The sequence below is a fragment of the Coregonus clupeaformis genome, chromosome 12 (genome assembly GCF_020615455.1).
Source record: "Coregonus clupeaformis isolate EN_2021a chromosome 12, ASM2061545v1, whole genome shotgun sequence".
Classification (NCBI taxonomy): domain Eukaryota; kingdom Metazoa; phylum Chordata; class Actinopteri; order Salmoniformes; family Salmonidae; genus Coregonus; species Coregonus clupeaformis.
In genome coordinates this window covers 38,703,781-38,834,424 of record NC_059203.1, presented here as the reverse complement: position 1 = coordinate 38,834,424, position 130,644 = coordinate 38,703,781, and the positions used below count along the sequence as shown (strand labels likewise).

The following is a 130,644-nucleotide window of genomic DNA, read 5'->3' as shown; positions in this document are numbered from 1 at the left end:
CCCCCTAAAGCTAAATCTAACTCAGCTGATAACTAAACCAACCCGTCCCAACTTTAAGAATCCAGTAAAATCTACTCTACTAGACATTATTCTAACAAATACCCCCCATAAAGTGAGGGAAAAAAGTATTTGATCCCCTACTGATTTTGTACGTTTGCCCACTGACAAAGACATGATCAGTCTATCATTTTAATGGTAGGTTTATTTGAACAGTGAGAGACAGAATAATAACAAAAAAATCCAGAAAAACGCATGTCAGAAATGTTATAAATTAATTTGCATTTTAATGAGGGAAATAAGTATTTGACCCCTCTGCAAAACATGACTTAGTACTTGGTGGCAAAACCCTTGTTGGCAATCACAGAGGTCAGACGTTTCTTGTAGTTGGCCACCAGGTTTGCACACATCTCAGGAGGGATTTGTCCCACTCCTCTTTGCAGATCTTCTCCAAGTCATTAAGGTTTCGAGGCTAACGTTTGGCAACTCAAACCTTCAGCTCCCTCCACAGATTTTCTATGGGATTAAGGTCTGGAGACTGGCTAGGCCACTCCAGGATCTTAATATGCTTCTTCTTGAGCCACTCCTTTGCTGCCTTGGCCGTGTGTTTTGGGTCATTGTCATGCTGGAATACCCATCCACGACCCATTTTCAATGCCCTGGCTGAGGGAAGGAGGTTCTCACCCAAGATTTGATGGTACATGGCCCCGTCCATCGTCCCTTTAATGCGGTGAAGTTGTCCTGTCCCCTTAGCAGAAAAACACCCCCAAAGCATAATGTTTCCACCTCCATGTTTGACGGTGGGGATGGTGTTCTTGGGGTCATAGGCAGCATTCCTCCTCCTCCAAACACGGCGAGTTGAGTTGATGTCAAAGAGCTCCATTTTGGTCTCATCTGACCACAACACTTTCACCCAGTTCTCCTCTGAATCATTCAGATGTTCATTGGCAAACTTCAGACGGCCCTGTATATGTGCTTTCTTGAGCAGGGGGACCTTGTGGGCGCTGCAGGATTTCAGTCCTTCACGGCGTAGTATGTTACCAATTGTTTTCTTGGTGACTATGGTCCCAGCTGCCTTGAGATTATTGACAAGATCCTCCCGTGTAGTTCTGGGCTGATTCCTCACCGTTCTCATGATCATTGCAACTCCACGAGGTGAGATCTTGCATGGAGCCCCAGGCCGAGGGAGATTGACAGTTATTTTGTGTTTCTTCCATTTGCGAATAATCGCACCAACTGTTGTCACCTTCTCACCAAGCTGCTTGGTGATGGTCTTGTAGCCCATTCCAGCCTTGTGTAGGTCTACAATCTTGTCCCTGGCATCCTTGGAGAGCTCTTTGGTCTTGGCCATGGTGGAGAGTTTGGAATCTGATTGATTGATTGATTGCTTCTGTGGACAGGTGTCTTTTATACAGGTAACAAACTGAGATTAGGAGCACTCCCTTTAAGAGTGTGCTCCTAATCTCAGCTCGTTACCTGTATAAAGGACACCTGGGAGCCAGAAATCTTTCTGATTGAGAGGGGGTCAAATACTTATTTCCCTCATTAAAATGCAAATCAATTTATAACATTTTTGACATGCATTTCTCTGGATTATTTTGTTGTTATTCTGTCTCTCACTGTTCAAATAAACCTACCATTACAATTATAGACTGATCATGTCTTTGTCAGTGGGCAAACGTACAAAATCAGCAGGGGATCAAATACTTTTTTCCCTCACTGTAAATACACAGCCAGTGGTTTTTTTTCAAATGATATCAGTGACCACTGCTCTATTGCTTGTATTAGAGATACCAGGCTGAAACACTCTGATCCCTGTATAATCTCTAAGAGAAATTATAAACATTTCTCACAGCAAGCTTTTATCCACTTGCTGCTTTCTGGACCCGGTTTTAGCCCTTGCTTTTTTCTCATCTATTGTTACCTCTATGTCTGATAAACATGCTCCGCTTAAGAAGCACAGAGTAAGAAACCGAACCAGTCTGTAAATCGCTCTGGATAAGAGCGTCTGCTAAATGACGTAAATGTAAATGTTCTCTCCTGAATTGTCAGGTCTTTTTCTGCAAAATAATCGGGCCTGGGCCTTGGCGAGGAAAACAGGTACTCCAGCTGATTGGCTGTTTTTTAGGCAATTGAGAAATAAATGTACTGCAGCTGTCAAAAAGGCAAAATCAAATTACTTCCTTAATGCTATGACAGATTATGCAGGAGATCCTGCAAAATTCTGGAAAACCGTTAATTCACTGAAACGGGGAAATTCTGCTGTTTCTCTTCCTAAGCAAATTATCTCAGACTCCTGTATTCTAAGTGAAAAAAATGATATTTGTGATGCTTTTAATAAGCATTTAATCTCTGCTGGTTTTTTATTTGAAAAGAAAAGTGGCCATTGTGGTACTGGCCAGTTAGTTGATTTTTCATCTTGCTTTTCAACTGTTACTCTGAAAAATGGTAACCCTGTTTTTAGTTTCCAGAAAATAACTGAAGCAGAGGTTCTAGCTGCCCTGTGTGCCATTGATACTAAGAAATCCTTAGGCGCTGACAATTTAGACCCGTACTTACTTAAGTGTGCTGCACCTATCATTGCTGGTTCAGTGACACACATTTTTAATCTAACATTAAGCACAGGAAATATCCCTAAGGTGTGGAAAGCAGCTTTTATTCTGCCATTACATAAGGGAGGTGACGGTAGTGATTTGGATAACTATCGACCCATCTCTAGGCTCCCTTGTCTGGCAAATATCCTAGAATCTATAGTCAACAAACAGTTACAATCTTTTCTTTCTGTTAACAGTATTTTTAGCCCCAATCAATCTGGTTTTAGATCTAAACACAGTACCACATCGGCCACTATGCTTGTTGTAAATGATATTGCAAATGCCTTAGATGATAGAAAGCACTGTGCTGCGTTGTTTGTAGATTTGTCAAAAGCTTTTGACACTGTAGACCATGCTATCCTTTTGAGTAAGCTGTCATCTATAGGACTGGGCACTGATGCCTGTCGATGGTTTTATGACTATTTTAAAGATAGAACTCAGGCCGTCATGGTCGACGGGGTCAAGTCTGACCCCCTTACAGTTACTTAGAGGGGTCCCTCAGGGTTCAATAATTGGCCCACTATTGTTCTCACTTTATATAAACAACATTGGTGATGATGTCAGATATTGTAAATTCCATTTATATGCAGATGACACAGTGATGTACTCTATTGCTCCAACAGCGGACCAAGCTTTAATGCAGTTGGAGTCTGATTTTAGGATACTACAGGGGTCTCTTTTACAGCTTAAACTTGTTTTAAACGCTAAGAAAACAAATGTCATGTTTTTTTCTAGGTCTAAACTCTCAATTAGAAACACTTTTGTAATCACTAGCTTGGATGGTACTCAAATCAAACAGGTCTCTGCATATAAATACTTAGGGGTATGGTTAGATGATAGGCTTTCTTTTAAAAAACATGTTACTGAATTGGGAAAAAAGCTCAAATTCAAGATAGGGTTCCTTTACAGAAACAGGGCTTGTCTGTCCTCCGTAAATAGAAAACAAATTGTGCAGGCTACTTTTATGTCCGTTTTAGATTATGGTGATATTATCTATATGCATGCATCGGCAAACACATTAAAACCACTGGATGCTATTTACCATTGTGCACTCAGGTTTATCACGGGTGATAGTTACAAAACTCATCACTGTATCCTATATCAACATGTGGGTTGGGCCTCTCTATCTGTGAGGCGAGAGCAACATGCTCTCTTGTTTATGTAACCCTCTCACCAGGCTCGAATTTGACTCTCACAATATTACCTTATTTAGAATATCTGAACAGCATGGGATATTAGGTGAGAAGGACATCTCCAATAAGAATCCCTATTGTAAACTTGCTAGGGTGAATGACAAATAGGGTATTAACTTCAGATAGAATTATTATAGACTTGGTTATTATTATAAGGATATGCTTTCCCATGCATTAAATGAAACTGAAACAGTAAATGACTCCACCAATACAACAGACATAAGGTTCAAGATCTATATTAATCAAATTTTCAATGTATCACATCAAAATAAATAAAAATAATAAACCCCAATGATTTTTCCACAACCCATGTCCAAATTATTTGCAAGCTTGCTTAAATCCTGGGCGCGCGTTGGAGCTCATAAAAAAATTACGACATACATAAAATCCCACCACACATTTGTAGTTACTCACTACTTGTAGATAATGCCTCAGCAAAATATAGTAGTTCCGTGCAGGTGTCCTCACAAGATCCACAGCGAACACAGCTATCAATGCAGCCAGTACTCGGTAGCAGCAACAGACATCCGTTGGAAACCCGAACTCGTTGATCGTCACAAGCAATTCTCTCCAAGTCTTGCACGATGCTAGGCTAACCTCTAGGATGTCGAATGTCTCCACAATGCGACGGCAGCTTCCGTCTCTACTAGGTCTTTCTTAACGAAATAATAAACACTCTCTTATAGAAATAAAATCAGGATTTCCCTTTAAAAAACTGTAGGTATGGTTTTGTTCTCTCTTTATCGTTTCCTTTGGTCGTTTTTCCTTCACCAACCCCACTAACGTCTCTCCTCTCCCTTCTTTCAACCTTTCCCTCTCTTTTCTTTCCCAGCAACCAGTCCACTCTCCCATTGGCCACAACTTAACAAGTTACCTCATTGGTCAAAACTTTAACGAGATACGTGGGAAACGATTAGTTACCGGAGTGTAACTCCAGTTCTATGAGTGGAGCGGAGCCCCATAGGGGAGCTCTGCTCCTAGTGGTTTACCCTCTGCCCTAAGGCAGAACAGCCTGAAGCAAATTTATGCACACACCTGCAGCCAATGGGAGCACAGGTGTCCCTATAAGAGGGGACACATCCCCTCAATCAGCCTCCCGAGACATTATCTTCAGCGAGACTAGAGAGGGTCGGCAGGGCCTTAAGTCTATGGGGCTCCGCTCCACTCATAGAACTGGAGTTACACTCCGGTAACTAATCGTTCTATATCGTGGAGCTCCGCCCCATAGGGGAGCTCTGCTCCTAGTGGTTTAAGGCGGAGCGTAGCGCTCCAAAATGTACTCCCTGCCGAGCCTAACACTTCCCATTAAAAAATGAAAAGGTCAAGGCTAGCAATGGCCGCAACCAATTCCCGCAGTACTGCAACTAAAAACCCCTCCGGGCGTCACAATATACCGCGTCATCGGTTAAAGACCCGCCCCACCTAGTTCAATGGCAATGCCAATGACTAGTGGGCAGATCACCAGAATAGAAGCTACACTAATCTGTACTAGCAGATAGCTGTGCCTCAATATCCTGTGAAAACACTACCGCCCACTAATGGAATGACACCAAGTGTCACTCTACATTATGTGCACAGTAGACCACCTCACTCACTCAATGGAATCCCAGAGATTAGTAGGCAGGAACAAAATATAAGTCATACTAAACTGAATAATCAGATAGATGACCTCACATTCTGTCAATTCAATACATGTCTCTACTATACTGACCCTGTCAGTCAAGAGACATGCCACCAGATATGCTTTCCATCCAAAGCGGACCTGATAGAGACCTGTGTCCATCGTCCTGCTTTTCTCTCCTCTAGCTCAAGATTCCCCTTCAGCTATGCCGAGTACAATCGAACCAGAGAGATAGAAAGCCTGTCTATCAAAAAACATGTTTTCTTAACCAAAGCGGACCTGATGGGAACCTGCCCATAGTCCTGCTTTATCCTCTCTTCCTGGCTCAAAATCTCCTTTCAGCTTCGCTGAGTACAGACCGAGCCAAAGAGTTAGAAAACATATCTGTCCAGAATATGTCTTCCTAACCAAAGCGGACCTGATGAACACCCATGTCCATAGTCCTGCTTTTTCTCCTCTCTTTCTTGCTCAAAATCCCCTTTCAGCCACGCTGAGTACAGATCGAGCCAAAGAGTTAGAAGGCATATCTAATAGATAGAAACAGAATATGTCTTCCTAACCAAAGCGGACCTGATAGACACCCATGTCCACAGTCCTGCTTTTTCCCTCTCCTTCTTGCTCAAGATCTTCCTTCAGCCACGCTGAGTACAGATCGAGCCAAAGAGTTAGAAGACATATCTAATAGATAGAAACGGATCAATGGAGACGGTGTCGACCATGACGCTGCTCTACAAATATCCTCTACCCCTGTTCCTCTGAAGAGGGCAGTAGAAGCTGCTACTCCACGAGTGGAGTGAGCTCTGATACCCTGAGGCAGTTGTCGCCCCGCTGCCTCGTAAGCTGTCTCAATACCTTCACAAAGCCAATGAGACAATCGCTGTTTTGAAAGTGGTCTACCTAATGCAGCCGCACCGTGACACACAAACAGCTGAGGCGATGACCTAATCGCTGCTGTGCGCTCAACGTAACACGCCAAAGCGCGCACTGGGCACAGACAATGAAGCTTTTCCTCACTCCTCTCCCCATGAGGAGGGGGAGAAAAAGCCCACAACTCCACGGTCTGTGATCTATACGCACTGCTAATAACCTTCGGCACAAACGCCGGGTTAGGACGTAACACCGCTCTGCTCAGATCGCCATTAATGGCAAGGCAGTCGGGTCTCGTCGACAGGGCACACAAATCACTGACACGCTTAGCGGTAGTCAAGGCGAGCAACAGTGCCGTCTTGATAGACAGCATCTTGAGGGGTATTTGATTCAATGGCTCGAACGGCGACTTACATAGCGCTTCGAGAACCAAGGCCAAATCCCACTGGGGCAGCGTGTCTCTAGGCATTGGCCTAAGCCGCCGCGTTCCCAATAAGAAACGTTTCACTAAAAGGTGGCTGAACACGTTCGTTCCGCCAAACCCCTCATGACCAGCTGAAATTGCCGCTGCAAACACCCTGATGGTGGAGGGCGATTTCTGCTTATCAAACATAAACTGCAGAAAAGAGAGCACACTCTCAACCTGACAGTTCATGGGGTCCACACCCTGTGTGTCACACCATCGTGAAAAAACGTTCCATTTGCTGGTATACATCCTAGAAGTGGAACCGGCTCGTGCACCTTGTATGGTTCTGATCACTGCATCAGATAACCCACGGCGCCTCAACCTGTCCCATTCAGGAACCAAGCCTTCAGTGGTTGGCCGATTATGGGCCACTGCCCTATCGAGCCTCCCGCCTGGGTCAACGCGTCCCGTCGATGTGGAATTGGCCAAGGTGGCGCAATCAACATCTGACTCATCTCCGCAAACCACGGAGCCCCCGGGCGATCGGGCGCTATCAGTATCACTGACAGCCCCTCTGACCTCACCCTGGCTAGCAGTGGGAGAATGCAAGACAGCGGAGGGAATGCATACAGGAGAACATTCGGCCATGGGTAGTGCGCGAATGCGTCTCTTCCCAGTGGTGGCTCGTCCTGTTCCCTCAGAGAAAACCATAGGGGACATTGCGCGTTCATGCGTGACGCGAACAGATCCACCTCGGCTCTCCCGAACTGTTCCCAAATTTGGAGAACAATGTCCGGATGCAGACCCCACTCGTCATCTCAAGGACCCCCTCTTGACATGAGGTCTGCTCCTACGTTTAAGTAGCCCGGAATGTGTGCTGCTCTCAACGAGCGAAGGTGCTTGTGAGCCCACAGCCACAATTCCTCTGCTGCCCTGTGGAGGGCAGGTGACCTGACCCCCCCCTGGCGATTTATGTGAGCTACTGTGGTCCGGTTGTCTGACCAGACCAGCACGTCGCGACCCCGAAGGGTAGGCGCGAAGTGGGTCAGAACCAGTCGAACCGTTTCCAACTCCAAGAGGTTTATGTGACGACCTGATTGAGGCCATGCACCTCCTATCGCTTGAGTCTGACATGTCCCTCCCCATCCAGTCAGAGAAGCATCTGTAAATACTGGAATGTAGGATGACACCTTGACCATCGGGACTCCGTGCGTGAGAACGCTCGGATTCCTCCAATAGTCCAGGTCTGCTCTTAGCGAGAGAGGAACCACCACCAACCGATGACGTTGACGCACTGGGTCTAGTCTTAGTTGGGCGAACCATCGCTGTATTCTGCGCATGTGCAGAAGTCCCAGCGGGACCACAGAGTGGGCTGACGACATGAGACCCAAAAGTGACATGATCGACAGCGCTGTCACTGTGTGATTCGGACGACACTTCCTCAGGGCTAGCAACAATGCTACCCTTTGAGGGTCCGAAATTCGAGCCCTCATCATTACAGTGTCTAGCTGTAGCCCCAGGTAGACAATCTGATGACTGGGCCAGGGTGCGCTCTTTTTCCAATTCACAGCGAACCCCAGACGCGTGAGATGAATCACTGTCTGTGTTGTGTGAGTGAACGCCAGCTCTGCTGACGGGGCGAGAACCAGCAGGTCGTCTAGGTAGGCTAATAGCCTTATCCCTTGACGACGCAGCGGCTCCAATGCCGCCTCCACACATTTGGAAAACGTTCGAGGTGCCAGGGCGTACCGAATGGCATCCTCGTGAACTCGTACGCCACCCCTTGAAAGGCGAACCGCAGAAACTTCCTGTGACGCGATTGTATCGGCACATGGAAGTACGCGTCCTTTAGGTCTATGCTTGTACAAAAGTCTCCTTTCTGGACACATTCCAGTAGACGTTTTGTCGTCAGCATTCGGAAGGGTCGTTTGGTTATGCTCTCGTTGAGAGTGCGTGAATCCAAAATCGGCCTCACTCCCCCCGTCTTTTTGGGCACTAGGAAATAAGGCGAATATAGCCCTTTGTTCCTTTGCTCCCGGGGAACTACTGTGACCGCCTCCTTCGCCAAAAGTTCCGTAATCTCTGACATCAGAGCGGCCACTTTGTCCGGCGTTTTCATCACCGTCTCCACCACTCCCTGAACGGGGGTGGGGTTCGATGGAATTGGAGGGCATAACCCTTCTGCAACGTCTGTTCTAGCCAGCGTGAGAGGGTACAGCTTCGTTGCCACTGCCAGCAATGCAGAGAAAGCGGGCGCGCACGAAGCTGTGGTGCATCCAGTAGGAAGGACCTGTATTCCTCTATGGCCCTCGCCGCCGCTATTCCCCAGCACTGGGTTGGTGGAATAGCCCAAGGCGGGCCCCCCTCGAAAGGGAGAGGAAACATCAGCTCGTTCTGAGAGAAACGGAGGCCTTGATACGTCAGTTACGTCTGTAGCTCTAGTATTCCGGCCCTCCGTGAACGCAGCACGGTTTTGAGCTGCACTGACTGAGGTATTAACCTGAGACAGAGCGCCCTCCCCGGATAGCAATTGCGTCATCATGTCATTGTCTGACTGAGACTGCTGCTTGTCATGAGATCCGTCCACTGCAGTACTCAACAGAGTCTGGAAAGTGTGGTCTCTAACTGGTACCACAAGGTGGCGCCACAATACCTCTTTTTCACTGGTCTCATGAGGCTGCTCAACAACACACTCTAGGTGTGGTGAGCTGCACTCAGAGTAGTGGGCATTGTTACGTTCTGAATTAACCGGGGGCGCCCATACATTGGTTACACCTGTAACTCTAGTATTCCGGCCCTCCGTGAACGTCGCACGGGTCTGAACTGCGCTGGCTGAGGCGTTAGCCTGAAGCAAGGCATCATTCCCAGTTAGCGGCTGCGTCTTCATGTCATATTTAGACTGAGACAGCTGCCTGCTATGTGAGACCTTTACTACAGAGCTCCTAGGAGTCTGTAGTAAAATATCTTTATTAGGTGAGCTAAGGCTACGCCTTGCTACCTTTCTCTCCTTCCTCTCCTGAGTGTATTCAACTACGCACCCTTGGTGGGTTGAGCTACACTCAGGATGCTGAGAGAAATTCATAGGACGTGAAGTACTCTGCAATGTGTCATGGAAGACAGGCCCTTTTGTGACAATGTCAGTGAGAGCCAGCTCTTTATTCACACAACCACAATAAACATTTCCCTCCATGCCCTGAACAGTAGGGTGGTGGGGGAACAGTGGGCTCTGTCGCGTCTTGCGCCGAGCCGTCATCCGTCCTCTCCCCCTCGTCCCATCATTGACGCCGTCGTTTCTGGCTGACCTTCTGGTGTTGCCAGGACGGTTTTGTGACGACCTCTCTCGCCGGCGGAATCGTCGCCACCACCGTCGTCGCTGGAGGGGCCGCGCCCGCTCGCCTGCTGTCGGTGGTAGGCGCCTGTCGCCTGGCCCGTCGCCTCCCTGTAGTTCTACTGGGGGCGTTGGAGGTTGACGGGTTAGTTGAGGCCCTGCTAAACTTGCCTGCCAATGGCAGGTGTTTAGCCAGGTGCTTTCTCTCCTCGTCCAGCTTACCAAAGCGTTCCGTCGCCTCCTTTACGGTGACCCCAAAGAGGCCCTCGCTAGAGACGGGAGCGTTTAGTAGCGAGGCTCTGTCTGTCTCCTTCATGGCTGTCATTGACAGCCAGAGGTGACGTTCCATAACCACCGAGGTGGCCATGGACCGGCCTGCGCATATCGCTGACGCTTGTGTCAAATGAAGAATAGCGCCAGAAATCCTGGACGCCTCTTCAATTTCCTCGCTGGTCAACTCAGACCTACCCGTTGTTAGACGGGATAGGGAGGCCGCGAGGAGGGCAATGTTGTTAGCCGCTGACACAGCCTGGGCTCCCAGCGTAAAATACTTCTCAGCCAGCTGTGCTGTGAGTCTGTCTTTTTGTGTTGGCAAGGTGGCTTTCTTGGAGGCCGCCCAGGGACTTGAACCCGGCACTAGATACGCCGCCATGGCGCTCTCGAGCCTAGGGATTCCCTTAGCAGCCCACTCACGTCCAGCCACTCTCGTGAATGGGATGTACACCTTGGCCGGCGAACGCGCCGCCAGGGGTGTATCCCACGACCCCTCGACGTATTTCCCGAGGGAAGGCATAGCAGGGGCCATCGGCTCAGCTGCCTTCCTCGGTCTGGAGTAGGGGCCGCCCTCCATCATGTCGACCTCCACAGGGGGGGGAGCAGGGGGCAGCGCTATCTCGAGTCGGTTGGCGGCTCTCTCAATGAGTTCGGGAAAGTCCGCACGCAGAGAGGCCGCTGCGAAGGACAGGGCTTCTGACGTAACAGAGCCCATGTCGTCATCGCACAAGGAGCCTTCAGATCTCGCGCTCCCCATAGGGAAGGGTGTCTTGAAGGTTGGCGCCAGAGGGTCGGATTGTTCCATTGGAACATCCATCTCTGCGTCTCTCTCCTTATCATCCCCTGAGCCAGCACTGTCCGACGACGCCTCTGAAGCAGAGGCGAGAAGAGACAGTACATCCTCTAGGGGGATATCCTCCCTAAAAAACGCCCAACGCTGCTTCCTCACCTTCATAGGAAGGAGAGCGCAGGAGGCGCAATTAGGGGGATCGCCTGTCCCTTCCCTGGCATGCTGCGGCCCCAAACACACGAAACATAGGTCGTGGGGGTCCGCAGATGCCATGGAGGTACATCGGCACTGAGCCCTGAAAAGGGCTTTTGGGGGTGGAAATTCTCCTGGTGTGCTCATTTAGAAGACGTCGATGGCTGGATCATCGACGGCGATTTCTTCCTGAGTCTTCTTCTCTTCTTGGCTTCTTCAGTCTAGTCGTCCAGTCGCTGAAGATAAAGGGAGGCTGATTGAGGGGATGTGTCCCCTCTTATAGGGACACCTGTGCTCCCATTGGCTGCAGGTGTGTGCATAAATTTGCTTCAGGCTGTTCTGCCTTAGGGCAGAGGGTAAACCACTAGGAGCAGAGCTCCCCTATGGGGCGGAGCTCCACGATATAGAACTTAAACTTAAAAGTAAACCAACCTATTCACTTGTACATTTTTTATAAACATTGCTTCAAAATAAATGCATTAATGACATTACAAATCAGGAGCTATTCGATCACCTTTTAAATCTAATACCAATGAATTATAACAAATAAACTCTATACTTGGTTTTAGCAAGGTATTACATTTATTTATAAAGCACTTCTTTTAAAACTACCTCCATATATATCATCATTAATTTCCACTAGATATACTAATTTTAAAACAAGATCACAGATGTGGATTACATTAGAGACTTCTGTGGTCTCCACAGAGTTGGGTAGGACTGCCTTCAGTTCCTTTGCACCTTATTTATGGAACAAACTGCAGATCCAACTTAAGTTAGACACTCTGGTGTCCCTTGCCCATTTTAAAAATGTTATGGAGGATCAATATGTAGTTGTCTGTGATTGTTTCTGTTGAATTGTGTTTTTTGTTTTGTATGTTTGAAATGTTCTTGTCTGTATGTCTAAAACTGTACATGTCAACATGTTTACACAGGGCACAGCCATAAAAGAGATCCAGGTCTCAGTCTGTTTTTCCCTGTTAAAATAAAGATTGAAAAAATAAAATAAAAAAAATCCGGCCCGCGAGATGATTTTGTAAAGTATAAAAATGGGCTGCAATTTTTCAATAAAAGAAACTGCTGTTCCAATTGTGTCCACTGGATGGCGCAATAGCAATTGTGTTAAGCAAGCAAACTGTTTATACCGGGGCAGAGCAAGTAGATCAAGCAAGTGCAGCCAGTCCGGATGAGCTACTTTGTTTTGCCCGCGATATTTATTACGGCTTCTACTTTTAACATTATGTGCTTTGGCACCCTCATTGCCCCAATATGTCTCTGTCAAAAAAGAGAAAAGTGGATGCAGAGTGTTCCAAGAAAAATGGTCACCTCCTATTTATTCACGGAATTGAATGGGAAAGCTGTATGTTTGGTGTGTTCACAGCATGTTGCAGTGCTGAAAGAATATAACCTTCGTCGCCACTATGTGAGTCTTCATGCCGACAAATATGACAACTTTCAAGGACAGCGGAGAAGAGAGAAGGTGAATGAACTGTTGGCGGGTCTGAAGAAACAGCAGTCTGTGTTTACTCACAGCCGAGACATCAGTGACGCTGCAGTGAAAGCTAGCTACCTCATTGCTAATGAAATCGCAGTGGCTTCAAAACCATTTAGTGAGGGTGAATTTGTAAAAACATGCATGATGAAGGCAGCGGAGATTGTGTGCCCTGAAAAGCGCCAGGCTTTTGCAAATATCAGCCTGACAAGAAACACAGTTGCAGACAGGATTTCCGATCTTTCAGTGGATTTGGACAGCCAATTGAAGCAAAAAGTAAAGTCATTTATTGCGTTTTCGGTTGCAATTGATGAAAGCACGGACATTACAGATGTTGCACAACTGGCCATTTTCATCCGCGGAGTTGATGACACATTGACCGTCACCGAGGAGTTCGTGGAGTTGGTGCCGATGACAGATACAACGACAGTTGATATTTTCACCGCACTCGTCGCCGGGCTGGACAGGGTCGGAGTGGACTGGTCCCGCGCTGTCAGCCTGGCTACAGATGGTGCACCCTCAATGATCGGGGAAAAAGCAGGCGTTGTGACAAAGTTCAGAGAGAAAGTGCAATCTGCAAATGGAGGACGTGATTTTTGGACTTTTCACTGTATTTTGCACCAGGAGGCTTTGTGTTGCAAGTCATTAAAGATGGATAACGTCATGAAGGTGGTCATCCAAACTGTTAATTTCATCCGATCCAGAAGCCTGAATCACCGTCAGTTTGACAGCCTTCTTAGAGAGAAAGACCACATCTATGGCCTGCCATACCACACTGAGGTAAGATGGTTATGCTGAGGCGTTTCTTTGATTTACGAGAAGAAATTGAACAGTTCATGGAAGAAAAGGGCAAACCAGTGTTAGAATTTCATTCCGCAGAATGGATGCAGGACCTTGCATTTAGAGCACCTGAATAACTTGAACAAACAGCTGCAAGGGCGCAACAAAGTTGTCACGCAGTATTATGACAGCATATGTTCTTTCAAGTTGAAGCTGTCATTGTAGGAGACACAACTCGCTGGTGGTGATGCAGCTCACTTCCCCTGTCTGAAAAATGTGTGCGCGACCCAACATGTGGCAGACATGAAGCGGTTCAAAGATAAAATAACGGGACTGTTACGGGAGTTTGAGCAACGCTTTCAGATTTTTGGTGAACTGGAGAAAGACTTCAAAGTTTTTTGCTCGCCATTCACCGTGAATCCCTCTGATCTGCCCGTCAGCATCCAACTTGAAATAATAGACTTGCTGTGTGACACGGATTTGAAGGGCAAATTTGCCGCAGCTGGCTTGGACACATTTTATCAGAATCTCTTGCCAGGTTACCCCAACTTGACAGCCCTTGCTGCAAAACTGTTGTGCATGTTTGGAACCACATATCTTTGTGAGCAAGTTTTCTCTGTAATGAGCATAAATAAAACAAAGCTGCGCTCAAGGCTCACGCACAAGCACTTGAATCACATCCTGAAGTTGGCTGCCACTCAGGATGTGACGCCTGATATTGATGCGCTGGTGAAAGCTAAAAGATGCCAGGTATCAGAGTCAAATAAACTATGCAACCCCACTTAAAGTGCTGCATGAGACACCCTGATATAGTTCTGTGATCTGTGATATACTTCTGTGAATCACTGAGGCATTGTGTGTTTGTGTGTTCTTTGTCCTCAGAATTTTCAAATAACTTGAGGTGTTTTATGATTAATAGTGATGTTGTGCTTTTGGACACACTGTCCTCAGGCTCCAGCTTTATGTTTATATGTTTTTATGTTGATGTGCTATTGTTTTTAATTGATTTTATTTTATTTGTATATTTAACCTATTCTTGACTCTGTGGTTCTTGCACTTGTTTGGGGAACAGGATTTCATTCTTTTTATCTACATTTCTGCCTGAGAAATGACACCCTGATATAGTTCTGTGATCTGTGAAACAGTTCTGTGAATCACTGAGGCATTGTGTGTTTGTGTGTTCTTTTTCTTTAGAATTTTCAAATAAACTTGAGGTGTTTTATGATTAATAGTGATGTTGTGCTTGTACTATTTTGGACACACTGTCCTCAGGCTCCAGCTTTATGTTTTATGTTGATCGTATTAAAACAAAGAAAACAATCTGAAGTTGTTGTTTTTAAGTTATATATACCATGATTTTACCGGTCCGGCCCACTTGGGAATAGATTTTTCTCCATGTGGCCCCTGAGCTAAAATGAGTTTGACACCCCTGCTCTAGATGCCTCCTATAGCCTCTAATGAGTGTCTGGATTCTGGATGAAGGTATTTTGGACCATTCCTCCTTACAAAACGTCTCCAGTTCAGTTAGGTTTGATGGTTGCCGAGCATGGACAGCCCGCTTCAAATCATCCCACAGATTCTCAATGATATTCAGGTCTGGGGACTGGGATGGCCATTCCAGAACATTGTACTTGTTCCTCTGCATAAATGCCCGGGTAGATTTTGAGCAGTGTTTTGGGTCGTTGTCTTGTTGAAATATCCAGCCCCGGCGTAACTTCAACTTTGTGACTGATTCTTCAACATTATTCCCAAGAATCTGCTGATATTGAGTGGAATCCATGCGACCCTCAACTTTAACAAGATTCCCAGTACCGGCACTGGCCACACAGCCCCACAGCATGATGGAACCCCCACCAAATTTTACCGTGGGTAGCAAGTGTTGTTCTTGGAACGCTGTGTTCTTTTGCCGCCATGCATAATGCCCCTTGTTATGACCAAATAACTCAATCTTTGTTTCATCAGTCCACAGCACCTTATTCCAAAATGAAGCTAGCTTGTCCAAATGTGCGTTTGCATACCTCAAGCGACTCTGTTTATGGCGTGTGTGCAGAAAAGGCTTCTTCCGCATCACTCTCCCGTACAGCTTCTCCTTGTGCAAAGTGCGCTGAATTGTTGAACGATGCACAGTGACACCATCTGCAGCAAGAGGTGGTCTGTGGGCTGTTTTTGACCGTTCTCACTATCCTTCGCCTTTGCCTCTCCGATATTTTACTTGGCCTGCCACTTCTGGCCTTAACAAGAACTGTGCCTGTGGTCTTCCATTTCCTCACTATGTTCCTCACAGTGGACACTGACAGCTTACATCTCTGCGATAGCTTTTTGTAGTCTTACCCTTATCCATAATGTTGAACAATCTTTGTTTTCAGGTCATTTGAGAGTTGTTTTGAGGCCCCCATGTTGCCACTCTTCAGAGGAAAGTCAAAGAGAACAACAACTTGCAATTGGCCACCTTAAATACCTTTTCTCATGATTGGATGCACTTGTCTATTAAGTTCAAGGCTTAATGAGCTCACCAAACCAATTGTGTGTTCCAATTAATCAGTGCTAAGTAGTTATAGGTATTCAAATCAACAGAATGACAAGGGTGCCCAAATTTTTGCATAGCCTATTTTTCACATCTGATTTAATTTCATACAACTTAATATTGCTACACTCAAAATCTTTGTCTGGACAATACCCCAGTACTCAGCTTTTATTAGAAAATGAATGGCATGCCACTGTGATCATTTTCTGTGACGACAGAGTAAATTATTATGCAGCCTCAGAGGGGTGCCCAAACTTTTTCATACGACTGTATATATATATATATATATATATATATATGTGTGTGTGTGTGTGTGTGTGTGTGTGTGTGTGTGTGTGGTGACTTTATTGTGTACATATTGTAAATAAACCATTGTGAAAGATGCTGTTTATGATGTCATTTGATTCTGTGCTGTTTACCGTGGTCCTAAAATGGAGTGCTGAGGCTATTTTAAGACTTTGGAGTCAGGACTGAGTTGTGTAAGTCAAGTCTGCAAGGGGATTACCATTTTAAAGATAGACTCAGCGAAATGACGTTGAGATGAGAGAGATGCAAGACTTCGCTCTCACACAGTCACATACAGTATCTGCGCATGTGCACAGGTTCGCTTCACGCTGTTCACAGCGTGGTAGTCAGGGGACCAAAACAGCGGAGAAGTTGAGCCTCACACTTCAACGCTCTTAGTTGTTGCGGAAATTGACCCCCTATGCTGCTTACTTTCTCCATCTCCATCATATCGCTGAGTCTACCTTTAAGATGGTAATCCTCTCACAGACTTGATTTACACAACTCTGAGATGGGGCATGAAGTCAAAGGTATAATGGGAAGTTAGTTATGGCCATGCCATCATTGGGTAGGTATAAAAAATAAAAATAAACATTTTAATGACGTATGAGCGAGATATAACCATGCAGGTGCAAAGTTGGCACCTGCTATTTTCAGAAGTTAAAAGAACTTGACTGACTTCACTTGGGCTAAACTTTCCCTCAAGTCTGCCACCAGAGGGCGACCTTGTTTCTCTTTTTACATTCCTCACTTTACTAGAGACTGTTGACACAGTCATACTGGAAATATTACAATCAAGGTAAAAGGGTCAAAGTACAATAGGTGAATACACCTACAAGACGGCATCGATTTCCACAATGCTACTTTTAAGATCATAGTGTAATACAGAATACTAATGAGCTCTAGCTAAGCTAATCAAAATGGAAATGTGTTTGACATGACTTATTGGTCACACTTACAAAAATTATTCAACAAAAAAAAGTAATTGGCTCTTTGGATTGTACTTCACCTTAATCCACATTTTGAACCCCAAAAAATCATGCATTTGTGTCTTACACTCCTATCCATCAGATAATGTGTCTTACAGTTTGTCAGTATATGGTTGAAGGCAGTGTTCGCTCGCTTCACTCTCTACTACATCTCTGTGTAAGCTATGTGTAGGCCTGTCTGGGGTATGGTTGTAAATATCTGTATGTGTGGGAGTCAGTGAACTTCAGAGAGATAATACCCCTTCAAAGCCTCCGCCTGTCTGGTCAGTCTGGCAACCTAGGGCATGGTGGGGATTGACGGGGGGCCAGGGGCAGTGTATTTTTAAGATTTAGGGGGATTAGGCGTTGCCATAATGTACAGACCAATCCCCCTATAAAGGTAGAGAATACTATATTATGGTCTGGAGCTAATTCAAACGAGTTCAACCTATAAGCAAATACTTACAAATGGAATTTGGCTATAGTATGTATAATATTCATGACTTTAATTGAATTAACCAAAGATATTGCAAAGTTTACATGGAGAGTTACAGAGGAAAAGAGAGCTTCTATTTTTTTTGCGAGAGAGAGAGATCATGAGTCCTTCACTGCATTCGGCATCTAGATGGTAAACATCATGAGTAATTAAACCAACTCAAGTTGTATACACACATCTCATATTATGGGTTCCAGGAGGAATGTTGGAAGGATACATGACAGAGTTGCATTGCTTTGAACACTACACTCCCACTGGGCACACACTGGTTGAATCACTGTTGAACCAACATGGAATAGACGTTGAATTGACATTTGTGCCCAGTGGGCTGTTCCTTATGACTGCACTAAATAATACTGGATACTTACATTTACATTTTAGTCATTTAGCAGACGCTCTTACTATGATGTGCAAAACTATTCTTGATTGTGTTCAGCACAATATGTGCAATTGTGTGTGTGTCTGTGTGTGTGTGTGTGTGTCAGAGAGAGAGAGAGAGAGAGAGAGAGAGAGAGAGAGAGAGAGAGAGAGAGAGAGAGAGAGAGAGAGAGAGAGAGAGAGAGAGAGAGAGAGAGAGAGAGAGAGAGAGAGAGAGAGAGAGAGAGAATAAACTGGATCAAACTAGCTCCCTCCATAGGTGACATACATGAGCAGGACCACACCCTCTTCTACTGTGAAAACAGAAATCAATCCAAGGTGGGGCTGAGTGGAAGGACAGTATGAGGTAACTCTGATGCCTCTACAATGTAACACAACACAATGACAACGGAGAGATTACTGTACTGCGTCCAGCCTAAAGGCACATTTTGGTGTCTAGGAGGGAGGGACACGGCTCTCTCAAAAAGATGGAGTTGATTTCTGTGTCCTCCTTTTTAGATGTATGGTGTCAATTTCAATGCATACACGCTGTTTATTTTTCAGAAGTTCAGTAGTATAGTCTGCTAAAGTGGGGAGGTGGTATGGGTATTATAGAGATCATGTTCTATGTGGGTGGCACTGGTAGTGGTACATACGATGTTAAAGGCCTATTCAATATTTAAACCACGTGGGTATAAAATCACATTATCACATTACATTATTTGAAAGTTTACATTTTAAGCCTTGACCAGATATTACAAACGTTACATTGTGCTTTCTAATCTTATCTGGTTTATTTTATCGCCCTACTTCAAAATAACAGCTAGTTAGCCATTCCTCCCCTTTAAATCCTTCACACCCCTTTAAGGCGTCTGTCTGCTGGCTGGCTGGAGCTGTGTGTCCAATGATGTATATATAAATCGTTGGTTGTGTCTCGCACTGCTGTCAATACCATACCACCCAAAATATTAATGCAATGCAATGGGAATATAACGATCATGGCTAAGAGACAAATGTTGTTAACGCTTCTCGTCCTGGGCTTATTCGGAATTTATGATGGTGAGTGTAATGTTTTTATTCAGCCTGTGTGTATTTATTTACTTGGTTTGTGCGGCTGGGGCTGACATTGCTTGGCACAACAACATGGCGTACGGATTTGGTATCAAGCAAGCCGAGTTAGCAAATTGGACAATTTTTTTTTTTTTTTACTGGTATTTCATTGGTTAAATAGAGCAGAAAATAAGAGAAGCAACTACCTACCATTCTTGACGTCGTTATGTTTAAAGATGCTTTGTAAATAGCTATCTACTTGAGAATAGCACTACGCCAGCTAGGTCTCTGGCCAGCTAGTAGCTAATTGTCTGATACGATCACTTTAGTAAGTAAACATCTCAGAGAGCACATTTTTAGGATTTGGGAAGAACAGTCAAGGTTAGCTATCTACCAAGGACCTTCCACCATTCCTTGACACCCATAACAATAATCCAACAGCAGCAGTTTGAGTCATCTGATCAAAGTTGAATGAATTAATTTGCTGTATTCTCAAAAGCTAATATGGAAATATTGGTTTATTTATTTATAATAAACGACCACATAATCATAAATATGATATTCTCAGATTCATGCTCAGATTCATACAGGTATGATTTCCTTATTCCCAAATGTTTGTTTTTGTCTTAATTTTCAGTGAAAAATATTTGCTTATCTGCTTTTTTAACAGTTTCTCTTGGTGTATAAACTCTATGCTCTGCACACAAGATAACTAGTGGTTTTAAAGTGAAGCTCTCAATAAGCTTTTGCTGAGACTATAACACAATGAGGGACTGAGGCTGACCTATTTAGCCTTCAAGCGCTGCTGTACATTGCAAAATGAGCCATTGTATGGTGTTCTACCCATCAGCCTGAATTAGCTTACACTGTAGCTATCATTATTGGATAAAATATTAATTTATAAAAATAATAAAAGGAGGAAATCTGATGTTAAACAGAGGTTGAGGGACCTACCTTACAGTAGCCAGGTGTGTGTGTGTGTGTGTGTGTCAGAGGTAGAGAGCGATGTTATGTGAATCTAACAGTCAATCCTTAGAGGTTGTCAGGGCCAGCGGCAGAAAGTGAGAGAGTGGTTTCATGCACCTCCTTCAGTTGAAGTCTGGGTCCCTTTTGTGTCAGAAATTAGGGCAGGGATGGAGTTAGGCAGGAAGAGGTGACCTCCATCTTGTAGGCTACCCAGGGGCAGGTCCACTGCTGCTACACCCTCTGCATGAACATGCAGCCCCAGTGAACATTAACCTCATCTGATGGAGCAGATCAATGGAAGACTGGACTGATACAACTGTAATGCAGCAAGAAGCTGCTTTTTTCACTCACTCAACCATTCAACAATGAGCAAACAGAACAACCCCCCTCAGCCTCAGTTCCTCCTCTCCCTGGCCTTTAGTGCTTTTCAAGGTCTATAAACACTCTGTCCTAGTCCCTCCCGATAAAGGCCCTGATTGTGCACTCATAATGTTTGAATGATATGGTTTGGCCCTACTGTGGTTGGGTGCTTGTCTTCAACGTTGTCTTATCAAAACAGTGTAAACAAAGATTGCATGTATACAGGCCTTTTTCACTTAATCTGGGCCCAGCAGGGGGCTCTGTTGTATCCATGTTTTGAGATAAAAAAAAAAAAAAAAGCCCAAACAGTTGGATAATGGCGATTTTCCAACTTGTTATCTAATCTAACAGACTGAGGGATGTTAAAAGCCTGAATTAAAAAATCACAGCTTTTCTTTGCAACTGTGACTCATTGTGAAAGTTTTAGCCTGTTTCAACCTTTAAGTCCTGTTTCTGTGGGCCTATTTGATTGCTATTCTCCACTTTTGTCACTTTGGGCAACTTTGAAGGGGGTGGGGGCCACAAAAAATCTGAACTCATCATGAGGGGCCGCAGTTGTTCGCGGGTCTGCGTACCGACATCCATCCTTTTATCTGTTGAGTCTACAAAGTTAAGGAAGATTTGCGTGGAGGAAAAATATGTTGAATTTGAACTTCACTCATTATGACATCATACTGTAAACTTGAACAATAAATAGTTTGTAACTATGACATGGAAATCTGGTAATTAACATGATTATGACATCACAGTGAATGCAACTTATTGAGTCATAAAGTTACCTAAATGGAAGCACATGAATGGAATGGAACACCACACCATTACATTTGGTAGTTTTAATTATGACACACAATTGAAATACCACAACATCATAACCCAATGACATCATAAACATCACAGCATGCCTGTTAGGCTACATCACATAACAATGTACAAAGCAATACAATGTGCACAGTTTGCCTCTTTTCTCCTTCTCTCTACCCTTCCTCTTTCCCCCTCTCTCTCCCCCACTCCCTTCACACAGCCCTGTCACCAAACAATACCTGTACTGTGCTTGACTTCAGTAACACACCAAACACCCGCTTTAAACACAACTATAGCCCGAGGGTCGTTCCACCTCAAAGCACAAAAAATAGGATCTCAGATTGTTCTGAAATCTTCTCTGTAGTTAGAAACCATAAGATTTGCATTCCTGCAACATTATTTTGTTGAAATATCATTTCAACAAATCTCTGAGAAATTAAGCTAATTGATTGCACCCAAATTGATATAATATTCAATAAATATAGCACATAACATCTGATTTGGACCCCCCAAAAAATAAACAAATATATTGGCGACAGATTATCATGCAAATATATAAAAAAATCTGCATAAAACAATATGCACATTTTCCCACCAAAGATGTGTTTCCATCAACTTCACTTATTGTGGATAAAAGGCTGTGCCTGACGACGTAGTGCACATAAAAATTACTTTTGTGTTTAACTTCCCATGTACCAAAAAAATAAAAAAAAGTTTAATGGGTTTCAATCGCATTTTCAACTCTACTGATGTTTTTGTCACAAACCTGGTTACTGAGTAAGACATGAGGATATCAGTTCTCTATGTTTAACAAGTAGTATGGAGTGGCGGCTCAGAGTATTGTTTTTCTTCATCCTATGTAATGCATTCTCAGTGAATTTGGTGATGGTTTTTTCCCCCCCGTTCAGAGAAATTAGTAATTGAAGTTGTTAGGTTTATGTCCTATTCTACATCTTGATATTACCAGGTTCTGACCACTAGATGGTGCTGTTCCTGCTATTAGGTTATATATATATATATATATATATATATATATATTATATATTTTTTTATATACACTACCAGTCAAAAGTTTGGACACACCTACTCATTCAAGGGTTTTTCTTTATTTTCACATTTTTTTTACATTGTACAATAATAGTGAAGACATCAAAACTATTAAATAACACACATGGAATCATGTAGTAACCAAAAAACCAAAAAATATATTTTATATTTGAGATTCTTCAAATAGCCACCCTTTGCCTTGATGACAGCTTTGCACAATCTTGGCATTCTCTCAACCAGCTTCATAAGGTAGTCACCTGGAATGCATTTCAATGAACAGGTGTGCCTTAAAGGTTAATTTGTGGAATTCCTTTCCTTCTTAATGCGTTTGAGCAAATCAGTTGTGTTGTGACAAGGTGGGGGGGCAATGGACATTAGACTGGTGGAAACTTTTCCTTTCGTCTGGAGTCCAAATTTGAGATTTTTGGTTCCAACCGCCATGTCTTTGTGAGACGCGGTGTGGGTGATCATCATATTTCCCACCGTAAAGCATGGAGGATGAGGTGTTATGGTGTGGGGGTGCTTTGACACGGTCTGTGATTTATTTAGAATTCACTTAACCAGCATTGCTACCACAGCATTCTGCAGCGATATGCCATCCCATCTGGTTTGGGCTTAGTGGGACTATCATTTGTTTTTCTACAGGACAATGACCCAACACCCCTCCAGGCTGTGTAAGGGCAATTTTACCAAGGAGAGTGATGGAATGCTGCATCAGATGACCTGGCCTCCACAATCCCCCGACCTCAACCCAATTGAGATGGTTTGAGATGAGTCGGACGGCAGAGTGAAGGAAAAGCGGCCAACAAGTGCTCAGCATATGTGGGAACTCCTTCAAGACTGTTGGAAAAGCATTCCAGGTGACGCTGGTTGAGAGAATGCCAAGAGTGTGCAAAGCTGTCATCAAGGCAAAGGGTGGCTATTTGAAGAATCTCAAATATAAAATATATTTTTATTTGTTTAACACTATTTTTTAGTTACTACATGATTCCATATGTGTTATTTCATAGTTTTGATGTCTTCACTATTCTACAATGTAGAAAATAGTAAAAATAAAGAAAAATCCTTGAATGAGTAGGTGTGTCCAAACCTTTGACTGGTGGCGTGTATATATATTTTTCTATCTCCCCCCCAATGTTAAAGGGATAGTTCACCCAAATTACAGAATGACACATTGGTTTTACATTGGTCATCCTGCAGTATCAAAACATTTGTAACTCAATTATGTTACTCAAGATGATTTGTATAGTTCTTTCCCCCACCTCTGACATAGATGAGAATAGTCCCTGTACTCTCACAGCCTAGTAACTGTAACTGACAGACCCCCTCAGACCCAAACAGGCGTATTTGTGTGTTAATATCTACACCACACCAAATAAAAGCCCCAAAATTACTTTGCTTAACCATTCAAGCCCAGGGGAAACTCTAAACCACAGCTGTCCCTTGTGCCAAGGTTGGGAGGTGAGAGGGTTCCTTCACTTCAGGGCTCTTTTGAAAATATGAAAAATCCCTGGCCTCGGCATGTACATCCTTGTTGATAAAGAGCATTAGAGTAAACAAGCTTAAAGACAAACAGAATTGTGTGTGTTTGTGAAACGGTATGATTGAGATGTTTGAAGAAGAGGTTACATTGAGTGACCAACTCGCATTCCCTGGGTTTGTGATACGTGAAAATAGGAGAAGGATTTTAGACTGAAGATGAGATGGGAGGAACTGGACAACAAGGGAGCTGGACTGTGTAGTAAGATAAGAAAGCACAGTTCATGGGATCTACGAAACGGCCATGTAATTACATTGAGAGAGAGAGGCTAATGCTGAAAGCATTTTACAAATGCATATCTTTTACCAAATGAGTCATTCAGTAATTTAAAGAGGTCTGTTTTTCCCTCTTATCTAATTTCTATCAACTGCATTATCTACTCTTCTTCTGTAGTCGCTCATTGATTTTCAGTGTTTTTTGTCCCTCTCAAATTGACACGCTGCATCCTGTCTCCAAGGACTCCTGTGTCAGGACTCTGAGTGTCTGAGCCAGTCTCCCATGGGAACTATAACCAGGGGGGGCAAATCAAATCAGTTACTCACAAGTTTGGGCCACCTACCTATTATGTATCTGGTTTTACTGTCTGTTTAAAAAATGGGAACTTTTGAACAGACCTTGCTATGGCCTTGATTGATCAAAATATGTTGACATGGAAACATATATTTTGTTCCAGCAAAGCCTACATGTTCTTCTCACCGATCAAATTAGCATGTCTTCTGATGCTAGAGTTTCTCAGGCTTGCCGTTTTGCCTCGTGCTTCCCAATCATTCTCAACCAAACACTGACCCAACATGACAAATGGCCATTCCAACACGTGAATGTAAACATGCCTCCAAACATTCTCACGGACTAAGTACCATGCGAGAAACACACTGCCTGCCTATCTGAGATCACTGAACCTATGTCTAGAAAGCCAACTAGAATCAGAAGACTGAGAGCACAGATACAATAACAGAAGCATGTGCACAAGCGTGCGTGCACGCACACACACACTTCCTCTGTATCGATCAGAGTGGGATAGTCGGAGGGGGGATGGGGGAGTAGAGTGGTGTTTTCTGCCTGGTGGCGTCTGGGTGTCTTAATCAGTTGTTCCCGGTCTGGATGCTACCTGCCTCGCGTGGTGCTCTTTCCGTTCTCCTCGTCTAGAGTATCAGCACTTAACTACACTACCTACAGAAAGTAATAATCCCCTTTCATTTCTCACTACTTTAGCTATCAATGTTTTTGAAGCCTTATATTTTCAGAGTTCTGGTTACACTTTCAATTAGGCTTCTATCATCATTAAGCTTATTCAGCTTTTCAGGGTCTCAACTTACTGTTGCGAGTTAGAATAGTAGAATATACAAGGTGCAATTTTGAAAATGTGGTTGAGCATCAGCAGTTTTTCTCAATTAAGCCATGTCAAAAATGTTGGGAGTTAGTTTAGCGGCCAGCTATCTAAACTTGTTATCATGGTCGAATAACAGCCGGGGGGCAAACATTTCTCTATGGCAAAATGAGTAGAATTGCATGAAGTTAGTTATAAAATTGCAAAATCTTCTCTCCGCCCCATGGCAAAATGTGTAGAATTGCAGTAAACTTGCAGTTTTAAAGCAGCCATTGCAAAATGTGTAGAATTACATGAAATTAACTCTAAAACGTAGGGGGGGCACTAAAATGTTTTGCTCTGTGTGTGTGTGTGTGGATGTGGGTACGCAGACCTGTGAGCAACTGCGGCCCCTCATGATGAGTTCAAATTTTTTGTGGCCCATCCCCCATCAGTTGCCCATCCCTGGTCTAGTGTTTACATTGAGGGGCAATTCCATTACAACTATATGCAAAAGGACTACCTTTAACTATTAACACAGAATATTTGACAAAAACACATTTACTGGGAGAACTGTGCAGAAGCAAAAATTTGGTAACCGAATTTCTGTAAAATCTCCCTCTGTTTTTTTGGTGTCCACGTTTTCCAAAACTCTTCAATATCTGCTCAGAATTTAAGATTCAACAATGTCTGCAGAAAGAATGGGGTGTCAGCTATGACTTAAAAAAATATATATTTTGGTTATTGGACATCAAAGTAAAGCTAGGTTGAGAACAGTAAAGTATAGTACAATACAGGATAGTGTACTCAACTCTAGTGTGCTCTACTGTGTACTGAACTCTACTGTACTGAACTATACTCTACTTTTCTTTTGCTGTACTGTGCTGTCCAAACTTGTGAACCCAACTGTGGTTTGTGACTACTAAGATTTCCCATTGAAGCCAATTAAATTGCAGAAATTCCGTTACCGATCTTTCCGTTACCGGAATTTCGAATGATTCAAAAACAAAATTGATATCAGTAAGAACACTAACTAATTGATAGGTCTACCTTGTTACTTCTATGAACTTTCAATATCTTAAAGATATGTGGGCTTTTAATGGAATATCAAGGCACAAGGCAATGTGTCTTAAACTTTCAGAAGGCAGAACAATTTCTCAAACAAATATGAGTATTGTACAGAACAAAAATATAAACGCAACAATTTCAAAGATTTTACTGAGTTACAGTTCATATAAGGAAATCAGTCAATTGAAATAAATAAATTAAGCCCTGATCTATGGATTTCGGAAGATCCTTCGCCAGACGCCTCAATCTTCCTCACAAAGTCAGCCCGACGCCCAATGGACGTTGACAATGGTCACATGAACTGGCCCGAGCCAAGGCCTCCTGAGCGTGTTTCCACCCCAGGCAAACAGGACAGCACTCGTGAGTATCTTTTAATTTTCATTGTGAGAAAACATGCCCTAGGGCACGGTCAGAGGTTCAAACTCATCTGGTTAGCCTTTTTGAACTTAGTCTTACCACTGGCCATCTTACTCAAGCAAGGGAGCACTGGCTACACAAGCATAGCAGAAAGTAGTGGGTTTTAAGCTAACAAAACTGATACTAAGACCTAAAACTCACAACATCTAGGGGGACGAGTACTCTCTCCCCACTAACAGACAGCTAAGTCGTAGCCAAATCCTGTAGCCTTCGAGTGCTTGAAAAGTTGTAAATTGCGTCACACATACTTCCTTCAGGCGAGCTGAAGAGCGAAGAATTGAGAAAATGTATTCGGAGCCCTGGTATTACAGCCAGGAATGTGGGGCTTCCGAGGGCAGGCTCGGCATCCATTGGACCGTTCATTTCAGTTTGCTTCAGGTGAATAGGATTGGTCGTTGACTCCCCATAGTATGTTATACCGAGTGACCAACTGAAAGGGAACTTTAGTAACGCTCAGAGAACGCTCTAAGAATGTTATTTAAAAACATACACTGAACAAAAATATAAACGCAACATGCAACAATTTCAAAGATTTTACTGAGTTACAGTTCATATAAGGAAATCAGTAAATTGAAATAAATTAATTAGGCCCTATTCTATGGATTTCACATGACTGGGAATACAAATATGCATCTGTTGGTCACAGATACCTTTTATTAAAAGGTAGGGGCGTGGATCAGAAAACCAGTCAGTATCTGGTGTGACTACCATTTTCCTCGTGCAGCGCGACACATCTCCTTCGCATAGAGTTGATCAGGCTATTGATTGTGGCCTGTGGAATGTTTTCCCACTACTCTTCAATGGCTGTGTGAAGTTGCTGGATATTGGTGGGAACTGGAACACGCTGTCATACACGTCGATCCAGAGCATTCCAAACATGCTCAATGGGTGACGTCCGGTGAGTATGCAGGCCATGGAAGAACTGGGACATTTTCAGCTTCCAGGAATTGTGTACAGACCCTTGCGACATGGGGCTGTGCATTATCATGCTGAAACATGAGGTGATGGCTGCGGATGAATGTCACGACAATGGGCCTCAGGATCTCATCACGGTATCTCTGTGTATTCAAATTGCCATCGATAAAATGCAATTGTGTTCATTGTCCATAGCTTAGGCCTGCCCATACCATAACCCCACCGCTACCATGGAGCACTCTGTTCACAACGTTGACATCAGCAAACCGCTCGCCCACACGACGCCATACATGTGGTCTGCAGTTGTGAAGCCGGTTGGATGTACTGCCAAATTCTCTACACCGACGGCTTATGGTGTAGAAATTAACATTCAATTCTCTGGCAACAGCTCCAGTCAGCATGCCAATTGCGCGCTCCCTCAACTTGAGACGTGTGGCATTGTGTTGTGTGACAAAACTGCACATTATAGAGTGACCTTTTATTGTCCCCAGCACAAGGTGCACCTGTGTAATAATCATGCTGTGTAATCAGCTTCTTGATATGCCACACCTGTCAGGTGTATGGATTATCTTGGCAAAGGAGAAATGCTCACTAACAGGGATGTAAACAACATTTTAGAGAAATAAGCTTTTTTTGAGTATGGAACATTTCTGAGATCTTTTATTTCAGTTCATAAAACATGGAACCAACACTTTTATATTTTTGTTCAGTGTAGTGGGCAGGGGTCTTTACTTCAACATTATAATGTTTTGATGTATTTCTAATACCTTTTTAATACTTTTTCTGGTAGATATTTTCGAAAAAACCCTTTTCCATCTGTTTGACCAGAAATCAAAGCCTTTGCTTATTCCTATATATGCCTTTAATTTCGAACAAAGTATAGGATCTTAGCTTTCATTTGACATCCAATTTGACATGCTCCTATGAACTTCACATGTTCGTGCTCATGGGTCCTTTTACATGGAATTTGACCTGAGGTCATTTACAGACTACGATGGAAGAAAAATAACTTAAGGGAATTATTGGAATTTCACACAGTGTCAGCCTCGGGGCCCCAATAAAATTCAATTATCCAAAATTTCACTGTGGCAGTCACCGTCTAGACTGGGTTTAATGACAGCCACAGCTGCTCACAAGTCAACCCCATCCTCTGTACAAACCACTACTACAACCCCCCCCCCCTTCTTCCCAAAAACCCACCAAAGCCTACCCCCAAAAAACAGTCATTGCTGCTGGGGATTAACAAACCTTGAACGCTACTGTGCCACCCCTCACCCCCCCTTCTCTGCCCTTAATTCCACGTACCATCCCCTCTAGTTTTCAGGACTAGTTTGGGGCTAATCCCAAACCTCCAGCACTGACAACCGACAACAATCTCCCCAAAATAGTACCCACTTTAGTAACCCCCCCCCCCCTCCACCACTACACCCCCAATGATCTCAGCTCAGTCTGGGTTGGTCAAATTCCCTGTAATCGCCACACAAAGACCAGTGTGATGTCACAAGATGAAGGATTATGAAATTGTATGGGCAAAGTCCACTTTTGACTACGGTAACACTCAGTAGAGCACCACTATTTAAAAGCAAGCTGTCAGCACTAAACAGATAGACCTTTTGTCTTTGAACTTCACTTCCCCCATGGGTCTACCATTTATAGAGCCTGTAGGTTCAGAGTATCAAATGACCAAGGTGTCTTTGAGCTTTCTCTTGATGTCTGTATGTGCAAGAACTTGTAAAATTGCTTGTCATTCAAAATAGAGGCCGACCATAACTAACGAAATTACATTTAACGAAAATGTATGCTTAATCCAGTATAAACTAATGTGTGTATATAATTTATTACACGAGACTAATTCTACAGCACAACAGAGTCATGTCTTAAGTGTAAAAATAACAATGACTCAATAATCCATGCCTTCTGGGAATGCTATAAAGTCCAAAAGTCATGGGTGGCGTTAGAAAGTTGTCTGGTGCTTTATTATCAAAAAGTTTCTTTATTTAAATGTTGAACGTGCATGGGCAATGGAGAGAAACAAAATGGTGCAGTTTGAGGCCATGTGGCTGAGAGTGATGCGGGACTGGAGATGGGGGTGTGAGCAGGTGGGTCTGGGCACGGGTGATGTTGTGGATGTTTGTGTGCATCTGTCGTTTTTTTATGTGGATGTTTTGTATTGTTAATAAAGCCCGCCGATTTATAGGTTGACCGATTTATTATCCTTTTAGGATATATTTTTATCTGCGTTTTGGTTAATCCACCGAAAAGGACAGATATAAGATGCGGAGAAAACGCTAAGAAAAAAGTTGTCTTTATAGAACTTGACTTTTATTTTTGAATTTCATTATTATGTCTGGCTGGCATTCTTTACATGGCTATACGCCTATCTTGCCTTGGCGCGCTACAGCAAGACTGGACACTGTCACCCAATGTAACTACACCAGTCGGAGAGGAGAGTGAACTACTGCTTCTATGGTGAGTGCTAAGTAGATATAAGCTTGCCAGCTCAATAAAGTGCCAAAAATGCGCACTGGCCATATACTGTTACATGAAGTGTCATCGTAGGGTGTAAAGCAAGTGCCGTGCTAAGAAACCTCAACTCTGTGGTATCGTTACAGCCCTTTAGTGAAGCCCGCAAAATATGGTGTGTTATACAGTACCAGTCAAAAGTTTGGACACACCTACTCATTTAAGGGTTTTTCTTTATTTTAAAAATGTTTTACATTGTAGAGTAATAGTGAAGACATCAAAATTATGAAATAACACATGGAATCATGTAGTAAGCAAAAAAGTGTTAAACAAACCAAAATATTTTTTATTTGAGATTCTTCAAATAGGCACCCTTTGCCTTGATGACAGCTTTGCACACTCTTGGCATTCTCTTAACCAGCTTCACCTGGAATGCATTTCAATTAACAGATGTGCCTTCTAAAAAGTTAATTTGTGGAATTTCTTTCCTTCTTAATGCGTTTGAGCCAATCCGTTGTGTTGTGACAAGGTAGGGGGTATACAGAAGATAGCCCTACTTGGTAAAAGACCAAGTCCATATTTTGGCAAGAACAGCTCCAATAAGCAAAGAGAAACGACAGTCCATCATTACTTTAGGACATGAAGGTGAGTCAATATGGAACATTTCAAGAACTTTAAAAGTTTCTTCAAGTGCAGTTGCAAAAACCATCAAGGATATGATGAAACTGGCTCTCATGAGGACCACCACAGGAATGGAAGACCCAGAGTTACCTCTGCTGCAGAAGATAAGTTCATTAGAGTTACCAGCCTCAGAAATTGCAGCCCAATTTCTCAGAGTTCAAGTAACAGACACATCTCAACATCAACTGTTCAGAGGGGACTGTGTGAATCAGGCCTTCATGGTCGAATTGCTGCAAAGAAACCACTACTAAAGGACACCAATAAGAAGAAGAGACTTGCTTCGGCCAAGGAACACAAGCAATGGACATTAGACCGGTGGAAATTTGTCCTTTGGTCTGGAGTCCAAATTTGAGATTTTTGGTTCCAACCGCTGTGTCTTTGTGAGACGCGGTGTGGGTGAACGGATGATCTCCGCATGTGTATTTTCCACTGTAAAGAATGGAGGAGATGGTGTGGGGGTGCTTTTCTGGTGACACTGTCTGTGATTTATTTAGAATTCAAGGCACACTTAACCAGCATGGCTACCACAGCATTCTGCAGTGATATGCCATCCCATCTGGTTTGGGCTTAGTGGGACTATCATTTTGTTTTTCAACAGGACAATGACCCAACACACTTCCAGGCTGTATAATGGCTATTTTACCAAGAAGGAGAGTGATGGAGTGCTGCATCAGATGACCTGGCCTCCACAATCCCCAAACCTCCACTTGATTTGAGATGGTTTGGGATGAGTCGGACCACAGAGTGAAGGAAAAGCAGCCTACAAGTGTTCAGCATATGTGACAACTCCTTCAAGACTGTTGGAAAAGGGGGCAATGCAAATGGGCCGGGTAGCCATGATTAGCTGTTCAGAAGTCTTATGGCTTGGGGGTAGAAGCTGTTAAGAAGCCTTTTGGACCTAGACTTGGCGCTCCGGTACTGCTTGCCGTGCGATAGTAGAGAGAACAGTCTATGACTAGGGTGGCTGGAGTCTTTGACAATTTTTAGGGCCTTCCTCTGACACCGCCTGGTATAGAGGTCCTGGATGGCAGGAAGCTTGGCCCCAGTGATGTACTGGGCCGTACGCACTACCCTCTGTAGGGCCTTGCGGTTGGAGGCCGAGCAGTTGCCATACCAGGTGGTCATGCAACCTGTCAGGATGCTCTCGATGGTGCAGCTGTAAAACTTTTTGAGGATCTGAAGACCAATGCCAAATCTTTTTAGTCTCTTGAGGGGGAATAGGCTTTGTCATGGTGTGTTTGGACCATGATAGTTTGGCGATGTGGCCACCAAGGAACTTGAAGCTCTCAACCTGTTCCACTACAGCCTGTTCCACTACGGTGCTCAGTCCTCTTTTTTCCCCCTGTAGTCCACAATCATCTCCTTTGTCTTGATCACGTTGAGGGAGAGGTTGTTATCCTGGCACCACACAGCCAGGTCTCTGACCTCCTCCCTATAGGCTGTCTCATCGTCGTCGGTGATCAGGCCTACCACTGTTGTGTCGTCGGCAAACTTTATGATGGTATTGGAGTCGTGCCTGGCCATGCAGTCATGGGTGAACAGGGAGTACAGGAGGGGACTGAGCTCTACGGACAATTCCTTTTGACCTCATGGCTTGGTTTTTGCTCTGACATGCACTGTCAACTGTGGGACCTTTACATAGAGAGGTGCTTGCCTTTCCAAATCATGTCCAATCAATTGAATTTACCACAGGTGGACTCCAGTCAAGTTGTATAAACATCTCAAGGATAATCAATGGAAACAGGATGCACCTGAGCTCAATTTCGAATCTCATAGCAAAGGGTCTGAATACTTAGGTAAATAAGGTATTTCTGTTTTTTATTTTTAATAAATTAGCAACATTTTCTAAAACCCTGTTTTTCGCTTTGTCATTATAGGGTATTGTGTGTAGATTAATTGAGTATTTTTATTTATTTAATCCATTTTAGAATAAGGCTGTAACGTAACAATGTGGAAAAGGGGAAAGAGTCTGAATAATTTCAGAATGAATTGTATATACGCAACATACAACAATTTCAACGATTTTACAAAGTTACAGTTCATATAAGGAAATTAGTCAATTGAAATGAATGAATTAGTCCCTAATCTATGGATTTCACATGACTGGGCAGGGGCACAGCCATGGGTGGGCCTGGGAGGGCATAGGCCCACCCACTGGGGAGCCAGGCCCAGCCAATCAGAATTAGTTTTCCCCCACAAAAGGGCTTTATTACAGACAGAATTGCTCCTCAGTTTCATCAGCTGTCCGGGTGGCTGGTCTCAGACCATCCCGCAGGTGAAGAAGCCGGATGTTGAGGTCCTGGGCTGGCGTGGTTACACATAGTCTGCGGTTGTGAGGCCGGTTGTATGTACTGCCAAATTCTGGCAGTATGTACAACTGTTGGAGGCAGCTTATGGTAGAGAAATGAACATCCAATTCTCTGGCAACAGCTCTGGAGGACATTCCTGCAGTCAGCATGCCAATGGCACACACCCTCAAAACTTGAGACATCTGTGGCATTGTGGTGTGTGACAAAACTGCATGTTTTAGTTGCCTTTTATTGGCCCCAGTAGAAGGTGCGCCTGTATAATGATCATGCTGTTTAATCAGCTTCTTGATATGCCACATGTCAGATGGATGGATGATCTTGGCAAAAGAGAAATGCTCACTAACAGGGATGTAAACAAATGTGTGCACAACATTTTGGAGAAATAAGCTTCTTATGCATATGGAACATTTCTGGGATCTTTTATTTCCGTTCATGAAACATGGGACCAACACTTTACACGTTGCGTTTATATTTTTGTTCAGTATGTATGCATGCATGCATACACGCATACATACAGTGCCTTCAGAAAGTATTTACACCTCTTGACTTATTCCACATTTTGTTGTTACACCCTGAATTTAAAATGGATTGAGATTTTGTGACAGATCTACACACTATCCCAAAATGTCAAAGGGGAATTTTGTTTTTAGAATTTTTTACAAAGCTGAAACGTCTTGAATCAACAAGTATTTAACCCCTTTGTAATGGTAAGCCTAAATAAGTACAGGAGTAAAAATGTGCTTAACATGTCAAGTCTGTGGGCAATAATGGTGGTTCAACCACAAAGACCAGGGAGGTTTCCCAATGCTTCGCAAAGAAGGGCACCTATTCGTAGATGGGTGAAAATAAAAAAAGCAGACACTGAATATCCCTTTGAGCATGGTGAAATTATCAATTACGCTTTGGATTGTGTATCAATACACCCAATCAGCATGGCTACCACAGTATTCTGCAGCGATACGCCATCCCATCTGGTTTGGGATTAGTGGGACTATCATTCAAAAAAAAAATTTAAAACTCTTACGCGGCCTGCCCAAACGGGCTCGGGAGAGGCGAAGGTCGAGTCATGCGTCCTCTGAAACATGACCCGCTAAAACCGCGCTCCTTAACACCCGCCCACTTAACCCAGAAGCCAGCTGCACCAATGTGTCGGAGGAAACACCGTTCAACTGACGACTGAAGTCAGCCTGCAGGTGCCCGGCCCGCCACAAGGAGTTGCTAGAGCGCGATGAGCCAAGTAAAGCCCCCCCACCCGGCCAAACCCTCCCCTAACCAGGACGACGCTGGGCCAATTGTGCGCCACCCTATGGGACTCCCGGTCTCGGCCAGTTGTGACACAGCCTGGGATCGATCCCAGATCTGTAGTGACGCCTCAAGCCCTGTGATGCAGTGCCTTAGACCACTGCGCCACTCGGGAGGCCCCTCCGCCCAAGAATTTAAATGGCAGAAAAATCCCTGCTTAGAAGAGATTTAAAATGGCTACAATTGTTTCGTGGCCCGCCACCGAACATGTCCTTTGGATTTGGCATGCAGTTTGATTACAGTTGATACTGTTTCCAGGATGAACCACCTCTGTAGGGTAGGGTTGTTGTTGCGCTGTCTTGGTGTTTTTCATTTGGAGGAAAAATGTAATAAACACCGTAAATCTGTTTTTTCTATAGTCCTATGCTTTAGCTTACAGTGGTAAGATCATAGGGTATGTTGGTGCCAGTGAAATGTAATTGTCAAAGGGCCCCAGCAGCACTGCTGCTGTCTTTTAGAGCCCTCTGCTGGATATTAACTTGCATCTCTTACAGTGGAGGAGTGAAAAATGTCTTGAAAGGTTTTTTATATGTCAATGCCGGACACAACTTCTTAAGCAATTACAAAATATTGAAATCATCTGTCTCTCTCTGTCTGTCTGCAGCTTTGTGGTGTAACTGCACCACAGCCCAGTGTCAGAAGACTGGCTCCCAGTGTGAGACAGACGGGGCCTGCATGGCCTCCACATCCTTCATCGACGGCCAAGAGCAGCACATTCGTATCTGCATCACCCGGGACAAGCTGGTACCCCCGGGCCAACCCTTCTACTGCCTGAGCGCTGAGGGCCTCCTCAACACACACTGCTGCTACACTAACTACTGCAACAGCCTCAACCTCAAAGTGCCATCTGGTGAGCTCCACACACATTCAACAGGGATAGGCTATCTGCTGCCATAGAAGACATTGGTCTCAAACATAGTTCACAGTTGTGTGTGGGTTGTTATGTTTACTCATTAAATATATACTGAATTAAAATATAAATGCAACATGTAAAGTGTTTCATGAGCTGAAATAAAATATCCCAGAAATGTTCCATATGCACAAACAGCTTATTAATGTTGTGCACAAATGTGTTTACATTTTTACATCCCTGTTAGTGAGCATTTCTCCTTTGCCAATATAATCCATCCACCTGACAGGTGTGGCATATCAAGAAGCTGACTAAACAGCATGATCATTACATAGGTGCAACTTGTAATGGGGACAATAAAATGTCCCCAGCACAATGTGCAGTTTTGTCACACAACACAATGCCACAGATGTCTCAAGTTTTGAGGGAGCATGCAATTGGCATGCTGACTGCAGGAATATCCACCAGAGCTGTTGCCAGATAATTGAATGTTCATTTCTCTACCATAAGCCGCCTCCAACGTTGTTTTAGAGAATTTGGCAGTATGTCCAATCGGCTTCACAACCACAGACCACATGTAACCACGCCTGCCCAGGACCTCCACATTCGGCTTCTTCACCTGCGGGACGGTCTGAGACCAGCCACCCAGACAGCTGATGAAACTGTGAGTTTGAACAACAGAATAATTATCAGAAACCATCTCAGGGAAGCTCATCTGCGTGCTCGTCGTCCTCAACATGGTCTTGTATGGCATCATGTGGGCGAGCACTTTGCTGATGTCAACGTTGTGAAAAGAGTGCCCCATGGTGGCGGTGGGGTTATGGTATGGGCAGGCACAAGCTGTGAACAACTAACACAATTGCATTTTATCGATTGCAATTTGAATGCACAGAGATACCGTGACGAGATCCTGAGCCCCATTGTCCTGCCATTCATCCTCCACCATCACCTCATGTTTCAGCATGATAATGCACGGCCATCACCCATGTTGCAAGGATCTGTACACAATTCCTGGACGTTCCCGCCAATATCATGCAACTTCGCACTGCCATTGAAGAGGAGTGGGACAACATTCCACGGGCCACAATCAACAGCCTGATCAACTCTATGCAAAGGAGATGTGTCACGCTGCATGAGGCAAATGGTGGTCACACCAGATACTGGCTGGTTTTCTGATCTATACCCCTACCTTTTTTTTAAGTATCTGTGACCAACGGATGCATATCTGTGTCCCCAGTCATGTGAAATCCGTAGATTAGGGCCTAATTTATTTATTGAAATTGACCGATTTCCTTATGAACTGTAACTCAGTAAAATCTTTGAAATTGTAAAGTGTTGCGTTTTATATTTTTGTTCAGTGTAAATTAAATGTGAAATATGTATTTATTCTCATTGTCTCTCTTCACTCTTTCTCAGTGACGCTGCGGCCGGGCCTGGGGGGCGGCTTTGGCCCTGATGGTACATGGGGTCCGGTGGAGCTGGTGGCAGTGATCGCAGGGCCCGTCTGCCTGCTGTGTGTGCTGCTAATCATGGGTGTGTTCCTGTTCCAGTACCACCAGAGGGCCTACAGCCACAGGCAGAGGCTGGAGGTGGACCCCTCCTGTGACCACCTCTACATGGCCAAGGACAAGACCCTGCAGGACCTCATCTACGACATGTCCACCTCTGGATCAGGCTCTGGTCAGTACAGCATAGCTGGGGCTCTCTCTGGGTGTCTGATCTATTGAATCAGTCATAAAACAGGAACAAATAAATTAGTGACTGTGGCTTTAATGATGTCTTCCATAGAAAAATTAAATCCATAGGGGGAAATGTGGTTGATATTCTGTGGTTGATATTAGGCAATGTGATTCATTGTCTGACCGTATATTCCTCTCTCTTTTTGCCTTGTCTCTGTGTCCCGAATGTCTCGGTCCTCTCCCTCCTCTGTCTCTGTGCAGGCCTCCCTCTGTTTGTCCAGCGGACGGTGGCCAGGACCATTGTGCTGCAGGAGATCATAGGGAAGGGGCGTTTCGGAGAGGTATGGCGTGGCCGCTGGAGAGGAGGAGACGTGGCGGTGAAGATCTTCTCATCCAGAGAGGAGCGCTCCTGGTTCCGGGAGGCTGAGATCTACCAGACCGTCATGCTGCGCCACGAGAACATCCTGGGATTCATCGCCGCAGACAACAAAGGTAAACACTGGCCGTCGTCGTGTGACATCACAACAGATTTTCCCCTTCAAAGAGCACTGCTTGTAGCTTTCTGGTGTTTAGGTCAGTTTTCCGTATTAGGTGGTGTAGTGTCTAAAAATTGGTCTCTAAACTTAGTCTCTCTTTCTCTCATAGATAATGGCACATGGACCCAGCTGTGGCTGGTGTCAGACTACCACGAGTACGGCTCTCTGTTTGACTACCTGAACCGTTACTCCGTCACCATCGAGGACATGATCAAACTGGCACTGTCGGCTGCCAGCGGCCTGGCACACCTGCACATGGAGATCCTGGGAACACAGGGTGTGTGTGTGTGTGTGTGGTACTTGTGCCCATGTGCAAACTGGATTGCATGTTGCTGTATGTGTGTATTCTTCTGGACTCTTTGATTTGTTCCCTACTCCCCCTTTTCCTGGCCTCTAGCTCTGCAAACAGTGAATGTAGGCCATGCTTCTAGCTGGTAGGAAACTCCAGTTCGGGGTTATTGATCTGCCTAGTATGAGTTGCATAGCAGCCCCTCTAAACTAAAGCATCTCTTGATAGGTCAATTATTAACGTCATTCAACATTTGAAGTTTTGTTGACTGTCATTGGAAGCCAGTGGTATACTGCAGATAACCATGATTGTTTGATTTAAATGAATTGGACAACATAAAACACATTTCACACAAACATGTTAATGATCAGTTACATGAGTTCAATTGATTGCCAGGAATGCAGTAATTGTCAGGTAGGCTAACTCTCTCGGCCTTCGTCTAGGTAAGCCTGGTATTGCCCACCGGGACCTCAAGTCTAAGAACATCCTGGTGAAGAAGAACAGTACCTGTGCCATCGCTGACCTTGGGCTGGCAGTGCGCCACGAGTCTACCACTGACACCATAGACATCGCTCCCAACCAGAGAGTGGGCACCAAGAGGTACAAACACACACATACCCTCAACCTTAAGAAGTACTTGATTTCTCAACTTCACCCACTGACCCCCCCCAATACATCCCACCACCTATCAGGGATATAGACCAGCTTACAAACACATATTTGCTCTCTTTCAGGTACATGGCCCCTGAGGTCTTGGATGAGAGCATCAACATGAGGCACTTTGATTCGTTTAAGTGTGCAGACATCTACGCTCTGGGGCTGGTCTACTGGGAGATCGCACGCCGCTGCAACGCTGGAGGTCAGACAGGCTCCCCCCTCAGCACACTCTGGCTGAGTCCCAACTGGCACCCTATTCCCTATATCAGGGATCATCAACTAGATTCAGCCTCGGGACGATTGTTTCTTGAGCGGATGGTCAGAGGGCCGGAACATAATTACAAATAATTTGTAGGCTGCAAATTGACCCAAGAAGCCCAAAGAGATATAATATTTGACTAAAACTTAATCATTTCAAACCTTGCTTACATTTGTATTCGATCACATACACTGAATGTACAAAACATTTCATAGACTGACCAGGTGAAAGCTATGAACCCTTATTGATTTCACTTAAATCCACTTCAATCAGTGTAGATGAAGGGGAGGAGACAGGTTAAAGAAGGATTTTGTATGTGTGCCATTCAGAGGGTGAATGGGCAAGACAAAAGATTTAAGTGCCTTTGAACGGGATATGGTAGTAGGTGACAGGCGCACCGGTTTGTGTCAAGAACTGCAACGCTGCTGGGTTTTTCACGTTCAACAGTTTCCTGTGTGTATCAAGAATGGTCCACCACCCAAAGGACATCCAGTCAACTTGACACAACTGTGGGAAGCATTGGAGACAACATGGGGGGAAGGTGTTCTGTTTTGTTTTGTACACAGTGTATATCTCTCTATTATGCGTGGGAATACTTTGGAACAGATTTCCTAAATTAAAATCACTTGAAGCTGATTTGCTGGTGTTTTTACAGTCTTTTTTATGTCCAACAAAAAAAAATTAAAAAAATAACTTGGGTGCCAAATAAAATCTCCCGCACGCCGAATTCGGCACGCCAGTTGGGGAACCCTGCCCTATATAGTGCACTACTGTTGAACAGGGCCCATAGGGCTCCCTATAGTAGTGCACGATATAGGGAAAAGGGTGTCATTTGGGTTGCATACAGTATCTCTGTCACTGTAGTTAAAAGTTTAATTCACCATCAATTAGAAACTGGACCTTTCCTGACCTTTGACCTCTGCCCCTAGGTATCCATGAGGAGTACCAGCTTCCCTACTATGATCTGGTGCCCTCTGACCCCTCCATAGAGGAGATGAGGAAGGTGGTGTGTGACCAGAAACTACGGCCCAACGTGCCCAACTGGTGGCAGAGCTACGAGGTAGGGATGGACACATATAGCTATGCATGCTCTTTTAAGGTCAATCAAACGATCCTATTATGATAGCACAGCAGTCGCTCACTGATATGAAAGTGTCACTGGTTTCTTATAAGTATTACATTGTATGCTTGTGTATTTAAATGAAGTATGTTCATTTGCCGGGCTTGTTCTCTGTGGGTGCATTGGTGGTTTTGATAAGCTTGTTTAGCCCTGTGCATATCTGCACCATATTTGCATGTATGACTTTCTCTAATCTCACTTTCTTCATGTTCGCTCTACCCTTGGTCCAATTTTCCTGCCCAGAGCTTTAGATAACACTCTACTTTATCTCTCCTTATTTTTTCCCCTCCCCCCAGGCCCTGCGTGTAATGGGAAAGATCATGAGGGAGTGTTGGTATGCCAACGGAGCCGCCCGCCTCACCGCCCTGCGCATCAAGAAGACCCTGTCCCAGCTCAGTGTCCAGGAGGACATCAAAGTCTGAGAGGGTCCCGTCCCAAAGACCTGAGGAGAGCGCTTGGGACCCTGTCCCGCACTAAAGGATACGGAGAGCGAAAGAGAGGGGTCAGGGTCTTTTCAAAGAATGCAATGACAAAAGCAAAATGTAAAAGAATACTTCATAAAAACTCTCCTGCCAGTCTTTTTAAAGCCACCACTGTTTGAGTTGTGACAAGCCCTACCTCGCCTATTCAGCCAAAACTACTGACAAACCCTGTCCCCAACCTACCCCATCCTTCTGTCCCTGCAGCCCCCCTTCTCTGTTCTGTTCCTACTAAAATGTCTGCCAACGCAATTACTGCTACTACTAGTATTGCCCCTGACAATGCCCATGTTAATCTCAATGGCAGGATATATACTGTATACAACTGTGTATTTAGTAACAGAATGTGTAATTTAATTGTAAACTTTTTTTAAGTAACTTTCCCGAAAGACTTATCAAAGGACACTAATGGTTTTACCCTATAGATTAATTTATTTTTGTTCTGTTTGTCTTTATACTGTATTCATGCCATGTTGAATTGCTTTTGGGAGAGGTCTAACTGTTTTGAGTGTTTCTTTTGTCAGGGAGTATATAGGGGGAATTTCTATGAATGCTGTGTAGGGGTCATTCCACCAATTCGGTGCCTTTTGGGGAAAAAAACGTTCGATTTCACAAAATGTTTACATTCTGTCATAAAGAGCACATGTTCAACTTAATAAAAAACGTTTTCCCATCTCAAGAGGTAAAAAAAAAAAGACTATAGTACGTGCCTATCAAGTAAAGTAATAAATATATAGGTTGACCGTAACAGGGTTGACGATTTCCTCTTAAATCAGCAGCAGGGAGGGGCAATTGAATGCAAGCTTCACAAAAAAAACATCAAAAAACATTCTAGCCTGTCTAACTATGGGTAACATGGTTGATGTGTTATGCTCGACCCACTCAATTTTCCACCACAAAACACCAGAAAATTGCCAAAAAGAGTAGAATCAGCTCACCTGCTTTTACACTATGATTTCACTATTCGATGTTCAGAGTTTCACCATATTAAAACGAGAGTTCAGTTCACGTAACAGGGTTGACCTTTAAAATTAGGGACAGGTATTTTTTTCTCCTTAAAATGAATCACTAATCACATGAAATATATAATAATCTTCAGAAATGACTTTGTCAAAGCAACAAAATAAATAGTGCTTCACAATTATGGTGAAAACTTAGAGAAATGTTGAGGTTAAGTGGGTTAAAATCTTCCTGGAAGTCAGAGGGTGCATGGAGGGACATGTCAAAATGCTGAATTCTGGCACTTTAACAAGTCTTCATATAGAACATCTGATTTATTGAATTCTCCCTGTGGTCTATATTAAAGGGCACTTCATTGAATATAACAGGCTTTTAAAATTAAATATTGGTGCACAATTTCTACTTAAAATATCAAAGGGGAGCAAAAGGCACTAATTTGTGGAAACGATCCTGTTGTAGACGGATCTCTGTTGTACATACAAACTAAGAAATTGCTTTTAAAATCCATGAGGACCAAGTCTTCCTCATTTATCGGGTCATGTTATCTATCATTTATGGTAGCAGTGGTCTATGAGTCACTGAGATATCAGCTTACATAGATTTAAAGTAACTATGTTTCCCATTACTACATCCATTGTTGTGTTTTGTAACTCCTATTTCCCACTTAGAGGCAGGAATGGTCCATACAAACACCTGGCTTTATCGTATTTCATGGCGATGGACTGTATTGTAGCCATTTTGTAAACACACACATCAATTGTGGGTTGCTGTTTGTAATTATTTTTTTATTATTTTCTCACAATACCTCATGTATGTTTCCCCTCAGGTGATATTCTCCCTGACCAAGTATTATCACTGTACATACAATAACTTTTTAAGGTGTGACTATATATGACCCTTTTTGATTTGAGTTTCCATTGATATTTGAATAATGTTTTGGAACGTTTGCCAACAGTTGAACACTGGTTACTGGTCTTGGATGGGAGACAATTGGAGAGGCTTATATGTGCTGTCAATCATCCACTGATAAACCAATGGAATATATCCAAAGCAACACTACTGTACACTCTGAGTCATTGAAAGTGCATACTGAGTCCCTCCTATTTGATGTCTCCCATTACTATAGAACGGTATTTGATTTTGAGTCAATATTCCACTCCATATTCATAAATTCTACCCCACCTACATTACCTCTTTGATATGCAAATTGTAAATCGTTTGTATAATGGATGATGATTTATCTCTGATGTCAAAAATCTTATTTCCACCATGTATTTTGTTTTCAGGAAAATAATATGTACTGTTAAATTTGTCGCTTTATTTAATTTTTTTGTTGAGCACAAACTCCAAAGGTACGTGAAGCCTCCTTCCTTGTGTTCTTAATCCTGCCAGTTTACTGTGAGTTCCTATAAAAGGCTCTGCAGGGCCAATGTGTTCACTCCACAGCACCTCAGCCAAACCGTTCTCAACACCCCTCACTGTTTTACTGCAGATCACACCAGTGAAAGCAGAGGGTGTTTATAATATATTAATGAAGCATTTTAATCACAGTTCTTCAGATTTGGTGATTGGTAAATACCTCTCGCAGATTTCTTCACATTTTCAGAAAGCTAAGTAACAGTGAGGAGTCACCAGACCCTCTGTAAAGGGTGCTTATTCAGTGTGGCTGTAGCACAAAAAGATTGTCGTTTAACTTTTTTGTGAAAAAATTAATACTACTGATACTTATCAATGCTGTTCCACTGGAAATATGTATGGCCTGTATGTATTTATTTGATTTAATTTGTGACGATGTCATGCTCGCCTGTACTGTATAGTTTGTTTATAGTTCTTGGGAGATGTCCAAGAGGACATGGTGTGTGTACATGTGCATATTTTTCCTGAAAATGTGGTTACTTATGTTTTTGGCTGTGAGTGGGGTACAGAGCCTGGGTGTTTTCTGCGTACTGTTAGGAGGTGAGTCAAGATTTTCCGTCCTTGATCGGGGAGTGACCCTATGCAAACGTCATAGGCCATGGTTGGGATGTGTCTCTATGGCCTTGTTTTGAGCACATACTGTTATTAAGGGGAATTATGACAAGATGAAATGTTGTATGCTGTTGTATTGAACTATGGAGTGTTTAATGAAGCGATGAATCATGAGAACACCCAGGTCTCTGTCCAGACATCTGGACAAAGAAATCAAAATAAGCTTTTAAAACCGAGTGAAAACCTTTTCAGGACAAGTATCCAATCTTGTATATAGGTAATATTATATAGCCTATAGTAATAAATACAACTGTTTTACATTATTTTTGTCTGTTTATTTGCTCACACCAGTATGTACATCTAATGCAAAAACTGTTTCTAATCATTCATTTTGGTGTATGCATCTTTCAATATTTTTCGGATGCAACCTTAATTATGTCTTCCTACCCCTCATTCAAATCAAAAGGAAAGTTTAATGTCCCTCTCTATTCCCTGTAATAATGCTTCGTCCACAGTTGCTGATTCATGTTCACAAACGTGTGGTCAGCAGTCTCATTACCCTGACTTCAGGCTGTATTCTATCAGATCCGTGCTAGCCGACACCCGCATAGCAGTTGTTTTGGCGGTGGAAGATGCAACTGCGTTAGAGCTGTCAAATCCACAAGCGGCTCCCGGCATTATACCTAAAGCGGACATTGCCATTGGCTGCACAGTTTGTATTTGTATTTGAGGATCCCATTTAGCTGCTGCCAAGACCGCAGCTACTATTCCTGGGGTCCAGCAACATAAAGGCAGTTGCATTAAGATAAATCCCATGCAGCCGTTTTTACAAGTTCAGACACTGGAATATGTGATGTAATCTACATTGATTAGGTTGATAAAAATCATTTTGTTTAATGATTTTCAATTTGAGCGTCATTTCTATATAGCCTACACGTTCTCGTTCGGAAATTCTAATGCGAGTGAGACGGGTGTGGCTTCTTGACAATGATCACGATTTGAAAGCTCCAACGCAGTTACACCGCCGACACATCAGCTATGCGGGGTGTCGGCTATCGCCGGTTAATGCTTGATCTGATTAAATCTAGGCCATAGTGTTACATCACATCCTGCTCATCCCACAACCTCTCGCTGACCTACACCCACTCAGTTACACATCAACCCTACTGCTTCACCAAGACAAAACATTCAAAAGTGCATGTCAAAACGAATGGCAGAAAACTGCAGAAAAACACAACCCCATGTAAGATAAATAATATGTATTGCTCATGCATTAAATTAGAACTTCAATTCACATGAGTAGTAGAAAAAAATCGTATTCATACTAAAAGTCAATTTTGAAAAATAAAATTTTAAAATGTACTGAGTCAATGGCCCAAGGAAGTCCTTTTCATTCATCGAGATTGGTTTGCCCTCGGAATGTGAAAAAGGAAAGTGCTGGAAGTAATGAAAGGCTCAAACTGGATCCTATAACAAGGATGAAAGAAAATGGAATATAGCCAGGGCAATAAGGTCATGTCTAATGCTTCACTGATCTACCTCAGGAGCGCTTACAACAGCCAATCAGGAGACTAGAAAAGGTTCACAAGCAAAAGTGACCGACTCCATCATGATCAATCCACACACTCACGCTACATGTTGTTGAAAACTTTCTAAAATAAATCTTGTTGGGATTGGGAAATGAGTCAAACTTAAAAGGCAAAATAATTTATCACGTAGCTTTAGAAGGATTTTGAAGAACAAGGCTAAGCAAGCCCTAAAAACAACCCCATGTTACTGCCACACCATGAACCATTTCTCCAGTCTTCTGGGTCAAAATAAATGTGTGTCAAGACAAACAAGCACAAAATTTTTTTAAACATTTTGTTACATTTACATAAATATTCTACAGCAGTTCCATCTCCGACATTCCAGACTTCACATACTGTAACCAAGGCAGCAGAGTTTCCATTGTAGATTTTTATATCTTCAAGTTCCACTGTGACATTCATTAACCTGTGATCCATGATTGGCTGGCTAGTCGTGCTTTAGAGATTCCAGACCTATGGATGATGGGTAAAGGAATGCTGCTCAGTTTAGGGCCAGGGTGGGAAGTGACTGACTCCTCTCTCCAGTGTATCTTCAGACCAAATGGGAGAGAATAGGTGGGGAATGGATTTGTCTGAGAAGTGGCAAATTGATCCCCTTCATATAACTACACATCATTCCTGTACTGTATAGGTCCACCACCTGCACATACAGAGGTTGTGTTTGGCTTCCCAGAATGGACATACAGCGCCACTCCATTGGCCACTTCTGGACCTGTTTCTTGTTTGGGTCTTTTTGGTTGCTTGGGTTTTGGCTTGGTTTACAGTGTTCCTGTATGTCCCTTGTTACTGTATGTGTCTATATTGCTTGATTGAGAAAGTCAATGGGACTTCACATTTTTATGGAGAGAGAGAGATAGAAAGAGGTCCTCCTGTGTTCTAGACGTACATTTGTACATGACGGGATATGTTGAAGATTCTTATCTTTCCCCTCTCTCACGTCACTCCTCTTCCTCCCTCTCTTCCAGGATCCTCATCTTCTCTATCCTTCCTGATCTGTTTGGGGGAATCTTTCCTTTATCACTTCCTCAAGCAGTTCCTGAAATACAAAACACCAGATGATTCTCTTTAGTTCACCTTGACAATGATTTAAATCCTTTATAAATCACAAAACAATTAACAGGTGAGACGTCGCCTCTCAGGGACTGAGTTGAAGCTAAATTACATTGACATTGTTTTCATTTGATTTATCAAGGTCAGTGCATAGAGCAGGTTTGTGTTTACCTTAGTCTGCTTCTTCATTAGTGAGAACCAGTGCCTGGAGGATGTCTGAGAGAGAGACGATGCCCTTCACCACCTCCTGCTCATCAACCACCACCAGCCTGTGCACCTGAGAGAGAAGAGAGAAAAGAGATGGAGAGAGAGAGACAGAAAAACAAACCATATGTTACACAAACTAAAGGCCAAGGCTAGAGTTCAGCGCCTGTGTGTATTTTACATTATGGTTGTATGTACTACTTGTATTGACCTTGACAAACGCCCAGGAAACTGTTTAAATTGTCGACCCAAACAGTAATAGTGTATTCACAGGTGTGTCTCCATCTCTCTCACCTCTGCCTCCACCAGTCTGTTGATGATGGACTCCAGTGTGTCGTGTGTACTGCAGGTGAGCACTCCCTCAAAATTCTGAGAGCGGTGCTGCAGGGCTTTGGTCACAGTCACATCCAGGTTGTTGTACGTCTTCTCTGCTGCTAGGTTCTGTGTGGGGGACATTATTACTTCTCAATGCTGCTCGTGTTTGCTACTGTATTTGGATAGCAGAGATGAAAACACACAGACAAACACATACTTTCATCTAGGGGTTAATTGATTCCAGTGCAGAGTGAGCCCACCTGCTCCTGTTTCCCCAGGCTAAAGGCTAATAAACCTCAGCCAGTCCGCTGGTTGATAACAGCCAACAGGCTCTGTATACTGCCTGCCCACTGGGTAAGAGACCCATTGATCTAGAACAGGAGAGACTTACTTTGGTCTGCACTGAATTCTTTGCCTTTATAAAATACTCTTACAGCACAAGGATACAGACAATTCTGGTTACGGTCTTTCTGTTTCGTCTCTTTGTCGGTCTCTCACAAACACCCACAATGAGCTAAAATGACAATATTTTCTGCTGACCAGTGACTATTCTGTTTAAAATACGGCCCATTGGTAGCACAGCTGTCCAGTACTTACAATGACATCGAATTTTGAGTAAATGTCCACCACTCGTCCTGTGTGTAAGAGAGAAATAGACACATGGGTACATGAGTACTACCTACCATTTACAACAGGAGTGTCTGGGTCAGACATGTTTAACAAACTGTCCCCTCGTCTCCCTCACTAACCATTGTCATCGACGACAGGCAGGGCAGACACTCTCTGGTCCACAAAGATGCCCAGTGCTGTGTAGAGGGGTGTGTCAAAACGCACCACTGCAATCTTATGGAACGTTCCGATGCCCAGCTCCTCTAGAGTCTGGCCTAAGAAGGCAGGTTTTGCCATCTCCGATATCTGGGGAAAATAACACACAAGGTTCCACTAATGTAAGTGGCTTGAAAAACACATAGAAATGAAACACGGTATATTACCTCACAACAGAATCAATAAACACTGGGTGTGGACTTCATTAACAAGGCCTACAGTCATAGCACTGCTCTTGTCTTACCTTATCTACTGCTGAGAATGAGACATTGAGATAGCAGGTGATAAAATGTGGTAAAAGAGATGAACGGGGAGAGTGTAAGAAAGAGAGGATCACAAAAAAGACTCACAAAGAGCTTGAGGAATTTGAGGATCCTCTTGTGAGTGAGGATGTAGAGGGTGTTCCCTGTCAGAGGGTCGATCACAGGAAGTCTGTGGATCTTATTCTTCAGCAGAGAAGACACTGCATCATACAGACTGAAACGGGGAGGGAGAAAGCAGAAATTGAAACACATTTGTGTCAGTATCAAACATTAGTGCCAGTAAGCACCTGAATTGAGCTCAAGCTGCTTTGACCAACTGTGCAGTGACAACCCTCAACATTTCACCATGGCAGTAGACCTACCTTGCGTTAGGGGATATGCTGACGAGGGGCTTGAAGGAGTCTTGAAGGTAGACTTCTATGGTGAAGGAGAACAGAATAGGCAATAGTTAATCCACTGGCACTCCAGAAGGCTATCAGTCACTTATTGCTACACAGTTAATGAATGCCCTTACCTCTCCACGTCTCTATCTTGTGCTCCTCCAGCTCATATATCTGCACCTGAAACATTAGAACAGGAGAAAGTGCTGACTAACATAACAATGGGGGTGAGAGGCATGAAGGTCAACTGTTCATTAGACAGAAGGATGAGTGCTGCAAATCACGTGTCGCGCCTTTCCACGCTCCACCACCACTATGATTCAAAATGTGAAATTGAGATAGGGTATGCTGTAAACAAGCAAACTTAGAAACTGTGGAAGATAAGGACAGGCTGAAAGCTAGGACTTACCAAAGGCGACTTGTAGTAGCGATGGAGGATGATGATGAAGTCTGTGATTGTCAGCATACCTGCAGTGAGAGATCAGCAGGAGAACAGGGTCACCAGAGTCCAACAGAACTCTCCTCATTGTGCATTTCGAAATCTGCCAAAAGCCCAGCCAATAGAAGGTGATGGACTCTCTTCTTACCTACAAAACACTGCTTCTTACTGTCCCAGAGTGGCGCTGCTCTCACCCCATTGGACACCAGAGCGAAAAACGCCTTCTTTACCTATGGAGAGATTAACACAGTTATACACACAAACACAAAGCAGCATCTTTGGTCTAGATTTATTTGACAGGAAGAAGTTAAAAGCAGGACGTGGTCTTGCCTGCAGTGAAGTATCGAACACAACCAACTTGGAGCTGGTAGGGACCAAGTCATAGCACCGATGAGACTTCATAAACCGGGTGTAGACATTATACTCTGGGTCTGAGGAGAATGAGGAGAGGGAAAGGGTTCAACTTACTGTCCATTCCTTATATGCATTTACAATTGTAATATTTTTGTATTTAAAAGAGCTGCCTCAATAGATTCCAGAATGTATTACAATGTCACACTTTCAGGATTCCTTCCTACACATGCAACAGAATGCTTTTAAAACACTAAATGTAAAAAATTAAATAAAAAAGCACATGAACTATTTCTCATGATGCATAGGATTAAGATTGCCCCATCATGCTTTCATTGCTGTCTATTACACTATGCATTAACAGTAAAAGGTGGCTCTTTACCTTCTAGAAGTGGCTCCTTTTTACAATCCACATCAACAGCAAGTGGAATCTGAAAGAGAGTATAAATTCATTGACTCATTTCCCCTAGGTGAGGCAAAATTCCAAGGAAATTAAATCACTTATGTTCTCTACCAAGGCTTTTTATATTCATTACCACCAATGTGTTAGTCATGGCTAATCATCGCATAATTATATCAGGAATATAAAGTAGCCAACATACTGCTGTTTGAAAGCAGTTCAATAACGTTTGTTTGCTCCTCCTAAGCAGCAACAAACACTGCCGGGCACAGGTGCACTGCACCAACACAAATGGCATTATTTAGCCACTACTAAGGCATGGGAGTCATTGTCTGACGGTCCTTGTCGCATTTACATATAAGAACTTTTGGACAGAAAGGTAGACTACAAGCTTAGCTGGATCATAGCTAGGATACTAGACAGTTCCTGCTGTCAATGTAACGCTTTACATGACAGCAGTCAAGTTTTCCAGATTTTGGACATTTACGAAGCTATGTGTCACTTGCCACATCATCATATGATGCATTTTCGATCATCATGATGTGGCAAGTATCACCTAGTTCGCCATCTAGAAGACCTCTCTGAAATGATAACTAGGGCTTGACAATGTCAACAGCTAACCATGGCCTCCAATTTGGTTTTTTAAGAGGCCATGATGTAAACTAATACTGTAACAAGCTAACAGTAACGTTACTGGCTGGTATGTGAAAACAACAGATGCAACTAACGTTAGCTAGCTAGTACGCTGGCTAGTTACGACACACAACCAAGTTGATCTTGCAAGTTAGCTAGCTGGCTTAGCCTGGCTAGCTAATAATGTGTCAACTTGAATGTAGTTGTAGCTAGTTAAACATCGAGTACTTTGCTTGGCTAGATAGCTATATTAGACTAACGTTACTAGCTAGCTAGTTTAGCCTTGCTCGCGGTGTAGCTAAGCTACTTACACACTCCATATTCCATTCACTGTCTCGCCCTTGCTTGATCCTGTAAGGTAGCGACGTAACCACCAAACTGTTTCTCACGACGGACTTCTTTCCGAGATATCTGTTTGTTAAACTGGAGCTAGACGAGAGAGAAGCATTAACACTACCCGGAAGCGCGAGAGATTGCCCCTCTACTTGACTTCCGATTACGCATGACCACGAAGGAAGGGTGCGTTTCCACTATAGAGTTCACAGTCACAAAGTCAAAATGTGCTATTATCGTAAAAATTCATGAAAACTAAAATTAGCTTTTTGGTCTTAATTTAAGGTTAGAGGTAGGCATAAGGTTAGCAATGTGGTGATTGCTGTAGGTTAGGGTTTAAAATCAGATTTTAAGAATATCAATTGTGGGCGGGGTTTATGCATTTGTGGCTGTGATGGTAACTACTGACGACCAGGTGCCGTGGAAATCAAACCTCTGATCTGAAAACGTTGTAATATCTGAACCTATGGTCTAATTTAGGGATGAGCAATTTGCGGACCGCGGATCAATTTCCAAAAACGGTGCCCAGACCAAAAATAAATACATATTTAATTTGTACTTTTTTTAGGAACTCAGTCCAGGTCTCAACTTACTGTTGAGAGTTAGTAGAAATACACAACTGGTGAAATTTCGAAATTTGGTTGTGCATCAGCAGTTTCTCTTGTTATGTCAGTCACTGACAATAACCACATTTCCATCCAGTTTTTATGCTAGTAAAGTCATACATTATATATATATTTTTTAAATCACGACAGCTACGATGGAAACAGTACTTTCGGTACAATTTTATAAACGCCAACAGATAATTTGTTCGTTGGACATGGTGGGATCTTTTTGTGTTGGTAAAATTAATTATGCGAGAAATGGCGGTGGAAACGCCTTTATGCGCAAATATTGATATAACAACCATCATCGCAATGAAATGGTGTGTCGCATTGACGTCACCAGACCCGGGATTTCGGGGCTTTAGCCACGAATGATTTTGTCTCAGCCCCGAGTCTTTTACCCTGCCAGGATGGTGTAAAACTAGCTAGTTACCGGAGTGTAACTCCAGTTCTATGAGTGGAGCAGAGCCCCATAGGGGAGCTCTGCTCCTATTGGTTTACCCACTGCCCTAAGGCAGCACCAGCCTGAGACAAAATTATGCACACACCTGCAGCCAATAGGAGTACAGGTGTCCCTATAAGAGGGGATGCCTCCCGTCAATCAGCCTCCCGAGATATTTATCTTCAGCAAGACTAGAGAGGGTAAGTCCTATGGGGCTCCGCTCCACTCATAGAACTGGAGTTACACTCCGGTAACTAATCGTTCTATGTCGTGGAGCTCCGCCCCATAGGGGAGCTCTGCTCCTATTGGTTTAAGGCGGAGCGTAGCGCTCCAAAATGTACTCCCTGCCGAGCCCAACACTTCCCATCAAAATGAAAAGGTCAGGCCTAGCAATGGCTGCAACCAATTCCCGCAGTACTGTAACCACTGTCACCCTACAAGTGTCACAATATACTGCGTCATCGGTTAAAAACCCGCCCCACCTAGTCCAATGGCAACACCAATGACTAGTGGGCAGATCACCAGAATACAGGCCATACTAATCTGTACTAGCAGATAGATGGTACCTCAATATCCTGTTACAATACTACCGACCACTAATGGAATAACACAAAGTGTCGCTCTACATTGTGTACACGGTAGGCCGCCTCACTCAATCAATGGAACCCCATAGATTAGTGGGCAGATCCCAGAACATGATTCATACTAATCTGAACAAGCAGATAGATGACGTCACATTCCGTCAAATTGTCATGACCGGTCTAATAGTATCGTAACCAAGTTACTACTATTATCCCCCATCATTCCGCCTCACTCCAGTGAATCACTGGTGGGCAGATCAATACATGCCCTCTACTGTACTGAACCTGTCAGTCAGGAGTCATGCAAAAAATATGTCCTTCTATCAGAAGCGGACCTGATAGAGACCCTGTCTCCACAGTCCTGCATTCCTCTCCTCCTAGCTCAAAGTCTCCCTTCAGCCACGCTGAGTACAGACTGAGCCAAAGAGTTAGAAGACATATCCAAGAGATAGAAACGGATAAATGGAGACGGTGTTGACCATGACGCCGCTCTACATATATCCTCTACCCCTGTTCCTATGAAAAGGGCAGTAGAAGCTGCTACTCCACGAGTGGAGTGAGCTCTGATACCCTGAGGCAATTGTCGCCCCGCTGCCTCATAAGCTGTGTGTCTCAATGAGACAGACGCTGTTTCGAAAGTGGTCTACCTAGTGCAGCAGCACCATGACACACAAACAGCTGAGGCGATGACCTAATCGCTGCTGTGCGCTCGACGTAACACGCCAAGGCGCGTACTGGGCACAGGCGATGGAGCCTTTCCTCACTCCTCCCTCTATGAGGAGGAGGAGAAAAAGCCCACAGCTCCACGGCCTGTGATCTATATGAACTCCTAATAACCTTCAGCACAAATGCCGGGTTAGGACGTAACACCGCTCTGCTCAGATCGCCATTAATGGCCAGGCAGTCGGGTCTCGTCGAAAGAGCACACAATTCACTAACACGCTTAGCCGTAGTCAAAGCGAGCAACAGTGTTGTCTTCAAAGACAGCATCTTGAGGGGTATTTGATTCAATGGCTCAAACGGCGACTTACATAGCGCTTCGAGTACCAAAGCCAAATCCCACTGAGGAAGCGTGGCTCTAGGTGTTGGCCTAAGCCGCCGCGTTCCTAATAGGAAACGTTTCACTAGAGGGTGGCTAAAGACATTGTCTCTGCCAAACCCCTCGTGACAAGCTGAAATCGCCGCTGCAAACACCTTAATGGTGGCGGGCGATCTCTGCTTGTCAAACATAAGCTGTAGGAAAGAGAGAATACTCTCAACCTGACAGCTCATGGGGTCTACACCTTGTGTGACACACCATTGTGAAAACACGTTCCATCTACTGGCATACATCTTAGAAGTGGAACTGGCACGTGAACCCTGTATGGTCCTGATCAACGCATCAGATAACCCACGGCGCTCTAGCCTGTCCCTCTCAGCAGCCAGGCCTTCAGTGGTTGGCCGATTATTGGCAACTGCCCTATCGTGCCCCCCGCCTGAGACAATGCGTCCTGTCGATGTGGAATTGGCCAAGGTGGCGCAATCAACATCTGACTCATCTCCGCAAACCAAGGAGCCCCTGGGCGATCGGGGGCTACCAGTATCACTGTACAGCCCTCCTGACCTCACCCTGGCTAACAGTGGAAGAATGCAGGACAGCGGAGGGAATGCATACAGAAGAACTCTCGGCCACGGGTGGTGCGCAAAGGCGTCTCTTCCTAGTGGCGGTTCTTCCTGTTCCCTCAGAGAGAACCATAGGGGACATTGCGCGTTCACACGTGACGCGAATAGATCCACCTCGGCTCTCCCGAACTGTTCCCAAATTTGGAGAACAATGTCCGGATGCAGACATCACTCGTCGTCTCGAGGACCCCCTCTTGACATGAGGTCTGCTCCTACGTTCAAGTAGCCCGGAATATGTGCTGCTCTCAATGAGCGAAGGTGCTCGTGAGCCCACAGCCACAATTCCTCTGCCGCCCGATGGAGAGCAGGAGACCTGACTCCTCCCTGGCGATTTATGTGGGCCACTGTGGTCCGGTTGTCTGACCAGACCAGCACATCGCGACCCCGAAGGGTACACGCGAAGTGGGTCAAAACCAGTCTAAACGTTTCCAACTCCAAGAGGTTGATGTGGCGACTCAAAAGAGGCCACACACCTCCTATCGCTTGGGTCTGACATGTCCCTTCCCATCCCGTCAGAGACGCATCTGTGAACACTGGGATGTAAGAGGACACTTTGCCTATCGGGACTCCGAGCGGGTTTCTCCAATAGTTCAGATCTGCACTGAGCGAGAGGGGAACCACCACCAACCGATGACGTTGACGCAATGGGTCTAGTCTTAGTTGGGCGAACCATCGCTGCATCCTGCGCATGTGCAGGAGTCCCAGCGGAACCACAGAGTGGGCTGACGACATGAGACCCAAGAGTGACATGATCGACAGTGCCGTCACCATGTGATCCGGACGACACTTCCTCAGGGCTAGCAACAAGGCTACCCTTCGGGGGTCCGAAATTCGAGCCCTCATCATTACAGTGTCTAGCTGTATCCCCAGGTAGACAATCTGATGACTGGGCCAGGGCGCGCTCTTTTTCCAATTCACAGCGAACCCCAGACGTGTGAGATGAATCACTGTCTGTGTTGTGTGAGTGATCGCCAGCTCTGCTGATGGGGCGAGAACCAGTAGGTCGTCTAGGTAGGCTAGTAGCCGTATTCCCTGACGACGCAACGGTTCCAATGCCGCCTCCACACACTTGGAAAACGTGCGAGGTGCCAGGGCGTACCCAAATGGCATCCTCGTGTATTCGTACGCCACCCCTTGAAAGGCGAATCGCAGAAACTTCCTGTGACGCGGCTGTACCGGCACATGAAAGTACGCGTCCTTTAGGTCTATGCTCGTACAAAAGTCTCCTTTCTGGACACATTCCAGCAGACATTTTGTCGTTAGCATTCGAAAGGGCCGTTTGGTTACGCTCTCGTTGAGAATGCGTAAATCCAATATTGGCCTTTCTGGGCACCAGGAAGTAGGGCGAATATAGCCCCTTGTTCCTTTGCTCCTGGGGAACCACTGTGACCGCCTCCTTCGCCAAAAGTTCCGTAATCTCTGAAACCAGAGCGGCCACTTTTTTGGGCGTTTTCATCACCGTCTCCACCACTCCCCTGAATGGGGGTGGGGTCCGATGGAATTGGAGAGCATAACCCTTCTGCAACGTCTGTTCTAGCCAGCGTGAGAGGGTGCAGCTTCGCTGCCACTGCCAGCAATACAGAGAAAGCGGCCGAGCGCGAAGCTGTGGTACATTCAGTAGGAAGGACCGGTATTCCTCTATGGCCCTTGCCGCCGCTGTTCCTCGACACTGAGGTGGTGGAACAGCCCAAGGCGGGCCTCCCATGAAAGGGAGAGGAAACATTAGTGCGTTCTGAACCCGAAGGGGGGGCAGAGACGTCAGTTAATCTCGTAACCATCGTATTCCTGCCCTCCGTGAACGCAACGCGGGTCTGAATTGCACTGACCGAGGCCACAGCCTGCGACAGGGCACCATCCCCAGCAAGCGATTGCGTCATCGTAGATGACTGCAATTCGCTATTAGAGCCCCTCACTACAATACTCCTAGGAGTCTGTAATATGAGGTCTCTATGAGGTAACACAAGGCAGTGCCTTGATACCTTCTTAACCTTCACCTTCTGTGTGTGTTCAACTCTGCACCTCTGGTGGGTTGAGTCACGCTCAGTGTGGTGAGTATTAGCGCGTTCTGTGAGAAATGGGGGCACCGGTACGTTGGTTATTCCCGTAACCTTCGTAGTCCGGCCCTCCGTGAACGCAGCATGGGTCTGAATCGCACTAACCGAGACCTTAGTCTGGTGGGTTGAGTCACGCTCAGTGTGGTGAGTATTAATTAGCGCGTTCTGTGAGAAATGGGGGCGCCGATACGTTGGTTATTCCCGTAACCTTCGTAGTCCGGCCCTCCGTGAACGCAGCATGGGTCTGAATCGCACTAACCGATACCTTAGTCTGCGATAGTGCGCCATCCCCAACTAGCGGCTGTGTCATCATGTCATCTGACTGAGACTGTAGCCTGCTATGAGAGGCACTCACTATAGCACTCCTTGGAGTCTGTAATGTGAGGTCTCTTTGAGATAAACCAAGACAGCGTCTTGGTGTCTTTCCTCCTTTCACCTCCTGTGTGCGTTCAGCTCTGCATCTCTGGTGGGCTGAACTACACTCAGTGTGGTGAGCATTGGCGCGTTCAGAAAGAAGTGGGGGCGCCGATACACTGGGCACCTTCGTGACTTCGTGAACGCAGCATGGGTCTGAATCGCACTAACGGAGACCTTAGTCTGTGATAGTGCGCCATCCCCAAATAGCGACTGCGTCATCATGTCAGAGTTTGACAGAGACTGCTGTCTGCTATGTGAAGGACTTCTTATACTTGAAGTGTTATGTGTACCTACTCTGAATGCCTGTTCAGCAATGCACCCTTGGTAGGCTGAACGGCGCTTAGAGTGGTAGGGTAGAGAGGGTGAGATTTGAACGCTCTCGGACGTATTATGGAAAAGGGGCTCTTTTTTGACAGAGTCAGGTGGAGCCAACTCTTTATTCATCACATCAACAAAAGCAATAACATCATCACCCATCCCTTCAACCGAAGAGTGGGGGGGAACAGTGGTCACGTTCGAGGAAGACGTGTCCTCCATTCGCTCCCCCGCGTCCCGTCATGTGCGCCTCCTCTTGTGGCCTCCCTTAGGGGCCCAAGTCGGCGTCCTCACCACCTCCCTCGCCGGCTGCAACGGGGCCACCGTGGCTGCTGGAGGGGCTGGGCCCGCTCTCCTGACTCCTGCGGCCGCCGACTGGCGCCGGATACACCGCCTCGCCGTATATCCTTGTCTACTCTGGGGGGCGGAAGTGGATGGTGACGGTGCAGGGCCTAACCTCCTTGCCAGTGGCAGGTGTCTGGCCAACTGCTTATTTTCTTCGTCCAGCTTCGAAAACCTCTCAGTCGCCTCTTTGACGGCGACTCCAAAGAGCCCGTCGTCAGAGAGGGGGGCGTTCAAAAGGGACGTCCTGTCCGCTTCCTTCATGGTTGTCAGGAACAACCAGAGGTGTCGCTCTGCGACCACCGAGGTGGCCATGGACCGCCCCGAGCAGACGGCCGATGCCTGTGTTAGGTGTAGGATGGCGCCAGAAATCCTGGACGCCTCCTCCACCTCCTCTGGCTCCAACTCTGTCTTACCCGTGGTTAAACGGGACAGAGCGGCTGCCAAGAGGGCAATGTTGTTAGCTGCTGCTACAGCTTGGACTCCCAAATTGAAGGACTTCTCTAACAGCTGTGCTGTGAGACAGTCCTTCTGAGATGGCAACATGGCTTTTCTGGAAGAGGGCCAGGGACTCGAACCCGGTACGAGATACGCTGCCATGGCGCTCTCTAACCTGGGGATTCCCTTGGCTTGGCCCTGGAACCTTCCCTCCACTCTAGTGAATGGGAGGTACAATTTAGCCGCCGAACGCGCCGCTAAAGGTGCCTCCCATGAGCCCTCAACGTATTTTGCCAATGAAGGCATGGCAGGAGCCAGTGGCTCTGCCGCTCTTCTTGGCCTGGAATAAGGGCCGCCCTCCATTAAATCAACCTCCGGTGCGGAGGGAACAGGGGGCAGCGGTATCTCCAGCCGTCTGGCAGCTCTCTCAATGAGACCCGGAAAGTCCGTCCTCAGAGACGCTGCGGCGAAGGACAGGGCTTCTGATTTCTCAGAGCCCGTGTCGTCATCACCATAGGAACTACAAGCCCTCTCGCTAACCAAAGGAAAGGGGGGCTTGAATATATGAGGGACGGGGTCTGACTGTTCCATAGGAATGTCAGCCTCTTCCTCATAGTCCCTATCATCCCCTGGGTCTGCGCCGTCAGATGACGCCTCTGAAGCAGAGGCTAGTATTGACAACACGTTCTCTAGGGGGATATCCTCCCTAAAAAACGCCCAGCGCTGCTTCCTCTCCTTTGTAGAAAGGAGGGCGCAGGAGGCGCAGTTAGGGGGACTGCAGACGCCCTCTTTGGCATGCTGGGACCCTAAACACACGAAACATAAGTCGTGGGAGTCGCCGGCCGCCATGGAGGAGCATCTGCATTGAGCTCTGAAAATAGCTTTTGGGGGTGGAAAATCTCCTGGTGCGCTCATTTTAGGACGACGTCGATGAACTGGAAATCGACAGCGTTTCTTCGTCCTGAGTCTTCTCTTCGTCTCTTCTTGGCTTCTTCAGTCTAGTCCAGTCACTGAAGATAAAGGGAGGCTGATTGAGGGGAGGCATCCCCTCTTATAGGGACACCTGTACTCCTATTGGCTGCAGGTGTGTGCATAATTTTGTCTCAGGCTGATGCTGCCTTAGGGCAGTGGGTAAACCAATAGGAGCAGAGCTCCCCTATGGGGCGGAGCTCCACGATATAGAACCTGCATTTATGTGTACGGCGGAACTTTAGGAGGCGGAGTCAAAGTGGTTTTCCAAAGTCATTTTTGATTCGTCCAAATAAATTCTATTTCGGCGCGCGGGCAACTGTTAATTCTCTGAGGGAGAGAGCGCAAAGATGAGAAGGAGAACCGGAGGTAAACTTTGTTAGCCCATGATGATGTTATTGACCTCACAGTAATCCAGATTCGAGTAATTTACATTTCAACATGTTGACTCAAAAGCTGCACTGACAGATAACTTAAAGCTAACTAACTAACGTGAGGGACTACCCAGTCTAGCTAGCAGTGCTGCTTCATTAGCAACATTGCACATTTTATGAGCATGGTTTTGACAGTACTGTAAAAAAGGACGTCTTGCTCCTCTCCTCTCTACCTAACTTCCCCTCACAGTCAGTTCAGTTTCCCTTAAATCCCGTTAGTTTGGCTGCTCAGCCTATCTATGTATCCCTCACCCATCAAAGCCCTGCAATTCCCAACCAATCAGAGCGCTTGGAAATGCGCATCTGGACACTGCACCCGCCACTCAGGTCAGAGTGTTATTGTCGTCCGAAGGGGGAAGACGCATGTTTCTGATGACTTTTTATTGTCGACTGAAAGTTGTGCGTGCATCGAAATAACCACAACAATAAGATTCCAAGTCATTCAGATTACCAAAATCATATAAACATCTTCAAAGGAAGGAAACAGCTGTGTGTGTGTGTGTGTGTGTGTGTGTGTGTGTGTGTGTGTGTGTGTGTGTGTGGTGGTAACTATCAAGAGTACAGTGATGGCCTTCAACATCATGTTATAACCGGACAGCACTATAGAGGACAGAACCAAACCAATCAGTTAGAAGTATATAGCGGGTGAGGGCATTCACAGCCGACCGCTCAGACGGGTGAGGGCATACCAGCCAACCGTTTTTACCTGGTCCTTCCAGCCGGATTTAGTGACCAATAGTTTTTTTTTACATGGTCCGTCATTTCTCCGGATTTAGCGACCAATAGTTTTTACAAGTACAGTTATTGATTATCTATCTGGACACTGAATCCAACTGCTGGAGCTCTGTTCACCACCCGACAAAGTATCACTAACTAACCAATTACTTTTGTTGGTGAAACCATAAGGAGAGGAAGTACAAAACCAACGACGCTAGACAGAGAGGAATATGCTTAAGCAAAAGGCAGTTTATTAAACACAGAGATAGCTGGTACTGCTCAAGCTACATGCATGGGCCCAATGCATGGACCCAATCAATTGCCTCTTATGGAGACAGTTGAGAAGGATAAAAAACAGAGTTTACAGCATTACTTTATACAATGTAACACAAAGGAAGGGGTCCTTCTTCTAGTCCTTTGATTGGTTCCCGAGGCGTAGGAGGCGGGTCTGCTCTGTCCAGAGCAGAAGCCCCATTGGTGCACGGCAGAGTCCTCTGCCCTTGGCACCCGACCAGTAGAAAGAAGTGCAGTTTTGTGTGTGTGCGTGTGCAGTTTTGTGTGTGTGCGTCCTCAGAGCAAAGAACTCGTGAGGCATGAGAATGAGTGTGCGTATGCATGGAGATGTGTGTGTGAATGTGTATGTCTCAAGGGAAAAACTCGTGGGGAGCAACCAGATTGTGGCCTGTGGCGTGGGTGTTGTCCTTGAGAAGATATGGTCCTCTGTCCATTGTTCTTGCATAGGAACATCATTGATTGAAAACAAGCTCCTAACATTAAAATGGGTCATGCACAAGATTTTAGTCAGACCAAGCTATAACATTTTATATTTACTACGACACTTTCTAATCAAGTACTGTCCAAATATGCAAAAAAAATACAAATAAAGATAGCTAGCTAACTTAGGCTAAGATGACGTTAGCTACTTTTGGTAACGTCAGCTCAATTAGCTAGCTGTTGAAAAAACAGCTGGATAGCGGTTACAGTGGTGTAAAGTACTTAAGTAAAAATACTTTTAAGTACACAAAAAAATAAATAATGCATGCATGACTGTAAGTCGCTTTGGATAAAAGCGTCTGCTAAATGGCATATTATATTATATATTATATAAGTACTACTTAAGTCGGTTTTTTGGGGTATCTGTACTTTACTTTACTATTTATATTTTTGACAACTTTTACTTTTACTTCACTACATTCCTAAAGAAAATATTGTACTTTGTACTCTATACGTTTTCCCTGTCAACCAAAAGTACTCATTACAGTTTGAATGCAGGACAGGAAAATTGCCAAATACACACACTTATCTAGAGAACACGTGGTCATCCCTACTGCCTCTGGTCTGCCAGACTCACTAAACACAAATGCATCTTTTGTAAATAATGTCTGAGTGTTGGAGTGTGCCACTGGCTTAGGATCCCAATGACCCAAGACAGAATGCATCATGACAATTGACAAAGATATACATAATAACACGCTTGGGAAAGAGTGAAGTCATAGACAGGTTTGCACCTACAGTTTAATTTGATTTAATTTCTAATCTTTATGGATGGACTAACATCCTAGTACTGTGTAATATAACTCGCAAACATTGTGAATATTTAGTTGGAGAAAGGATTGTATGCTGGTATGTATATGTGTGTGAAATTATGAAGTGTTGTTACTACAGGGGTGTAGGCGGGGGTGTATTTGTTTTTGTGTAATTGTCTAGGTAGAAATATTGCCCTGTAGCTAATTGACCTTAGAATCTGTGATTTATTACCACACATATTATAAAATCATGATTTTCAAGCGTGTTTGGTGCCTGCGTTTGTACATATTATCTGTAAAAGTTCTGCGCACAGCGCATGGAATAAAGCAGTGAGATAAGCAACATAGCGTTTTGTTTCTGTAAAATGTTCACTGCTAGTGTGCGAGGCCAAGATTGTAGGGTGCTTGTCTTCAGGGCTGAGCCCCGGATGTTCTGAATGTCTAGTGACCTCCCTCCCTGGTGTGTAGTCCTCCCACTACAACTAGTGAAACCATGCAGTTAATAGAGCCCCACTGTGGAGTTGTCATAATACCCATAAAAACTAGCAGTCAAACAGGGAAAGGGATCCAATCGTTTTTCCACCATTCATTTTTCCCATAGGGAATTTTAGAAACACTTAAAATAAGGGCAGTGTTTCGTGTAGGATTACATTGGCGTGACGTTTTGATAACCATGTAAATGTCCCTTAGACAAGGTCACTTTTAGCAATATATTCAGCTCTATTTACTCTCAGATTTGAAAATACTAATTAGTATAAAAGTAGACATCTTGCAAGACTACTAATCCCTGCAAGCTCCTGCACGTCATGTCTAGCAGACAGCTTTGCTAACAGGTATTGTGTCAATTTAAAACTTGCACAACACAGTTCACAGAATTGTCCATTTAAAGAAATGTAGCCATTTTATTCATTACTACATTTAGCTAACATTAGATAGTTAATCCAGAGATTCTTACCTTTGCCTCGATTCGGCAGTCTCGTCCAGATCATCATGTCGTTTGTAGTTCTTTATGATAGCCACATTAGCAGCCAATTAGCATTTCATTTTTGGGAAATATATTGATAGAAATCACATTCTAGAGATATTTACACAGTTATCAAAACAACAGGCCAGGGTAAGCCTACACGAAAACATAGCCTTTATTTTAAGTGTTTCTAAAATCCCCTTTGGGAAAAATGAATGGTGGGAAAACGATTGGAACCATTTCCTTGTTTGACCGCTAGGTTTTATGGGTATTATGACTCATACTGTTGTACACTATTAGACTACAGATTAAATAAGCAATGATGAACTTCACAGGGTTGGTGAAAGTGCACGGTGATCTTGATGCTCCTTTCCAATAAATATCGAGGGTCTTATTCTGGTGACATGATGATCGATGCTTGACTGCCGTTTGACAAATAAAAATATTCTCCATTATCCATAATAATCTCATCATGTAGACTAGCCTACCCACACAGCCTACCCCGCACTGTATCAGCGAGCTGTTGGCTAGAGCTCACGTGCCAAGACCAGTGTAGGCACATTTGCTATTTAACGCAACAGTTTTTGTGACAAAACTATCAGTAGAGTTGAAAATGCGATGGAAACACATTGAACTTGAAACATTGAAAGTTCAGCGAAAAAGTACATTTTGTGTGCACTACATCACGCACTGATTTATATCTTCAACAAGTCGTTTGGAGGAAACACCACTGGTGGGGAAATATGCATATTTTCTTAATGCATATTTTAGAATATTCGCATGAAAATCTGTCGCCAATTGGATGGAAAACTAACTACTCACTCGATTAGCCATGTCAACTAATCATTTTTAGATTGATAAATTAGTCTATTGCCGAATACTGACCAGGCACGCAGGGCACGTACCCAGGGGCTCTGACCTCCAGGGGGCCCCATTGAGTTTGTTAGTTACTCTCACTCAGATACCATATTAACATGGTTTAAGTCATGGCAAAATGTGTAGAATTGCTGGAAATTCATTTACAAATTCAGTAGCATGTATTCATGGATGCCAAGGGAAGCCAGGCATCCCCAAAAAAGACAAAAAAAGACAAAGAAAAAAAACATAAAATACTTTATCTTTCGGCTCTGTGTTTCATAATTTACTTTAATTTCTTCAATTTGCAAGAGACTGAATGTATCTCACCGGAGAAAGCATCCAAGCGAGTGAAACAGTGCCCCTCTGTATGTGTAGCCCATCTATCTGATGCTGTCTGGTCAAAAAAAGCATTACATTGTTGCCGCCCGTAGCATTGAATGCAAGGGAAGCCATCGAGCATTTGGCCTCCCTTGATAAAAAAAAGTATAAAATAATAGCCAATCAGCATTGAGCTAAACATAAACTGAGTGACCTCAACTGTGAATGGTCCTGGCGCACCCAAAAAAAAGTTAAGGAACCCAGTTGGGATTTGGCTTCACACCAATCACATCAAAAGCCAAATGTCATTTACAGAAAAAACTTGAATTGTTGCATCTCGCTGTGTTGTTGTCCTCCGGTGGCTAGCTAGCTAGCTAAAATTGGCCTTTTCCTAAATTAGCCATGGATGGAGATAGGGATTTGGACTTGTGGTTTTACTTAATTCTCCGTACTGGCCAATGATTATAACGGCGATTCTGGTCAAACCATAAATTCATACATTGCCTGAGAGGATGGATGTTCAATATGTAGAGCTAGATGTACAGTTGAAATCGGAAGTTTACATACACCTTAGCCAAATACATTTCAACTCAGTTTTTCACAATTCCTGACATTTAATCCTAGTAAACATTCCCTGTCTTAGGTCAGTTAGGTTCACCACTTTGTTTTAAGAATGTGAAATCTCAGAATAATAGTAGAGAGAATGATTTATTTCAGCTTTTATTTATTTAATCACATTCCCAGTGGGTCAGAAGTTTACATACACTCAATTAGTATTTGGTAGCATTGCCTTTAAATTGTTTAACTTGGGTCAAACGTTTCGGGTAGCCTTCCACAAGCTTCCCACAATAAGTTGGGTGAATTGAAGGTCCTCAAGAACACAGTGGCCTCCATCATTCTTAAATGGAAGAAGTTTGTAACCACCAAGACTCTTCATAGAGCTGGCCGCCCGGCCAAACTGAGCAATCGGGAAAGAAGGGCCTTGGTCAGAGAGGTGACCAAGAACCCAATGTTCACTCTGACAGAGCTCTAGAGTTCCTCTGTGGAGATGGGAGAACCTTCCAGAAGGACAACCATCTCTGCAGCACTCCACCAATCAGGCCTTTATGGTAGAGTGGCCAGACGGAAGCCACTCCTCAGTAAAAGGCACATGACAGCCCGCTTGGAGTTTGCCAAAAGGCACCTAAAGACTCTCAGACCTTGAGAAACAAGATTCTCTGGTCTGCTGAAACCAAGATTGAACTCTTTGGCCTGAATGCCAAGCGTCACGTCTGGAGGAAACCTGGCACCATCCCTACGGTGAAGCATGGTGGTGGCAGCATCATGCTGTGGGGATGTTTTTCAGCGGCAGGGACTGGGAGACTAGTCAGCATCGAGGCAAAGATGAACGGAGCAACATACAGAGAGATCCTTAATGAAAACCTGCTCCAGAGCGCTCGGGACCTCAGACTGGGGCGAAGGTTCACCTTCCAACAAGACAATGACCCTAAGCACACAGCCAAGAAAACGCAGGAGTGACTTCGGGACAAGTCTCTGAATGTCCTTGAGTGGCCAAGCCAGAGCCCAGGCTTGAACCCGATCAAACATCTCTGGAGAGACCTGAAAATAGCTGTGCAGCGAAGCTCCCCATCCAACCTGATCTGCAGAGAATAATGGGAGTAACTCCCCAAATACAGGTGTGCCAAGCTTGTAGCGTCATACCCAAGAAGACTCAAGGCTGTAATCGCTGCCAAAGGTGCTTCAACAAAGTACTGAGTAAAGGGTCTGAATACTTATGTAAATGTGATATTTCAGTTTTTTTAATTTATTAAATTGGCAAATATTTCTAAAAACCTGTTTTTTCTTTGTCATTATGGTAATGTCTGTAGATTGATGAGAAAAAAATTAATAATTTTAGAATAAGGCTGTAACAAAATGTGGAAACAGTCAAGGGGTCTGAATACTTTCCAAAGGCACTTGTTACGAACCCCGTGGCTTTTAAACGTCTAGGGTGACGGACATGAGACCCGTAACATAAATTCATGCAAATTATAAGTGTAGTATGGAACAGTGAGAACAAATAGGACACAACTACCATGAACTACCGTCAAACACACATGGTTTATTTCAGAACACACGGTAAGGGTTTGGGAAAAAGGGCTGAGCAGGACCCAAGAAATGAAACAATAGTGTAAAACCCCCTAAACTGATCTTGCCTGCCTCAAGAACCGCTAGGCTACTGCTACCATACAAAAATACAGTGGGTGGTCCGCTCAGGTCTAACTGGTGTTTATAGACAGATTTCTTCCTACGGGTAATGTACGCCCAAGGGCATCTAGCTTAAACTCCCCTTTTCCCAGAAACACACAAAGCTACTAAACAGGGTAATCAGCAATTAAATAAGTACACAGGATACAACAGTATCCACACTCAGGTAAAGAAATATATTCTAATAAAGTTACCTATAGGGTAACCAACAACTTAGTGAGTACACACTACACAGGACACCACCGTGTCCACACTCACATAAAGAAATAGCTTCTAACAAAGTTACCAATAGGGTAACCAACAACTTAGTGAGTACACAACACACAGGACACCACCGTGTCCATACTCACATATGGAAAAAGTCTCTCTCTTGCAACAAACACAAGTCTGGTTTTTATAAAATGGGATGTGTGATTGAACAAACAAGTAACAGGTGGTGCAATTCACAGGAATGTTCACTGATTGGTCCAATCAGCAGACACCTCAACGACCACCAATCAGGAACATACAGGACACCTGTGATTAGGGCAGAAAGAGTAGAAACACACAAAAACACAGGATACCTGTATCCGTAACACTCCCACCCTTAAAAGAGCAAACCACAATGGTTTGCGACACACGTACTATCACAACACCCAAATTTCTATAATCATCCTGCCGGGATAACAAAAAAAACCTAGATCATCAAACACGAGACAAAGCATCTGCCATCACATTATCTAACCCCCTTTTTGTGGCGGATCTCCAAATTATAATTTTGCACGACAAGTGCCCAACGCATAAGGCGTTGGTTCTGGTTGTACATCCGGTGGAGAAAAACTAAGGGGTTATGGTCAGTATACACTACCACTGGTAATGCACTGGAACCAACATAAACTTCAAAGTACTGCAGAGCTAACAACAAAGCTAGAGCTTCTTGTTCAATGGTGGAATAGTTTGTCTGACATTTGCTAAATTTCCGTGAAAAATAACAGACAGGATGGTCCACTCCACTCTGGTCTTGCTGCAGTAGAACAGCACCAGCACCTCTGGCACTTGCATCTACCTCCAGTTTAAACGGCCGCTCAAAATCTGGCGCAGCAAGAACAGGAGTACTACACAAGAGTGCTTTAGCAGTGTTGAAAGCAGTACAACAATCTTCAGACCATACAAATTTTCTCGCCGGACTGAGCAAATCCGTTAATGGAGCAACTACCGCAGAGAAATTTTTACAGAAACTACGGTAGTAGCCAACCATCCCTAAAAAACGGCGTAGCTCTCTTCTGGTGGTAGGTGCGGGAAATGCGTTTATAGCGGAGACCTTGGCACCTACAGGGCGCACCTGACCATGGCCGACCTGTTTACCAAGATACGTAACAGTGGCCTTCCCAAACTCGCACTTTGCTAAGTTCAGGGTTAGAGAAGCGGTTGCTAGACGTTCACACACTACCCTTAGAGCGTTAACATGATCAGACCACTCAGTTGAATAAATTACCAGATCATCAAGGTAAGCACTACAATTAGGAACTCCAGCCAATACTGTGTTAACCAGGCGTTGGAAAGTGGCTGGTGCGTTCCGCATCCCAAATGCCATGACAGCATATTGTAGGAAGTGATCTGGGGTCACAAAGGCAGAGATGTCTGAGGCACGTGGGGTTAACGGCACCTGCCAGTAACCTTTTAGAAGATCTAGTTTGGTTACATAAGTAGCAGCACCAACAGTATCAATACAGTCATCCAGTCTGGGTAACGGGAACGAGTCGGGCACTGTGACAGCATTGACTTTCCGATAGTCCGTACATAATCTGGATGTCCCATCAGGTTTAGGAACCAGAATGCACGGAGAACTCCAAGGACTTGAACTTGGCATAGCCAGGTTATTCTCCAGCAAATAACCGACCTCACCCCTCATTATCTTTCTCTTAGCGACGTTGACACGATAAGGATGTTGCTTGATAGGTGCAGCGTTTCCAACATTAATGTCATGTTCTAACACATTAGTACATGTAGGAACATCATTAAAAAGACATGGAAAGCTGTGTAATAGTCTCACAATATCATTTGACTGTCTGTCCGCTAAATGAATTAGGCTAGACGGGAGAGACAGCAGCATCTCCGAATTGGGCAATCTACCACACTGCTGCTGAGTATTGCGCAACTCCAAACCATCTCCGTCCACATCATTAACATGACCTCCCACTACAGCCGTAGCAGCAATAGAGACAGCCGACTCGGCCAGTTTCTCTGGACTGTCTACCTGAGTGACGGGTCTGGTGTGGTATGTCTTCAACATGTTAACGTGGCACACACGAGATTGGCGTTTTCTATCAGGAGTCTGTATCACATAGTCAGTTTCAGTTAGTTTCTTTTCAATGACATAAGGACCAGAGAAACGTGCTGACAATGACGCTCCTGGCACAGGCAACAACACAAGAACTCGGTCACCTGGCTGCAGTGAACGAGAAACAGCCTGTGTGTCATAGTGTCGTTTCATCCGTTTCTGTGAGGAAGACAGCGCTTCCTTTGCTAGAGCACAGGCCGCATGTAGGCGCTCACGAAAGCGACTAACGTAGTCCAACACATTTTCTTTCACACACAACTCTTGTGACAAAAACTGATCCTTAAGGACTTTCATAGGTCCTCTCATGGTGTGTCCAAACACCAGTTCAGCTGGGCTGAACCCTAGGGATTCCTGTACTGTCTCACGGACAGCAAACAACACTAGAGGAACTCCCTCATCCCAATCTTTCTCAGATTCCAAGCAATATTTACGGAGCATAGACTTCAGGGTCTGATGCCAACGTTCAAGCGCACCCTGAGACTCTGGGTGATATGCGCTTGACACACGGTGTGTAACTGACAAGGATTTTAACACTTGTTTGAAAAGTTTAGAAAGGAAATTCGTACTCTGATCAGTTTGTATCACCTTAGGTAATCCAAAAGTTGAGAAGAATTTGATCAACGCTTTACTCACCACCGGAGCAGTAATCCTTCGCAGAGGAATGGCCTCTGGGTACCTGGTGGCCACACACATAATTGTCAACATAAACTGGTTACCAGATTTTGTTTTTGGTAATGGTCCAACACAATCAACCATCACATGCTCGAATGGTTCACCTATGGCCGGTATGGGACAAAGAGGCGCGGGGAAAATAACCTGGTTCGGTTTCCCAACTACTTGACAGGTGTGGCAAGTCCGACAGAACTGAGCCACATCTTGTTTTAAGCCAGGCCAAAAGAAATGTCGCAAAACTCGATCATAAGTCTTGGTGACTCCCAGATGTCCGGACCACTGGTGATCATGAGCGAGGGATAAAACATTTTGTCGAAAGGCTGTAGGAATCACTATTTGGTAAACAGCATTCCAATCTCCGCCAGCGTCAACATGGGATGTCCATTTACGCATGAGGAGATTACCATCAATGAAGTATGCCATGTTTTTCTTCTTTAGCTCCTCCTCTGAGACAACACCAGAAAAACATTTAGCCAGGCTAATGTCAACCTGTTGGTTAGCGATCAGCTGCTCACGAGTAACTGGTAACTGGTAACTGTATTGCCTCCGCAACAAGTTCCACATCCTTCTTCCTTTCTCTGGGCTGTTGGTCAGACTGCATCAGCTTACCAGAGGTAGCACCCGAACTATCCTCTGGGTCACACTCTCTGAATAGAATCGTGTCTGACAAATCTATCACTTCACCCACTTGTCGTGCTTGAGCACGTGTGACAGCACAAGCGGGGAACACATCTGGATAACCCTGTGCCAGCTCCTCAGAGAGAGACTGGTCACTTTTATCCAATACCTCCAATATGGGGATTACCTTTCCTCCGGCAATATCGTTGCCCATTATAAATGTCACCCCTTTTACTGGCAACATAGGACGTACGCCAACTCTGAACAATCCACTGACTAACTCAGAGTGTACGTTCACAAAGTGCAATGGTACTGGGACGAAACCCATTTCAATTCCTTGTACTAACACACTGGAACCACAATATGTATTATTAGACAAGGGCAACACATCAGCTAGTATGAACGACTGCGCCGCACCAGTATCTCTGAGGATTCTAACTGGACGCTGAGACGCTTCGTCATCCGATATAGAAACAAACCCCTCAAAAATAAACGGTTCATAACTGTGATCTAGGACAGGGACTTTCAAACCACATTCACTATGAGGCTTCTGTCTTGATTCCGGCCTTACAACCATACGAATCAGCCCAACACCCGTTGGCGGCCTGGCGTGCTGAGGCATCCCCGGCTTGCGTTTAAGCAAAAAGCAATCACTAACCAAATGTCCCACCTTATGACAATAGAAACAGTGACGCACATCTTTTGGGCGTGCTGGATGTACTGCTGGTCGACTAGGACTAGAAGTTAGCAACTCCGCAGCCCTGCTCTCCGTACGAGCCGAAAACACGCTCTTATGCGTCAACACAAACTCGTCTGCCAATACAGACGCTTCCGACAGTGAGGATACTTTCTGTTCGTTCAGATAAACTACAATGCGTTCGGTAAACAATTTTTAAACTCTTCTAACAAGATTAACTCCCGTAGAGAGTTAAAATCAGTTACCTTACTAGCACTGTGCCATTTGTCAAACAGATTTCCTTTGTCTCTAGCAAACTCCACATACGTCTGAGTAGGAGACTTTTTATGAGACCTAAATCTCTGTCGATATGCCTCAGGAACAAGCTCATAGGCCCGAAGAACAGTAGCTTTGACCACTTCATAATTCAAACTGTCTTCAAGAGGTAGCGCTGCCAGAACCTCTTGGGCTTTACCTGTTAGCTTACACTGAAGTAATAGGCACCATACCTCGTCGGGCCATTTCAATGCTACCGCTATACGTTCAAAAACACTGAAATAGGAATCAACCTCTGACTCCCTGAACACAGGTACCAAGGTGATCTGCCTACTAATATCAAACGTAGCAGATGACACAGCTGGTGAGGATGGCTCACTAGCAGGCATAGTATTAGCAGAGACTAACCTCGCTGTTTCTGCCTCTAGTTCCATTCTACGCATCTCCAGTTCTTGATCAAGCCTACGCATCTCCAGTTCCATCTTACGCGTCTCCTGTTCTGCCTCTAGCTTACGCGTCTCCTGTTCTGCCTCTAGCTTACGCATCTCCTGTTCTGCCTCTAGCTTACGCGTCTCCTGTTCTGCCTCTAGTTTACGCATCTCCAGCTTGTCTTGCCTGATTTGTGCCCGCTCTTCCGCCTCCATTTGGAGCCGTGTCGAGCGGACATCGATCCTGGCATCACTGTCAGTCAGTGGGGAGAGTGGGTCATAACGGGGCAATGTGGCTGGAGCCTTAGCCTCGTCCTCAGACACTGATGGGCTTACAGGAACAGCAACCACATCCCCTACAGGAGCAGCAGACTCAGGCGGCGGTAACTCAAGCACTCGCTCGTTTAACAATATCGCTAACACTACTTCCCTAACTTCTGCTTTCACTAAACCCCTCGGTATGGGTACAGAAAAGTGGTCAGCCAAAGCCTGTAGATCCACTCTACGACAATTCTCAAAAATCTCCCACGTAGGGTTTTCCAAAAATGCTTCCAAATCAAAAGTAGCCATCCTACTAGCAACACGAGCCGTCGACTACTGAACATACAAAAAAAACAGGTAGTTACAGCTGCCAAGCTCAACACTGAACCAGACACTTACTAATTTGCACGAGTAGCATGGGATAGATAGGATCCCGGACGAGCCCCCACTTTATGTTACGAACCCCGTGGCTTTTAAACGTCTAGGGTGACGGACATGAGACCCGTAACATAAATTCATGCAAATTATAAGTGTAGTATGGAACAGTGAGAACAAATAGGACACAACTACCATGAACTACCGTCAAACACACATGGTTTATTTCAGAACACACGGTAAGGGTTTGGGAAAAAGGGCTGAGCAGGACCCAAGAAATGAAACAATAGTGTAAAACCCCCTAAACTGATCTTGCCTGCCTCAAGAACCGCTAGGCTACTGCTACCATACAAAAATACAGTGGGTGGTCCGCTCAGGTCTAACTGGTGTTTATAGACAGATTTCTTCCTACGGGTAATGTACGCCCAAGGGCATCTAGCTTAAACTCCCCTTTTCCCAGAAACACACAAAGCTACTAAACAGGGTAATCAGCAATTAAATAAGTACACAGGATACAACAGTATCCACACTCAGGTAAAGAAATATATTCTAATAAAGTTACCTATAGGGTAACCAACAACTTAGTGAGTACACACTACACAGGACACCACCGTGTCCACACTCACATAAAGAAATAGCTTCTAACAAAGTTACCAATAGGGTAACCAACAACTTAGTGAGTACACAACACACAGGACACCACCGTGTCCATACTCACATATGGAAAAAGTCTCTCTCTTGCAACAAACACAAGTCTGGTTTTTATAAAATGGGATGTGTGATTGAACAAACAAGTAACAGGTGGTGCAATTCACAGGAATGTTCACTGATTGGTCCAATCAGCAGACACCTCAACGACCACCAATCAGGAACATACAGGACACCTGTGATTAGGGCAGAAAGAGTAGAAACACACAAAAACACAGGATACCTGTATCCGTAACAGCACTGTATATGCAAAAGTATGTGGACCCTTCAAATTAGTGGATTTGGCTATTTCAGCCACACCCGTTGCTGACAGGTGTATAAAATTGAGCACACAGCCATGCAAACTCCATAGACAAACATTGTCAGTAGAATGGCCTTACTGGCCTCCTGAGTGGCGCAGCTGTCTAAGGCACTGCATCGCAGTGCTTGAGGCGTCACTACAGACCCGGGTTCGATCCCAGGCTGTGTCACAGCCGGCCGTGACCGGGAGACCCATGAGGCGGCGCACAATTGGTCCAACTTCGTCCGGGTTAGGGGAGGGTTTGGCCGGCCGGGATTTCCTTGTCCCATCGCGCGCTAGCGACTCTTTGTGGTGGGCCGAGCACCTGCAAGCTGACTACGGTCTCCAGCTGGACGGTGTTTCCTCCGACACATTGGTGTGGCTGGCTTCCGGGCTAAGCGAGCAGTGTGTCAAGAAGCAGTGCGGCTTGGCAGGGTCGTGTTTCGGAGGACGCATGGCTCTCGACCTTCGCCTCTCCCGAGTCCGTAGGGGAGATGCAGCGATGGGACAAGACTGTAACTACCAATTGGATATCACGAAATTGGGGAGAAAAAGGGGTAAAAAAAAATTAAAAGAATAAAAAGAATAGCCTTACTGAAGAGCTCAGTGACTTTCAACGTGGCTCCGTCATAGGATGCCACCTTTCCAATAAGTCAGTTTGTAACATTTCTGCCCTGCTAGAGCTGCCCCGGTCAACTGTAAGTGCTGTTATTGTGAAGTGGAAATGGCTAGGAGCAACAACGGCTCAGCTGTGAAGTGGTAGAACGACACCGCCGAGTGCTGAAGCGCGTAGCGCGTAAGAATCGTCTGTCCTCGGTTGCAACACTCCCTATTGAGTTCACAAGCCTAAGATCACCATGCGCAATGCCAAGTGTCGGCTAGAGTGGTGTAAAGCTCGCCACTATTGGACTCTGGAGCAGTGGAAATGCGTTCTCTGGAGTGATGAATCACACTTTATCGTCTGGCAGTCCGACGGACGAATCTGGGTTTGGCGGATGCCAGGAGAATGCTACCTGCCCGAATGCATAGTGCCAACTGTAAAGATTGGTGGAGGAGGAATAATGTTCTGGGGCTGTTTTTCATGGTTTGGGCTAGACCCCTTAGTTCCAGTGAAGGGAAATCTTAACGCTACCGCATACAATGATATTCTAGACGATTCTGTGCTTCCAACTTTCCTGTTTCAGCATGACAATGCCTCCGTGCACAAAGCGAGGTCCATACAGAAATAGTTTGTCGAGATCGGTGTGGAAGGCCTGCACAGAGCCCTGACCTCAACCCCATCGAACACCTTTGGGATGAATTGGAAGGCCGACTGCGAGCCAGGTCTAAACGCCCAACATCAGTGCCCGACTTCACTAATGCTCTTGTGGCTGAATGGAAGCAAGCCCCCGCAGCAATGTTCCAACATCTAGTGGAAAGCCTTCCCAGAAGAGTGGAGGCTATTATAGCAGCAAAGGGGGGACCAACTCCATATTAATGCCCATGATTTTGGAATGAGATGTTTGACGAGCAGGAGTCCACATACTTTTGGTAATGTAGTGTATTTCACGGTGGCAAGGTATATGAACTAACAGGTTATAGAGCAAAAAACACTATTATCACAACACATACAGTGGGGGAAAAAAGTATTTAGTCAGCCACCAATTGTGCAAGTTCTCCCACTTAAAAAGATGAGAGAGGCCTGTAATTTGACAGACAAAATGAGAAAAAAAATTCCAGAAAATCACATTGTAGGATTTTTAATGAATTTATTTGCAAATTATGGTGGAAAATAAGTATTTGGTCAATAACAAAAGTTTCTCAATACTTTGTTATATACCCTTTGTTGGCAATGACACAGGTCAAACGTTTTCTGTAAGTCTTCACAAGGTTTTCACACACTGTTGCTGGTATTTTGGCCCATTCCTCCATGCAGATCTCCTCTAGAGCAGTGATGTTTTGGGGCTGTCGCTGGGCAACACAGACTTTCAACTCCCCTCCAAAGATTTTCTATGGGGTTGAGATCTGGAGACTGGCTAGGCCACTCCAGGACCTTGAAATGCTTCTTATGAAGCCACTCCTTCGTTGCCCGGGCGGTGTGTTTGGGATCATTGTCATGCTGAAAGACCCAGCCACGTTTCATCTTCAATGCCCTTGCTGATGGAAGGAGGTTTTCACTCAAAATCTCACAATACATGGCCCCATTCATTCTTTCCTTTACACGGATCAGTCGTCCTGGTCCCTTTGCAGAAAAACAGCCCCAAAGCATGATGTTTCCACCCCCATGCTTCACAGTAGGTATGGTGTTCTTTGGATGCAACTCAGCATTCTTTGTCCTCCAAACACGACGAGTTGAGTTTTTACCAAAAAGTTCTATTTTGGTTTCATCTGACCATATGACATTCTCCCAATCCTCTTCTGGATCATCCAAATGCACTCTAGCAAACTTCAGACGGGCGTGGACATGTACTGGCTTAAGCAGGGGGACACGTCTGGCACTGCAGGATTTGAGTCCCTGGCGGCGTAGTGTGTTACTGATGGTAGGCTTTGTTACTTTGGTCCCAGCTCTCTGCAGGTCATTCACTAGGTCCCCCCGTGTGGTTCTGGGATTTTTGCTCACCGTTCTTGTGATCATTTTGACCCCACGGGGTGAGATCTTGCGTGGAGCCCCAGATCAAATCAAATCAAATCAAATGTTATTGGTCACATGCGCCGAATACAACAGGTGCAGACATTACAGTGAAATGCTTACTTACAGCCCTTAACCAACAGTGCATTTATTTTAAACAAAAAAAAAGTGTTGAGAAAAAAAAGAGCAGAAGTAAAATAAAGTGACAGTAGGGAGGCTATATATACAGGGGGGTACCGTTGCAGAGTCAATGTGCGGGGGCACCGGCTAGTTGAGGTAGTTGAGGTAATATGTACATGTGGGTAGAGTTAAAGTGACTATGCATAAATACTTAACAGAGTAGCAGCAGCGTAAAAAGGATGGGGTGGGGGGGCAGTGCAAATAGTCCGGGTAGCCATGATTAGCTGTTCAGGAGTCTTATGGCTTGGGGGTAGAAGCTGTTGAGAAGTCTTTTGGACCTAGACTTGGCACTCCGGTACCGCTTGCCGTGCGGTAGCAGAGAGAACAGTCTATGACTAGGGTGGCTGGAGTCTTTGACAATTTTGAGGGCCTTCCTCTGACACCGCCTGGTATAGAGGTCCTGGATGGCAGGAAGCTTTGCCCCAGTGATGTACTGGGCCGTACGCACTACCCTCTGTAGTGCCTTGCGGTCGGAGGCCAAGCAGTTGCCATACCAGGCGGTGATGCAACCAGTCAGGATGCTCTCGATGGTGCAGCTGTATAATTTTTTGGGGATCTGAGGACCCATGCCAAATCTTTTTAGTCTCCTGAGGGGGAGTAGGCTTTGTCGTGCCCTCTTCACGACTGTCTTGGTGTATTTGGACCATGATAGTTCGTTGGTGATGTGGACACCAAGGAACTTGAAGCTCTCAACCTGTTCCACTACAGCCCCGTCGATGAGAATGGGGGCGTGCTCAGTCCTCTTTTTTTTCCTGTAGTCCACAATCATCTCCTTTGTCTTGGTCACGTTGAGGGAGAGGTTGTTGTCCTGGCACCACACGGCCAGATCTCTGACCTCCTCCCTATAGGCTGTCTCATCGTTGTCGGTGATCAGGCCTACCACTGTTGTGTCGTCGGCAAACTTAATGATGGTGTTGGAGTCGTGCCTGGCCATGCAGTCATGGGTGAACAGAGAGTACAGGAGGGGACTGAGCACGCACCCCTGAGGGGCCCCCGTGTTGAGGATCAGTGTGGCAGATGTGTTGTTACCTACCCGGGGAGATTATCAGTGGTCTTGTATGTCTTCCATTTCCTAATAATTGCTCCCACAGTTGATTTCTTCAAACCAAGCTGCTTACCTATTGCAGATTCAGTCTTCCCAGCCTGGTGCAGGTCTACAATTTTGTTTCTGGTGTCCTTTGACAGCTCTTTGGTCTTGGCCATAGTGGAGTTTGGAGTGTGACTGTTTGAGGTTGTGGAGAGGTGTCTTTTATACTGATAACAAGTTCAAACAGGTGCCATTAATACAGGTAACGAGTGGAGGACAGAGGAGCCTCTTAAAGAAGAAGTTACAGGTCTGTGAGAGCCAGAAATCTTGCTTGTTTGTAGGTGACCAAATAATTATTTTCCACCATAATCTGCAAATAAATTCATAAAAAATCCTACAATGTGATTTTCTGGAATTTTTTTCCTCAATTTGTCTGTCATAGTTGACGTGTACCTATGATGAAAATTACAGGCCTCTCTCATCTTTCTAAGTGGGAGAACTTGCACAATTGGTGGCTGACTAAATACTTGTTTTCCCCACTGTAGGTTCTAATATGGCAATTTCTTCCTGGCTTGGCTTCTCCAGTGTTTTTACCCACACACTGCTAGTGTTAAAACTGCAAAAGTGTCTCTCCACCCAATGGCAAAATGGATAGAATTGCAGGAAATTTGCTTTTAGGGTAACTGCAAAAAAAAAAATCTGCCCCATGGCAAAATGAGTAGAACTGCATGAAATGTGTTAGAAAATGTCAATATTTTCTCTAGGCCCCATGGCAAAAATGTGTAGAATTGCAGGAAATGTACTTTAAAATGTACATTGTTTCTCTCCGCTGTCAAGACAGGGGCCAGCAAAATGCTTTGCCCGCAAGGTGGGGGGAACCCCAACCAAATCTCACTAAGGGCCCCCAAAAGGCTAGGCCAGGGCCAGCCCTGGCTACAGTTAGCTTAACTGCACAAATGGATTGATTCCATAAATCAGTTGACTGCAGGTGTGGGTATGGATGTGGGTACACAGACCCGCAAGCCACTGCGGCCCCTCATGATGAGTTCAGATTTTTTGTGGCCCCCACCCCAATCAAAGTTGCCCATCACTGGTCTAATTGTATCCCCCATAGATAGTATTTTATAAAAATTATCACCTCATAATTGTGCTGTCTTTTTTAGTGATTGTTTGGTAGGATGAAAGGTAGACTGATGATCCTGGACTGGTAGACTCATAAGATGTTATTTGGTCACATAGTTTGTGTTCTACTCTGCTTCTCCGACGTCTTCAGTCAGGGACCTTGGCAATTCTAACTTGGTCAGAGAATTTCAGCCTTGTTTCAGCATTCATAGCACAAGTAATCAATAAAAAATACAGACTTTTAAAGGAGTAAAGGATTTATTTATATATACAAAACTGTTTACAGCTAGATTTCTGAGTTAACACTAACCAATGTGGGGGTATTGGTGTTCAGGTGTGTGTTGTGCACCTTGTTTTCTCCATTGGGTCAAGTCAACAGAGAAGGGGGAAAAACCTAGAGGACCTTGAGTCAGGTAGGGAAACAGGTGGGGGGAATAAAGCGGGGGATTGAAGGGTAAGGCACAAGACACAGCATCACCAGCTTCTCTTAGGCTGAGTTTACACAGGCAGCCCAATTCTGATCTTTTGACCAATCACATCAGATATTTTTCAGCACAGATCTTGATTGGTCAGAGGACCAAGTAGTGGAAAAAAAAGTTTATAATTGGGCTGCCTGTGTAAACGCAGCCTTAGACTGCATCATCAATCACCTATCAATCAATCAATCTACTACTTACTCAAAGAGAAGCACTATAAAAAAAAAAAAATCTAAACAATAATAGATACTAGGGGGTGGACTGTCTGGATAAATGGAAGTAATGTGAGTAAAAACCATTGGACTTCAAATTGATCTTTTGTTTGTAAGGCTAAAGTGGACATGCAAATCAGGTTATGTTGAGCACTGTGTCCGATGGGAGTCCCTGACTCAAAACTAAATTCATAAGTCATGTGTCATAAGGCATCCTTGCTTGGCTTGACCAAGCCCTACATCACTTCTGGAATCAAAACCCCAAAACTCAAACTAAACCAGCAGATCCTGTGGTCCCCATGAAAAGGTTAACAGTCCACAGTGGTAAGAAATTATCAGTGAATGCAAAAACAGCAACTCCATAATATTCTTCATTATAGTATAATTGTATGCTGACATTTTGTTCAATATGCTGCTAAATGAACACACTTGTATTATCTCAGGATATAACTAACAACACTATCAAACCTGTGTCTAGGATCCTAGTGCTATGGGATCAAAAGGCCACAACTTTTTTAATATAACAGATCCATTCCACTCTCTTCTAAACATCATTCAAGGGGGCCTCGTCCACTGGATAATTACAGCTTCATTATTAATGTCAGATGGTAAATCATAGAGGAAGGGAGCGAGGACCAATCTGCCAACCAGAAGTGAAGAACAAAAATGTATTCTAAAATACATTATTTACAGTTCAAGGGTGAAGTGTAACCTGAAGTTGACTTGCTGAAAGTTTTACAGTGAAAAAATGTTAGCCAAGACCAATACTATAGGAAATGTACTTCTGCAACACACATATTGTGTGAAAGAGAACTAATTCCAAGATACTGTAACCAAGACATTAATCAGTTGTGAATTATAGTAACTTTCCAACGCTGCTACAACAGCAATGTGAACAGTGGCTCTCTGCCATGGCCGGTGTATTCATTGAAGTATACAGATGACCTGAGAAAAGAAGTCAGGCATGTTTTTTAGGCATCAAGGTCAGCCCTTATTATGTACAAGGTGAAGCTAGCCAGTGAGAGTTGGGGACACTAGCCAGTCACCGCTGCATCTGTTGATGCACGGCTAACTATTTGATTGTAATTATCAGGGAGCTGTTTTTTGTTGTGAAGTTTGGGCTTGTGGCTCTTACATTTGGTATTTCCATGTTTTGTTTTTCATGAGGTTTGGTTTATGCCAACCAAACTTAATAGACTTCAGTAAAACTGACAGTGAAACTCGTGTGACACGTCAGAGTTCTCCTTAGTCAGCCTTGAGTGTGATTGGCTGCCTTTGTGTAAAACACATGAATTATAAGTGGCCACATTGCGACTGCGGCTCCTTGGTGCTAGGGAGGTCATGATTGGCAGGCTGGTGATGTTGTGTCTCCTGGCTTCGGCCAATGAGCTTACTGCTGTCCCTCTTACATCACGGCACACTTTTTCTCCTCTGAGGGAACGTTCCCATCCGCCCTTTCCATCTCCAGAATGATCCGCTTGAATACCTCTACAGCGGTCTGCAATGCATAGAGTTGAACGTAGAAAAACAATCAATAAATAATCTCATGCTTTTGAATAGACAAATATGTGGATGAGTAGCTCTGTCTGCAGAGAAGATATCGTTGTGTACCTCGTTTTCCTTGGCAGAAGATTCCATGAATGCTGCTCCCCATGAGTGGGCCAGCTTCTTCCCTTCCTCTGGCTTGATCACCCTGAGGGGAGGAGGGACACACTGAGCATGATGTAATGAAATCACACCTTTTTATAGGCATGAATGTACCTCTATGGTCACAAGGTCCAAAACCTTGGCTGGGTAACCAAGGTGAAACCATATACCAGTTTTTGAAATCAGATGGTAGTGGCATGGTTCTATACATAATGTACCAGCCATGCATGTGAGTGGGAGCACCATTACTCTCCTCCTTCATTCAGCTCAAGTAGGTTTACCTTTCCATGTGGAGATCTTTTTTATTTCCAACAAGAACAGTTGGCACCCTAAAAGAAAACACATCAATTTATATTTTTTTACTTGGAAAACCAATTTTTTAAGACACAAACAGATCAAAAGTAGCATCACCAACCTTTTATAACTTAGGTTAACTTACTGTATTTTCCCAACCATATCTAGTAGCTTGTCATGAAGAACCTGAACAACTTCAAAACTGCAAAAAGTAAAAGACAAAAAGAGACAGGTTACCAGTGTGCATTGATGGATATACAACTATCTATACACACAGTAGAGTCGCAAGGTCAACAGAGAGCCAGAACAAAGGATGAACCGCGAATGAAATGTACCCATGACTACTCACCTTTTCATGGATGTTACTGCATAGACCAAGACATAACCGTGGATGTCCATTGAATGAGACTGAGGGAAAATAGAGTACTCGTCCTGTAGAGATAAGGGGAGAAATCGGTTAAAGAGGAAACACACAAGAAATACAGACAGACAAGTGCTTCTGAAAATAATATCGGCTGTTGTTTTTCGTTCATATCCCAACAATTGTACATGTTGCATCAGCACAAACGGTCACTGATCACCAGACCCCAACAGGTGGTATAAAAATGTATTTTGTGTTATTTCAGAGAGCTGAGAAACAGAGGTAAAGAAAGAAGATGAGTAATGTAAAGCATACATACCTGACCAGCAGTATCGACCAACTGAAGATTGAAGTCTTGACCGTTGACAGACACCGTTTTGTTGAAGGCTGGAAATATGTGAAGAGGCAGTGGTCAAGCCCAAGCCAGGCCACATAAGGGGGACACGTGGTAATTGCTGGATATAGCATGATCATAAATGGAGCATATGTTTTGCTTTTCACCCATGCATATTATTTGATCCTCAATGACACCTTATAATGGGTGCAATAACATAGAATAACAAAACTGATCCAACGAGAAACGAAAAAAATATACTTACTGTTTTCAATGGTAGGGTCATATGAATCTACGAACTGTCCTTCCACGAACTGTATTGTGAGAGATGACTTTCCTGTAGAGGAAAATTGAATTGTTGTGGCCGATGAGCAGCAATTTCCAAAATCATAGGAAAACGAAAATACCATTTGCTAAGTAAAACACTCAATGTTACCTGACTCCGAACAACATTTCTACACTGTGATTGGCTATGTTAGTTATGACTGCAGATATTTCATATTGCAAATATCTAGATAGCTAGGTCTATGAGCTAACGTTAGCAACGTTAGTTGGCCGCGTTAACACATCGTGGAACTTAGCTTAAGTTGTTGTGGCAAAGTTAGCACACAACTTTGGCATGGTGAGTGAGTAGAAGGCTATCAACTACAACGTTTATACATGAACAACGTCTATACATCAAAACACTACCCAATTCACAATTACATAGCTATGGCATTCTCTTCTGTGCTTGATTCTGTTTTGGTACTAGAAGCTAGCTAGCCTTTTTTTGCATAGCTAGTACGCTATTGCTAGCTAGCAATACCGTACAGTAGCTATGCAAACAAAAACAAAGGCTAGCTAAGTAGCTTCTTATTTCACTCACCGACAGATCTGTACCCAATCACAGCTATCTTCCTGTATTTTGGTTGAGGCATTGTTTTAAAATAGTAACTTCAATAGATAATGTTAAAATGTTGTAGCTATGGTCGTTTTAATAAAGAAACAAAAACTTTATCGCCACATTCGTTTCACGTCACGTGACAACAACAAACTTTTCAGAGCCGTTCGAGCTAACACTTCGCTGGCGTCGAGTTGCAACTTCAGAACTGAACTGAAGCTGGTAGAACACGTATTTCGACTGATATTTGCAATATATCGGTTATCGATACAGTTATGTATGGCGATAATTGGTTTGAATGATCTAAATATTAGTTTTTAGAACTTAAAACAGGAAACCAAAACGGCTTATTCACAGCAGTTAGGCTTCGCGAGTCACACTGTCGGAAACTGGACAAGCACACCGTCGTAAAACTACGTACGTCAGCGCTTGACATGAGGTTGCCCTATTTTGTACAGCAGAGGTCACTCTCACCCTGATTTACTTATATACAAACGTTTGTGAGAGAAACACAAATTAGGCATTTTTAACACATTCATATAGCAAAACCCATTCAGCTGTTTTTATTATTTAATGCTCAATGACCGTACAAGATTAGCATACTTTTACAGAAACAGGCTTTAAAAAAAATAATAATAATAATATATGCCATTTAGCAGACACTTTTACCCAAAGCCACTTACAGTCATGCGTGCATACATTTTAAGAATGGGTGGTCCCCAATGCTTGACTTGGACTGAAATATGTGCTGGTACTCATTTTGGGTGCTGGTACTGTTTATATTTAGGTGCAGGAGCTCCACAATACTTTTGAGTTAACATTCTATAACAGGAACAGGAGCTCAAGCAGTAGAACATTTGAGGTGCTGGTACTCAGCTCCGGTGAGCTCCTGCTTGACGCTGGAATCCAACCCACTATCCTGGCGTTGCAAGCGCCATGCTGTACCAATTGAGCTACAGAGGACCACACAGAGAACCTTTTATCAGTTTTAAATAGACCTATGCTTATTTTAAGGCTCAGACCCTATCAATCATGAATGTGTACGGTGGTCCTTGTTAAGATGGCATAAGTGTACAACAAAATCTGTTAAATAGCTGCTTTAAAAGTTATGTATGTTAGGTTGAGTACACTTATGCCATCTTTGTGTAGCTCCAGCAGCGCCTCAACGACAAAATTGAAGAAGATAGAAACTATCTAAAATGATGACATAAGACTTATCTTTACCATCTTTACCATACCATTTGGTACTTAGACGCATAACAGATGGTGTGGGACATGGATTTGTCTAAAGACTACCCTACTTTTGAGGCTCTAAAAACCTACTTACTTACAGATTGGAGTGAAACAGGGTTGCCAAATCAGTACATTTTCTTAGTGGGTATGCTATGCTCAAACCAAAACAAGCAGCAATGATGTAAGAAACAGACAGAAAAAAATATTTATTGTTCCATTAGAAGAGTCCTTACAAAAACTCTCTTCAGTTTAGATATTCACAGTTTTAAACAATTTTCATATACTTTTAACCAGAGTTCACAGTTATAGATAGCTAACAATCATACATCATAGTAAAGCATACAGTTTTACAAGACATACAGACAATTGAACATGTAGTAGCCTACTGTTCTGGCATTGAAATGACAACACATTTTGACATTTGTATGATTTAATTTTAATTTTATTTATTTCACCTTTATTTAACCAGGTAAGCCAGTTGAGAACAAGTTCTCATTTACAACTGCAACCTCAGGAGAGGTTGAGGAGTGTTTTACCCGTGAGACAATAACAAATGAACATTCACTTGAGGTCAACATAAATCTATGGCCACAAACTCATCATTAAAAAACAAAAAACTTAATTTACAAAATGAAATGAACTTGGTACAATATTGGAGAAAAATGTCCATGCATGTACACAACGTTGCGCAAAAAATGAATGTACACTGACGGACACATGGACACACGCACACACTCAAACACACACACAGATAGCCTTTCTCAAACACACACATCACAGTTTAACTTGGTCTTAAGTTCCAGGCCATTGTTTCCGGTCTGTACTTTAAATTTCCTTTAGCACCGTGGTGCTAAGCATTGTATGTTTCTGTTCTCTTCATAAAAGACTGTTGTCCAACTTTTCAATCCAACAATAAAATGTCCTTATCACATAAGGTTGTGATACAAATATGTAAATGAGAATGATATACTAAAAATAGTAATATAGTAGAATTGGCCATATGCACTGAAGTAGAGTTACTGTACACATCCCTTACTTTAATTAATGTTAACTGATTTACTCTTATTCTTTGACACCATACATCAGCTTCTTTCCTAAACATTCCATTAGAGGACAACAGAAAGAAGGGAAATTATGTTCACAAGATGACACAGCAGAATAAATAATTTGAATAATACACAAGGTAATAAGTGCAAGAGCGCAATAGGCAAAAAGGGAGAGAGAGAGGAGAGGAAAAGACAGTGATATCAAGGGAAGTATACAGAGCTGAAGTTCTTGTGGAGTTCCTTCCAGTCAAGGATCAAGATGTTTTGAGAATGGCAGACAGTTTAGCAAAAGTCATCGTGGATGTCTATGAAGGGTTCATGTATTGGGAAAGACCTTGAGACTAGAAGACGACCATCTCTATACACTATACATGTCAATTCTTGCTCCCTTTCTGTTCATTTTGCTTCCTTCACCATTGTCTTCCTCTTCTTTTTTTGCAAAAAATGTATTTTATTTCTCACATACTCCATTATAAACCTGACAGACGAGGAGACAAATTGCATTGGTCCCCTTGGTGCAGTACCTGTCCTGTACCTATTCTCTGAAGTATAATCATGTCTGAGGTCCAAGTCCAGAGTTTCATCCTCTTCTCAGTGGTGACAGGATCACCAGTCGTCCATCAGCAAACAGGTCAATCCCCTTCTCTCTTTCAAAGAGAGTTTACTACAGCTAAATATTTGGGGACACTGCTCTTTGGCAAGCTCACTTTGGTAAGCCCAGGTCATTGGCTTGTTGAAGTTCACTGAATCTTTGAGAGTCCATTAGCCAATAGGAGCCTGAGTGGGATGGTGGAGCGGGACACGGTCAATGGCAGTATATTCAGCCCTGGGAAGAGAGAGAGGACCATATTAGTGAATTAACCGATCACAACGTGTGTAAGTGTGCGTGTGTGTGTGTGTGTGCATGAGCAAGCATACATACAGTATCTCACAAAAGTGAGTACACCCCTCACATTTTTGTAAATATTTGAGTATATCTTTTCATGTGACAACACTGAAGAAATGACACTTTGCTACAATGTAAAGTAGTGAGTGTACAGCTTGTATAACAGTGTACATTTGCTGTCCCCTCAAAATAACACAACACACAGCCATTAATGTCTAAACCGCTGGCAACGAAAGTGAGTACACCCCTAAGTGAAAATGTCAAAATTGGGCCCAAAGTGTCAATATTTTGTCAACATTTTCCAGCACTCCCTTAACCATCTTGGGCATGGAGTTCACCAGAGCTTCACAGGTTGCCACTGGAGTCCTCTTCCACTCCTCCATGACGACATCACAGAGCTGGTGGATGTTAGAGACCTTGCACTCCTCCACCTTCCATTTGAGGATGTCCCACAGATGCTCAATAGGGTTTAGGTCTGGAGACATGCTTGGCCAGTCCATCACCTTTACCCTCAGCTTCTTTAGCAAGGCAGTGGTCGTCTTGGAGGTGTGTTTGGGGTCGTTATCATGTTGGAATACTGCCCTGCGGCCCAGTCTCCGAAGGGAGGGGATCATGCTCTGCTTCAGTATGTCACAGTACGTTGGCATTCATGGTTCCCTCAATGAACTGTAGCTCCCCAGCGCCGACAGCACTCATGCAGCCCCAGACCATGACACTCCCACCACCATGCTTGACTGTAGGCAAGAGACACTTGTCTTTGTACTCCTCACCTGGTTGCTGCCACACACGCTTGACACCATCTGAACCAAATAAGTTTATCTTGGTCTCATCAGACCACAGGACATGGTTCCAGTAATCCATGTCCTTAGTCTGCTTGTCTTCAGCAAACTGTTTGCGGGTTTTCTTGTGCATTATCTTTAAAGAGGCTTCCTTCTGGGACGACAGCCATGTAAACCAATTTGTTACAGTGTGCGGCGTATGGTCTGAGCACTGACAGGCTGACCCCCCACCCCTTCAACCTCTGCAGCAATGCTGGCAGCACTCATACGTCTATTTCCCAAAGACAACCTCTGGATATGACGCTGAGCACGTGCACTCAACTTCTTTGGTCGACCATGGCGAGGCCTGTTCTGAGTGGAACCTGTCCTGTTAAACCGCTGTATGGTCTTGGCCACCGTGCTGCAGCTCAGTTTCAGGGTCTTGGCAATCTTCTTATAGCCCAGGCCATCTTTATGTAGAGCAACAATTCTTTTTTTCAGATCCTCAGAGAGTTCTTTGCCATGTTGAACTTCCAGTGACCAGTATGAGGGAGTGTGAGAGCGATGACACCAAATTTAACACACCTGCTCCCCATTCACACCTGAGACCTTGTAACACTAACGAGTCACATGACACCGGGGAGGGAAAATGGCTAATTGGGCCCAATTTGGACATTTTCACTTAGGGGTGTACTCACTTTTGTTGCCAGCGGTTTAGACATTAATGGCTGTGTGTTGAGTTATTTTGAGGGGACAGCAAATTTACACTGTAATACAAGCTGTACACTCACTACTTTACATTGTAGCAAAGTGTCATTTCTTCAGTGTTGTTACGTGAAAATATATACTCAAATATTAACAAAAATGTGAGGGGTGTATTCACTTTTGTGAGATATTGTATATGTATGCGTAACTGTCTATGTTTTTGTTATTTTGTTATTTTATTTTTTCTCCCTTTTTCTCCCCAATTTCGTGATATCCAATTGCGATCCAATTACGATCTTGTCTCATCGCTGCAACTCCCCAAGGGGCTTTGGAGAGGTGAAAGTCGAGTCATGCGTTCTCCGAAACATGACCCGCCAAACCGCGCTTCTTAACACCCGCCCGCTTAACCTGGAAGCCAGCCGCACCAATGTGTCGGAGGAAACACCGTCCAACTGACGACCGAAGTCAGCCTGCAAGCGCCCAGCCCACCACAAGGAGCTGCTAGAGCGCGATGAGCCAAGTAAAGCCCCCCCGGCCAAACCCTCCCCTAATCCGGACGACACTGGGCCAATTGTGCGCCGCACTATGGGACTCCCGGTCATGGCCGGTGGTGTGATGGGTGATTTTAAGGAGTCAGGCGCAGGAGGGTAAATCACAGAATAACATGATTTATTCCGGAATACAGAGTTACGCAGTAAAGCGTCAAAACAGTCCAGTGCGCAAAACAGGCGCACTGGAACCAACAAGGCACACGGGGAAAAATAACCCAGCGATACAAAATACAAGGAGCTCCACTATCCTCACAATAAACAATCACACACAAAGACAAGGGGGCAGAGGGAACACTTATACAGGTACTGATTAATATGAATTAATATGCCATTTAGCAGACGCTTTTATCCAAAGTGACTTACAGTCATGTGCGCATACATTTTTACGTATGGGTGGTCCCGGGGAACGATCCCACTACCCTGGCGTTACAAGCGCCATGCTCTACCAATTGAGCTACAGAGGACCACACGAGGGGATATGAACCAGGTGTGTGTAATAAACAAGACAAAACAAATGGAATGATAAGATGAGGAGCGGCAGTGGCTAGAAGGCCGGTGACGACGAACGCCGAAGCCTGCCCGAACAAGGAGAGGAGGCAGCCTTGGAGGAAGTCGTGACAGGTAGTGACACACAGTGGCGGCTCCTGAAAAAATTCTCAGGGGGGGCAATTTTTCTGATGATTTAGGTGACCTACACACATTTTAAAAAATATATGTCCAGCAACAACATGAAGACAGGGGCAGCATATAAGTCAATACCAGAAGCATTTATTGACTGATCTCAAAAGTGTTGGCTTACCAGGGTTGGTGGAGCCCTCAGTTTCATCTTTGCCTCGCAAAGCTAACTCAAACACTCCGCAAAACTTCACACACTGGATTAGCCGGCTGAGGATGTGGCGGTTCTTGCTAATGTCGTAGTAAATATATTTGTTATAGTGAATATGGAATATGATATGTTGAGTAAAATGTTGTGCTAAGATCTATTTAGGTCAGGAGCTGGTTATAAGTTCTGTTCCTATCCAATAACAATGGACAAAAGGGTCCTATCTTGTCAGCCTTGTCAGCAGGTGGCCAAGGACAACACCCACGCCATAGGCCTCTCAGTTCTTCCAACTCACGAGTTCTTGCTCTGAGGACACACACACACACACACACAAACACACACACACACACATCATCACTGTTAAACACACACACACACACACACATCATCACTGTTAAACACACACACACACACACACACACAAAAATCCCCTCTCTTAGGCTGAACATTTGAAGACAGAGAACCCGACTCAGAGCCAATGCAACAGTGACAGTAGCCTGGAGGGGACCTCGCCCAACTCATCAGGACCAATCAGAAGATCAGAACTACTAGATTCAACCTACTTCATTTATTGCATAAAATGTCTGCACACAATGTTTCGGGGCTCTCTTCAGATAATAATAATAATAATAATATGCCATTTAGCAGACGCTTTTATCCAAAGCGACTTACAGTCATGCGTGCATACATTTTTGTGTATGGGTGGTCCCGGGGATCGAACCCACTACCTTGGCGTTACAAGCGCCGTGCTCTACCAGCTGAGGTACAGAAAGTGGATACTCATGGATGCGCATCGCAATTGTAAAATGTCAACACAATTGGAGACACCACGTCATTTTTGGAGACATGTTATTGACAGTAAACTATTGTAGATGCGACTGCTAACTAAATAAAACATTTTAGCTGGCTAGCTAATCATCTTAGCTAAATGTGGGGCAAACAATTCAGTTATTTACCGTTAATTTGAGGGATTGGGGTGAAAGAAATCGAGTTACATAGTGATACTTTACGATATACTGTATTGACAATATCGCAATATTTTAGCGCTAGTTGGCTGTACCTGCACCAAAACACCATTATTGTTCCTTCATAGCTTGTTCTCAATCTTTTCACATTGGGAGCCAATTTGTTTTCAGGACTTTTATTTCCATGACTGATCAAAACTCGTTCTCATGGCTTTCTGATCCCTCTGCAACAGACATATGGTGCGCAATAAAATCACAGTATCGAATCGCAATACGTATAGAATCATGAGACTCGCAATGCATATATCTTATCGTGAGGTTCCTGGCAATTCCCAGCCCAAGTTCATTTGCCACAACAAATCTCTTCGCTAGCAAACGCGATGTCTTCTCCAAAACGGCAATGTGTCTCCAGCAATGTTTACTTTTTTGACGTTCTATGGCATCTCCACTTTCCAAGCATATATGACCACATGTAATATTTTGGTAAGTGATGCAAATAGTGAACTATGTAGGGCCAGGATGTAAAATATATGTAGCTGCAGCAATTTCTCTTATCTGATATGGTAAGTAATGGGGCTTAATGTATAGCTCCCTAAGAGTTTGACGAACGGGTCCGTGCACGCGATTCCAGATATCTTTACCTCTGAATAAACTGCCTTTATTATACCATATCCACCCTGTCCAAAGTCTCTACTTGGTCTCAGTTCTCCAGTAAACTTGTGATTATCAACACTAACCTCATCGTTGTGGCGGCGGACAGCTAGCCTGTATCCCTCATCCAGTTGAGTGGCAATGTTATTTTTTCGTTCGTACCAATTTTTGGAAAATCCTCGGGTGTAGGACTTTCCGCCTTTAGTAGAAACCTGTTGAATTATTAAATTTGGTCTGGGAGGTCCTAATTGTTTCGTTGCCAATTTATCTTCATTTGTTCGCCGACAAAAAGGAACTTCTTTCAAAGACACAATCCGCTCTTTTCTTAGTTACGTTCATGGTTACGTTACGTATGACGAAAGCGCGTAAGTGCAAGCCCTCAGACACCCATAGAGATTGTATTGAAAGCTCTGAAATTTGAAAAAAATAGATTTTACATGGGAGTCTATGACAGACTTCTGGGAGATTTTCAACCTGACTGAAATCGCCCCAAAAGGGGGGGGAGCTATTTGAAGCACGACTTTAGCCTGATTGGACATTACAACACTGATAACTACTGTTGCCGTGATATAATTGATTAGAAAAAAAATCCCTTCCTTTTCCTGTTTGGCAGTGCGTCGCCCATATCGCCCTATTGAACACACCGCCCCTGGTGACACAGCCTGGGATCGAACCCGGGTCTGTAGTGACACCTCAAGCACTGCGATGCAGTGACTTAGACCGCTGCGCCAATCGTGAGGTCCCGTAAGGCACTACAGAGGGTAGTGCGTACAGCCCAGTACATCACTGGGGCCAAGCTTCCTGCCATCCAGGACCTATATACTAGGCGGTGTCAGAGGAAGGCCCAAAAAATTGTCAAAGACTCCTGTCACCCAAGTCATAGACTGTTCTCTCTGCTACCACACAGCAAGCGGTACTGGAGCGCCAAGTCTAGGTCCAAAAGGCTCCTTAACAGCTTCTACCCCCAAGCCATAAGACTGCTGAACAATTAATCAAATGGCAACCTGGACTATTTTCATTGACTGTACACCCGCACATTGACTTGGTACCGATACCCCCTGTATATAGCCTCATTATTGTTATTTTATGTGTTACTTTTTGTATTTTTATATTTTTATTTTATTTTATTTAGTAAATATTTTTCTTAACTCTATTTTCTTAAAACTGCATTGTTGGTTAAGGGCTTGTAAGTAAGCATTTCACGGTAAGGTCTACACCTTTTGTATTTGGCGCATGTGACAAATGATTTGATTTGATTTGTGTGACCCCCACATACCGAATGCTCTGATGAGTTCCCTCTGTACGGTCCATGTGAGAGTGTTGATCAGACAGGCAGAGGTCAGCCCAGCAAACAGTACGTTATACAGGAAGACGATGTGGAAGTTTCCCAGCCAGTTATACTGACCAAAGTCTCCCAGCAGATCAAACCGGGTGATCCCTGAATCATCAAGATCAAAGGAGAAATATTAAATGATTGTTTAGAAAAAGTATCTATTTGTTTTTATTTTATATATATGTCAGTCCATCATACAACAGCACCTGACACTGATACTCCACTGAAGACTTACCCAGAGTCCTAGAGAATACGGGCAGAGCTGAGCTGAGCACCAATAGAGACACACAGTTCCCAATAATCTGTGAAAAGAGAGAGAGATAGATGGGTTATTAGAGTGCCCAATGGAAGAGAGAGCGAACCGTGTGTATGTGCATGCCAGTGTGTGTGTGTGTGTGTGTGTACCTGTGTCAGTGTGGTGTCCTGCGCACGGGGTCGTAGTCCAGTGAACAGTGGTGAGCTGTAGAAACCCACTACTGAGGAGATCATGAGATACAAGATGAGGACCGCCTGTACTGTAGCCCCTAACGAACCAAACATGGAGAACGAGGCAGCGCCCAGGAGAGGGTCCTTTAAGAAAAGAGAGAGATCCTCTGTTATCCTGTGTTAATACAATTGAATGTCAGTAGTACACACGAGATATAAACTCTGTTTCATAGTGTATATAGGTCTACTACAGAGTACAATTTTATGCTGTACAGTGTTCATAGGCAAGAACTACAGGTATACAAGTAGTGGCTACATATCTTTGTTTGAATTAAATTAGATATTTGCTGAATTATTATTATTATTATTATTATTATTATTATTGTATTTTTTGGGGGGTAGATCAGCTTTAATATTGCAGACAGATTGTAACTTCCATCAATGTAATTGTCTGCATCACCTCCAATCCCCCATATGTTTTTTTTCTCACAAATATATATTTCCCTTTATTACTTTCCAACCCCACCACCCCTTCCCTAATTGGAGTAAACTAGTGAACAACATCGCTCAGGCCTCTACTTCCAGCTTGTACATACTACAGTGAGGGAAAAAAGTATTTTCTCCCCTGCTGATTTTGTACGTTTTCCCACTGACAAAGACATGATCAGTCTATAATTTTAATGGTAGGTTTATTTGAACAGTGAGAGACAGAATAACAACAACAAAATCCAGAAAAACGCATGTCAAAAATGTTATAAATTGATTTGCATTTTAATGAGGTAAATAAGTATTTGACCCCTCTGCAAAACATGACTTAGTACTTGGTGGCAAAACCCTTGTTGGCAATCACAGAGGTCAGACATTTCTTGTAGTTGGCCACCAGGTTTGCACACATCTCAGGAGAGATTTTGTTCCACTCCTCTTTGCAGATCTTCTCCAAGTCATTAAGGTTTCGAGGCTGACGTTTGGCAACTCGAACCTTCAGCTCCCTCCAAAGATTTTCTATGGGATTAAGGTCTGGAGACTGCCTAGGCCACTCCAGGACCTTAATGTGCTTCTTCTTGAGCCACTCCTTTGTTGCCTTGGCCGTGTGTTTTGGGTCATTGTCATGCTGGAATACACATCCACAACCCATTTTCAATGCCCTGGCTGAGGGAAGGAGGTTCTCACCCAAGATTTGACGGTACATGGCCCCGTCCATCGTCCCTTTGATGCGGTGAAGTTGTCCTGTCCCCTTAGCAGAAAAACACCCCCAAAGCATAATGTTTCCACCTCCATGTTTGACGGTGGGGATGGTGTTCTTGGGGTCAAAGGCAGCATTCCTCCTCCTCCAAACACGGCGAGTTGAGTTGATGCCAAAGAGCTCGATTTTTGTCTCATCTGACCAGTTCTCCTCTGAATCATTCAGATGTTCATTGGCAAACTTCAGACGGCCCTGTATATGTGCTTTCTTGAGCAGGGGGACCTTGCGGGCGCTGCAGGATTTCAGTCCTTCACGGCGTAGTATGTTACCAATTGTTTTCTTGGTGACTATGGTCCCAGCTGCCTTGAGATCATTGACAAGATCCTCCCGTGTAGTTCTGGGCTGATTCCTCACCGTTCTCATGATCATTGCAACTCCACGAGGTGAGATCTTGCATGGAGCCCCAGGCCGAGGGAGATAGACAGTTATTTTGTGTTTCTTCCATTTGCGAAGAATCGCACCAACTGTTGTCACCTTCTCACCAAGCTGCTTGGCGATGGTCTTGTAGCCTATTCCAGCCTTGTGTAGGTCTACAATCTTGTCCCTGACATCCTTGGAGAGCTCTTTGGTCTTGGCCATGGTGGAGAGTTTGGAATCTGATTGATTGCTTCTGTGGACAGGTGTCTTTTATACAGGTAACAAACTGAGATTAGGAGCACTCCCTTTAAGAGTGTGCTCCTAATCTCAGCTCGTTACCTGTATAAAAGACACCTGGGAGCCAGAAATCTTTCTGATTGAGAGGGGGTCAAATAATTATTTCCCTCATTAAAATGCAAATAAATTTATAACATTTTTGACATGGATTTTTCTCCCACTGTTCAAATAAACCTACCATTAAAATTATAGACTGATCATTTCTTTGTCAGTGGGCAAACGTACAAAATCAGCAGGGGATCAAATACTTTTTCCCCCTCACTGTATATACATTTTATGGACATATTTTTTGTTTTTACTCCTGAACTTCTTCTACCCTCAACCTCTCCGATCATTTTCATGATGTCCATCCGGTTAGCTTCTATATGCCATATCTTTCTAACTGTGCTCTTTCACAAAAGTTCTCAACCTATAACCTATATACAGTGGGGAGAACAAGTATTTGATACACTGCCGATTTTGCAAAGCATGTAGAGGTCTGTAATTTTTATCATAGGTACACTTCAACTGTGAGAGATGGAATCTAAAAAAAAAATCCAGAAAATCACATTGTATGATTTTTAAGTAATTCATTTGCATTTTATTGCATGACATAAGAATTTGATACATCAGAAAAGCAGAACTTAATATTTGGTACAGAAACCTTTGTTTGCAATTACAGAGATCATACGTTTCCTGTAGGTCTTGACCAGGTTTGCACACACTGCAGCAGGGATTTTGGCCCACTCCTCCATACAGACCTTCTCCAGATCCTTCAGGTTTCGGGGCTGTCGCTGGGCAATACGGACTTTCATCTCCCTCCAAAGATTTTCTATTGGGTTCAGGTCTGGAGACTGGCTAGGCCACTCCAGGACCTTGAGATGCTTCTTACGGAGCCACTCCTTAGTTGCCCTGGCTGTGTGTTTCGGTCGTTGTCATGCTGGAAGACCCAGCCACGACCCATCTTCAATGCTCTTACTGAGGGAAGGAGGTTGTTGGCCAAGATCTCGCGATACATGGCCCCATCCATCCTCCCCTCATTACGGTGCAGTCGTCCTGTCCCCTTTGCAGAAAAGCATCCCCAAAGAATGATGTTTCCACCTCCATGCTTCACGGTTGGGATGGTGTTCTTGGGGTTGTACTCATCCTTCTTCTTCCTCCAAACACGGCGAGTGGAGTTTAGACCAAAAAGCTCTATTTTTGTCTCATCAGACCACATGACCTTCTCCCATTCCTCCTCTGGATCATCCAGATGGTCATTGGCAAACTTCAGATGGGCTGGACATGCGCTGGCTTGAGCAGGGAGACCTTGCGTGTGCTGCAGGATTTTAATCCATGACGGCGTAGTGTGTTACTAATGGTTTTCTTTGAGACTGTGGTCCCAGCTCTCTTCAGGTCATTGACCAGGTCCTGCCGTGTAGTTCTGGGCTGATCCCTCACCTTCCTCATGATCATTGATGCCCCACGAGGTGAGATCTTGCATGGAGCCCTAGACCGATGGTGATTGACCGTCATCTTGAACTTCTTCCATTTTCTAATAATTGCGCCAACAGTTGTTGCCTTCTCACCAAGCTGCTTGCCTATTGTCCTGTAGCCCATCCCAGCCTTGTGCAGGTCTACAATTTTATCCCTGATGTCCTTACACAGCTCTCTGGTCTTGGCCATTGTGGAGAGGTTGGAGTCTGTTTGATTGAGTGTGTGGACAGGTGTCTTTTATACAGGTAACGAGTTCAAACAGGTGCAGTTAATACAGGTAATGAGTGGAGAACAGAAGGGCTTCTTAAAGAAAAACGAACAGGTCTGTGAGAGCCGGAATTCTTACTGGTTGGTAGGTGATCAAATACTTATGTCATGCAACAAAATGCAAATTAATTACTTAAAAATCATACAATGTGATTTTCTGGATTTTTGTTTTAGATTCCGTCTCTCACAGTTGAAGTGTACCTATGATAAAAATTACAGACCTCTACATGCTTTGTAAGTAGGAAAACCTGCAAAATCGGCAGTTTATCAAATACTTGTTCTCCCCACTGTACTTATTATGGACACAGTATGCTTTACATTAGTTATCTTGTTGTTATTAGTTATTGTTAGTTGTTATTAGTCCCATCCTTCAGCTCCATTCAACACCTCCCATCTATCTCTTAACACCATCCATATTGGATTTCTATTTGCCATATATTTTTCAACTGTACTGTGATGTTTCACAAAAGTTCTGAACCCTTCTATTCTCATTGTTTCTACAGATTGTAAATTGAAAATACATTTTTTTGCTAAAAGTATTATTATATAATTGATCGATTGACTATGACTTTTCAGATCACTGTCACGATCGTTGAGAGACGGGTCAGACCAAGGTGCAGCGTGGTATGCGTACATGTTTATTAATAAGAATAAACACTTGACAAAATAACAGAAACAACGAAAACGTGAAGTCCTATGGGCTATACACAAACAAGCCAAACAGGAACACAAACAAGATCCCACAACTAAGGTAGGCAACCAGGCTACTTAAGTATGATCCCCAATCAGAGACAACGAGCGACAGCTGCCTCTGATTGGGAATCACACCCGGCCAAACATAGAAATACTAGAATACAATATAGAAATACAATAACATAGATCTCAAACTGAACTCACACCCTGACCCAACCAACAAGAGTTCTCTAGGTCAGGGCGTGACAGTACCCCCCCCCAACAGTGCGTACTCCGGCCGACCAAACCTGATTCATTAGGGGAGGGTCCGGGTGGGCATTCAGCCTCGGAGGCGGCTCCGGCTCCGGGCATGACGACCTCTCCCTCTCTGCCTCCCGTTGCGCCCCTGGTCTGGTCCTCGGCGCGATGCTTCCCCTCTCCTTCCTCCCACGATGCACCAAGCCCTGTCTGGACCCTGGTGTGGGAGACCCCGAACCTGGAGAGGGGCTGACTTCTGGGTCTGGAGTGGAGCCACTGACCGGAGCTGAACTGGACCCCGGTGGAGCGGACTGCTCTGGCTCCAGTGTGGAACCGCTGACCGGAGCTGGACTGGGCACCGGTAGAGCGGACTGCTCTGTCTCCGGAGTGGAGCCGCTGACCGGGGCTGAACTGGACCCCGGTGGAGCGGACTGCCCTGGCTCCGGAGTAGAACCACTGACCGGAGCTGGACTAGGCACCGGTGGAGCGGACTACTCTGGCTCCGGAGTGGAACCGCTGACCGGAGCTGGACTAGGCACCGGTGGAGCGGACTGCTCTGGCTCCGGAGTGGAGCCGCTGACCGGAGCTGGACTCGGCACCGGTGGAGCGGACTGCTCTGGCTCCGGAGTGGAACCGCTGACCGGAGCGGGACTGGGAACACGCACCACTGGTCTGGTGCGAGGAGCAGGCACGGGCCGTGCCGGACTAGATACACGCACCACTGGTTTGGTGCGGGGAGCAGGCACGGGTCATGCCGGACTGGAGACACGCACCACTGGTTTGGTGTGAGGAGCAGGCACGGGCCGTGCCGGACTGGATACACGCACCACTGGTTTGGTGCGGGGAGCAGGTACGGGGCGTACTGGGCTAGCGACACGCACCACTGGTTTGGTGCGGGGAGCAGGTACGGGCCGTACCGGACTGGATACGCGCACCACTGGTTTGGTGCGGGGAGCAGGCACGGGTCATGCCGGACTGGAGACACGCACCACTGGTTTGGTGTGAGGAGCAGGCACGGGCCGTGCCGGACTGGATACACGCACCACTGGTTTGGTGCGGGGAGCAGGTACGGGGCGTACTGGGCTAGCGACACGCACCACTGGTTTGGTGCGGGGAGCAGGTACGGGCCGTACCGGACTGGATACGCGCACCACTGGTTTGGTGCGGGGAGCAGGTACGGGGCGTACCGGGCTGGCGACACGCACCACAGGTTTGGTGCAGGGAGCAGGTACGGGCCGTACTGGACTGGATACACGCACCGCTGGTTTGGTGCGGGGAGCAGGAACGGGGCGTACCGGGCTGGCGACACGCACCACTGGTTTGGTGCGGGGAGAAGGTACGGGCCGTACTGGACTGGATACACGCACCGCTGGTTTGGTGCGGGGAGCAGGTACGGGGCGTACCGGGCTGGCGACAGGCACCACTGGTTTGGTGCGAGGAGCTGGCACATGCCGTACCGGGCTGTGGAGGCGCACTGGAGGTCTGGAGCGTAGAGCTGACACAACCCGTCCTGGCTGGATGCCCACTTCCGCACGGTACGTGCGTGGCGTTAGCACAGGACGCACTGGGCTGTGAACGCGCACTGGAGACACAGTACGTAGAACCACCGCAGGATATGCTGGACCGAGGAGGCGTACTGGAGACCAGGAGCGTTGAGCCGGCACAACCCGTCCTGGCTGGATGCCCATTTTCGCACGGCACGTGCATGGCGCTAGCACAGGACGCACTGGACTGTGCAGGCGCACTGGCGACACAGTGCGTATCTCCACATAACACAGAGCCTGCACGGTCACACGCTTCTTAGCGTGAATACAGGGAGTTGGCTCTGCTCTGAACCCTGGCTCCGCCAACCACCCTGTGTGCCCCCCAATTTTTTTTTATTGGGGCTGCTTCTCTGGCTTTCTTCGTGACCGAGTCCTTTTGAGTCGCCGTTTCTCCTCTCCTGCCTGGGCTTCCTCCTTCGCCCAGGGTCCTCTACCAGCCAATATCTCCTCCCAAGTCCAAAATGTCTTTCCCACCTGTGTCCAGGGTGTCTGCTGCTCCTGGGCACGCTACTTGGTTCGTTGGTGGTGGGATCTTCTGTCACGATCGTTGAGAGACGGGTCAGACCAAGGTGCAGCGTGGTATGCGTACATGTTTATTAATAAGAATAAACACTTGACAAAATAACGAAAACGTGAAGTCCTATGGGCTATACACACAACAAGCCAAACAGGAACACAAACAAGATCCCACAACTAAGGTAGGCAACCAGGCTACTTAAGTATGATCCCCAATCAGAGACAATGAGCGACAGCTGCCTCTGATTGGGAATCACACCCGGCCAAACATAGAAATACAAATACTAGAATACAACATAGAAATACAATAACATACAGTGGGGGAAAAAAGTATTTAGTCAGCCACCAATTGTTCAAGTTCTCCCACTTAAAAAGATGAAAGAGGCCTGTAATTTTCATCATAGGTACACGTCAACTATGACAGACAAAATGAGGAAATTTTTTTCAGAAAATCACATTGTAGGATTTTAATGAATTTATTTGCAAATTATGGTGGAAAATAAGTATTTGGTCAATAACAAAAGTTTCTCAATACTTTGTTATATACCCTTTGTTGGCAATGACACAGGTCAAACGTTTTCTGTAAGTCTTCACAAGGTTTTCACACACTGTTGCTGGTATTTTGGCCCATTCCTCAGATCTCCTCTAGAGCAGTGATGTTTTGGGGCTGTCGCTGGGCAACACGGACTTTCAACTCCCTCCAAAGATTTTCTATGGGGTTGAGATCTGGAGACTGGCTAGGCCACTCCAGGACCTTGAAATGCTTCTTACGAAGCCACTCCTTCGTTGCCCGGGCAGTGTGTTTGGGATCATTGTCATGCTGAAAGACCCAGCCACGTTTCATCTTCAATGCCCTTGCTGATGGAAGGAGGTTTTCACTCAAAATCTCACGATACATGGCCCCATTCATTCTTTCCTTTACATGGATCAGTCGTCCTGGTCCCTTTGCAGAAAAACAGCCCCAAAGCATGATGTTTCCACCCCCATGCTTCACAGTAGGTATGGTGTTCTTTGGATGCAACTCAGCATTCTTTGTCCCCCAAACACGACGAGTTGAGTTTTTACCAAAAAGTTATATTTTGGTTTCATCTGACCATATGACATTCTCCCAATCCTCTTCTGGATCATCCAAATGCACTCTAGCAAACTTCAGACGGGCCTGGACATGTACTGGCTTAAGCAGGGGGACACGTCTGGCACTGCAGGATTTGAGTCCCTGGCGGCGTAGTGTGTTACTGATGGTAGGCTTTGTTACTTTGGTCCCAGCTCTCTGCAGGTCATTCACTAGGTCCCCCCGTGTGGTTCTGGGATTTTTGCTCACCGTTCTTGTGATCATTTTGACCCCACGGGGTGAGATCTTGCGTGGAGCCCCCAGATCGAGGGAGATTATCAGTGGTCTTGTATGTCTTCCATTTCCTAATAATTGCTCCCACAGTTGATTTCTTCAAACCAAGCTGCTTACCTATTGCAGATTCAGTCTTCCCAGCCTGGTGCAGGTCTACAATTTTGTTTCTGGTGTCCTTTGACAGCTCTTTGGTCTTGGCCATAGTGGAGTTTGGAGTGTGACTGTTTGAGGTTGTGGACAGGTGTCTTTTATACTGATAACAAGTTCAAACAGGTGCCATTAATACAGGTAACGAGTGGAGGACAGAGGAGCCTCTTAAAGAAGAAGTTACAGGTCTGTGAGAGCCAGAAATCTTGCTTGTTTGTAGGTGACCAAATACTTATTTTCCACCATAATTTTCAAATAAATTCATTAAAAATCCTACAGTGATTTTCTTGGATTTTTTTTCTCAATTTGTCTGTCATAGTTGACGTGTACCTATGATGAAAATTACAGGCCTCTCTCATCTTTTTAAGTGGGAGAACTTGCACAATTGGTGGCTGACTAAATACTTTTTTTCCCCAATGTAGATCTCAAACTGAACTCACACCCTGACCCAACCAACAAGAGTTCTCTAGGTCAGGGCGTGACAATCACCCAGTAGTGCTATGTGCAGGGTTAGCTCCAGGTAAATATTGCAATCCTTCAGCCATTCCTGGACCTGTGACCAAAAACAACCTACAAATGGACAGTACCAAAACAAATGATCTAATGATTCTGTCTCTTCACAGCAAAATCTGCAGAGCTGGGAAGATTGTATCCCCCATATAAATAACATTATAATGGTAGCAAGAATTTTGTATAATAATTTAAATTAAAAAATTCTAAGTTTTGAATCCGGCGTCGTTTTGCGTATCAGTTTATAAACACATAATTATTAGTAATTGCTTGTAAAGGAAAGCATCCCCTCACCTCCATCCCGCGAGGCATAGCTGTCTCATCAAACAGCAACTCCACCACATGGTAACACACAATGAGCACACACACCACCTGGGAAAGAGAATAACACACACACAGCCAATCAGAACACACTCATTTTGTATGAGGAAGTGGTGTCAGGTGTATGCCCGCAGGTGATGTCAGTGGTGAGTCTGACTCTCCTCACCGTTAGAGCCAACAGCAACAGCATGGCCAATGGGTATCCTAGGTTACGCTGCCATGGTGACACTCTCTTCCATATGTCTGAAGGCAAAAAACAGAAATCCAGAATTAGTGTCTTTCTATCTGTTGGAGATTTTTCTGACCATGTGACCCGACCAGGACAAACTCCAGGCCCTAATTATAGCCAAACGTTTTCCTGGCCATGCCTCGTGGCATAGGACATGTTGTGCGTCTTTATGAAAGTCAGTAGTTCCTACCCAGAGCAATCCACCTGGCCTGAATGTTGAAGAACCGGTTCCTCAGAACCTCTGCATTCACATTAATCCAACACGAGGTCCCACCTGCAGAGAGAGAGAGGTGTAATTTTGTGATCAGCTTTTATTCAATATTCCCTTTAAAGAGACATCGCATCACTTGAATTCTGCATGGAATGGACAAATTATGGCATAAAATGGACATACGTTATATCATATATATGTGTTATGTAATGGAACTAACTAGTGAGTTTCCTGGATAAAGAGGCCTCTTCAAACTCAGCGCAACTCATTGTCTCGTCAAGGTCCTCCAGCAGCTGAGGATGGAAGACGTTCAGGGAGTCAGACCAGCACACACATACTGTACATACCAACACCATACACTGACATGAGTCTCACACAGACACACTCACCTTTGGTTTGACCAGTAGGCTTCCTGTGATGCTGAACATGCGCGATAATCCCAGAGGAGTGCATACTGTGGGAGACAGGGGATACATTTATATATTATATAATACACAGGCATCACAGAGAGAAATCTCACATATACACAATGCCAATTGGCTGGGATACTCATGGGTAAACATGTACTGTACTTACACAACAGCAGCAGGACTCCGAACAAGGAAATGCAGCAGTACAGATAAGGCAGGTAATACTCCCACAGATCTGACAGACAGAACACAGAACACATTTTAGAGTAATTTAGGAATTAAACTTACATTGCACATTTTCAGTTAACAACGCCAACAGACAAAATATGTAAAGAGGTGGAAGTTAAAAGACAAAAATCACATAAAACAGGTTATGAAAGTCACATAACAGGGGGAGAGAACAAGAGAGAGAGAGAGGGGAGAAGGAGTAGAGGGGTTGTTTTACCGTAAAGACTGGCCATATTATCATCAAGTATGGCTGATGCCACCCACACCATCCCCAGTACCAGCAGGGTCAGGAGGAAGAGGACTACTGCTGTCTCATACAGACGGGCCATCACACCCTGTGTACAGAGAGTATAGAAACATTATACCACATGTTATATATATACTGTACATGATGCTTTATCACTAACCTCTTCCCAGATATGTATGTGCTTTAGCCAACTCATCCCAATCATCATGTCATGACAACAATACTCAGGGGATTTGGCTCAAGCACATCTTCTAACCAGTCTGCTCTGTCACTGAAGCAGGTACCTTTTTGGATCCAGCGAAGCCCTCAGACTCAGTGAAGAAGTAGGCAAAGGGCAGGAGGAAGACCAGGGAGAGGTTGGAGAAGAGGAAGACTAGATTCCACAGTCCTGCATTGAGAGATGGGGACAGACAGTGTTTTAGACAGTGAGAGGCTCTCTCTCTCCCACAGGCGGCCGGTGGCACCTTAATTGGGGAGGACGGGCTCGAAGGGAAAGGGGATACCTAGTCAGTTGCACAACTGAATGCATTCAAGGGAAATCTGTCTTCCACTTTTAACCAGGTGGGTGGCTGCCTTGATCAATGTCCACATCATCGGTGCCCAGGGAGCAGTTGTTGTTGGGGGTTAACTGCCTTGCTCAAGTGCAGAACGGCAGATGTTTTCCACCTAGCCGGCTCTGGGATTCGAACCAGTAACTATTTGATTACTGGCCCAACGCTCTTAAACGCCAGGCTACCTTCCGCCCGCCATAGTAATGGCTGGAATGGAATAAATTGAATGGTATCGAGCACATCAAACACATGGTTTCCATGTATTAGTTATCATTCCATTCACGCCATTATTATGAGCTGTCCTCCCCTCTACATGCTATAGTCTTCTGATTACATTTCACTAACAGTCAGTTTTAAAAGTTGAAAGTTCTGAGGAGCTCATATCGGCAGTCTTTTTTATCATCATCACTGAGTAAATGTCATATTTGCTCCCTTGTAACCTGGGGTGGACTGTAATTTTTCTCTGAACAAATTAAATAGGAATAAAAAGCAAATATGTGAAGCATGTGCACTGAGAAGATCTTTCATCAGCACAGGACCTCAAACCACGTACAAATGTCTGCATGCATTAGGTGTGTCTGGCAACGTGTGTGTTAGCGTAACTGTGTGTGTGAGTATGTTCATTTAGGGGCTTGTGTGTGTTTACCGTGTATAAGAGATCCGTTAAGCCACTGCATGTAGTAGCTCTGTGGGAAGGAGAGCAGGACCTCATTGGACAAGATGGAGAGAGGTAGGAGTAGGACAGTGCCCATAGAGACAGAGAGAGTGAACGTACAGAGACACAGCCTATAGAAAGGCAGAGAGAAAGAGGGGGAGAGAGAAAAATAGATTTTACAAAAAGAAGCCGCATTCCCATATGACACATATAAATATAAAATATTTAGGTACAGTATATTGGTTTTCTGACATTCTGTGGCAGATATAGATATGATCGGTGGTAATAAAGCCTCTATTGTTCAAAGTTACTTACGCAATTTTGTTGACTGTTGCATCTTCGCTGTCATCTATAATTTAAAGCACACAACACAATTATTAGTATGGCTTTCAGAAAGAGGAATACGTGTGTGGGGGGGAGGGGGCAGACCGGCTGGGCAAGAAGCTGGGAACCTGATAAAAGACAAGACCTCCTTCCCCAAAATGTCCTAAAGGGCGACAAGCACATGTTGCTCAACTGTCACAAACACCTGCAGGCTAAAACTGTTCTTGGAGTAACAACTATAATCAACAAACATGTTTGCACATGTGTGGAAAAGTGTTTTTGTGTGTGATCAAGCAAAGCAAATTATTGTGTACATACAGTGTGTGTGTGTTTATGCTGCAGGCTACAAACCAGGAACTGGCAATACTAGGTTCTTTACAAAAGCAGGAAATGTAATTGCCCAAAAGTAAAACGCCAACCCTTATCACAGTACAGTAATACATTGTTCGAAGATCTCTGTACCCCATGTGTGTATATGTGTGTGGCCCTGATTTGTGACTGATCATGATATTGATCAGAAATGTCAGCTGTTTCCAACAACTGAACAAATCAGTGCACAATTTAGTATGCATGTGCAAGTGTTGGGAAAAGGGTTGAGGGTGGTATTGAACAATTTGCTAACCCCACTCATTACGATGAAGAATGTAGTCCTAAAAACTGAAGGATGATCATATTTAACACAGGCTTTGAAGTTCAGGCTTATTTTGTATCCCATTGTTTTGTACCAGCAAAAGAAGACAGGCTATCAAAAGTGCAGAGTCCTTTGTTGGTTAAAGTAAAAACCCATGGATCGCTCTGTTTCCCCCTCACTTCTTTCTCTCTCTCTCTGGTTTCGTACATGGTTTGAAATCACACTACACAAGAGAGATTACTAGAATGAAACTATAGCCAGAAACATCTGGTTTGTGAAAACCCCTATTCCCAACACCCATATTCATTACTGGCTCCCCACTGGTTGTCCACGGGGTGCTGCGGACCCTACATTCCTGACTGGGTGGGAGCTGGTTGTGTGTATGTGTGTGAGTTTGTGCGTGCCTGTCCAAGTGTGTGTGTGGGGTTGTTGTGCACTTTGTCTGCCCTACGGACAGTATTATAATCCCAGGGGAACATTCCTTGCAGATTAGAAATGATGCAAACAATTAATTTGCTACAACCCAACATCTATCTACAATATTAAAGCTACCGTCCCCCAATTTTTTAAAATTATAATAATAATAAAAATAACATTCCTTGCGCCTCTTACCCTGTCTAACAGGACAGAGAATCCGGGTGGCCGAGGGAGGGGGGCAACAGGGGGAGGTTGCATAACAGGCTCTGGCTGTAATTTGTACCAGAGTGTATTTTGGAAAGCGTCCCGTCCGCCATACCAATGCTTGCTGTCAATTCCTGACGCAAACATACACTCACAAGTGAGGTGATGGGGTTGCTGCAGTTAAAAACACCCTAGCTCGTGCACATGCACACACACATAAATTAACAAGTTATTATGGCCCCTTCATGGTAAACAGCAACTTGTTTATGTTGATATGCAAAACCTATACGCAGAAGTGTGAAGTAATGGCAAACATATGCTGAGATATGCATTTATATACTGTATATGTCCATCCTGGCTGTAGTACAACACCCACATGTACAGGACCAAAGGAGGATATTGGCAGACATACAGAAATACCAACAGTCTAATCATTGACTTTTACAGTTAATCAGTAGAGTGCTGAGCTGCAGAAACCCAGCAGACCTTGCAGTCTGTGACCTGACCTCCACTCCCCTGACATTTGACCTCACAGACTCACACGTACCTATGGTGAACTCAGTGTTCCTCTTGTAGTGGGTGATGACCAGATAGGAGACGATGTAGAGACCGATGAAAAGCAGGACACGGATCTGTGGAGAAAATAACACTGAGATCAATGATCAGGATCAAGCTTCCTATGATTAATTTTTTGGAATAAGTCAGCCATCCTTTATTATTCAATTATTTGTTTTATCATCTCTATTTTCATGTATAAAGACAAGAATTCACTCTACAGAGAAAATCCATACAATGCTGCTGTAGACCCTGAGTGGGTTCACGCAGGGCAAACAAACACCAGAGAAAGTCTTCAAGTTGTCAGGTCCTCTCTGTCACACTAACACAGATGGTTTACAGGCAGGCTTTTCACCCTCCAGCTGGTTCATCAAGATGTGACCCCAATGATCTCAGAGATGACTGAGTTGATAATCTCCCTCTCTGTTACCTTCACTGTGTTTATCTTTTCTATGGTTGCAGAGGGACATCATGCACGCCCTAATTAATGGAACATTATCAAAGCTGGATGTCTTCATACTCTCAAAGAGAATACAGTGAGGGAAAAAAGTATTTGATCCCCTGCTGATTTTGTACGTTTGCCCACTGACAAAGAAATTATCAGTCTATAATTTTAATGGTAGGTTTATTTGAACAGTGAGAGACAGAATAACAACAAACACGCATGTCAAAAATGTTATAAATTGATTTGCATTTTAATGAGGGAAATAAGTATTTGACCCCCTCTCAATCAGAAAGATTTCTGGCTCCCAGGTGTCTTTTATACAGGTAACGAGCTGAGATTAGGAGCACACTCTTAAAGGGAGTGCTCCTAATCTCAGTTTGTTACCTGTATAAAAGACACCTGTCCACAGAAGCAATCAATCAATCAGATTCCAAACTCTCCACCATGGCCAAGACCAAAGAGCTCTCCAAGGATGTCAGGGACAAGATTGTAGACCTACACAAGGCCGGAATGGGCTACAAGACCATCGCCAAGCAGCTTGGTGAGAAGGTGACAACAGTTGGTGCGATTATTCACAAATGGAAGAAACACAAAAGAACTGTCAATCTCCCTCGGCCTGGGGCTCCATGCAAGATCTCACCTCGTGGATTTGCAATGATCATGAGAACGGTGAGGAATCAGCCCAGAACTACACGGGAGGATCTTGTCAATGATCTCAAGGCAGCTGGGACCATAGTCACCAAGAAAACAATTGGTAACACACTACGCCGTGAAGGACTGAAATTCTGCAGCGCCCGCAAGGTCCCCCTGCTCAAGAAAGCACATATACAGGCCCGTCTGAAGTTTGCCAATGAACATCTGAATGATTCAGAGGAGAACTGGGTGAAAGTGTTGTGGTCAGATGAGACCAAAATGGAGCTCTTTGGCATCAACTCAACTCGCCGTGTTTGGAGGAGGAATGCTGCCTACGACCCCAAGAACACCATCTCCACTGTCAAACATGGAGGTGGAAACATTATGCTTTGGGGGTGTTTTTCTGCTAAGGGGACAGGACAACTTCACCGCATCAAAGGGCCGATGGACGGGGCCATGTACCGTCAAATCTTGGGTGAGAACCTCCTTCCCTCAGCCAGGGCATTGAAAATGGGCCGTGGATGGGTATTCCAGCATGACAATGACCCAAAACACACGGCCAAGGCAACAAAGGAGTGGCTCAAGAAGAAGCACATTAAGGTCATGGAGTGGCCTAGCCAGTCTCCAGACCTTAATCCCATAGAAAATCTGTGGAGGGTGCTGAAGGTTCGAGTTGCCAAACGTCAGCCTCGAAACCTTAATGACTCGGAGATGATCTGCAAAAAGGAGTGGGACAAAATCCCTCCTGAGATGTGTGCAAACCTGGTGGCCAACTACAAGAAACGTCTGACCTCTGTGATTGCCAACAAGGGTTTTGCCACCAATTACTAAGTCATGTTTTGCAGAGGGGTCAAATACTTATTTCCCTCATTAAAATGCAAATCAATTTATAACATTTTTGACATAGGTTTTTCTGGATTTTTTTGTTGTTATTCTGTCTCTCAATGTTCAAATAAACCTACCTTTAAAATTATAGACTGATCATTTCTTTGTCAGTGGGCAAACGTACAAAATCAGCAGGGGATCATATACTTTTTTCCCTCACTGTACAACATGGATAAGACTGGACATGCACATAGCCTCAAACCTGCCTTCAGGAGGCACTGCCTAATTCATGTGAACTAATCACTGATCTGTAGCATCAAGTTGAACTCTGCCTTCTCTCCCTTTACAACAAAATGAAGTTTGCCTTTATTTTCTGAAAACTGAATTTCCCTGTTAAAATGCATTACAGATGTTGAATTACAACATTGAAGTGGATATCTAGTTAGGAAATGAAGGTTTTGGCAATCTGTGGTTTTATAACAGGGTCATCAGGGGTTGTTCTATAGTAGACAGATGATAGGGGGTCAGATGAGAGGGGGTCAGATGAGAGGGGGTCAGATGAGAGGGGGTCAGATGAGAGGGGGTCAAAATGAGAGGGAGTCAGATGATCAGGATTACCATATTAAGCAACGAGAGATGATTAAGCAACGTCAGATGATCAGGATTACCATATTAAGCAACGAGAGAGTGGAGACCGGTTGGGATTACAAATGAAACCACCAACATAACAAACAAAATCCTCACCCCCTATAAAACATTTGACATTTTAGTCATTTAGCAGACAATCTTATCCAGAGCAATTAGGGTTAAGTGCCTTGCTCAAGGGTACATCAACAGATTTCTCAGGGGATTCAACCAGCAACCTTTCGGTTCCTGGCCCAATGCTCTTAAAGGAAAATTACACCCCAAAACTATATGTTGGTATTTGTTTCATTAGTCCATTGTTGACATGGCCCCAAAATGTTTTGCTTGTCAGCAATCAAGTTTTCAAGATATGTAACTTTCAAAATACAGAAATCATCCCCATATGATGCATTTTGCTAGGCTACCTGATATTTTATTGAATGGGAGACAATATTCTTACAATTTGGAAACTAGGAATGGTAGCAGTTCTGTGCCAGTTTCAAAGCAACATATCCCCACCCTGGTCTGTATAATGCAATCAGGTTACGGATAACAGAGAGAGAAAAATATAACTATATCATAAATATTACATAAGGAGATAGCTACCTCTGATCTCAGAGATAAGCACATTTTAATGTTCTGTTCGAGAATCTTCTGGTCTAATTAAACACTCCAATATAACATGTTAATACTTTAATAAGCAGTGATTATATTAATCACTAACTATGTTTAGCTGTTTTTATAGCCCTCTCAAATAGTAGGCTACAGCATACAGCCATTTACAGAGGACATCAAGGACAGCACAAATACAGGGAGAGAATATGACACAACATAAAGGGGATTTAATTGAGGGGATGAGAAGAACTGTGCACAGACTTCAATTGTTTTTCATCTTATAGAGAGTAACATAGAAACAGGGCTACATCCTATAACTGTAAATGTTAGAAATGTGGGAAATCCTATCTGAATTTGATAATTGCTATAGGGAGATAATCTATGTCTGTGATGATAATTACGGAACACAATTACAAATAATTTGTAGACTGCAAATTGACCGCAAGAAGCTCAAACAGATGTAATGTTTGACTACGATCACGTGTCTCTCTATAATGCGTGGGAATACTTGGGAACAGATTTCTTAAATTAAAATCACTTGGAACTGATTTCCTGGTGTTTTGACAGTATTTTATGCCCAGAAATAAAAATATATATAAATAAACTTGAGGGGGCAAAATAAAACCACCCGCATACCAAATTCGTATTAAGTGTGAATTGACATCCTTCCCTTTCCAGCTTGCCAGTCTTTTTTGGAGTCTAATAAATCTACTGGCAGAAACAATGTGTTAATGTCACTGCAATTGTACCAGAGTTGAGTTGCAGGCTTAGTTGTATACAAGTAAGAGCTTTGTTAGAGCAATGGACCACAATATAGTATGTAACTGCAGCAAGTGCCTAATAACAACTTAATTTCCCAACCTGAACGACAATGCCACAGTAACACAGTGCTCCCAAATAGCCAACTGAGACATTCAGAAGCTTTAATACATAACGTGTGACTTAAAATTCCAGTCCTTGGCCAGTACTCAGATACAGGCTGAAGAATAGTGTACTATAGCTGGACTGAAACAGGCCTAGGCTTTCAGGCAGTTCAAAGAGAATGGAGTGCATGCTGGGCAGTGTGAGGATTCGTGGAGTTAGGGGTTTTAAATCCACTGACTATAAAGCTGTAAGGTCTATGAGAACTTTGATGGAGAGATGTGGGAGTGTGGGGGAGAGGACAAAGCCCATTTCACAATGCCTAACCAGCTAATGCCCAACACGCTCACAGCCCAAACAGCTCATGCACAGCACACTAATAACCCAAACAAAAGCTCTACTCTGTATGAGAGCAAACTGCCAACAAATGGTAGTCAGAGAAAATTGAGAACCATGGAGGGTTCACAGCATATACAAGCAGCATATACGGAAAAATAAATGGCCTAGTTTCAGTTTTAAATTGAGCCTCCCATCCCAACAAACAGAGTCATCATGTTTAGTCACAACAAGACAGTCCTTTGTGAAGGACAAAACACCACAGGCCTTTATAGTTATTCTCCCCCTGTCCTGATTATCCTCATCTTTCACTTTCCTATCTGCTCCAGTCCGTGATAGACAGACTGACAGACAGAGCCCCACTGAGGGCACCTTCACCTGCTCTAGTCCAGTGGACTACAGTGTTCCCTGTCTCAGCTCTGACACACATTCCCTTCCCTATCCGTCTGTCTGTCCCCACCTACACTATATATACAAAAGTATGTGGACACCCCTTCAAATTAGTGGATTCTGCTATTTCAGCCACACCCGTTGCTGACAGGTGTATAAAATCTAGCACACAGCCATGCAATCTCCATAGACAAACATTGGCAGTAGAATGACTTTCAATGTGGCACTGTCATAGGATTCCACCTTTCCAACAAGTCAGTTCATCAAATTTCTGTCCAGCTAGAGCTGCCCCGGTCAACTGTAAGTGCTGATATTTGAAGTAGAAATGTCTAGGAGCAACAACGGCTCAGCCGCGAAGTGGTAGGCCACACAAGCTCACAGAACGGGGCCGCTGAGTGCTGAAGCACGTAGCGTGTAAAAATCATCTGTCCTTGGTTACAACACTCACTACCGAGTTCCAAACAATCTCTGGAAGCAACGTCAGCACAATAACTGTTTGTTGGCAGCTTCATGAAATGGGTTTACATGGCCGAGCAGCCGCACACAAGCCTAAGATCACCATGCGCAATGCCAAGTGTCGGCTGGAGTGGTGTAAAGCTTGCCGCCATTGAATCACGCTTCACCATCTGGCAGTCCGACGGATGAATCTGGGTTTGGCGGATGCCAGGAAAATGCTACCTGCCCGTATGCATATTGCCAACTGTAAAGTTTGGTGGAGGTGGAATAATGGTCTGGGGCTGTTTTCCATGGTTTGGGCTAGGCCCGTTAGTTCCAGTGAAGGGAAATCTTAACTCTACAGCATACAATGCCATTCTAGACGATTCTGTGCTTCCAACTTTGTGGAAACAGTTTGGGGAAGGCACTTCTCAGTTTCAGCATGACAATGCCCCCGTGCACAAAGCGAGGTCCATACAGAAATGGTTTGTCGAGATCGGTGTGGAAGAACTTGACTAACCTGCACAGAGCCCTGACCTCAATCCCATCAAACACCTTTGGGATGAATTGGAACGCCGACTGTGAGACAGGCATAATCGCCCAACTTCAGTGCCCGACCTCACTAATGCTCTTGTGGCTGAATGGAAGCAAGTCCCCACAGCAATGTTCCAACATCTAGTGGAAAGCCTTCCCAGAAGAGTGGAGGCTGTTATAGCAGCAAAGTGGGGACCAACTCCATATTAATGCCCATGATTTTGGAATGAGATGTTCAACGAGCAGGTGTCCACATACTTTTGGTCATGTAGTGTATATGTCTGTCCCCACCTGTATATCTATCTGTCCACCTGTCATTCTGCCTTTATTTCTCTGTATGTTTTTCTTTGTCTTTCTGCCCTTTACATCAGAAATGTTTTCTCACTCTCTCAGTCTGGCGCTCTCCTCCTCTCTGCAATTGGGTTAACACTCAGGTTAGGGTACGCTGCCCGCCCACTAGACAAACCCAAGTCATATGTGCTGAAGGATTTATCCAGTATTTCCTTCCATCAGTGGGATGGGCACTGACGTCATAAAGACAGAACAAAAGATGTAGGACAAGCACAAAATAAGTGGTTACTTTATATGCCCATCATATAAAATATAAGTGGAAGAATGGGATTACTAGTAACTATGGACGGTACTTGTTAAGACTAAACAGCCTTTAAAATGGCAGATGTAGGCCATGAAAACAGAACAGCACCACCACTACCAATACTTAATTAAAAGTCTGCACACTCTGTCCAGCCTAATGCAGTAAGGACACACGTGCATGTGAATAGAAACACAATTGCCCACATAGATCTGCATACACTGAACTGCATAAAAAGAAGAAGAAACTACACTTTGAAACAAAGATAAATGACATAAAGAATGATAGTAAAAAGCTTTGGAGCACCTTAAATGAAATGTTGGTTCATTGAATCCGATGGCTCATTCATCACAAAACCAACTGATATTGCCAACTACTTTAATGATTTTTTCGTTGGCAAGATTAGCAAACTTAGGCATGACATGCCAGCAACAATCCAAGTATATCTGACCAAATTATGAAACACAAGCATTGTAATTTTGAATTCCGTAAAGTGAGTGTGGAAGAGGTGAAAAAAAGTATTGTTGTCTATCAACAATGACAAGCCACCGGGGTCTGACAACTTGGATGGAAAATTACTGAGGATAATAGCAGACGATATTGCCACTCCTATTTGCCATATTTTCAATTTAAGCCTACTAGAATGTGTGTGCCCCCAGGGTTGGAAGGAAGCAAAAGTAATTCCGCTACCTAAAAATAGTAAAGCCCCCTTTCCTGGCTCAAATAGCCGACCAATTAGCCTGTTACCAACCCTTAGTAAACTATTGGAAAAAATTGTGACCAGATACAATGCTATTTTACAGTAAACAAATTGACAACAAACTTTCATCATGCTTATAGAGAAGGACATTCAACAAGCACAGCACTTACACAAATGACTGATGATTGGCTGAGAGAAATTGATGATAAAAAGATTGTGGGGGCTGTTTTGTTAGACTTCTGTGCGGCTTTTGACATTATCGATCATAGTCTGCTGCTGGAAAAACGTATGTGTTATGGCTTTACTCCACCTGCTATATTGTGGATACAGGGTTACCTGTCTAACAGAACACAGGGTGTTCTATAATGGAAGCCTCTCCAACATAATCCAGGTAGAATCAGGAATTCCCCAGGGCAGCTGTCTAGGACCATTACTTTATTCAATCTTTACTAATGACATGCCACTGGCTTTGAGAAAAGCCAGAGTGTCTATGTATGCGGATGACTCAACACTATACATGTCAGCTACTACAGCGACTGAAACGACTGCAACACTTAATAAAGAGTTGCAGTTAGTTTCAGAGTGGGTGGTAAGGAATAAGTTAGTCCTAATTACTTCTAAACCTAAAAGCATTGTATTTGGGACAAATCAATCACTAAACCCTAAACCTCAACTAAATCTTGTAATAAATAATGTGGAAATTGAGCAAGTTGAGGTGACTAAACTGCTTGGAGTAACCCTGGATTGTAAACTGTCATGGTCAAAACATATTGATACAACAGTAGCTAAGATGGGGAGAAGTATGTCCATAATAAAGCGCTGCTCTACCTTACATTTTACATTTACATTTTAGTCATTTAGCAGACGCTCTTATCCAGAGCGACTTACAGTTAGTGCATACATAATTTTTTTTCATACCCCCTGTGGGAATCGAACCCACAACTCTATCAACTGAGCTACATCCCTGCCGGCCATTCCCTCCCCTACCCTGGACGACGCTGGGCCAATTGCACGCCGCCCCATGGGTCTCCCGGTCGCGGCCGGTTACGACAGAGCCTGGATTCGAACCAGGATCTCTAGTGGCACAGCTAGCACTGCGATGCAGTGCCTTAGACCACTGCGCCACTCGGGAGACCTTCTTAACAGACTATCAACAAGGCAGGTCCTACAGGCCCTAGTTTTGTCACACCTGGACTACTGTTCAGTCGTGTGGTCACGTGCCACAAAAAAAGGAAAATTGCAATGGCTCAGAACAGGGCAGCACGGCTGGCCCTTGGATGTACACAGAGAGCTAATATTAATAATATGCATGTCGATCTCTCCTGGCTCAAAGTTGAGGAGAGATTGACTTCATCACTACTTGCGTTTATGAGAGGTGTTGACATGTTGGGTGCACCGAGCTGTCTGTTTGAGCTACTGGCGCACAGCTCGGTCACCCATGCATACCCCACAAGACATAATACCAGAGGTCTCTTCACAGTCCCCAAGTCCAGAACAGACTATGGGAGGTGCACAGTACTACATAGAGCCATGACTACATGGAACCCTATTCCACATCAAGTAACTGATGCAAGTAGTAAAATTTGATTTAAAAAAACAGATAAAAAAACACCTTATGGAAGAGCGGGGACTGTGAAGCAACACAAACATAGGTGCAGACACATGCATACACACGATAACATACGCACTATACACACACGTACACATGGATTTTTGTACTGTAGATATGTGGTAGTGGTGTAGTAGGGGCCTGAGGGCACACAGTGTGTTGTGAAATCTGTGAATGTATTGTAATGTTTTTAAAATTGTATGAACTGCCTTAATTTTGCTGGACCCCAGGAAGTGTAGCTGCTGCCCATAATAAATACAAATACAAAATAGAAATACACACACAAACACACACAAACAAGAAACACTAATTCACAGGAATGGGAGTTAGAGAGGTAGAGAAAGAGGAAGGGAGTCTGGAATGACTCAACGTCGCCTGTATCAGTGAGTCAGACAGGCAGAAGAGAGATGGAGATCTACTGTGCTAAGTAGGGTCATAGGTCACTTCCCTGTGATGCTGTAGTGATAGAGCCATCATGCCAAGATCACAGGTTGATGACTACATACAGTGAGGGAAAAAAGTATTTCATCCCCTGCTGATTTTGTACGTTTTCCCACTGACAAAGAAATGATCAGTCTATAATTTTAATGGTAGGTTTATTTGAAAAGTGAGAGACAGAATAACAACAAAAAAATCCAGAAAAACACATGTCAAAAATGTTATAAATTGATTTGCATTTTAATGAGGGAAATAAGTATTTGACCCCCTCTCAATCAGAAAGATTTCTGGCTCCCAGGTGTATTTTATACAGGTAACAAGCTGAGATTAGGAGCACACTCTTAAAGGGAGTGCTCCTAATCTCAGCTTGTTACCTGTATAAAAGACATCTGTCCACAGAAGCAATCAATCAATCAGATTCCAAACTCTCCACCATGGCCAAGACCAAAGACCTCTCCAAGGATGTCAGGGACAAGATTGTAGACCTACACAAGGCCGGAATGGGCTACAAGACCATCGCCAAGCAGCTTGGTGAGAAGGTGACAACAGTTGGTGCGATTATTCGCAAATGGAAGAAACACAAAATAACTGTCATTCTCCCTCGGCCTGGGGCTCCATGCAAGATCTCACCTCGTGGAGTTGCAATGATCATGAGAACGTTGAGGAATCAGCCCAGAATTACACGGGAGGATCTTGTCAATGATCTCAAGGCAGCTGGGACCATAGTCACCAAGAAAACAATTGGTAACACACTACGCCGTGAAGGACTGAAATCCTGCAGCGCCCGCAAGGTCCCCCTGCTCAAGAAAGCACATATACAGGCCCGTCTGAAGTTTGCCAATGAACATCTGAATGATTCAGAGGAGAACTGGGTGAAAGTGTTGTGGTCAGATGAGACCAAAATGGAGCTATTTGGCATCAACTCAACTCGCCGTGTTTGGAGGAGGAGGAATGTTGCCTATGACCCCAAGAACACCATCCCCACCGTCAAACATGGAGGTGGAAACATTATGCTTTGGGGGTGTTTTTCTGCTAAGGGGACAGGACAACTTCACTGCATCAAAGGGACGATGGACGGGGCCATGTACCGTCAAATCTTGGGTGAGAACCTCCTTCCCTCAGCCAGGGCATTGAAAATGGGTATTCCAGCATGACAATGACCCAAAACACACGGTCAAGGCAACAAAGGAGTGGCTCAAGAAGAAGCACATTAAGGTCATGGAGTGGCCTAGCCAGTCTCCAGACCTTAATCCCATAGAAAATCTTTGGAGGGAGCTGAAGGTTTGAGTTGCCAAACGTCAGCCTCGAAACCTTAATGACTTGGAGAAGATCTGCAAAGAGGAGTGGGACAAAATCCCTCCTGAGATGTGTGCAAACCTGGTGGCCAACTACAAGAAACGTCTGACCTCTGTGATTGCCAACAAGGGTTTTGCCACCAAGTACTAAGTAATGTTTTGCAGAGGGGTCAAATACTTACTTCCCTTATTAAAATGCAAATCAATTTATACAATTTTTGACATGCTTCTTTCTGGATTGTTTTGTTGTTATTCTGTCTCTCACTGTTCAAATAAACCTACCATTAAAATTATAGACTGATCATGTCTTTGTCAGTGGGCAAACGTACAAAATCAGCAGGGGATCATATACTTTTTTCCCTCACTGTATAACATTGAATGCGGTTCATATACCAAACACTGGCATTCACACTACAGTTCATGCTACACCAAAACACTAGAAAAATTGCAACAGGTGTGACATCCCATAACTGTGTGTTGTACACACATACCAGCAGTGGCGACCTGTCATTCAGGGCAGGTGACCTGTTTTGAGCCCCACATTTTTAGCTAAAAATAAATAAATAAATACAATGGTTTGCATGTTATTTGGGCATTAATACGTGTCACATATCAGTTTGCAAACAATGTAAAAAATAAAAAAATAATCATGGAGTTAATAAAGCCGCATACGGTCTCTTTTTTGCTTTCTTGAGTAAGGCAGCTCCAAAATACAGGTGTTTCAGCCTAGCTCAGTGCTTTCTGTGATGGTGGGGCAGCCAGCGGAAAATACGGAGCATAGGGGTTGGTAATGTTCTCTAGTTGGCCCGTGATTGGCTCAGCGTTCTGTCACTCATGTGGACACTACGTCACTGCCAAATCTAAGGGTAGAGCTCGAAAATTCAAACCCCTTGGGTGCTGCCATAGAGTTACATTAGAAGTGCCCATCCAAGAAGGCTCAAGGTCATTGGCCACAGATACAATGACGCCAAATCACGTTATATCTACAGTAACTTTGATTGGACTGATCATGTCAACATCATACTTTCAAAATCTTAGCAAGCGGTCATCATCATGAATCAAGTCGACAATCTACTGGCAAATCCTTTTTAATCCTTGTCATATGAAGAGAAATAATGAAGAGAAATTATAGATAAAACGTATCGGCTCATCGGCCATTGGACATAAACATTAAACAAGTTGGAAATCGCAAATTCAAAAATGAGTGGTTTGGAAGGAATCAGTGGCTAACTGCAAGCATTGCAAAGCAATCACTAGCCTGCTATTCAGTGGAGTGGCTGTGTGGTCCCAAGTCTGGGTTTAAGGGTCTCTTTCCCAAGTTTAAAATGATAAACATTCAACATTTTTCAGAGTTCCCAGTTGTCTTGAAAGCACCATAAATCCAGAGAATGCCAGACTTTGATGACACATTTTTATGACAAATTTTTGATGACAAAATTTGCCCACAAGAAGGATCGCCGCGCCACCTTCCTGTTCAAGTGAGCACAGCACAACAAGGTGAGTTCAAAAATGTATTGCATGTTGCTGCATAAATGATTTAATATGCCAGGGAAATATGTATACTGTAGCTAAGAAAGTAATACTACGTGTATGTTGTGTAGTAAGCTGTTAGTATCCCATGTGCCTCACACTAATAATTTGATCTATTTTCCCCTCTTAATTTCGCCTACTGTTCTGACTTGGTGGTGCACATGTAGCCAATAACCTGTTTTAGAGAAATGTAATCATCGAATATTGTCAGAGCTTTCATTTTCTGCTTATATGCCCCCTTTATTTATCCTACGGTTCTGAATTCCCATGTTCTGAATTCTGTCACTGTACATTTCAAAAGTGCTGAACAAATAGTTATATTGACTACGTCCGTCCTAGCTCGCTCATTAATGTCTTAATCGAAATTACGGATTGCCTCTCATTCGCTTGTCGTCCCCTTATGCCATAGTTTGTACATCTCAATTGTCAGTAGAAACCACATTTGTTTAAGCAAGTCAGCCATATCAGCTATGTTTTTTTTAAAGGCAGTAAATGAGTCTAAATGAACTGTTTCGCTTAGACAAGGCTCCGCTGATAGCCAGGTGTAACAGTGGTAAGGTGTTGGGACTCGTCATTCATAGAGGAGGACCAAGGCGCAGCGTTGAATGCGAACATTTTATTTATTAGAATGATCACACGATCAAAACAACAAAACGAAACGTGACGTCCCTGGTTACATAAACAAACCAACACGGAACAAGAAACCACAAATAATGAATGCCTAACGGCTACCTAAGTATGACTCCCAATCAGAGACAACGAGCTACAGCCGTCTCTGATTGGGAGCCACCCTGGCCAACATAGATATACAACAACTAGAACATAAACAAATGAAAACTCACACCCTGGCTCAACATACTAGAGTCCCCGGAGCCAGGGCGTGACAGTACCCCCTAAAGGCGCGGACTCCGACCGCGCCAACCAATACAACAGGGGAGGGACCGGGTGGGCACTCCGCCTCGGCGGCGGATCCGGCTCGGACATGACCCCACTCCTTCTCTAACCCCCAAAGTACCCCTGGTCCGGTCTGGCCCTGCTGACCAGAGCTGAACTGAACACTGGTGGAGCGGATTGCTCTAGCTCCGGCGTGACGCAGCACCTGACCGGTGCCGGACCCGCCACCGGTGGAACAGGCACGGGCCGTGCCGGACTGACGACGCACACCACTGGCTTGGTGTGGGGAGCAGGAGCGGGCCGAGCCGGGCTGACGCAAACGCACCACTGACTTGGTGCGGGGAGCAGGAGCGGTCCGACCGGGCTGACGAGCGCACCACTGACTTGGTGCGGGGAGCAGGAACGGGCGTGCCGGGCTGACGACGCGCACCACTGACTTGGTGCGGGGAGCAGGAACGGGCCGGACAGGGCTGACGAAACGCACCACTGACTTGGTGCAGGGAGCAGGAATGGGCCGGACTGGGCTGGCGACGCGCACCACAGACTTGGTGCGGAGAGCAGGAACGGGCCGGACAGGGCTGACGCAAACGCACCACAGACTTGGTGCGGGAGCAGGAATGGGCCGGACTGGGCTGGCGACGCGCACCACAGACTTGGTGCGGAGAGCAGGAACGGGCCGGACAGGGCTGACGAAACGCACCACAGACTTGGTGCGGGGAGCAGGAATGGGCAGGACTGGGCTGGCGACGCGCACCACAGACTTGGTGCGGAGAGCAGGAACGGGCCGGACAGGGCTGACGAAACGCACCACTGACTTGGTGCGGGGAGCAGGAATGGGCCGGGCCGAGCTGGCGATGCGCACCGTAGACTTGGTGCGAGTGGCAGGAACAGGCCGGACCGTACTGGGAACACACACCACTGGCCCTACGTGGGGATCAGGAACAGGCCGGACCGGACTGGCAACACACGCCAGTACCTCTCGCCGTGCCTCTACATCTTCCACCCCCTCTTCGACCAGTGGCCCCCGTAACCTGGCGGCCTCCTCTGCCAATCCGCTGGGCCGCTCTGCTGCGGTCTCCTGCTGGCCCGTCGTCCACGGCGTTAGCCCCCCCCTAAAAAATTTCTGGCCGTCTCCCCTACCCGTGGACCAGGTCTCCATGTCCCTCGCCAGCCTTTCGCCCTTCTGCCACAATGTCAAGCCCTTCTCTTCCTCACTCGGCTTGACCCAGTCGAGGAGGCGAAGGAGATCTGTTAGGGATCTCCCTGGCGATGGCTCCTGGACACGCTGCTTGGTCACATCTTGGTGGTTTCTTCTGTCACGATCGTCATTCATAGAGGAGGACCAAGGCGCAGCGTTGAATGCGAACATTTTATTTATTAGAATGATCACACGATCAAAACGAAACGTGACGTCCCTGGTTACATAAACAAACCAACACGGAACAAGAAACCACAAATAATGAATGCCTAACGGCTACCTAAGTATGACTCCCAATCAGAGACAACGAGCTACAGCCGTCTCTGATTGGGAGCCACCCTGGCCAACATAGATATACAACAACTAGAACATAAACAAATGAAAACTCACACCCTGGCTCAACATACTAGAGTCCCCGGAGCCAGGGCGTGACAGGACTGTTGTTGGCAGTGGTGTAAAGTACTTAAGTAAAAATACTTTAAAGTACTACTTAAGTAGTTTTTTGGGGTCTCTGTACTTTACTTTACTATTTATATTTTTGACAACTTTTACTTTTACTTCACTACATTCCTAAAGAAAATAATGTACTTTTTACTCCATACATTTTCCCTGACAACCAAAAGTACTCATTACATTTTGAATGATTAGCAGGACAGTAAAATGGTCAAATTCACACACTTATCAAGAGAACACGAGGTCATCCCTACCACCTCTGGCCTGGCGGACTCACTAAACACAAATGCATCTCTTGTAAATAATGTGTTGGAGTGTGTCCCTGGCTATCCGTAAATTTTTAAAACAAGAAAATGGTGCAGTCTGCTTTACTTAATATACTTAATTTACTTGTACTTTTGATACTTAAGTATATTTAAAACCAAATACTTTTAGACTTTTACTCAAGCAGTATTTTACTGACTGACTTTCACTTTTACTTGAGTAACTTTCTTTTCTACCCTTCCTATTAAGGTATCTATACTTTTACTAAAGTATGACAATTGGGTACATTTTCCACCACTGGCTGTTGGGACTATATAGGCCCTAACAGTTTGTGGGCACCGTTTGTCACCGTTATAGTGCAATTAATGTATTGTTTAGTGTTGTGTTGTGTTGTGTTGTGTAGTGGCTTTGCAGGCATGTATCCCCCAAAAAAGTATTTTGTTTGCCCCACCAAGATTTACATGCTAAAATCGCCGCTGTATACCAGTGCAACAATATGCATTGTGACTCCGTTTTTAGAGCTGGAAGTTAGGCTCAATTGAAGTAAGGCTACATTGTACATTTCCATGATGCTGAGATGTTGATGAATGTTTCAACACCTGGATAGACTAGTCCACAGAGAATGGGGTTATAAATGACATATAATATGATTATTACTATTAAGAATTTAGCACACGAATGCAATATCTATCCTGAATTACTTGGTGAACTAATTGTCTCATGTTTTTTATTACATTGTAGACACTTGTATGATAAAACTGCATGCTGCTACAAAATCCACAGTAGAGGTCTATTAGAATAGCAGCAACATGACCTCACGTTTTCCCACAAATAGGATTAGGCATTTTTCTTTACCAACAAACACACAAGGGATTAATGAAATTGAAGGTACAGTAGTAAAGGAACGGCAAAAGTGCTATTGACAAATATGATACACATACACAAATTCTAACAGCAAGTTCCCTGGAATAGCCTGCAGCCACACATATTCTGCCTTATAAATGTTATGAGATATAAACAATTGCATTTGCAGCTGGCTGGTGATGACAGCAGTGCAGTGAGAGCGCTCCAATCAACAGGCAAGCTCTTTCAGTTTCACCGCAATCAACGGGTAGCCCTACAGCGTGTACTTACTATTGTCTCTCTGACTCGGTCGTGGAAAAGCTGTTCCCGGACCGACACGTCTTCTGGAGCGTCCATGCTCCGACAACCATATCGCGGATTGAGCGCCCTTTACGTGGCTCAAATTGATATTTTTCTGGTCCTTGTTGCTGCTTCGTCAGATCAGCACAGCAGCGTAGCTTGTCCTCGTTCCTAGGCTGGCTGATGCTATGCCAATGAGTCGTGTCGCTGCCGCTCAGCTCTTGTGGGAACAGTGCCGCTGCGCAACGCGGCGAGGGGGTGCAGTTGACGCGGTGCGGTGTCAAAAAATGTGCAGGTACAGAAGACATTTCATTTTTGCTTCAACATTGTTTCTTCGATGAAGATTCTTCAAGCAACCTGATCATGTTCCTAATATCTTACCAGATATTTTCACATTTTATGTAGTCTCTTCATTGAAATTCTGTATGGTGACATGAATAATAAGCCTACAGAGCTGCCAACTCTCACGCATTCACCGTGAGACACACGCAGTTGACTCTGATAACACGCGCTCACGCTATACCTCTTATATCTCATGCTTTTTTGTGTGTGTTGTCAAAGTCGCGTCAATTCAAATCTGGTATTAGGAACAAAAGAGGTCAACACGACTTCTAAGATATACTAGTTATTTTAATTAATGCAAAAACCTTCAATGGTAAATATGATGTTTCGTATATACGGGCTCTCTGAAATACCTCACAGGGCCCTCCAGAGAACTAACATTGTTTCAGAAACAATACCCAAATACTCTGACAGAGAAAGTTTCCCACTTCTCTGCTGGCCAATTAGAGTAAAGACTTGAGCGTGGTTTAAACTTTCTCAGCCAATCCGTTGGTTCAGGGGTTGGTCTCATCTCCTCGGCGCCATTTGTTGCACACTTCAGCCAGGCACAAGATTATCATAACAACCTATCATAGTGAGAAGAGCCAGCTCCCTTAGACATCATTCCTACGTCCAAGGAAGGCTCACAGATCACAAAGAACCAGTATAGTCTAGCATTTGAAGACACATCCTTATCTCATTTTACCCCCTAAAACAGCTCTTCGCATCAATCACAGCCTTGCCAGGTGTCACAGCCTACATTAGCCCAGTCAAGAATGCATTCTTTCTAAGTTAGTCATCCCATCAATTTAGGAGAATGATAAATCCCCAATAATCCCCCTTTTCACACCTAATAAGGTGTGATTCAAAAAATAAGAAAACACAGATTGTCATTCATTATAATACAATACAAACAAAAAATCACACTTTTATTAATAGGCCATAATGATACAAAAAAATTCAAACCCTCAGTTCATCTACACCCCACTTGCAAATTGTTACCAGTCATCAAAGAACTTCAAACCATCACATAAGGAAAGACAAACATTCACATGATTAACTTGATTAATAAAGCATAAAACACAGGATTAATAGAACACAAAACATAAGACTATTAAAACATAAAACACAAACAGAGAAGTATATTTTGCCCCCCTTTAGACACCCTCTAGTGTCACTCCACCAAGCCTGGTAGGTCATATCCTCCATCCCTAGGTTGGAGTCCAGGATTGGGCCGTATCTCACCATCTGTTGGGATATCACCTTCCCCATCTCCTTTCTCACCAAACCTCAGACACAGGAAATAAGACAACATCCACAAAGAACAAGTATACCCATAGAGGCTATAACTTCACCCAGAATAGTTACAACAATAGTTTTCCATTTACCAAATATGTTATCAAACCAACCGTTTATGGAGCTATCAATACCAGAGTTCTCAGCCAGTTTGTTCGTCAGTGTAGTTACTCCCCTGAAGCTCTTTTGTCACTGACCCGTCCGGTGCTATATTGTTTGAGGATGAAAATACAGCACATAGATCCAAACAGAACACAAACTCCGCCCCGCTCAGCCAAAAGCATATCTAAAGCTATTCTATTCTGCCATGTCATTAAGCTAGTTGCCGCTGTCTGCTCATCTAATCCCTTTATTGCATCACAAGTGTGGTTTATAAATCTTTGCTGGTTATAGTAAATATAATTTATCCAATCTACGTTTTTATTAATTGTTGACCACCAAATAATACTTAATTCAAACTCAGCTGCGATCTGATTCCTAGCTTTGAGTTTTTCTGGAACCTCTCGAGGTACTCCTATCCCATCAAAGGATCCTTTCATCAAAGGATCCCGGGAGGAAGGTCCTACTTTCTACGTGACAACTCACCAGTCTCTGACACGTTTGATTGTTTGCGTATGTAGGTGAGATCACAATCAGTTATCACCACACAACCATCAGATGTCAGCACGGGCCTGATTTTAGTTCCTAAAATCCTCTGGCTGCAACAAAGAGGAGAGATTAGTCATGGTCTCTTTCAGTTGTGATATTCTCTGTGTAGGAGCAGAGCTAAGATGCCCTACTCTGTATCCTATCTTACTAGTCCTAGAAAAACAATTAGAATCCCCTGAGACTTCAAACATAGGCAACCTAGGTCAGAATGACTTTGTTATCGGGGGATACAGATAGTTCAAGTTACTACAAGACTCTTTCACCACATTCCCAGGTGGCTTGCATGGAGGATAAATCTGTTTTTGCGTACTTCAGACTTTCAGACAGTACCTACCCTTCTATGGGTCGCACTGCCATTTCTGGTAATTCCCTACCCTCACAACACCTGTCCCCAAACTGTGCACGGAGACCTACACATCCCCCACGCGCTCGACATGAGCAACTACATTGTCCCAGGATGTACACGGCGACACACATACAGTGATGTCCTCCCCTAAAGTCCCTAATCTTCCCCTTTCCCTACGTCTAGCTGTCTCCTATGCCTTCGTAGACTGTGCTCAGGTATTATTTTATCAACTTGTTTTAGGTTAACTACTACTTTCGGCTGATCAGAAGGGTTTGAGTGTGTTAGGAATATGGCCCCCACAATCAGACAGCTACCTACCGTCAGGAGACCTGTGAATCCCCACCCTCGCCCTGAGAACATGTCAGACGCCAACCCATTGCTTCACCTTCTACCAAACTCACACAGGGATGATCAGACAGGGTAAGGGAATCTTCGTTAAGGAGCCAACCCCCGAGCCCTAATGGTGATCGGATCTTTCCCCTAACTCTGTGTTTGTTCATCAGGTGTAACTGGGTTTACCTTTTTGCAGTGTGTGACATGCACCCAGATGGATCTAATAGGACTTGATAGGGCCCTTCCCAACAGGCCTGCTTCCAGTTTTTCTTCTTTTAGGGACTGGATCCACACCCAGTCTCCTGGTGAGATAGAGTGGGTCACCTTCTCCTTTAGTTCACCTGTGGGGCACAAAACCTCTGACATACGGGTGTGGTTAATAAACTATCTTCACACATACATGTTGAGCTCTCAATTTCTATTGTTGTTTTTTTTTTTTTATCCTATCATTATTATTTAATCCTATCACTATTATTTAATCCTATCACTCCCCCTTTTTGACACATGATTTGCCCATGTGTCAATATTACCACCTTTCTAAACCATTCCTTATGTAATTTATCATCCTATTGCCATGCCTTTCATTTTTGGGATTATCTTTTGCTTCTTTATTGCTCCTCCCACTTCCTTTGTCTTTTATGGCAGCTAAATTCAACTTTCATCCAGTTCAGAATCAATTAGTAATCCAATCAATCAATCTCTTATCTTGTAAAAACACTTATGTTTAGTTCAAACTCTGTTCTACCCAGGCTCTCCCGGGCTTGACCTGAAGACTAATTGTTGGACATGACAAGTCTATTTTTTAGGTCACCTAAGTCTTCTGTCTAGCAACAAAGAATAAAAATATCTATGTTCATGATTAACCCAGTTATATCTAATTGCCCACCAAAAAACTTCATCATCTTTAAATCACTACCAATGTCATATCCCTCGTTACTCTCTACCATTTGGATAACATCCCTGATGTATGTATGCCTCCTTAGAGTTCCAAATGAATTTACCATGGGCTGCCATTGCCTTCCCATAGAAAAGATCACTTAATTTACCCGTATGCAGTACATAATGGAGTATCCAAACTTTACAGCACTTTATCATTACCAAAAAGCTCATCATTTGTTTTTTGTTTTAACGGTTTTGGCGCTTCAAATATAGCAGTTTTCCTGGATGAGTTTAACATTCGCCCCTCCTGTGTTATAGTGTATCCTAGGTAAATGACCTCGCTCTGCCAAGGAAGGTTAACAATTGGATTGTATCCCTCTTACATCCCTCCTGAGTGGGATTAGCCAATAGAATAACATCTACATAAACTAACATTTGCTTCCTTCCCTATGTTCAAACTTTCCCAAATTCTTAGTTATAGCCTGGGCTAAGATTGTAAGACTTTCCGAGTAGCCTTGAGGCATCCTAGCCTAAGTCCATTTCCTTCCCTGAAAAGTAAAGCCAAACCACCCCTGACTATCCGGATGAACTTGGATACTAAAGAAAGCATTAGCTAAATCTATCACTGTAAAATAGGAGTTCTCTGGTTTCAATTGGTTCAGAAATGTATGTGGATCTGGTACACATGGAACTCTGGGAATGATATTTCCATTAAACTAACTGTAAGTCCATGACCATCCTCCAGTCGGTGCTAGGTGTCTCCTTTCTAACAGGAAATACTGGAGAGTTGCAGTTTACCTCATCTCCAGGAATTATCACCCCTCCCTTAAGTAAATGCTCAAATGTAGGTGTTATCCCTTTTATTGCTTCTGGTTTCATAAGGTATTGCTTTTGTTATGGTCTATTATCGGATCGAGGAATCACTTGTACTGGAGCTTCCCCCTTAATTAGTCCTACATCTATTGTCCTTGTGACTATAATTTGAACGGAATTGCTGCTAACTCAGCCTCCTGTTCCTGAGTTAAGAAAATCTCTTCCTGTCATCCGTTAAAACTTATCTCCAGATGGACACTGGGCTGGGTTTTTTGCTCTCCAATTTAACTTTATTCTATATCTCCCAGTGGAGTGGCCATACTGATCCCCATTTGGTGTATTCTGCTAATCAGTAATGTTTTTCCCCTGTTTTATCCATTTACCTAGTGATAACCATTCCTCTGAATGTTCTTTCACTAGGGCAACATGGGGGCTCCACCTTTCTCTGTACAGCCTCTGGCTCTGTGAACCCATTTTAACCCAATTTGAAAAAACAACAATCACAAATAGCCAGGCCTCACTCAATTTGATAGCTCACTTTTATAACCTAAATATTGCCTAACTGAGATGAGCTAATCTCTTTCTCCTAGTTATAATCTAAAGATGGTAGTATACACAAAACATGATAGATATTCCCAGTCTTAACCCATCAATAATTGTTTGTATCATTCTAATTCCTCATATCTAATTCATTAAACCACTCAAAATTCCTTGAGTATACAATGATTATTTAATTGATTACTCTAACTCTGCTACATGTGATCTCATCTCAAATGATCCATTCATCAATTATTTGTTCAACGCCCTAGGAAAATCTGTCTCCCCTTCTATTGTTCCTGTCTCCCCTGTAAATGTCATATTTGAGTTATTAGCCAATACAATCACGGTTACATCAAATGTTCCCTCATTTAATGGTATTTTCTTCCTAATATAACTTCCCTAAATGAGATTAAATCCCCTGCCTTCCTCTACTATCCTTATATCATTACTGGATCAATGACAATAACTGTAATAACTATCAATAATAATTGTAATAACTATTTCACATTAAATTGTGTATTTTTTCTGATAATGTTATAATTGTAGCCTATTCCATCACTTTAATTTAAAATATAAGTTTATGTAACAAATCCATAACCCACCACAGGCTGGCGCTATTCCCCAGCACAACAGCCAATGCATACTTGCATCCTAACCAAAATATATTATCGTTTTAAAATGGTCCATCTATCTTGTATTTCCCCGCTAACCCATTTCAGTTCGCTATTCAATTTATTTAACTGTTCTCTCTGATTAGGCCCTAATTAATAAAACAAATACTTGCTATCGTTGGTCAGCATACGCTTAATGACATTCCTACCATCTGAACTATACTGTCTCTCACCCTCCCCTTGCTCCTTCGGGGAGAGCGCATGGTAACCTTATAACATATTTTCATAGACGTTTCTAGAATACTTCTATTTAAGCTATCTAATTCAACCTTTCACATTTCTCAATCCACATAGTAATCTAGGTATATAGCCCCACTGCGAAAGCTTTGTCTACTGTCCCTACCTGTGTTCGAACCAGGGACATCGCCAGTCACTCCACAGCATCTGCGATGCTCTCAAAGTAACTACTCCCAGTTCATAGAGCAAGTGACGTCACCAAATGAAAATCGCAGTAGCTTTCACCTCAGCAAAAACAACTCTCTCTCTCTTACCCCTTCCCTATTGAATACGTGAGTTTTTCTATTTAACCCCTAAACACGCTACAAATAGTCAACATTACCAAACTAAATACTCCATCGTACTCATTCTCAACACATCAGCCGTGGAATTTACACTCATAAATGCAGATTGTTACTCCATGCCTTGAAATGATAAATAGATTTCCACCAATAGTACCATTAATGATCTCATCTTACACTCTGACACAAAATGAAGTTCCCTCACTGTACTACGTTAGCTCTACCATGATAATTAGTTCAATTTAACCCTCTATTTGTTTTGTACTATATTATACATTACGTCTAAAACAACATTTACTTACCGTAGTTTATTCCACCATCACATTATCCAACAACGCCACAATCTTAAACTCATATGGGGCGGCTGGCAGTTTAGTGACCAATAGCGCCGCGCCAACAACCGAGAGGTCGCCGGTTCCAATCCCAGAGCCGACCAGGCGAAAAATCTGCCGATGTGCCCTTGAGCAAGGCACTCAACCCCAATTGCTCCCATAAATCGCTCTAGACAAGAGCGTCTGCCAAATTACCAAAAACGCAAATGTAAATATTCTCTACTTTCTCACCCATGACGCACGTCTACACTCGGTGAGCAAGTTTAGAACATTCTCTCGTCAGATACCCACATGCGTTCCCAGCCAACTGCCAGTCTTTTCTGGCTCCAAAAGCCACACTTTCGCTCTCTCCAGCCCCTCCCCTCGCAACTCTACCTTTTTTGTCCAGGGGGAACAGGCTTTTTGAGGAGCTGTGAGGAGCTGTTTCTCGTCCCAGCGCGCCTCCAATATTCCGCCGTTACTCAAAGCACTCCAGTCCATTTATTTAAATCAAATAATTCCCACCTAATTAGTTAAAGTTGGTGCACGTTTATAAACCGAATTATTTCGGTCTAATTGTTTAACCAGTATTTTGCACGGTCAAACATCAAACGTTAAATCAAATAATAAACCAAATAGCCTAAACCAAGCACCTAAAACCAGTATTATGCTATGTCAAACATCAAACATCAAATCAAATACTAAACCGAATTGCTTCGACACAACTATTCAAAAGCAGTATTATGCTATGTCAAACACCAAATGTTATATTTCAAATATATCAATTCAAACGTTCTAGTTCAGTCACACTCATTCATCACTTTAGTTTTATGTTCCCAATTGTTTTTAACGGGTTATATGGTTTAAGTAACCACAAATCCAACATTTATTCCCAAATTATACCATTTGAACAGCCACAAACGTCTTTTGATTCCCAATTTGTTTTCTATCAAGGTATACAGGTTTATCATTCACACTTTCATGCATACGACAACACTCGCACTGTTTAACTTTTTATAGTACCTCCTATGGGTGTCTTTTGTTAACGTTTGCACAATTTAAACCTTATTTCCTATTTGTAACTCTCATTATTTACTGTTTTAAAATATTCTTTGTATTCACAGCCAAAAATGGTACACAGTTAAGCGTAGTATACAGTTATCACACAGCAAAAATAGTACACAGTTATCGCCCTCACTCACAATACACAGTTATAATCCTATCATACAGTCAAATATGTCACACAGTCATAAATGACACACTTATATTCCACACACAATCTATTTGGGCACACAGCCTCTTCTACTATCTTTAAAAAATACTCAGCTGAACCTAGCCATATCCTCGAAGTTATGGACCTTGCCAGTCGCTAGTATTTATCTAAAATTTCCCGAACCTAGCCGTATCTCAGTTACGGACCTTGCCGGTGTAATTCCTCGAACCTTAGTCGTACTGTCGTAGTTACGAACCTTGCCGATAGCAATTACTTAAGCCAATTATTCCCTATATCTTCCGAACCTTAGCCGTATCATCGCAATTACGGACCTTGCCGGTAGATGTCAGTATTGTCTCCTGAACCTAGCCGTATCTTAACGGACCTTGCCGGTAGAACCAACACTCTCTGGTACCATGGTTTTAAACATCACATTTAGCAAAGGTTTGCATGTCAAAATATTGTGCTTATCTACTCATAATAGTTTCATAATTTAGTTCACTTACATCAGACAGGTGTTTCACAAAATTAATTTGGATAAAGCCAATGTGCAGATCTTTGGTTATTTAACAACAGGTATCTGCTTACCTTTTTAGAAGCCCGGGCAGTTTGTGAAACATACGGTTCGATGAAAGAGGTGACCAAATGTGCCGGACATTACCCAGCAAAGTCCCTTCTACCAGACCGCGTCGGGGTCACCAATTGTCAAAGTCGCGTCAATTCAAATCTGGTATTAGGAACAAAAGAGGTCAACACGACTTCTAAGATATACTAGTTATTTTAATTAATGCAAAAACCTTCAATGGTAAATATGATGTTTCGTATATACGGGCTCTCTGAAATACCTCACAGGGCGCTCCAGAGAACTAACAACATTGTTTCAGAAACAATACCCAAATACTCTGACAGAGAAAGTTTCCCACTTCTCTGCTGGCCAATTAGAGTAAAGACTTGAGCGTGGTTTAAACTTTCTCAGCCAATCCGTTGGTTCAGGGGTTGGTCTCATCTCCTCGGCGCCATTTGTTGCACACTTCAGCCAGGCACAAGATTATCATAACAACCTATCATAGTGAGAAGAGCCAGCTCCCTTAGACATCATTCCTACGTCCAAGGAAGGCTCACAGATCACAAAGAACCAGTATAGTCTAGCATTTGAAGACACATCCTTATCTCATTTTACCCCCTAAAACAGCTCTTCACATCAATCACAGCCTTGCCAGGTGTCACAGCCTACATTAGCCCAGTCAAGAATGCATTCTTTCTAAGTTAGTCATCCCATCAATTTAGGAGAATGATAAATCCCCAATAGTGTGGTTTATTTTTCATGAATTTTGTGCAGGTATGAATATGAAGGCAGCATCTCGCCAAACGCGATCATCATTACTTCTGGGCGTCTGCTGCAAGCCCAAAGAATGCCCCTCCTACTCGTTGCTACAATACGGTGAAAGTTGATACAGGCTGCGCTCGTGCATTGTCATCACACTTCACTGACATAATTTAGTGGTCAGCAGCTCTCGGACTCTCGTCATCTTGGAACTCAAGACAAGTCCCCAGAGACTGTTCAATTCAAAGAAAGAACAAAGTAATGAAGGTAAGCAATGCAGTCCGCGTTATCATTTACATCAATTACAATTTGAGGCAGGCTGTTGGGTTTATGTTGTCTAGCTAGAAAGCTAGCTAACATGTTATTTTATTTATGGAAAACTTCGCTACAGTAGGTAGGTTAGTTTAGCTACATGCTAGCTAGTGTGGGGCTCTATTTTCTTATAACTAGATGTGATGCCTAGCTTAGAAAGAATACATTAATGATTAAACATAATAGGTTTGTGCTGTACTGATATAGATTGATTAACATAACAAGCTGTGATTAATGTGAGGAACCGTTAGGGGGTAGGCTGAGACAGGCTTGTGTCTCACACACACAGCCTCTTTGTTAAACCGCTCAAGGACAAAGTACTGCAACATGAAGAAGAAAACTGTCTGAGGTTGCTGACTCGAGACAAGTTGTAAAGATAACAACTAATGCCCGGCAACAGTGAAGCGCCAAGGGGCTGGGACCAGCCTGTGCGCCATCGATAGGTTGGGTAAGTTTAAACCACACCCAGCCTCTACTCTGACAGGCCCAGCAAGGAGCGGGAACTATCTCTGTCAGAGTATTTAAAGAAGAACTTATAACAAAAGCTCAGTTCTCTGTCTGCCCTGCGTGGTTTTTCAGTGGGCCCGTATATACGAACATCATATTTACCATTCAAGTGTTAGCATTAATTAAAATACTAGTCTATTTTAGAAGACGTGTATTGACCTCCTATACCAGATTTGAATTGACGCAACTTAACAATTGGTGACCGCCGACGTGATCTGGTAGAGGGACTTCGCTGGGTATTGTCCGGCCGATTGGACATTGCTGTCGTCGGACAGTGTGTTTCACAAAGGGTCCGGACAACTAAAAACAGGTAAGCAGACACCTATTGTTATATAACTAAAGTTCTGCACATTGGCTTTATCCAAATAAATTTTGTGAAACACCTGTTTGATGTAAGTGAACTAAATTATGAATTATTACACACATTTTTATGAGTAGATACAGTGGGGGGAAAAGGTATTTAGTCAGCCACCAATTGTGCAAGTTCTCCCACTTAAAAAGATGAGAGAGGCCTGTAATTTTCATCATAGGTACACGTCAACTATGACAGACAAATTGAGATTTTTTTTTCTCAGAAAATCACATTGTAGGATTTTTAATGAATTTATTTGCAAATTATGGTGGAAAATAAGTATTTGGTCACCTACAAACAAGCAAGATTTCTGGCTCTCTGTAACTTCTTCTTTAAGAGGCTCCTCTGTCCTCCACTCGTTACCTGTATTAATGGCACCTGTTTGAACTTGTTATCAGTATAAAAGACACCTGTCCACAACCTCAAACAGTCACACTCCAAACTCCACTATGGCCAAGACCAAAGAGCTGTCAAAGGACACCAGAAACAAAATTGTAGACCTGCACCAGGCTGGGAAGACTGAATCTGCAATAGGTAAGCAGCTTGGTTTGAAGAAATCAACTGTGGGAGCAATTATTAGGAAATGGAAGACATACAAGACCACTGATAATCACCCTCGATCTGGGGCTCCACGCAATATCTCACCCCGTGGGGTCAAAATGATCACAAAAATCCCAGAACCACACGGGGGGACCTAGTGAATGACCTGCAGAGAGCTGGGACCAAAGTAACAAAGCCTACCATCAGTAACACACTACGCCGCCAGGGACTCAAATCCTGCAGTGCCAGACGTGTCCCCCTGCTTAAGCCAGGCCCGTCTGAAGTTTGCTAGAGTGCATTTGGATGATCCAGAAGACGATTGGG

At 44.1% G+C, this 130,644-nt stretch overlaps 4 protein-coding genes across 5 annotated transcripts; 1 reads left to right on the top strand and 3 right to left on the bottom strand.

Annotated features, from left to right (window-relative positions):
- Positions 1 to 19,063: 19,063 nt before the first annotated feature.
- Positions 19,064 to 41,178, top strand: LOC121577616 (activin receptor type-1B). Of its 2 annotated transcripts, XM_041891354.1 has the most exons (9): positions 19,064 to 19,222; positions 34,993 to 35,238; positions 36,655 to 36,918; positions 37,179 to 37,409; positions 37,563 to 37,730; positions 38,186 to 38,342; positions 38,477 to 38,601; positions 39,588 to 39,718; positions 40,075 to 41,178. In XM_041891354.1, the coding sequence occupies exons 1-9, from the start codon at positions 19,135 to 19,137 to the stop codon at positions 40,198 to 40,200; spliced, it is 1,536 nt and encodes a 511-aa protein (XP_041747288.1). In that variant the 5' UTR covers positions 19,064 to 19,134; the 3' UTR covers positions 40,201 to 41,178. The 2 variants fall into 2 exon arrangements, with proteins under 2 accessions (XP_041747288.1, XP_041747287.1); XM_041891353.1 differs by having other exon boundaries at positions 37,179 to 37,730.
- A 2,138-nt stretch (positions 41,179 to 43,316) lies between these two features.
- On the bottom strand, positions 43,317 to 50,148 carry LOC121577615 (5'-AMP-activated protein kinase subunit gamma-1). The gene is made up of 13 exons (XM_041891352.2): positions 49,946 to 50,148; positions 48,984 to 49,032; positions 48,581 to 48,681; positions 48,399 to 48,480; positions 48,221 to 48,279; positions 47,946 to 47,991; positions 47,794 to 47,848; positions 47,519 to 47,645; positions 47,093 to 47,258; positions 46,941 to 46,978; positions 46,323 to 46,469; positions 45,996 to 46,101; positions 43,317 to 45,810 (listed from the first exon to the last, which is right to left on the bottom strand). Exons 1-12 carry the CDS (start codon positions 49,952 to 49,954, stop codon positions 45,997 to 45,999), a joined length of 984 nt encoding a protein of 327 aa, XP_041747286.1. The 5' UTR covers positions 49,955 to 50,148; the 3' UTR covers positions 43,317 to 45,810; position 45,996.
- A 26,502-nt stretch (positions 50,149 to 76,650) lies between these two features.
- Positions 76,651 to 81,000, bottom strand: LOC121577614 (GTP-binding protein Rheb). Its single transcript, XM_041891351.1, has 8 exons — positions 80,597 to 81,000; positions 79,997 to 80,068; positions 79,717 to 79,784; positions 79,386 to 79,468; positions 79,182 to 79,238; positions 79,024 to 79,071; positions 78,707 to 78,788; positions 76,651 to 78,593 (listed from the first exon to the last, which is right to left on the bottom strand). Exons 1-8 carry the CDS (start codon positions 80,646 to 80,648, stop codon positions 78,501 to 78,503), a joined length of 555 nt encoding a protein of 184 aa, XP_041747285.1. The 5' UTR covers positions 80,649 to 81,000; the 3' UTR covers positions 76,651 to 78,500.
- Positions 81,001 to 82,026: 1,026 nt separating this feature from the next.
- On the bottom strand, positions 82,027 to 119,597 carry LOC121577613 (limb region 1 homolog-like protein). Its single transcript, XM_041891350.2, has 16 exons — positions 119,388 to 119,597; positions 103,575 to 103,659; positions 101,767 to 101,800; positions 101,443 to 101,582; positions 100,530 to 100,633; positions 100,216 to 100,333; positions 99,937 to 100,005; positions 99,750 to 99,814; positions 99,581 to 99,653; positions 99,340 to 99,423; positions 99,087 to 99,163; positions 98,894 to 98,971; positions 89,968 to 90,132; positions 89,798 to 89,864; positions 89,506 to 89,667; positions 82,027 to 83,716 (listed from the first exon to the last, which is right to left on the bottom strand). Exons 1-16 carry the CDS (start codon positions 119,451 to 119,453, stop codon positions 83,631 to 83,633), a joined length of 1,473 nt encoding a protein of 490 aa, XP_041747284.2. The 5' UTR covers positions 119,454 to 119,597; the 3' UTR covers positions 82,027 to 83,630.
- Between the last annotated feature and the right edge of the window lie 11,047 nt (positions 119,598 to 130,644).

What these genes read in the sequence shown, in the direction of transcription:
- LOC121577613 (XM_041891350.2), bottom strand. Translation starts at nt 119,453, where the DNA reads ATGGACGCTCCAGAAGACGTGTCGGTCCGGGAACAGCTTTTCCACGAC. An exon ending in CGGAGTCCTGCTGCTGTTGT is followed by an intron (nt 99,815 to 99,936) that starts GTAAGTACAGTA and finishes TGTCTCCCACAG; the next exon opens with TATGCACTCCTCTGGGATTA. An exon ending in AGGACACCACACTGACACAG is followed by an intron (nt 89,865 to 89,967) that starts GTACACACACAC and finishes CTCTTTTCACAG; the next exon opens with ATTATTGGGAACTGTGTGTC.
- LOC121577615 (XM_041891352.2), bottom strand. An exon ending in AGCATATCCCCTAACGCAAG is followed by an intron (nt 47,646 to 47,793) that starts GTAGGTCTACTG and finishes TCCCCGTTTCAG; the next exon opens with TCTGTATGATGCAGTGTCTT. An exon ending in ACAGACTGGTGGAGGCAGAG is followed by an intron (nt 46,102 to 46,322) that starts GTGAGAGAGATG and finishes CTTCTCTCTCAG; the next exon opens with GTGCACAGGCTGGTGGTGGT.
- LOC121577614 (XM_041891351.1), bottom strand. Translation starts at nt 80,648, where the DNA reads ATGCCTCAACCAAAATACAGGAAGATAGCTGTGATTGGGTACAGATCT. An exon ending in GATTGGGTACAGATCTGTCG is followed by an intron (nt 80,069 to 80,596) that starts GTGAGTGAAATA and finishes TTTCCTCTACAG; the next exon opens with GAAAGTCATCTCTCACAATA. An exon ending in CTTCTGCCAAGGAAAACGAG is followed by an intron (nt 78,594 to 78,706) that starts GTACACAACGAT and finishes TATGCATTGCAG; the next exon opens with ACCGCTGTAGAGGTATTCAA.
- LOC121577616 (XM_041891353.1), top strand. Translation starts at nt 19,135, where the DNA reads ATGCAATGCAATGGGAATATAACGATCATGGCTAAGAGACAAATGTTG. An exon ending in CTTATTCGGAATTTATGATG is followed by an intron (nt 19,223 to 34,992) that starts GTGAGTGTAATG and finishes GTCTGTCTGCAG; the next exon opens with CTTTGTGGTGTAACTGCACC. An exon ending in CAGAGAGTGGGCACCAAGAG is followed by an intron (nt 38,343 to 38,476) that starts GTACAAACACAC and finishes GCTCTCTTTCAG; the next exon opens with GTACATGGCCCCTGAGGTCT.